Here is a 144,179-nt window from a genome sequence, read left to right on the forward strand (position 1 = left end):
ACCCACATAGCATGTGTTAAAAAGTTGAGAGGGCTACGACAAAAACTGGATGCACTACGTGTACAAAACGGACAATCTCTCTCGAAGTATCAAGGTTTCGAACGAGAACTCATCTCTTACAAAGGGATTTCATTTTTTTGAACTTATTTGAACCACGTTGTTTTTCTGTGTTCAAAATGCACCATTCAAAGGCACATCACAAAATTTCAACAATTTCTGACTTCATTTGGTATATTTCGTGCATTTACTTATTTTTTTTAGCTAGTTGACCCTGAAATTGAAAAGCACTACAAATAAACTCTGAAAATGTTGAAAGTTGGCATGCTATCATCATTTCACCCACATAGCATGTGTTAAAAAGTTAAGATGGCTACGACAAAAACTGGATGCACTTCGTGTACAAAACGGACAATCTCTCTCGAAGTATTAAGGCTTCGAACGAGAACTCATCTCTTACAAAGGGATTTCATTTTTTTGAACTTATTTGAACTCCATACTTTTTGTGTGTTTAAAATGAACCATTCAAAGGCACATCACAAAATATCAACAATTTCTGACTTCATTTGGTATATTTCGTGGATTTACTTTTTTTTTGAGCTAGTTGACCCTGAAATTGAAAAGCACTACAAATGAACTCTGAAAATGTTGAAAGTTGGCATTCTATCATCATTTCACCCACATAGCATGTGTTAAAAAGTTGAGAGGGCTACGACAAAAACTGGATGCACTTCGTGTACAAAATGGACAATCTCTCTCGAAGTATCAGGGTTTCGAACGACAACTCATCTCTTACAAAGGGATTTCATTTTTTTGAACTTATTTGAACTCCATAATTTTTGTGTGTTCAAAATGCACCATTCAAAGGCACATCACAAAATTTTAACAATTTCTGACTTCATTTGGTATATTTCGTGCATTTAGTTATTTTTTTTGAGCTAGTTCACCCTGAAAATGAAAAGCACTACAAATGAACTCTGAAAATGTTGAAAGTTGGCATGCTATCATCATTTCACCCACATAGCATGTGTTAAAAAGTTGAGAGGGCTACGACAAAAACTGGATGCACTTCGTGTACAAAACGGACAATCTCTCTCGAAATATCAGGGTTTCGAACGAGAACTCATCTCTTACAAAGGGATTTCATTTTTTGAACTTATTTGAACCCCCTTGTTTGTCCATGTTCAAAATGCACCATTCAAAGGCACATCACAAAATTTCAACAATTTCTGACTTCATTTGGTATATAACGTGCATTTACTTTTTTTTTGAGCTAGTTGACCCTCAAATTGAAAAGCACTACAAATGAACTCTGAAAATGTTGAAAGTTGGCATGCTATCATCATTTCACCCACATAGCATGTGTTAAAAAGTTGCGAGGGCTACGACAAAAACTGGATGGACTTCGTGTAGAAAACGGACAATCTCTCTCGAAGTATCAGGGTTTCGAACGAGAACTCATCTCTTACAAAGGGATTTCATTTTTTAACTTATTTGAACTCCATACTTTTTGTGTGTTCAAAATGCACCATTCAAAGGCACATCACAAAATTTCAACAATTTCTGACTTCATTTGGTATATTTCGTGCATTTACTTATTTTTTTTGAGCTAGTTGACCCTGAAATTGAAAAGCACTACAAATGAACTCTGAAAATATTGAAAGTTGGCATGCTATCATCATTTCACCCACATAGCATGTGTTAAAAAGTTGAGATGGCTACGACAAAAACTGGATGCACTTCGTGTACAAAACGGACAATCTCTCTCGAAGTATCAGGGTTTCGAACGAGAACTCATCTCTTACAAAGGGATTTCATTTTTTTGAACTTATTTGAACTCCATACTTTTTGTGTGTTCAAAATGCACCATTCAAAGGCACATCACAAAATTTCAACAATTTCTGACTTCATTTGGTATATTTCGTGGATTTACTTTTTTTTGAGCTAGTTGAACCTGAAATTGAAAAGCACTACAAATGAACTCTTAAAATGTTGAAAGTTGGCATGCTATCATCATTTAACCCACATAGCACGTGTTAAAAAGTTGAGAGGGCTACGACAAAAACTGGATGCACTTCGTGTACAAAACGGACAATCTCTCTCGAAGTATGAGGGTTTCGAACGAGAACTCATCTCTTACAAAGGGATTTCATTTTTTTAACTTATTTGAACTCCATACTTTTTGTGTGTTCAAAATGCACCATTCAAAGGCACATCACAAAATTTCAACAATTTCTGACTTCATTTGTTATATTTTGTGGATTTACTTATTTTTTTTGAGCTAGTTGACCCTGAAATCGAAAAGCACTACAAATGACCTCTGAAAATGTTGAAAGTTGGCATGCTATCATCATTTCACCCACGTAGCATGTGTTAAAAAGTTGAGATGGCTACGACAAAAACTGGATGCACTACGTGTACAAAACGGACAATCTCTCTCGAAGTATCAGGGTTTCGAACGAGAACTCATCTCTTACAAAGGGATTTCATTTTTTTAACTTATTTGAACTCCATACTTTTTGTGTTTTCAAAATGCACCATTCAAAGGCACATCACAAAATTTCAACAATTTCTGACTTCATTTGGTATATTTCGTGCATTTACTTTGTTTTTGAGCTAGTTGACCCTGAAATTGAAAAGCACTACAAATGAACTCTGAAAATATTGAAAGTTGGCATGCTATCATCATTTCACCCACATAGCATGTGTTAAAAAGTTGAGATGGCTACGACAAAAACTGGATGCACTTCGTGTACAAAACGGACAATCTCTCTCGAAGTATCAGGGTTTCGAACGAGAACTCATCTCTTACAAAGGGATTTCATTTTTTTGAACTTATTTGAACTCCATACTTCTTGTGTGTTCAAAATGCACCATTCAAAGGCACATCACAAAATTTCAACAATTTCTGACTTCATTTGGTATATTTCGTGGATTTACTTTTTTTTTTGAGCTAGTTGACCCTGAAATTGAAAAGCACTACAAATGAACTCTTAAAATGTTGAAAGTTGGCATGCTATCATCATTTCACCCACATAGCACGTGTTAAAAAGTTGAGAGGGCTACGACAAAAACTGGATGCACTTCGTGTACAAAACGGACAATCTCTCTCGAAGTATGAGGGTTTCAAACGAGAACTCATCTCTTACAAAGGGATTTCATTTTTTTAACTTATATGAACTCCATACTTTTTGTGTGTTCAAAATGCACCATTCAAAGGCACATCACAAAATTTCAACAATTTCTGACTTCATTTGTTATATTTCGTGGATTTACTTATTTTTTTTGAGCTAGTTGACCCTGAAATCGAAAAGCACTACAAATGAACTCTGAAAATGTTGAAAGTTGGCATGCTATCATCATTTCACCCACGTAGCATGTGTTAAAAAGTTGAGATGGCTACGACAAAAACTGGATGCACTTCGTGTACAAAACGAACAATCTCTCTCGAAGTATGAGGGTTTCGAACGAGAACTCATCTCTTACAAAGGGATCTCATTTTTTTGAACTTATTTGATCTCCATACTTTTTGTGTGTTCAAAATGCACCATTCAAAGGCACATCACAAAATTTCAACAATTTCTGACTTCATTTGGTATATTTCGTGCATTTACTTTGTTTTTGAGCTAGTTGACCCTGAAATTGAAAAGCACTACAAATGAACTCTGAAAATATTGAAAGTTGGCATGCTATCATCATTTCACCCACATAGCATGTGTTAAAAAGTTGAGATGGCTACGACAAAAACTGGATGCACTTCGTGTACAAAACGGACAATCTCTCTCGAAGTATCAGGGTTTCGAACGAGAACTCATCTCTTACAAAGGGATTTCATTTTTTTGAACTTATTTGAACTCCATACTTCTTGTGTGTTCAAAATGCACCATTCAAAGGCACATCACAAAATTTCAACAATTTCTGACTTCATTTGGTATATTTCGTGGATTTACTTTTTTTTTTGAGCTAGTTGACCCTGAAATTGAAAAGCACTACAAATGAACTCTTAAAATGTTGAAAGTTGGCATGCTATCATCATTTCACCCACATAGCACGTGTTAAAAAGTTGAGAGGGCTACGACAAAAACTGGATGCACTTCGTGTACAAAACGGACAATCTCTCTCGAAGTATGAGGGTTTCAAACGAGAACTCATCTCTTACAAAGGGATTTCATTTTTTTAACTTATATGAACTCCATACTTTTTGTGTGTTCAATATGCACCATTCAAAGGCACATCACAAAATTTCAACAATTTCTGACTTCATTTGTTATATTTCGTGGATTTACTTATTTTTTTTGAGCTAGTTGACCCTGAAATCGAAAAGCACTACAAATGAACTCTGAAAATGTTGAAAGTTGGCATGCTATCATCTTTTCACCCACGTAGCATGTGTTAAAAAGTTGAGATGGCTACGACAAAAACTGGATGCACTTCGTGTACAAAACGAACAATCTCTCTCGAAGTATGAGGGTTTCGAACGAGAACTCATCTCTTACAAAGGGATCTCATTTTTTTGAACTTATTTGATCTCCATACTTTTTGTGTGTTCAAAATGCACCATTCAAAGGCACATCGCAAAATTTCAACAATTTCTGACTTCATTTGGTATATTTCGTGCATTTACTTTGTTTTTGAGCTAGTTGACCCTGAAATTGAAAAGCACTACAAATGAACTCTGAAAATATTGAAAGTTGGCATGCTATCATCATTTCACCCACATAGCATGTGTTAAAAAGTTGAGATGGCTACGACAAAAACTGGATGCACTTCGTGTACAAAACGGACAATCTCTCTCGAAGTATCAGGGTTTCGAACGAGAAGTCATCTCTTACAAAGGGATTTCATTTTTTTGAACTTATTTGAACTCCATACTTCTTGTGTGTTCAAAATGCACCATTCAAAGGCACATCACAAAATTTCAACAATTTCTGACTTCATTTGGTATATTTCGTGGATTTACTTTTTTTTTGAGCTAGTTGACCCTGAAATTGAAAAGCACTACAAATGAACTCTTAAAATGTTGAAAGTTGGCATGCTATCATCATTTCACCCACATAGCACGTGTTAAAAAGTTGAGAGGGCTACGACAAAAACTGGATGCACTTCGTGTACAAAACGGACAATCTCTCTCGAAGTATGAGGGTTTCGAACGAGAACTCATCTCTTACAAAGGGATTTCATTTTTTTAACTTATTTGAACTCCATACTTTTTGTGTGTTCAAAATGCACCATTCAAAGGCACATCACAAAATTTCAACAATTTCTGACTTCATTTGGTATATTTCGTGGATTTACTTTTTTTTTTGAGCTAGTTGACCCTGAAATTGAAAAGCACTACAAATGAACTCTTAAAATGTTGAAAGTTGGCATGCTATCATCATTTCACCCACATAGCACGTGTTAAAAAGTTGAGAGGGCTACGACAAAAACTGGATGCACTTCGTGTACAAAACGGACAATCTCTCTCGAAGTATGAGGGTTTCAAACGAGAACTCATCTCTTACAAAGGGATTTCATTTTTTTAACTTATATGAACTCCATACTTTTTGTGTGTTCAAAATGCACCATTCAAAGGCACATCACAAAATTTCAACAATTTCTGACTTCATTTGTTATATTTCGTGGATTTACTTATTTTTTTTGAGCTAGTTGACCCTGAAATCGAAAAGCACTACAAATGAACTCTGAAAATGTTGAAAGTTGGCATGCTATCATCATTTCACCCACGTAGCATGTGTTAAAAAGTTGAGATGGCTACGACAAAAACTGGATGCACTTCGTGTACAAAACGAACAATCTCTCTCGAAGTATGAGGGTTTCGAACGAGAACTCATCTCTTACAAAGGGATCTCATTTTTTTGAACTTATTTGATCTCCATACTTTTTGTGTGTTCAAAATGCACCATTCAAAGGCACATCACAAAATTTCAACAATTTCTGACTTCATTTGGTATATTTCGTGCATTTACTTTGTTTTTGAGCTAGTTGACCCTGAAATTGAAAAGCACTACAAATGAACTCTGAAAATATTGAAAGTTGGCATGCTATCATCATTTCACCCACATAGCATGTGTTAAAAAGTTGAGATGGCTACGACAAAAACTGGATGCACTTCGTGTACAAAACGGACAATCTCTCTCGAAGTATCAGGGTTTCGAACGAGAACTCATCTCTTACAAAGGGATTTCATTTTTTTGAACTTATTTGAACTCCATACTTCTTGTGTGTTCAAAATGCACCATTCAAAGGCACATCACAAAATTTCAACAATTTCTGACTTCATTTGGTATATTTCGTGGATTTACTTTTTTTTTTGAGCTAGTTGACCCTGAAATTGAAAAGCACTACAAATGAACTCTTAAAATGTTGAAAGTTGGCATGCTATCATCATTTCACCCACATAGCACGTGTTAAAAAGTTGAGAGGGCTACGACAAAAACTGGATGCACTTCGTGTACAAAACGGACAATCTCTCTCGAAGTATGAGGGTTTCAAACGAGAACTCATCTCTTACAAAGGGATTTCATTTTTTTAACTTATATGAACTCCATACTTTTTGTGTGTTCAAAATGCACCATTCAAAGGCACATCACAAAATTTCAACAATTTCTGACTTCATTTGTTATATTTCGTGGATTTACTTATTTTTTTTGAGCTAGTTGACCCTGAAATCGAAAAGCACTACAAATGAACTCTGAAAATGTTGAAAGTTGGCATGCTATCATCTTTTCACCCACGTAGCATGTGTTAAAAAGTTGAGATGGCTACGACAAAAACTGGATGCACTTCGTGTACAAAACGAACAATCTCTCTCGAAGTATGAGGGTTTCGAACGAGAACTCATCTCTTACAAAGGGATCTCATTTTTTTGAACTTATTTGATCTCCATACTTTTTGTGTGTTCAAAATGCACCATTCAAAGGCACATCGCAAAATTTCAACAATTTCTGACTTCATTTGGTATATTTCGTGCATTTACTTTGTTTTTGAGCTAGTTGACCCTGAAATTGAAAAGCACTACAAATGAACTCTGAAAATATTGAAAGTTGGCATGCTATCATCATTTCACCCACATAGCATGTGTTAAAAAGTTGAGATGGCTACGACAAAAACTGGATGCACTTCGTGTACAAAACGGACAATCTCTCTCGAAGTATCAGGGTTTCGAACGAGAAGTCATCTCTTACAAAGGGATTTCATTTTTTTGAACTTATTTGAACTCCATACTTCTTGTGTGTTCAAAATGCACCATTCAAAGGCACATCACAAAATTTCAACAATTTCTGACTTCATTTGGTATATTTCGTGGATTTACTTTTTTTTTGAGCTAGTTGACCCTGAAATTGAAAAGCACTACAAATGAACTCTTAAAATGTTGAAAGTTGGCATGCTATCATCATTTCACCCACATAGCACGTGTTAAAAAGTTGAGAGGGCTACGACAAAAACTGGATGCACTTCGTGTACAAAACGGACAATCTCTCTCGAAGTATGAGGGTTTCGAACGAGAACTCATCTCTTACAAAGGGATTTCATTTTTTTAACTTATTTGAACTCCATACTTTTTGTGTGTTCAAAATGCACCATTCAAAGGCACATCACAAAATTTCAACAATTTCTGACTTCATTTGTTATATTTCGTGGATTTACTTATTTTTTTTGAGCTAGTTGACCCTGAAATCGAAAAGCACTACAAATGAACTCTGAAAATGTTGAAAGTTGGCATGCTATCATCATTTCACCCACATAGCATGTGTTCAAAAGTTGAGATGGCTACGACAAAAACTGGATGAACTTCGTGTACAAAACGGACAATGTCTCCCGAAGTATCAGGGTTTCGAACGAGAACTCATCTCTTACAAAGGGATTTCATTTTTTTAACTTATTTGAACTCCATACTTTTTGTGTTTTCAAAATGCACCATTCAAAGGCACATCACAAAATTTCAACAATTTCTGACTTCATTTGGTATATTTCTTGCATTTACTTTGTTTTTGAGCTAGCTGACCCTGAAAATGAAAAGCACTACAAATGAACTCAGAAAATGTTGAAAGTTGGCATGCTATCATCATTTCACCCACATAGCATGTTTTAAAAAGTTGAGAGGGCTACGACAAAAACTGGATGCACTTCGTGTACAAAACGGACAATCTCTCTCGAACTATCAGGGTTTCGAACGAGAACTCATCTCTTACAAAGGGATCTCATATTTTTGAACTTATTGGATCTCCATACTTTTTGTGTGTTCAAAATTCACCATTCAAAGGCACGTCACAAAATTTCAACAATTTCTGACTTCATTTGGTATATTTCTTGCATTTACTTTTTTTTTTGAGCTAGTTGACCCTGAAATTGACAAGCACTACAAATGAACTCTGAAAATGTTGAAAGTTGGCATGCTATCATCATTTCACCCACATAGCATGTGTGAAAAAGTTCAGAGGGCTACGACAAATATTGGATGCACTTCGTGTACAAAACGGAATATCTCTCTCGATGTATCACGGTTTCGAACGAGAACTCATCTCTTACAAAGGGATTTCATTTGTTTGAACTTATTTGACCTCCATACTTTTTGTGTGTTCAAAATGCACCATTCAAAGGCACATCACAAAATTTCAACAATTTCTGACTTCATTTGGTATATTTCGTGCATTTACTTTTTTTTGACCTAGTTGACCCTGAAATTGAAAAGCACTACAAATGAACTCTGAAAATGATCAAAGTTGGCATGCTATCATCATTTCACCCACATAGCATGTGTTAAAAAGTTGATATGGCTACGACAAAAACTGGATGCACTTCGTGTACAAAACGAACAATCTCTCTCGAAGTATGAGGGTTTCGAACGAGAACTCATCTCTTACAAAGGGATCTCATTTTTTTGAACTTGTTTGATCTCCATACTTTTTGTGTGTTCAAAATGCACCATTCAAAGGCACATCACAAAATTTCAACAATTTCTGACTTCATTTGGTATATTTCGTGCATTTACTTTTTTTTTTGAGCTAGTTGACCCTGAAATTGAAAAGCACTACAAATGAACTCTTAAAATGTTGAAAGTTGGCATGCTATCATCATTTCACCCACATAGCACGTGTTAAAAAGTTGAGAGGGCTACGACAAAAACTGGATGCACTTCGTGTACAAAACGGACAATCTCTCTCGAAGTATGAGGGTTTCAAACGAGAACTCATCTCTTACAAAGGGATTTCATTTTTTTAACTTATATGAACTCCATACTTTTTGTGTGTTCAAAATGCACCATTCAAAGGCACCTCACAAAATTTCAACAATTTCTGACTTCATTTGGTATATTTCGTGCATTTACTTTTTTTGACCTAGTTGACCCTGAAATTGAAAAGCACTACAAATGAACTCTGAAAATGTTCAAAGTTGGCATGCTATCATCATTTCACCCACATAGCATGTGTTAAAAAGTTGATATGGCTACGACAAAAACTGGATGCACTTCGTGTACAAAACGAACAATCTCTCTCGAAGTATGAGGGTTTCGAACGAGAACTCATCTCTTACAAAGGGATCTCATTTTTTTGAACTTGTTTGATCTCCATACTTTTTGTGTGTTCAAAATGCACCATTCAAAGGCACATCACAAAATTTCAACAATTTCTGACTTCATTTGGTATATTTCGTGCATTTACTTTTTTTTTTGAGCTAGTTGACCCTGAAATTGAAAAGCACTACAAATGAACTCTTAAAATGTTGAAAGTTGGCATGCTATCATCATTTCACCCACATAGCACGTGTTAAAAAGTTGAGAGGGCTACGACAAAAACTGGATGCACTTCGTGTACAAAACGGACAATCTCTCTCGAAGTATGAGGGTTTCAAACGAGAACTCATCTCTTACAAAGGGATTTCATTTTTTTAACTTATATGAACTCCATACTTTTTGTGTGTTCAAAATGCACCATTCAAAGGCACCTCACAAAATTTCAACAATTTCTGACTTCATTTGTTATATTTCGTGGATTTACTTATTTTTTTTGAGCTAGTTGACCCTGAAATCGAAAAGCACTACAAATGAACTCTGAAAATGTTGAAAGTTGGCATGCTATCATCATTTCACCCAGGTAGCATGTGTTAAAAAGTTGAGATGGCTACGACAAAAACTGGATGCACTTCGTGTACAAAACGAACAATCTCTCTCGAAGTATGAGGGTTTCGAACGAGAAGTCATCTCTTACAAAGGGATCTCATTTTTTTGAACTTGTTTGATCTCCATACTTTTTGTGTGTTCAAAATGCACCATTCAAAGGCACATCACAAAATTTCAACAATTTCTGACTTGATTTGGTATATTTCGTGCATTTACTTTTTTTTGACCTAGTTGACCCTGAAATTGAAAAGCACTACAAATGAACTCTGAAAATGTTCAAAGTTGGCATGCTATCATCATTTCACCCACATAGCATGTGTTAAAAAGTTGAGATGGCTACGACAAAAACTGGATGCACTTCGTGAACAAAACGAACAATCTCTCTCGAAGTATGAGGGTTTCGAACGAGAACTCATCTCTTACAAAGGGATCTCATTTTTTTGAACTTGTTTGATCTCCATACTTTTTGTGTGTTCAAAATGCACCATTCAAAGGCACATCACAAAATTTCAACAATTTCTGACTTCATTTGGTATATTTCGTGCATTTACTTTTTTTTTGAGCTAGTTGACCCTGAAATTGAAAAGCACTACAAATGAACTCTTAAAATGTTGAAAGTTGGCATGCTATCATCATTTCACCCACATAGCACGTGTTAAAAAGTTGAGAGGGCTACGACAAAAACTGGATGCACTTCGTGTACAAAACGGACAATCTCTCTCGAAGTATGAGGGTTTCAAACGAGAACTCATCTCTTACAAAGGGATTTCATTTTTTTAACTTATATGAACTCCATACTTTTTGTGTGTTCAAAATGCACCATTCAAAGGCACATCACAAAATTTCAACAATTTCTGACTTCATTTGTTATATTTCGTGGATTTACTTATTTTTTTTGAGCTAGTTGACCCTGAAATCGAAAAGCACTACAAATGAACTCTGAAAATGTTGAAAGTTGGCATGCTATCATCATTTCACCCAGGTAGCATGTGTTAAAAAGTTGAGATGGCTACGACAAAAACTGGATGCACTTCGTGTACAAAACGAACAATCTCTCTCGAAGTATGAGGGTTTCGAACGAGAACTCATCTCTTACAAAGGGATCTCATTTTTTTGAACTTATTTGATCTCCATACTTTTTGTGTGTTCAAAATGCACCATTCAAAGGCACATCACAAAATTTCAACAATTTCTGACTTCATTTGGTATATTTCGTGCATTTACTTTGTTTTTGAGCTAGTTGACCCTGAAATTGAAAAGCACTACAAATGAACTCTGAAAATATTGAAAGTTGGCATGCTATCATCATTTCACCCACATAGCATGTGTTAAAAAGTTGAGATGGCTACGACAAAAACTGGATGCACTTCGTGTACAAAACGGACAATCTCTCTCGAAGTATCAGGGTTTCGAACGAGAACTCATCTCTTACAAAGGGATTTCATTTTTTTGAACTTATTTGAACTCCATACTTCTTGTGTGTTCAAAATGCACCATTCAAAGGCACATCACAAAATTTCAACAATTTCTGACTTCATTTGGTATATTTCGTGGATTTACTTTTTTTTTTGAGCTAGTTGACCCTGAAATTGAAAAGCACTACAAATGAACTCTTAAAATGTTGAAAGTTGGCATGCTATCATCATTTCACCCACATAGCACGTGTTAAAAAGTTGAGAGGGCTACGACAAAAACTGGATGCACTTCGTGTACAAAACGGACAATCTCTCTCGAAGTATGAGGGTTTCGAACGAGAACTCATCTCTTACAAAGGGATTTCATTTTTTTAACTTATTTGAACTCCATACTTTTTGTGTGTTCAAAATGCACCATTCAAAGGCACATCACAAAATTTCAACAATTTCTGACTTCATTTGTTATATTTCGTGGATTTACTTATTTTTTTTGAGCTAGTTGACCCTGAAATCGAAAAGCACTACAAATGAACTCTGAAAATGTTGAAAGTTGGCATGCTATCATCATTTCACCCACATAGCATGTGTTCAAAAGTTGAGATGGCTACGACAAAAACTGGATGAACTTCGTGTACAAAACGGACAATGTCTCCCGAAGTATCAGGGTTTCGAACGAGAACTCATCTCTTACAAAGGGATTTCATTTTTTTAACTTATTTGAACTCCATACTTTTTGTGTTTTCAAAATGCACCATTCAAAGGCACATCACAAAATTTCAACAATTTCTGACTTCATTTGGTATATTTCTTGCATTTACTTTTTTTTTGAGCTAGCTGACCCTGAAAATGAAAAGCACTACAAATGAACTCAGAAAATGTTGAAAGTTGGCATGCTATCATCATTTCACCCACATAGCATGTTTTAAAAAGTTGAGAGGGCTACGACAAAAACTGGATGCACTTCGTGTACAAAACGGACAATCTCTCTCGAACTATCAGGGTTTCGAACGAGAACTCATCTCTTACAAAGGGATCTCATTTTTTTGAACTTATTGGATCTCCATACTTTTTGTGTGTTCAAAATGCACCATTCAAAGGCACATCACAAAATTTCAACAATTTCTGACTTCATTTGGTATATTTCTTGCATTTACTTTTTTTTTTTGAGCTAGTTGACCCTGAAATTGACAAGCACTACAAATGAACTCTGAAAATGTTGAAAGTTGGCATGCTATCATCATTTCACCCACATAGCATGTGTGAAAAAGTTCAGAGGGCTACGAAAAAAATTGGATGCACTTCGTGTACAAAACGGAATATCTCTCTCGATGTATCACGGTTTCGAACGAGAACTCATCTCTTACAAAGGGATTTCATTTTTTTGAACTTATTTGACCTCCATACTTTTTGTGTGTTCAAAATGCACCATTCAAAGGCACATCACAAAATTTCAACAATTTCTGACTTCATTTGGTATATTTCGTGCATTTACTTTTTTTTGACCTAGTTGACCCTGAAATTGAAAAGCACTACAAATGAACTCTGAAAATGTTCAAAGTTGGCATACTATCATCATTTCACCCACATAGCATGTGTTAAAAAGTTGAGATGGCTACGACAAAAACTGGATGCACTTCGTGTACAAAACGAATAAATCTCTCTCGAAGTATGAGGGTTTCGAACGAGAACTCATCTCTTACAAAGGGATCTCATTTTTTTGAACTTGTTTGATCTCCATACTTTTTGTGTGTTCAAAATGCACCATTCAAAGGCACATCACAAAATTTCAACAATTTCTGACTTCATTTGGTATATTTCGTGCATTTACTTTTTTTTTTGAGCTAGTTGACCCTGAAATTGAAAAGCACTACAAATGAACTCTTAAAATGTTGAAAGTTGGCATGCTATCATCATTTCACCCACATAGCACGTGTTAAAAAGTTGAGAGGGCTACGACAAAAACTGGATGCACTTCGTGTACAAAACGGACAATCTCTCTCGAAGTATGAGGGTTTCGAACGAGAACTCATCTCTTACAAAGGGATTTCATTTTTTTAACTTATTTGAACTCCATACTTTTTGTGTGTTCAAAATGCACCATTCAAAGGCACATCACAAAATTTCAACAATTTCTGACTTCATTTGTTATATTTCGTGGATTTACTTATTTTTTTTGAGCTAGTTGACCCTGAAATCGAAAAGCACTACAAATGAACTCTGAAAATGTTGAAAGTTGGCATGCTATCATCATTTCACCCACATAGCATGTGTTAAAAAGTTGAGATGGCTACGACAAAAACTGGATGAACTTCGTGTACAAAACGGACAATCTCTCTCGAAGTATCAGGGTTTCGAACGAGAACTCATCTCTTACAAAGGGATTTCATTTTTTTAACTTATTTGAACTCCATACTTTTTGTGTTTTCAAAATGCACCATTCAAAGGCACATCACAAAATTTCAACAATTTCTGACTTCATTTGGTATATTTCTTGCATTTACTTTTTTTTTTGAGCTAGCTGACCCTGAAAATGAAAAGCACTACAAATGAACTCTGAAAATGTTGAAAGTTGGCATGCTATCATCATTTCACCCACATAGCATGTTTTAAAAAGTTGAGAGGGCTACGACAAAAACTGGATGCACTTCGTGTACAAAACGGACAATCTCTCTCGAACTATCAGGGTTTCGAACGAGAACTCATCTCTTACAAAGTGATCTCATTTTTTTGAACTTATTGGATCTCCATACTTTTTGTGTGTTCAAAATGCACCATTCAAAGGCACATCACAAAATTTCAACAATTTCTGACTTCATTTGGTATATTTCTTGCATTTACTTTTTTTTTGAGCTAGTTGACCCTGAAATTGACAAGCACTACAAATGAACTCTGAAAATGTTGAAAGTTGGCATGCTATCATCATTTCACCCACATAGCATGTGTGAAAAAGTTCAGAGGGCTACGACAAAAATTGGATGCACTTCGTGTACAAAACGGAATATCTCTCTCGATGCATCACGGTTTCGAACGAGAACTCATCTCTTACAAAGGGATTTCATTTTTTTGAACTTATTTGACCTCCATACTTTTTGTGTGTTCAAAATGCACCATTCAAAGGCACATCACAAAATTTCAACAATTTCTGACTTCATTTGGTATATTTCGTGCATTTACTTTTTTTTGACCTAGTTGACCCTGAAATTGAAAAGCACTACAAATGAACTCTGAAAATGTTCAAAGTTGGCATGCTATCATCATTTCACCCACATAGCATGTGTTAAAAAGTTGAGATGGCTACGACAAAAACTGGATGCACTTCGTGTACAAAACGAACAATCTCTCTCGAAGTATGAGGGTTTCGAACGAGAACTCATCTCTTACAAAGGGATCTCATTTTTTTGAACTTGTTTGATCTCCATACTTTTTGTGTGTTCAAAATGCACCATTCAAAGGCACATCACAAAATTTCAACAATTTCTCACTTCGTTTGGTATATTTCGTGCATTTACTTTTTTTTTGAGCTAGTTGACCCTGAAATTGAAAAGCACTACAAATGAACTCTTAAAATGTTGAAAGTTGGCATGCTATCATCATTTCACCCACATAGCACGTGTTAAAAAGTTGAGAGGGCTACGACAAAAACTGGATGCACTTCGTGTACAAAACGGACAATCTCTCTCGAAGTATGAGGGTTTCGAACGAGAACTCATCTCTTACAAAGGGATTTCATTTTTTTAACTTATTTGAACTCCATACTTTTTGTGTGTTCAAAATGCACCATTCAAAGGCACATCACAAAATTTCAACATTTTCTGACTTCATTTGTTATATTTCGTGGATTTACTTATTTTTTTTGAGCTAGTTGACCCTGAAATCGAAAAGCACTACAAATGAACTCTGAAAATGTTGAAAGTTGGCATGCTATCATCATTTCACCCACATAGCATGTGTTAAAAAGTTGAGATGGCTACGACAAAAACTGGATGAACTTCGTGTACAAAACGGACAATCTCTCTCGAAGTATCAGGGTTTCGAACGAGAACTCATCTCTTACAAAGGGATTTCATTTTTTTAACTTATTTGAACTCCATACTTTTTGTGTTTTCAAAATGCACCATTCAAAGGCACATCACAAAATTTCAACAATTTCTGACTTCATTTGGTATATTTCGTGCATTTACTTTTTTTTTTGAGCTAGTTGACCCTGAAATTGAAAAGCACTACAAATGAACTCTTAAAATGTTGAAAGTTGGCATGCTATCATCATTTCACCCACATAGCACGTGTTAAAAAGTTGAGAGGGCTACGACAAAAACTGGATGCACTTCGTGTACAAAACGGACAATCTCTCTCGAAGTATGAGGGTTTCGAACGAGAACTCATCTCTTACAAAGGGATTTCATTTTTTTAACTTATTTGAACTCCATACTTTTTGTGTGTTCAAAATGCACCATTCAAAGGCACATCAAAATATTTCAACATTTTCTGACTTCATTTGTTATATTTCGTGGATTTACTTATTTTTTTTGAGCTAGTTGACCCTGAAATCGAAAAGCACTACAAATGAACTCTGAAAATGTTTAAAGTTGGCATGCTATCATCATTTCACCCACATAGCATGTGGTTAAAAAGTTGAGATGGCTACGACAAAAACTGGATGAACTTCGTGTACAAAACGGACAATCTCTCTCGAAGTATCAGGGTTTCGAACGAGAACTCATCTCTTACAAAGGGATTTCATTTTTTTAACTTATTTGAACTCCATACTTTTTGTGTTTTCAAAATGCACCATTCAAAGGCACATCACAAAATTTCAACAATTTCTGACTTCATTTGGTATATTTCTTGCATTTACTTTTTTTTTTGAGCTAGCTGACCCTGAAAATGAAAAGCACTACAAATGAACTCTGAAAATGTTGAAAGTTGGCATGCTATCATCATTTCACCCACATAGCATGTTTTAAAAAGTTGAGAGGGCTACGACAAAAACTGGATGCACTTCGTGTACAAAACGGACAATCTCTCTCGAACTATCAGGGTTTCGAACGAGAACTCATCTCTTACAAAGGGATCTCATTTTTTTGAACTTATTGGATCTCCATACTTTTTGTGTGTTCAAAATGCACCATTCAAAGGCACATCACAAAATTTCAACAATTTCTGACTTCATTTGGTATATTTCTTGCATTTACTTTTTTTTTTGAGCTAGTCGACCCTGAAATTGACAAGCACTACAAATGAACTCTGAAAATGTTGAAAGTTGGCATGCTATCATCATTTCACCCACATAGCATGTGTGAAAAAGTTCAGAGGGCTACGACAAAAATTGGATGCACTTCGTGTACAAAACGGAATATCTCTCTCGATGTATCACGGTTTCGAACGAGAACTCATCTCTTACAAAGGGATTTCATTTTTTTGAACTTATTTGACCTCCATACTTTTTGTGTGTTCAAAATGCACCATTCAAAGGCACATCACAAAATTTCAACAATTTCTGACTTCATTTGGTATATTTCGTGCATTTACTTTTTTTTGACCTAGTTGACCCTGAAATTGAAAAGCACTACAAATGAACTCTGAAAATGTTCAAAGTTGGCATGCTATCATCATTTCACCCACATAGCATGTGTTAAAAAGTTGAGATGGCTACGACAAAAACTGGATGCACTTCGTGTACAAAACGAACAATCTCTCTCGAAGTATGAGGGTTTCGAACGAGAACTCATCTCTTACAAAGGGATCTCATTTTTTTGAACTTGTTTGATCTCCATACTTTTTGTGTGTTCAAAATGCACCATTCAAAGGCACATCACAAAATTTCAACATTTTCTGACTTCATTTGTTATATTTCGTGGATTTACTTATTTTTTTTGAGCTAGTTGACCCTGAAATTGAAAAGCACTACAAATGAACTCTGAAAATGTTTAAAGTTGGCATGCTATCATCATTTCACCCACATAGCACGTGTTAAAAAGTTGAGACGGCTACGACAAAAACTGGATGCACTTCGTGTACAAAACGGACAATCTCTCTCGAAGTATGAGGGTTTCGAACGAGAACTCATCTCTTACAAAGGGATTTCATTTTTTTAACTTATTTGAACTCCATACTTTTTGTGTGTTCAAAATGCACCATTCAAAGGCACATCACAAAATTTCAACAATTTCTGACTTCATTTGGTATATTTCGTGCATTTACTTTTTTTTTTGAGCTAGTTGACCCTGAAATTGAAAAGCACTACAAATGAACTCTTAAAATGTTGAAACTTGGCATGCTATCATCATTTCACCCACATAGCACGTGTTAAAAAGTTGAGAGGGCTACGACAAAAACTGGATGCACTTCGTGTACAAAACGGACAATCTCTCTCGAAGTATGAGGGTTTCGAACGAGAACTTATCTCTTACAAAGGGATTTCATTTTTTTAACTTATTTGAACTCCATACTTTTTGTGTGTTCAAAATGCACCATTCAAAGGCACATCACAAAATTTCAACATTTTCTGACTTCATTTGTTATATTTCGTGGATTTACTTATTTTTTTTGAGCTAGTTGACCCTGAAATCGAAAAGCACTACAAATGAACTCTGAAAATGTTGAAAGTTGGCATGCTATCATCATTTCACCCACATAGCATGTGTTAAAAAGTTGAGATGGCTACGACAAAAACTGGATGAACTTCGTGTACAAAACGGACAATCTCTCTCGAAGTATCAGGGTTTCGAACGAGAACTCATCTCTTACAAAGGGATTTCATTTTTTTAACTTATTTGAACTCCATACTTTTTGTGTTTTCAAAATGCACCATTCAAAGGCACATCACAAAATTTCAACAATTTCTGACTTCATTTGGTATATTTCTTGCATTTACTTTTTTTTTGAGCTAGCTGACCCTGAAAATGAAAAGCACTACAAATGAACTCTGAAAATGTTGAAAGTTGGCATGCTATCATCATTTCACCCACATAGCATGTTTTAAAAAGTTGAGAGGGCTACGACAAAAACTGGATGCACTTCGTGTACAAAACGGACAATCTCTCTCGAACTATCAGGGTTTCGAACGAGAACTCATCTCTTACAAAGGGATCTCATTTTTTTGAACTTATTGGATCTCCATACTTTTTGTGTGTTCAAAATGCACCATTCAAAGGCACATCACAAAATTTCAACAATTTCTGACTTCATTTGGTATATTTCTTGCATTTACTTTTTTTTTGAGCTAGTTGACCCTGAAATTGACAAGCACTACAAATGAACTCTGAAAATGTTGAAAGTTGGCATGCTATCATCATTTCACCCACATAGCATGTGTGAAAAAGTTCAAAGGGCTACGACAAAAATTGGATGCACTTCGTGTACAAAACGGAATATCTCTCTCGATGTATCACGGTTTCGGACGAGAACTCATCTCTTACAAAGGGATTTCATTTTTTTGAACTTATTTGACCTCCATACTTTTTGTGTGTTCAAAATGCACCATTCAAAGGCACATCACAAAATTTCAACAATTTCTGACTTCATTTGGTATATTTCGTGCATTTACTTTTTTTTGACCTAGTTGACCCTGAAATTGAAAAGCACTACAAATGAACTCTGAAAATGTTCAAAGTTGGCATGCTATCATCATTTCACCCACATAGCATGTGTTAAAAAGTTGAGATGGCTACGACAAAAACTGGATGCACTTCGTGTACAAAACGAACAATCTCTCTCGAAGTATGAGGGTTTCGAACGAGAACTCACCTCTTACAAAGGGATCTCATTTTTTTGAACTTGTTTGATCTCCATACTTTTTGTGTGTTCAAAATGCACCATTCAAAGGCACATCACAAAATTTCAACAATTTCTGACTTCATTTGGTATATTTCGTGCATTTACTTTTTTTTTGAGCTAGTTGACCCTGAAATTGAAAAGCACTACAAATGAACTCTTAAAATGTTGAAAGTTGGCATGCTATCATCATTTCACCCACATAGCACGTGTTAAAAAGTTGAGAGGGCTACGACAAAAACTGGATGCACTTCGTGTACAAAACGGACAATCTCTCTCGAAGTATGAGGGTTTCGAACGAGAACTCATCTCTTACAAAGGGATTTCATTTTTTTAACTTATTTGAACTCCATACTTTTTGTGTGTTCAAAATGCACCATTCAAAGGCACATCACAAAATTTCAACATTTTCTGACTTCATTTGTTATATTTCGTGGATTTACTTATTTTTTTTGAGCTAGTTGACCCTGAAATCGAAAAGCACTACAAATGAACTCTGAAAATGTTGAAAGTTGGCATGCTATCATCATTTCACCCACATAGCATGTGTTAAAAAGTTGAGATGGCTACGACAAAAACTGGATGAACTTCGTGTACAAAACGGACAATCTCTCTCGAAGTATCAGGGTTTCGAACGAGAACTCATCTCTTACAAAGGGATTTCATTTTTTTAACTTATTTGAACTCCATACTTTTTGTGTTTTCAAAATGCACCATTCAAAGGCACATCACAAAATTTCAACAATTTCTGACTTCATTTGGTATATTTCTTGCATTTACTTTTTTTTTTGAGCTAGCTGACCCTGAAAATGAAAAGCACTACAAATGAACTCTGAAAATGTTGAAAGTTGGCATGCTATCATCATTTCACCCACATAGCATGTTTTAAAAAGTTGAGAGGGCTACGACAAAAACTGGATGCACTTCGTGTACAAAACGGACAATCTCTCTCGAACTATCAGGGTTTCGAACGAGAACTCATCTCTTACAAAGGGATCTCATTTTTTTGAACTTATTGGATCTCCATACTTTTTGTGAGTTCAAAATGCACCATTCAAAGGCACATCACAAAATTTCAACAATTTCTGACTTCATTTGGTATATTTCTTGCATTTACTTTTTTTTTGAGCTAGTTGACCCTGAAATTGACAAGCACTACAAATGAACTCTGAAAATGTTGAAAGTTGGCATGCTATCATCATTTCACCCACATAGCATGTGTGAAAAAGTTCAGAGGGCTATGACAAAAATTGGATGCACTTCGTGTACAAAACGGAATATCTCTCTCGATGTATCACGGTTTCGGACGAGAACTCATCTCTTACAAAGGGATTTCATTTTTTTGAACTTATTTGACCTCCATACTTTTTGTGTGTTCAAAATGCACCATTCAAAGGCACATCAGAAAATTTCAACAATTTCTGACTTCATTTGGTATATTTCGTGCATTTACTTTTTTTTGACCTAGTTGACCCTGAAATTGAAAAGCACTACAAATGAACTCTGAAAATGTTCAAAGTTGGCATGCTATCTTCATTTCACCCACATAGCATGTGTTAAAAAATTGAGATGGCTACGACAAAAACTGGATGCACTTCGTGTACAAAACGAACAATCTCTCTCGAAGTATGAGGGTTTCGAACGAGAACTCACCTCTTACAAAGGGATCTCATTTTTTTGAACTTGTTTGATCTCCATACTTTTTGTGTGTTCAAAATGCACCATTCAAAGGCACATCACAAAATTTCAACAATTTCTGACTTCATTTGGTATATTTCGTGCATTTACTTTTTTTTTGAGCTAGTTGACCCTGAAATTGAAAAGCACTACAAATGAACTCTTAAAATGTTGAAAGTTGGCATGCTATCATCATTTCACCCACATAGCACGTGTTAAAAAGTTGAGAGGGCTACGACAAAAACTGGATGCACTTCGTGTACAAAACGGACAATCTCTCTCGAAGTATGAGGGTTTCGAACGAGAACTCATCTCTTACAAAGGGATTTCATTTTTTTTAACTTATTTGAACTCCATACTTTTTGTGTGTTCAAAATGCACCATTCAAAGGCACATCACAAAATTTCAACATTTTCTGACTTCATTTGTTATATTTCGTGGATTTACTTATTTTTTTTGAGCTAGTTGACCCTGAAATCGAAAAGCACTACAAATGAACTCTGAAAATGTTGAAAGTTGGCATGCTATCATCATTTCACCCACATAGCATGTGTTAAAAAGTTGAGATGGCTACGACAAAAACTGGATGAACTTCGTGTACAAAACGGACAATCTCTCTCGAAGTATCAGGGTTTCGAACGAGAACTCATCTCTTACAAAGGGATTTCATTTTTTTAACTTATTTGAACTCCATACTTTTTGTGTTTTCAAAATGCACCATTCAAAGGCACATCACAAAATTTCAACAATTTCTGACTTCATTTGGTATATTTCTTGCATTTACTTTTTTTTTTGAGCTAGCTGACCCTGAAAATGAAAAGCACTACAAATGAACTCTGAAAATGTTGAAAGTTGGCATGCTATCATCATTTCACCCACATAGCATGTTTTAAAAAGTTGAGAGGGCTACGACAAAAACTGGATGCACTTCGTGTACAAAACGGACAATCTCTCTCGAACTATCAGGGTTTCGAACGAGAACTCATCTCTTACAAAGGGATCTCATTTTTTGAACTTATTGGATCTCCATACTTTTTGTGAGTTCAAAATGCACCATTCAAAGGCACATCACAAAATTTCAACAATTTCTGACTTCATTTGGTATATTTCTTGCATTTACTTTTTTTTTGAGCTAGTTGACCCTGAAATTGACAAGCACTACAAATGAACTCTGAAAATGTTGAAAGTTGGCATGCTATCATCATTTCACCCACATAGCATGTGTGAAAAAGTTCAGAGGGCTATGACAAAAATTGGATGCACTTCGTGTACAAAACGGAATATCTCTCTCGATGTATCACGGTTTCGAACGAGAACTCATCTCTTACAAAGGGATTTCATTTTTTTGAACTTATTTGACCTCCATACTTTTTGTGTGTTCAAAATGCACCATTCAAAGGCACATCAGAAAATTTCAACAATTTCTGACTTCATTTGGTATATTTCGTGCATTTACTTTTTTTTGACCTAGTTGACCCTGAAATTGAAAAGCACTACAAATGAACTCTGAAAATGTTCAAAGTTGGCATGCTATCTTCATTTCACCCACATAGCATGTGTTAAAAAATTGAGATGGCTACGACAAAAACTGGATGCACTTCGTGTACAAAACGAACAATCTCTCTCGAAGTATGAGGGTTTCGAACGAGAACTCACCTCTTACAAAGGGATCTCATTTTTTTGAACTTGTTTGATCTCCATACTTTTTGTGTGTTCAAAATGCACCATTCAAAGGCACATCACAAAATTTCAACAATTTCTGACTTCATTTGGTATATTTCGTGCATTTACTTTTTTTTTGAGCTAGTTGACCCTGAAATTGAAAAGCACTACAAATGAACTCTTAAAATGTTGAAAGTTGGCATGCTATCATCATTTCACCCACATAGCACGTGTTAAAAAGTTGAGAGGGCTACGACAAAAACTGGATGCACTTCGTGTACAAAACGGACAATCTCTCTCGAAGTATGAGGGTTTCGAACGAGAACTCATCTCTTACAAAGGGATTTCATTTTTTTTAACTTATTTGAACTCCATACTTTTTGTGTGTTCAAAATGCACCATTCAAAGGCACATCACAAAATTTCAACAATTTCTGACTTCATTTGTTATATTTCGTGGATTTACTTTTTTTTTTGAGCTAGTTGACCCTGAAATCGAAAAGCACTACAAATGAACTCTGAAAATGTTGAAAGTTGGCATGCTATCATCAGTTCACCCACATAGCATGTGTTAAAAAGTTGAGATGGCTACGACAAAAACTGGATGAACTTCGTGTACAAAACGGACAATCTCTCTCGAAGTATCAGGGTTTCGAACGAGAACTCATCTCTTACAAAGGGATTTCATTTTTTTAACTTATTTGAACTCCATACTTTTTGTGTTTTCAAAATGCACCATTCAAAGGCACATCACAAAATTTCAACAATTTCTGACTTCATTTGGTATATTTCTTGCATTTACTTTTTTTTTTGAGCTAGCTGACCCTGAAAATGAAAAGCACTACAAATGAACTCTGAAAATGTTGAAAGTTGGCATGCTATCATCATTTCACCCACATAGCATGTTTTAAAAAGTTGAGAGGGCTACGACAAAAACTGGATGCACTTCGTGTACAAAACGGACAATCTCTCTCGAACTATCAGGGTTTCGAACGAGAACTCATCTCTTACAAAGGGATCTCATTTTTTTGAACTTATTGGATCTCCATACTTTTTGTGTGTTCAAAATGCACCATTCAAAGGCACATCACAAAATTTCAACAATTTCTGACTTCATTTGGTATATTTCTTGCATTTACTTTTTTTTTTGAGCTAGTTGACCCTGAAATTGACAAGCACTACAAATGAACTCTGAAAATGTTGAAAGTTGGCATGCTATCATCATTTCACCCACATAGCATGTGTGAAAAAGTTCAGAGGGCTACGACAAAAATTGGATGCACTTCGTGTACAAAACGGAATATCTCTCTCGATGTATCACGGTTTCGAACGAGAACTCATCTCTTACAAAGGGATTTCATTTTTTTGAACTTATTTGACCTCCATACTTTTTGTGTGTTCAAAATGCACCATTCAAAGGCACATCACAAAATTTCAACAATTTCTGACTTCATTTGGTATATTTCGTGCATTTACTTTTTTTTGACCTAGTTGACCCTGAAATTGAAAAGCACTACAAATGAACTCTGAAAATGTTCAAAGTTGGCATGCTATCATCATTTCACCCACATAGCATGTGTTAAAAAGTTGAGATGGCTACGACAAAAACTGGATGCACTTCGTGTACAAAACGAACAATCTCTCTCGAAGTATCAGGGTTTCGAACGAGAACTCATCTCTTACAAAGGGATCTCATTTTTTTGAACTTGTTTGATCTCCATACTTTTTGTGTGTTCAAAATGCACCATTCAAAGGCACATCACAAAATTTCAACAATTTCTGACTTCATTTGGTATATTTCGTGCATTTACTTTTTTTTTGAGCTAGTTGACCCTGAAATTGAAAAGCACTACAAATGAACTCTTAAAATGTTGAAAGTTGGCATGCTATCATCATTTCACCCACATAGCACGTGTTAAAAAGTTGAGAGGGCTACGACAAAAACTGGATGCACTTCGTGTACAAAACGGACAATCTCTCTCGAAGTATGAGGGTTTCGAACGAGAACTCATCTCTTACAAAGGGATTTCATTTTTTTAACTTATTTGAACTCCATACTTTTTGTGTGTTCAAAATTCACCATTCAAAGGCACATCACAAAATTTCAACAATTTCTGACTTCATTTGTTATATTTCTTGCATTTACTTTTTTTTTGAGCTAGTTGACCCTGAAATCGAAAAGCACTACAAATGAACTCTGAAAATGTTGAAAGTTGGCATGCTATCATCATTTCACCCACATAGCATGTGTTAAAAAGTTGAGATGGCTACGACAAAAATTGGATGAACTTCGTGTACAAAACGGACAATCTCTCTCGAAGTATGAGGGTTTCGAACGAGAACTCATCTCTTACAAAGGGATTTCATTTTTTTAACTTATTTGAACTCCATACTTTTTGTGTTTTCAAAATGCACCATTCAAAGGCACATCACAAAATTTCAACAATTTCTGACTTCATTTGGTATATTTCGTGCATTTACTTTTTTTTTTGAGCTAGCTGACCCTGAAAATGAAAAGCACTACAAATGAACTCTGAAAATGTTGAAAGTTGGCATGCTATCATCATTTCACCCACATAGCATGTTTTAAAAAGTTGAGAGGGCTACGACAAAAACTGGATGCACTTCGTGTACAAAACGGACAATCTCTCTCGAACTATCAGGGTTTCGAACGAGAACTCATCTCTTACAAAGGGATCTCATTTTTTTGAACTTATTGGATCTCCATACTTTTTGTGTGTTCAAAATGCACCATTCAAAGGCACATCACAAAATTTCAACAATTTCTGACTTCATTTGGTATATTTCTTGCATTTACTTTTTTTTTTGAGCTAGTTGACCCTGAAATTGACAAGCACTACAAATGAACTCTGAAAATGTTGAAAGTTGGCATGCTATCATCATTTCACCCACATAGCATGTGTGAAAAAGTTCAGAGGGCTACGACAAAAATTGGATGCACTTCGTGTACAAAATGGAATATCTCTCTCGATGTATCACGGTTTCTAACGAGAACTCATCTCTTACAAAGGGATTTCATTTTTTTGAACTTATTTGACCTCCATACTTTTTGTGTGTTCAAAATGCACCATTCAAAGGCACATCACAAAATTTCAACAATTTCTGACTTCATTTGGTATATTTCGTGCATTTACTTTTTTTTGACCTAGTTGACCCTGAAATTGAAAAGCACTACAAATGAACTCTGAAAATGTTCAAAGTTGGCATGCTATCATCATTTCACCCACATAGCATGTGTTAAAAAGTTGAGATGGCTACGACAAAAACTGGATGCACTTCGTGTACAAAACGAACAATCTCTCTCGAAGTATCAGGGTTTCGAACGAGAACTCATCTCTTACAAAGGGATTTCATTTTTTTAACTTATTTGAACTCCATACTTTTTGTGTTTTCAAAATGCACCATTCAAAGGCACATCACAAAATTTCAACAATTTCTGACTTCATTTGGTATATTTCTTGCATTTACTTTTTTTTTTGAGCTAGCTGACCCTGAAAATGAAAAGCACTACAAATGAACTCTGAAAATGTTGAAAGTTGGCATGCTATCATCATTTCACCCACATAGCATGTTTTAAAAAGTTGAGAGGGCTACGACAAAAACTGGATGCACTTCGTGTACAAAACGGACAATCTCTCTCGAACTATCAGGGTTTCGAACGAGAACTCATCTCTTACAAAGGGATCTCATTTTTTTGAACTTATTGGATCTCCATACTTTTTGTGTGTTCAAAATGCACCATTCAAAGGCACATCACAAAATTTCAACAATTTCTGACTTCCTTTGGTATATTTCTTGCATTTACTTTTTTTTTTGAGCTAGTTGACCCTGAAATTGACAAGCACTACAAATGAACTCTGAAAATGTTGAAAGTTGGCATGCTATCATCATTTCACCCACATAGCATGTGTGAAAAAGTTCAGAGGGCTACGGCAAAAATTGGATGCACTTCGTGTACAAAACGGAATATCTCTCTCGATGTATCACGGTTTCGAACGAGAACTCATCTCTTACAAAGGGATTTCATTTTTTTGAACTTATTTGACCTCCATACTTTTTGTGTGTTCAAAATGCACCATTCAAAGGCACATCACAAAATTTCAACAATTTCTGACTTCATTTGGTATATTTCGTGCATTTACTTTTTTTTGACCTAGTTGACCCTGAAATTGAAAAGCACTACAAATGAACTCTGAAAATGTTCAAAGTTGGCATGCTATCATCATTTCACCCACATAGCATGTGTTAAAAAGTTGAGATGGCTACGACAAAAACTGGATGCACTTCGTGTACAAAACGAACAATCTCTCTCGAAGTATCAGGGTTTCGAACGAGAACTCATCTCTTACAAAGGGATTTCATTTTTTTAACTTATTTGAACTCCATACTTTTTGTGTTTTCAAAATGCACCATTCAAAGGCACATCACAAAATTTCAACAATTTCTGACTTCATTTGGTATATTTCTTGCATTTACTTTTTTTTTTGAGCTAGCTGACCCTGAAAATGAAAAGCACTACAAATGAACTCTGAAAATGTTGAAAGTTGGCATGCTATCATCATTTCACCCACATAGCATGTTTTAAAAAGTTGAGAGGGGTACGACAAAAACTGGATGCACTTCGTGTACAAAACGGACAATCTCTCTCGAACTATCAGGGTTTCGAACGAGAACTCATCTCTTACAAAGGGATCTCATTTTTTTGAACTTATTGGATCTCCATACTTTTTGTGTGTTCAAAATGCACCATTCAAAGGCACATCACAAAATTTCAACAATTTCTGACTTCATTTGGTATATTTCTTGCATTTACTTTTTTTTTTGAGCTAGTTGACCCTGAAATTGACAAGCACTACAAATGAACTCTGAAAATGTTGAAAGTTGGCATGCTATCATCATTTCACCCACATAGCATGTGTGAAAAAGTTCAGAGGGCTACGACAAAAATTGGATGCACTTCGTGTACAAAACGGAATATCTCTCTCGATGTATCACGGTTTCGAACGAGAACTCATCTCTTACAAAGGGATTTCATTTTTTTGAACTTATTTGACCTCCATACTTTTTGTGTGTTCAAAATGCACCATTCAAAGGCACATCACAAAATTTCAACAATTTCTGACTTCATTTGGTATATTTCGTGCATTTACTTTTTTTTGACCTAGTTGACCCTGAAATTGAAAAGCACTACAAATGAACTCTGAAAATGTTCAAAGTTGGCATGCTATCATCATTTCACCCACATAGCATGTGTTAAAAAGTTGAGATGGCTACGACAAAAACTGGATGCACTTCGTGTACAAAACGAACAATCTCTCTCGAAGTATCAGGGTTTCGAACGAGAACTCATCTCTTACAAAGGGATTTCATTTTTTTAACTTATTTGAACTCCATACTTTTTGTGTTTTCAAAATGCACCATTCAAAGGCACATCACAAAATTTCAACAATTTCTGACTTCATTTGGTATATTTCTTGCATTTACTTTTTTTTTTGAGCTAGCTGACCCTGAAAATGAAAAGCACTACAAATGAACTCTGAAAATGTTGAAAGTTGGCATGCTATCATCATTTCACCCACATAGCATGTTTTAAAAAGTTGAGAGGGCTACGACAAAAACTGGATGCACTTCGTGTACAAAACGGACAATCTCTCTCGAACTATCAGGGTTTCGAACGAGAACTCATCTCTTACAAAGGGATCTCATTTTTTTGAACTTATTGGATCTCCATACTTTTTGTGTGTTCAAAATGCACCATTCAAAGGCACATCACAAAATTTCAACAATTTCTGACTTCATTTGGTATATTTCTTGCATTTACTTTTTTTTTGAGCTAGTTGACCCTGAAATTGACAAGCACTACAAATGAACTCTGAAAATGTTGAAAGTTGGCATGCTATCATCATTTCACCCACATAGCATGTGTGAAAAAGTTCAGAGGGCTACGACAAAAATTGGATGCACTTCGTGTACAAAACGGAATATCTCTCTCGATGTATCACGGTTTCGAACGAGAACTCATCTCTTACAAAGGGATTTCATTTTTTTGAACTTATTTGACCTCCATACTTTTTGTGTGTTCAAAATGCACCATTCAAAGGCACATCACCAAATTTCAACAATTTCTGACTTCATTTGGTATATTTCGTGCATTTACTTTTTTTTGACCTAGTTGACCCTGAAATTGAAAAGCACTACAAATGAACTCTGAAAATGTTCAAAGTTGGCATGCTATCATCATTTCACCCACATAGCATGTGTTAAAAAGTTGAGATGGCTACGACAAAAACTGGATGCACTTCGTGTACAAAACGAACAATCTCTCTCGAAGTATGAGGGTTTCGAATCAGAACTCATCTCTTACAAAGGGATCTCATTTTTTTGAACTTTTTTGATCTCCATACTTTTTGTTTGTTCAAAATGCACCATTCAAAGGCACATCACAAAATTTCAACAATTTCTGACTTCATTTGGTATATTTCGTGCATTTACTTTTTTTTTTGAGCTAGTTGACCCTGAAATTGAAAAGCACTACAAATGAACTCTTAAAATGTTGAAAGTTGGCATGCTATCATCATTTCACCCACATAGCACGTGTTAAAAAGTTGAGAGGGCTACGACAAAAACTGGATGCACTTCGTGTACAAAACGGACAATCTCTCTCGAAGTATGAGGGTTTCGAACGAGAACTCATCTCTTACAAAGGGATTTCATTTTTTAACTTATTTGAACTCCATACTTTTTGTGTGTTCAAAATGCACCATTCAAAGGCACATCACAAAATTTCAACAATTTCTGACTTCATTTGTTATATTTCGTGGATTTACTTATTTTTTTTGAGATAGTTGACCCTGAAATCGAAAAGCACTACAAATGAACTCTGAAAATGTTGAAAGTTGGCATGCTATCATCATTTCACCCACATAGCATGTGTTAAAAAGTTGAGATGGCTACGACAAAAACTGGATGAACTTCGTGTACAAAACGGACAATCTCTCTCGAAGTATCAGGGTTTCGAACGAGAACTCATCTCTTACAAAGGGATTTCATTTTTTTAACTTATTTGAACTCCATACTTTTTGTGTTTTCAAAATGCACCATTCAAAGGCACATCACAAAATTTCAACAATTTCTGACTTCATTTGGTATATTTCTTGCATTTACTTTTTTTTTGAGCTAGCTGACCCTCAAAATGAAAAGCACTACAAATGAACTCTGAAAATGTTGAAAGTTGGCACGCTATCATCATTTCACCCACATAGCATGTTTTAAAAAGTTGAGAGGGCTACGACAAAAACTGGATGCACTTCGTGTACAAAACGGACAATCTCTCTCGAACTATCAGGGTTTCGAACGAGAACTCATCTCTTACAAACGGATCTCATTTTTTTCAACTTATTGGATCTCCATACTTTTTGTGTGTTCAAAATGCACCATTCAAAGGCACATCACAAAATTTCAACAATTTCTGACTTCATTTGGTATATTTCTTGCATTTACTTTTTTTTTTGAGCTAGTTGACCCTGAAATTGACAAGCACTACAAATGAACTCTGAAAATGTTGAAAGTTGGCATGCTATCATCATTTCACCCACATAGCATGTGTGAAAAAGTTCAGAGGGCTACGACAAAAATTGGATGCACTTCGTGTACAAAACGGAATATCTCTCTCGATGTATCACGGTTTCGAACGAGAACTCATCTCTTACAAAGGGATTTCATTTTTTTGAACTTATTTGACCTCCATACTTTTTGTGTGTTCAAAATGCACCATTCAAAGGCACATCACAAAATTTCAACAATTTCTGACTTCATTTGGTATATTTCGTGCATTTACTTTTTTTTGACCTAGTTGACCCTGAAATTGAAAAGCACTACAAATGAACTCTGAAAATGTTCAAAGTTGGCATGCTATCATCATTTCACCCACATAGCATGTGTTAAAAAGTTGAGATGGCTACGACAAAAACTGGATGCACTTCGTGTACAAAACGAACAATCTCTCTCGAAGTATGAGGGTTTCGAACGAGAACTCATCTCTTACAAAGGGATCTCATTTTTTGAACTTGTTTGATCTCCATACTTTTTGTGTGTTCAAAATGCACCATTCAAAGGCACATCACAAAATTTCAACAATTTCTGACTTCATTTGGTATATTTCGTGCATTTACTTTTTTTTTGAGCTAGTTGACCCTGAAATTGAAAAGCACTACAAATGAACTCTTAAAATGTTGAAAGTTGGCATGCTATCATCATTTCACCCACATAGCACGTGTTAAAAAGTTGAGAGGGCTACGACAAAAACTGGATGCACTTCGTGTACAAAACGGACAATCTCTCTCGAAGTATGAGGGTTTCGAACGAGAACTCATCTCTTACAAAGGGATTTCATTTTTTTAACTTATTTGAACTCCATACTTTTTGTGTGTTCAAAATGCACCATTCAAAGGCACATCACAAAATTTCAACAATTTCTGACTTCATTTGTTATATTTCGTGGATTTACTTATTTTTTTTGAGCTAGTTGACCCTGAAATCGAAAAGCACTACAAATGAACTCTGAAAATGTTGAAAGTTGGCATGCTATCATCATTTCACCCACATAGCATGTGTTAAAAAGTTGAGATGGCTACGACAAAAACTGGATGAACTTCGTGTACAAAACGGACAATCTCTCTCGAAGTATGAGGGTTTCGAACGAGAACTCATCTCTTACAAAGGGATTTCATTTTTTTAACTTATTTGAACTCCATACTTTTTGTGTTTTCAAAATGCACCATTCAAAGGCACATCACAAAATTTCAACAATTTCTGACTTCATTTGGTATATTTCTTGCATTTACTTTTTTTTTGAGCTAGCTGACCGTGAAAATGAAAAGCACTACAAATGAACTCTGAAAATGTTGAAAGTTGGCACGCTATCATCATTTCACCCACATAGCATGTTTTAAAAAGTTGAGAGGGCTACGACAAAAACTGGATGCACTTCGTGTACAAAACGGACAATCTCTCTCGAACTATCAGGGTTTCGAACGAGAACTCATCTCTTACAAACGGATCTCATTTTTTTGAACTTATTGGATCTCCATACTTTTTGTGTGTTCAAAATGCACCATTCAAAGGCACATCACAAAATTTCAACAATTTCTGACTTCATTTGGTATATTTCTTGCATTTACTTTTTTTTTTGAGCTAGTTGACCCTGAAATTGACAAGCACTACAAATGAACTCTGAAAATGTTGAAAGTTGGCATGCTATCATCATTTCACCCACATAGCATGTGTGAAAAAGTTCAGAGGGCTACGACAAAAATTGGATGCACTTCGTGTACAAAACGGAATATCTCTCTCGATGTATCACGGTTTCGAACGAGAACTCATCTCTTACAAAGGGATTTCATTTTTTTGAACTTATTTGACCTCCATACTTTTTGTGTGTTCAAAATGCACCATTCAAAGGCACATCACAAAATTTCAACAATTTCTGACTTCATTTGGTATATTTCGTGCATTTACTTTTTTTTGACCTAGTTGACCCTGAAATTGAAAAGCACTACAAATGAACTCTGAAAATGTTCAAAGTTGGCATGCTATCATCATTTCACCCACATAGCATGTGTTAAAAAGTTGAGATGGCTACGACAAAAACTGGATGCACTTCGTGTACAAAACGAACAATCTCTCTCGAAGTATGAGGGTTTCGAACGAGAACTCATCTCTTACAAAGGGATCTCATTTTTTGAACTTGTTTGATCTCCATACTTTTTGTGTGTTCAAAATGCACCATTCAAAGGCACATCACAAAATTTCAACAATTTCTGACTTCATTTGGTATATTTCGTGCATTTACTTTTTTTTTTGAGCTAGTTGACCCTGAAATTGAAAAGCACTACAAATGAACTCTTAAAATGTTGAAAGTTGGCATGCTATCATCATTTCACCCACATAGCACGTGTTAAAAAGTTGAGACGGCTACGACAAAAACTGGATGCACTTCGTGTACAAAACGGACAATCTCTCTCGAAGTATGAGGGTTTCGAACGAGAACTCATCTCTTACAAAGGGATTTCATTTTTTTAACTTATTTGAACTCCATACTTTTTGTGTGTTCAAAATGCACCATTCAAAGGCACATCACAAAATTTCAACAATTTCTGACTTCATTTGTTATATTTCGTGGATTTACTTATTTTTTTTGAGCTAGTTGACCCTGAAATCGAAAAGCACTACAAATGAACTCTGAAAATGTTGAAAGTTGGCATGCTATCATCATTTCACCCACATAGCATGTGTTAAGAAGTTGAGATGGCTACGACAAAAACTGGATGAACTTCGTGTACAAAACGGACAATCTCTCTCGAAGTATCAGGGTTTCGAACGAGAACTCATCTCTTACAAAGGGATTTCATTTTTTAACTTATTTGAACTCCATACTTTTTGTGTTTTCAAAATGCACCATTCAAAGGCACATCACAAAATTTCAACAATTTCTGACTTCATTTGGTATATTTCTTGCATTTACTTTTTTTTTGAGCTAGCTGACCCTGAAAATGAAAAGCACTACAAATGAACTCTGAAAATGTTGAAAGTTGGCATGCTATCATCATTTCACCCACATAGCATGTTTTAAAAAGTTGAGAGGGCTACGACAAAAACTGGATGCACTTCGTGTACAAAACGGACATTCTCTCTCGAACTATCAGGGTTTCGAACGAGAACTCATCTCTTACAAAGGGATCTTATTTTTTTGAACTTATTGGATCTCCATACTTTTTGTGTGTTCAAAATGCACCATTCAAAGGCACATCACAAAATTTCAACAATTTCTGACTTCATTTGGTATATTTCTTGCATTTACTTTTTTTTTTGAGCTAGTTGACCCTGAAATTGACAAGCACTACAAATGAACTCTAAAAATGTTGAAAGTTGGCATGCTATCATCATTTCACCCACATAGCATGTGTGAAAAAGTTCAGAGGGCTACGACAAAAATTGGATGCACTTCGTGTACAAAACGGAATATCTCTCTCGATGTATCACGGTTTCGAACGAGAACTCATCTCTTACAAAGGGATTTCATTTTTTTGAACTTATTTGACCTCCATACTTTTTGTGTGTTCAAAATGCACCATTCAAAGGCACATCACAAAATTTCAACAATTTCTGACTTCATTTGGTATATTTCGTGCATTTACTTTTTTTTGACCTAGTTGACCCTGAAATTGAAAAGCACTACAAATGAACTCTGAAAATGTTCAAAGTTGGCATGCTATCATCATTTCACCCACATAGCATGTGTTAAAAAGTTGAGATGGCTACGACAAAAACTGGATGCACTTCGTGTACAAAACGAACAATCTCTCTCGAAGTATGAGGGTTTCGAACGAGAACTCATCTCTTACAAAGGGATCTCATTTTTTTGAACTTGTTTGATCTCCATACTTTTTGTGTGTTCAAACTGCACCATTCAAAGGCACATCACAAAATTTCAACAATTTCTGACTTCATTTGGTATATTTCGTGCATTTACTTTTTTTTTTGAGCTAGTTGACCCTGAAATTGAAAAGCACTACAAATGAACTCTTAAAATGTTGAAAGTTGGCATGCTATCATCATTTCACCCACATAGCACGTGTTAAAAAGTTGAGAGGGCTACGACAAAAACTGGATGCACTTCGTGTACAAAACGGACAATCTCTCTCGAAGTATGAGGGTTTCGAACGAGAACTCATCTCTTACAAAGGGATTTCATTTTTTTAACTTATTTGAACTCCATACTTTTTGTGTGTTCAAAATGCACCATTCAAAGGCACATCACAAAATTTCAACAATTTCTGACTTCATTTGTTATATTTCGTGGATTTACTTATTTTTTTTGAGCTAGTTGACCCTGAAATCGAAAAGCACTACAAATGAACTCTGAAAATGTTGAAAGTTGGCATGCTATCATCATTTCACCCACATAGCATGTGTTAAAAAGTTGAGATGGCTACGACAAAAACTGGATGAACTTCGTGTACAAAACGGACAATCTCTCTCGAAGTATCAGGGTTTCGAACGAGAACTCATCTCTTACAAAGGGATTTCATTTTTTTAACTTATTTGAACTCCATACTTTTTGTGTTTTCAAAATGCACCATTCAAAGGCACATCACAAAATTTCAACAATTTCTGACTTCATTTGGTATATTTCTTGCATTTACTTTTTTTTTGAGCTAGCTGACCCTGAAAATGAAAAGCACTACAAATGAACTCTGAAAATGTTGAAAGTTGGCATGCTATCATCATTTCACCCACATAGCATGTTTTAAAAAGTTGAGAGGGCTACGACAAAAACTGGATGCACTTCGTGTACAAAACGGACAATCTCTCTCGAACTATCAGGGTTTCGAACGAGAACTCATCTCTTACAAAGGGATCTCATTTTTTTGAACTTATTGGATCTCCATACTTTTTGCGTGTTCAAAATGCACCATTCAAAGGCACATCACAAAATTTCAACAATTTCTGACTTCATTTGGTATATTTCTTGCATTTACTTTTTTTTTTGAGCTAGTTGACCCTGAAATTGACAAGCACTACAAATGAACTCTGAAAATGTTGAAAGTTGGCATGCTATCATCATTTCACCCACATAGCATGTGTGAAAAAGTTCAGAGGGCTACGACAAAAATTGGATGCACTTCGTGTACAAAACGGAATATCTCTCTCGATGTATCACGGTTTCGAACGAGAACTCATCTCTTACAAAGGGATTTCATTTTTTTGAACTTATTTGACCTCCATACTTTTTGTGTGTTCAAAATGCACCATTCAAAGGCACATCACAAAATTTCAACAATTTCTGACTTCATTTGGTATATTTCGTGCATTTACTTTTTTTTGACCTAGTTGACCCTGAAATTGAAAAGCACTACAAATGAACTCTGAAAATGTTCAAAGTTGGCATGCTATCATCATTTCACCCACATAGCATGTGTTAAAAAGTTGAGATGGCTACGACAAAAACTGGATGCACTTCGTGTACAAAACGAACAATCTCTCTCGAAGTATGAGGGTTTCGAACGAGAACTCATCTCTTACAAAGGGATCTCATTTTTTTGAACTTGTTTGATCTCCATACTTTTTGTGTGTTCAAAATGCACCATTCAAAGGCACATCACAAAATTTCAACAATTTCTGACTTCATTTGGTATATTTCGTGCATTTACTTTTTTTTTGAGCTAGTTGACCCTGAAATTGAAAAGCACTACAAATGAACTCTTAAAATGTTGAAAGTTGGCATGCTATCATCATTTCACCCACATAGCACGTGTTAAAAAGTTGAGAGGGCTACGACAAAAACTGGATGCACTTCGTGTACAAAACGGACAATCTCTCTCGAAGTATGATGGTTTCGAACGAGAACTCATCTCTTACAAAGGGATTTCATTTTTTTAACTTATTTGAACTCCATACTTTTTGTGTGTTCAAAATGCACCATTCAAAGGCACATCACAAAATTTCAACAATTTCTGACTTCATTTGTTATATTTCGTGGATTTACTTATTTTTTTGAGCTAGTTGACCCTGAAATCGAAAAGCACTACAATTGAACTCTGAAAATGTTGAAAGTTGGCATGCTATCATCATTTCACCCACATAGCATGTGTTAAAAAGTTGAGATGGCTACGACAAAAACTGGATGAACTTCGTGTACAAAACGGACAATCTCTCTCGAAGTATCAGGGTTTCGAACGAGAACTCATCTCTTACAAAGGGATTTCATTTTTTTAACTTATTTGAACTCCATACTTTTTGTGTTATCAAAATGCACCATTCAAAGGCACATCACAAAATTTCAACAATTTCTGACTTCATTTGGTATATTTCTTGCATTTACTTTTTTTTTGAGCTAGCTGACCCTGAAAATGAAAAGCACTACAAATGAACTCTGAAAATGTTGAAAGTTGGCATGCTATCATCATTTCACCCACATAGCATGTTATAAAAAGTTGAGAGGGCTACGACAAAAAATGGATGCACTTCGTGTACAAAACGGACAATCTCTCTCGAACTATCAGGGTTTCGAACGAGAACTCATCTCTTACAAAGGGATCTCATTTTTTTGAACTTATTGGATCTCCATACTTTTTGTGTGTTCAAAATGCACCATTCAAAGGCACATCACAAAATTTCAACAATTTCTGACTTCATTTGGTATATTTCTTGCATTTACTTTTTTTTGAGCTAGTTGACCCTGAAATTGACAAGCACTACAAATGAACTCTAAAAATGTTGAAAGTTGGCATGCTATCATCATTTCACCCACATAGCATGTGTGAAAAAGTTCAGAGGGCTACGACAAAAATTGGATGCACTTCGTGTACAAAACGGAATATCTCTCTCGATGTATCACGGTTTCGAACGAGAACTCATCTCTTACAAAGGGATTTCATTTTTTTGAACTTATTTGACCTCCATACTTTTTGTGTGTTCAAAATGCACCATTCAAAGGCACATCACAAAATTTCAACAATTTCTGACTTCATTTGGTATATTTCGTGCATTTACTTTTTTTTGACCTAGTTGACCCTGAAATTGAAAAGCACTACAAATGAACTCTGAAAATGTTCAAAGTTGGCATGCTATCATCATTTCACCCACATAGCATGTGTTAAAAAGTTGAGATGGCTACGACAAAAACTGGATGCACTTCGTGTACAAAACGAACAATCTCTCTCGAAGTATGAGGGTTTCGAACGAGAACTCATCTCTTACAAAGGGATCTCATTTTTTTGAACTTGTTTGATCTCCATACTTTTTGTGTGTTCAAAATGCACCATTCAAAGGCACATCACAAAATTTCAACAATTTCTGACTTCATTTGGTATATTTCGTGCATTTACTTTTGTTTTTGAGCTAGTTGACCCTGAAATTGAAAAGCACTACAAATGAACTCTTAAAATGTTGAAAGTTGGCATGCTATCATCATTTCACCCACATAGCACGTGTTAAAAAGTTGAGAGGGCTACGACAAAAACTGGATGCACTTCGTGTACAAAACGGACAATCTCTCTCGAAGTATGAGGGTTTCGAACGAGAACTCATCTCTTACAAAGGGATTTCATTTTTTTAACTTATTTGAACTCCATACTTTTTGTGTGTTCAAAATGCACCATTCAAAGGCACATCACAAAATTTCAACAATTTCTGACTTCATTTGTTATATTTCGTGGATTTACTTTTTTTTTTTGAGCTAGTTGACCCTGAAATCGAAAAGCACTACAAATGAACTCTGAAAATGTTGAAAGTTGGCATGCTATCATCATTTCACCCACATAGCATGTGTTAAAAAGTTGAGATGGCTACGACAAAAACTGGATGAACTTCGTGTACAAAACGGACAATCTCTCTCGAAGTATCAGGGTTTCGAACGAGAACTCATCTCTTACAAAGGGATTTCATTTTTTTAACTTATTTGAACTCCATACTTTTTGTGTTTTCAAAATGCACCATTCAAAGGCACATCACAAAATTTCAACAATTTCTGACTTCATTTGGTATATTTCTTGCATTTACTTTTTTTTTGCGCTAGCTGACCCTGAAAATGAAAAGCACTACAAATGAACTCTGAAAATGTTGGTAGTTGGCATGCTATCATCATTTCACCCACATAGCATGTTTTAAAAAGTTGAGAGGGCTATGACAAAAACTGGATGCACTTCGTGTACAAAACGGACAATCTCTCTCGAACTATCAGGGTTTCGAACGAGAACTCATCTCTTACAAAGTGATCTCATTCTTTTGAACTTATTGGATCTCCATACTTTTTGTGTGTTCAAAATGCACCATTCAAAGGCACATCACAAAATTTCAACAATTTCTGACTTCATTTGGTATATTTCTTGCATTTACTTTTTTTTTTGAGCTAGTTGACCCTGAAATTGACAAGCACTACAAATGAACTCTGAAAATGTTGAAAGTTGGCATGCTATCATCATTTCACCCACATAGCATGTGTGAAAAAGTTCAGAGGGCTACGACAAAAATTGGATGCACTTCGTGTACAAAACGGAATATCTCTCTCGATGTATCACGGTTTCGAACGAGAACTCATCTCTTACAAAGGGATTTCATTTTTTTGAACTTATTTGACCTCCATACTTTTTGTGTGTTCAAAATGCACCATTCAAAGGCACATCACAAAATTTCAACAATTTCTGACTTCATTTGGTATATTTCGTGCATTTACTTTTTTTTGACCTAGTTGACCCTGAAATTGAAAAGCACTACAAATGAACTCTGAAAATGTTCAAAGTTGGCATGCTATCATCATTTCACCCACATAGCATGTGTTAAAAAGTTGAGATGGCTACGACAAAAACTGGATGCACTTCGTGTACAAAACGAACAATCTCTCTCGAAGTATGAGGGTTTCGAACGAGAACTCATCTCTTACAAAGGGATCTCATTTTTTTGAACTTGTTTGATCTCCATACTTTTTGTGTGTTCAAAATGCACCATTCAAAGGCACATCACAAAATTTCAACAATTTCTGACTTCATTTGGTATATTTCGTGCATTTACTTTTTTTTTGGAGCTAGTTGACCCTGAAATTGAAAACCACTACAAACGAACTCTTAAAATGTTGAAAGTTGGCATGCTATCATCATTTCACCCACATAGCACGTGTTAAAAAGTTGAGAGGGCTACGACAAAAACTGGATGCACTTCATGTACAAAACGGACAATCTCTCTCGAAGTATGAGGGTTTCGAACGAGAACTCATCTCTTACAAAGGGATTTCATTTTTTTTAACTTATTTGAACTCCATACTTTTTGTGTGTTCAAAATGCACCATTCAAAGGCACATCACAAAATTTCAACAATTTCTGACTTCATTTGTTATATTTCGTGGATTTACTTATTTTTTTTGAGCTAGTTGACCCTGAAATCGAAAAGCACTACAAATGAACTCTGAAAATGTTGAAAGTTGGCATGCTATCATCATTTCACCCACATAGCATGTGTTAAAAAGTTGAGATGGCTACGACAAAAACTGGATGAACTTCGTGTACAAAACGGACAATCTCTCTCGAAGTATGAGGGTTTCGAACGAGAACTCATCTCTTACAAAGGGATTTCATTTTTTTAACTTATTTGAACTCCATACTTTTTGTGTTTTCAAAATGCACCATTCAAAGGCACATCACAAAATTTCAACAATTTCTGACTTCATTTGGTATATTTCTTGCATTTCCTTTTTTTTTTGAGCTAGCTGACCCTGAAAATGAAAAGCACTACAAATGAACTCTGAAAATGTTGAAAGTTGGCATGCTATCATCATTTCACCCACATAGCATGTTTTAAAAAGTTGAGAGGGCTACGACAAAAACTGGATGCACTTCGTGTACAAAACGGACAATCTCTCTCGAACTATTAGGGTTTCGAACGAGAACTCATCTCTTACAAAGGGATCTCATTTTTTTGAACTTATTGGATCTCCATACTTTTTGTGTGTTCAAAATGCACCATTCAAAGGCACATCACAAAATTTCAACAATTTCTGACTTCATTTGGTATATTTCTTGCATTTACTTTTTTTTTGAGCTAGTTGACCCTGAAATTGACAAGCACTACAAATGAACTCTGAAAATGTTGAAAGTTGGCATGCTATCATCATTTCACCCACATAGCATGTGTGAAAAAGTTCAGAGGGCTACGACAAAAATTGGATGCACTTCGTGTACAAAACGGAATATCTCTCTCGATGTATCACGGTTTCGAACGAGAACTCATCTCTTACAAAGGGATTTCATTTTTTTGAACTTATTTGACCTCCATACTTTTTGTGTGTTCAAAATGCACCATTCAAAGGCACATCACAAAATTTCAACAATTTCTGACTTCATTTGATATATTTCGTGCATTTACTTTTTTTTGACCTAGTTGACCCTGAAATTGAAAAGCACTACAAATGAACTCTGAAAATGTTGAAAGTTGGCATGCTATCATCATTTCACCCACATAGCATGTGTTAAAAAGTTGAGATGGCTACGACAAAAACTGGATGCACTTCGTGTACAAAACGAACAATCTCTCTCGAAGTATGAGGGTTTCGAACGAGAACTCATCTCTTACAAAGGGATCTCATTTTTTTGAACTTGTTTGATCTCCATACTTTTTGTGTGTTCAAAATGCACCATTCAAAGGCACATCACAAAATTTCAACAATTTCTGACTTCATTTGGTATATTTCGTGCATTTACTTTTGTTTTTGAGCTAGTTGACCCTGAAATTGAAAAGCACTACAAATGAACTCTGAAAATGTTGAAAGTTGGCATGCTATCATCATTTGACCCACATAACATGTTTGAAAAAGTTCAGAGGGCTACGACAAAAACTGGATGCACTTCGTGTACAAAACGGACAATCTCTCTCGAAGTATTAGGGTTTCGAACGAGAACTCATCTCTTACAAAGGGATTTCATTTTTTTAACTTACTTGAACTCCATACTTTTTGTGTGTTCAAAATGCACCATTCAAAGGCACATCACAAAATTTTAACAATTTCTGACTTCATTTGGTATATTTCGTGCATTTACTTATTTTTTTTGAGCTAGTTGACCCAGAAATTGAAAAGCACTACAAATGAACTCTCAAAATGTTCAAAGTTGGCATGCTATCATCATTTCACCCACATAGCATGTGTTAAAAAGTTGAGAGGGCTACGACAAAAACTAGATGCACTTCGTGTACAAAACGGACAATCTCTCTCGAAGTATCAGGGTTTCGAACGAGAACTCATCTCTTACAAAGGGATTTCATTTTTTTAACTTATTTGAACTCCATACTTTTTGTGTGTTCAAAGTGCACCATTCAAAGGCACATCACAAAATTTCAACAATTTCTGACTTCATTTGGTATGTTTCATGGATTTACTTTTTTTTTGAGCTAGTTGACCCTGAAATTGAAAAGCACTACAAATGAACTCTGAAAATGTTGAAAGTTGGCATGCTATCATCATTTCACCCACATAGCATGTGTTACAAAGTTGAGAGGGCTACGACAAAAACTGGATGCACTCCGTGTACAAAACGGACAATCTCTCTCGAAGTATCAGGGTTTCGAACGAGAACTCATCTCTTACAAAGGGATTTAATTTTTTGAACTTATTTGAACTCCATACTTTTTGTCTGTTCAAAATGCACCATTCAAAGGCACATCACAAAATTTCAACAATTTCTGACTTCATTTGGTATATTTCGTGGATTTACTTTTTTTTGAGCTTGTTGACCCTGAAATTGAAAAGCACTACAAATGAACTCTGAAAATGTTCAAAGTTGGCATGCTATCATCATTTCACCCACATAGCATGTGTTAAAAAGTTGAGAGGGCTACGACAAAAACTGGATGCACTCCGTGTACAAAACGGACAATCTCTCTCGAAGTATGAGGGTTTCGAACGAGAACTCATCTCGTACAAAGGGATTTCATTATTTTAACTTATTTGAACTCCATAATTTTTGTGTGTTCAAAATGCACCATTCAAAGGCACATCACAAAATTTCAACAATTTCTGACTTCATTTGATATGTTTCGTGGATTTACTATTTTTTTGAGCGAGTTGACCCTGAAATTGAAAAGCACTACAAATGAACTCTGAAAATGTTGAAAGTTGGCATGCTATGATAATTTCACCCACATAGCATGTGTTACAAAGTTGAGACGGCTACGACAAAAACTGGATGCACTCCGTGTACAAAACGGACAATCTCTCTCGAAGTATCAGGATTTCGAACGAGAACTCATCTCTTACAAAGGGATTTCATTTTTTTGAACTTATTTGAACTCCATACTTTTTGTGTGTTCAAAATGCACCATTCAAAGGTACATCACAAAATTTCAACAATTTCTAACTTCATTTGGTATATTTCGTGGATTTACTTTTTTTTTGAGCTAGTTAACCCTGAAATTGACAAGCACTACAAATGAACTCTGAAAATGTTGAAAGTTGGCATGCTATCATCATTTCACCCACATAGCATGTGTTAAAAAGTTCAGAGGGCTACGACAAAAATTGGATCCACTTCGTGTACAAAACGGAATATCTCTCTCGATGTATCACGGTTTCGAACGAGAACTCATCTCTTACAAAGGGATTTCATTTTTTTGAACTTATTTGACCTCCATACTTTTTGTGTGTTCAAAATGCACCATTCAAAGGCACATCACAAAATTTCAACAATTTCTGACTTCATTTGGTATATTTCGTGCATTTACTTTTTTTTGACCTAGTTGACCCTGAAATTGAAAAGCACTACAAATGAACTCTGAAAATGTTGAAAGTTGGCATGCTATCATCATTTCACCCACATAGCATGTGTTAAAAAGTTGAGATGGCTACGACAAAAACTGGATGCACTTCGTGTACAAAACGAACAATCTGTCTCGAAGTATGAGAGTTTCGAACGAGAACTCATCTCTTACAAAGGGATCTCATTTTTTTGAACTTATGTGATCTCCATACTTTTTGTGTGTTCAAAATGCACCATTCAAAGGCATATCACAAAATTTCAACAATTTCTGACTTCATTTGGTATATTTCGTGCATTTACTTTGTTTTTGAGCTAGTTGACCCTGAAATTGAAAAGCACTACAAATGAACTCTGAAAATGTTGAAAGTTGGCATGCTATCATCATTTCACCCACATAACATGTTTGAAAAAGTTCACAGGGCTACGACAAAAACTGGATGCACTTCGTGTACAAAACGGACAATCTCTCTCGAAGTATTAGGGTTTCGAACGAGAACTCATCTCTTACAAAGGGATTTCATTTTTTTAACTTACTTGAACTCCATACTTTTTGTGTGTTCAAAATGCACCATTCAAAGGCACATCACAAAATTTTAACAATTTCTGACTTCATTTGGTATATTTCGTGCATTTACTTATTTTTTTTGAGCTAGTTGACCCAGAAATTGAAAAGCACTACAAATGAACTCTCAAAATGTTCAAAGTTGGCATGCTATCATCATTTCACCCACATAGCATGTGTTAAAAAGTTGAGAGGGCTACGACAAAAACTGGATGCACTTCGTGTACAAAACGGACAATCTCTCTCGAAGTATCAGGGTTTCGAACGAGAACTCATCTCTTAGAAAGGGATTTCATTTTTTTAACTTATTTGAACTCCATACTTTTTGTGTGTTCAAAGTGCACCATTCAAAGGCACATCACAAAATTTCAACAATTTCTGACTTCATTTGGTATGTTTCATGGATTTACTTTTTTTTTGAGCTAGTTGACCCTGAAATTGAAAAGCACTACAAATGAACTCTAAAAATGTTGAAAGTTGGCATGCTATCATCATTTCACCCACATAGCATGTGTTACAAAGTTGAGAGGGCTACGACAAAAACTGGATGCACTCCGTGTACAAAATGGACAATCTCTCTCGAAGTATCAGGGTTTCGAACGAGAACTCATCTCTTACAAAGGGATTTCATTTTTTTGAACTTATTTGAACTCCATACTTTTTGTCTGTTCAAAATGCACCATTCAAAGGCACATCACAAAATTTCAACAATTTCTGACTTCATTTGGTATATTTCGTGGATTTCCTTTTTTTTAGCTAGTTGACCCTGAAATTGAAAAGCACTACAAATGAACTCTGAAAATGTTCAAAGTTGGCATGCTATCATCATTTCACCCACATAGCATGTGTTAAAAAGTTGAGAGGGCTACGACAAAAACTGGATGCACTCCGTGTACAAAACGGACAATCTCTCTCGAAGTATCAGGGTTTCGAACGAGAACTCATCTCTTACAAAGGGATTTCATTATTTTAACTTATTTGAACTCCATACTTTTTGTGTGTTCAAAATGCACCATTCAAAGGCACATCACAAAATTTCTACAATTTCTGACTTCATTTTATATGTTTCGTGGATTTACTATTTTTTTGAGCGAGTTGACCCTGAAATTGAAAAGCACTACAAATGAACTCTGAAAATGTTGAAAGTTGGCATGCTATGATAATTTCACCCACATAGCATGTGTTACAAAGTTGAGACGGCTACGACAAAAACTGGATGCACTCCGTGTACAAAACGGACAATCTCTCTCGAAGTATCAGGATTTCGAACGAGAACTCATCTCTTACAAAGGGATTTCATTTTTTTGAACTTATTTGAACTCCATACTTTTTGTGTGTTCAAAATGCACCATTCAAAGGTACATCACAAAATTTCAACAATTTCTGACTTCATTTGGTATATTTCGTGGATTTACTTTTTTTTTGAGCTAGTTAACCCTGAAATTGAAAAGCACTACAAATGAACTCTAAAAATGTTCAAAGTTGGCATGCTATCATCATTTCACCCACATAGCATGTGTTCAAAAGTTGAGAGGCCTGCGACAAAAATTGGATGCACTCCGTGTACAAAACGGACAATCTCTCTCGAAGTATCAGGGTTTCGAACGAGAACTCATCTCTTACAAAGTGATTTCATTTTTTGAACTTATTTGACCTCCATACTTTTTGTGTGTTCAAAATGCACCATTCAAAGGCACATCACAAAATTTCAACAATTTCTGACTTCATTTGGTATATTTCGTGCATTTACTTATTTTTTGGAGCTAGTTGACCCTGAAGTTGAAAAGCACTACAAATGAACTCTGAAAATGTTGAAAGTTGGCATGCTATCATCATTTCACCCACATAGAATGTGTTAAAAAGTTGATATGGCTACGACAAAAACTGGATGCACTTCGTGTACAAAACGGACAATCTCTCTCGAAGTATCAAGGTTTCGAACGAGAACTCATCTCTTACAAAGGGATTTCATTTTCTTGAACTTATATGAACTCCATACTTTTTGTGTGTTCAAAATGCACCATTCAAAGGCACATCACAAAATTTCAACAATTTCTGACTTCATTTGGTATATTTCGTGGACTTACTTTTTTTTGAGCTAGCTGACCCTGAAATTGAAAAGCACTACAAATGAACTCTGAAAATGTTGAAAGTTGGCATGCTATCATCATTTCACCCACATAGCATGTGTTAAAAAGTTGAGAGGGCTACGACAAAAACTGGATGCACTTCGTGTACCAAAACGGACAATCTCTCTCGAATTATCAGGGTTTCGAACGAGAACTCATCTCTTACAAAGGGATTTCATTTTTTTAACTTATTTGAACTCCATACTTTTTGTGTGTTCAAAATGCACCATTCAAAGGCACATCACAAAATTTCAACAATTTCTGACTTCATTTGGTATATTTCGTGCATTTACTTATTTTTTGCGAGCTAGTTGACCCTGAAATTGAAAAACACTACAAATGAACTCTGAAACTGGATGCACTTCGACAAAAACTGGATGCACTTCGTGTACAAAACGGACAATCTCTCTCGAAGTATCAGGGTTTCGAACGAGAACTCATCTCTTACAAAGGGATCTCATTTTTTTGAACTTATTTGATCTCCATACTTTTTGTCTGTTCAAAATTCACCATTCAAAGGCACATCACAAAATTTCAACAATTTCTCACTTCATTTGGTATATTTCGTGCATTTACTTTGTTTTTTGAGCTAGTTGACCCTGAAATTGAAAAGCACTAGAAATGAACTCTGAAAATATTGAAAGTTGGCATGCTATCATCATTTCACCCACATAGCATGTGTTAAAAAGTTGAGAGGGCGACGACAAAAACTGGATGCACTTCGTGTTCAAAACGAACAATCTCTCTCGAAGTATGAGGGTTTCGAACGAGAACTCATCTCTTACAAAGGGATTTCATTTTTTTAACGTATTTGAACTCCATACTTTTTGTGTGTTCAAAATGCACCATTCAAAGGCACATCACAAAATTTCAACAATTTCTGACTTCATTTGGTATGTTTCGTGGATTTACTTCTTTTTTTTGAGCTAGTTGACCCTGAAATTCAAAAGCACTACAAATGAACTCTGAAAATGTTGAAAGTTGGCATGCTATCATCATTTCACCCACATAGCATGTGTTAAAAAGTTGAGAGGGCTACGACAAAAACTGGATGCACTCCGTGTACAAAACGGACAATCTCTCTCGAAGTATCAGGGTTTCGAACGAGAACTCATCTCTTACAAAGGGATTTCATTATTTTAACTTATTTGAACTCCATACTTTTTGTGTGTTCAAAATGCACCATTCAAAGGCACATCACAAAATTTCAACAATTTCTGACTTCATTTTATATGTTTCGTGGATTTACTATTTTTTTGAGCGAGTTGACCCTGAAATTGGAAAGCACTACAAATGAACTCTGAAAATGTTGAAAGTTGGCATGCTATGATAATTTCACCCACATAGCATGTGTTACAAAGTTGAGACGGCTACGACAAAAACTGGATGCACTCCGTGTACAAAACGGACAATCTCTCTCGAAGTATCAGGATTTCGAACGAGAACTCATCTCTTACAAAGGGATTTCATTTTTTTGAACTTATTTGAACTCCATACTTTTTGTGTGTTCAAAATGCACCATTCAAAGGTACATCACAAAATTTCAACAATTTCTGACTTCATTTGGTATATTTCGTGGATTTACTTTTTTTTTGAGCTAGTTAACCCTGAAATTGAAAAGCACTACAAATGAACTCTAAAAATGTTCAAAGTTGGCATGCTATCATCATTTCACCCACATAGCATGTGTTCAAAAGTTGAGAGGCCTGCGACAAAAATTGGATGCACTCCGTGTACAAAACGGACAATCTCTCTCGAAGTATCAGGGTTTCGAACGAGAACTCATCTCTTACAAAGTGATTTCATTTTTTGAACTTATTTGACCTCCATACTTTTTGTGTGTTCAAAATGCACCATTCAAAGGCACATCACAAAATTTCAACAATTTCTGACTTCATTTGGTATATTTCGTGCATTTACTTATTTTTTGGAGCTAGTTGACCCTGAAGTTGAAAAGCACTACAAATGAACTCTGAAAATGTTGAAAGTTGACATGCTATCATCATTTCACCCACATAGAATGTGTTAAAAAGTTGATATGGCTACGACAAAAACTGGATGCACTTCGTGTACAAAACGGACAATCTCTCTCGAAGTATCAAGGTTTCGAACGAGAACTCATCTCTTACAAAGGGATTTCATTTTCTAGAACTTATATGAACTCCATACTTTTTGTGTGTTCAAAATGCACCATTCAAAGGCACATCACAAAATTTCAACAATTTCTGACTTCATTTGGTATATTTCGTGGACTTACTTTTTTTTGAGCTAGCTGACCCTGAAATTGAAAAGCACTACAAATGAACTTTGAAAATGTTGAAAGTTGGCATGCTATCATCATTTCACCCACATAGCATGTGTTAAAAAGTTGAGAGGGCTACGACAAAAACTGGATGCACTTCGTGTACAAAACGGACAATCTCTCTCGAATTATCAGGGTTTCGAACGAGAACTCATCTCTTACAAAGGGATTTCATTTTTTTAACTTATTTGAACTCCATACTTTTTGTGTGTTCAAAATGCACCATTCAAAGGCACATCACAAAATTTCAACAATTTCTGACTTCATTTGGTATATTTCGTGCATTTACTTATTTTTTGGAGCTAGTTGACCCTGAAGTTGAAAAGCACTACAAATGAACTCTGAAAATGTTGAAAGTTGGCATGCTATCATCATTTCACCCACATAGAATGTGTTAAAAAGTTGATATGGCTACGACAAAAACTGGATGCACTTCGTGTACAAAACGGACAATCTCTCTCGAAGTATCAAGGTTTCGAACGAGAACTCATCTCTTACAAAGGGATTTCATTTTCTTGAACTTATATGAACTCCATACTTTTTGTGTGTTCAAAATGCACCATTCAAAGGCACATCACAAAATTTCAACAATTTCTGACTTCATTTGGTATATTTCGTGGACTTACTTTTTTTTGAGCTAGCTGACCCTGAAATTGAAAAGCACTACAAATGAACTCTGAAAATGTTGAAAGTTGGCATGCTATCATCATTTCACCCACATAGCATGTGTTAAAAAGTTGAGAGGGCTACGACAAAAACTGGATGCACTTCGTGTACCAAAACGGACAATCTCTCTCGAATTATCAGGGTTTCGAACGAGAACTCATCTCTTACAAAGGGATTTCATTTTTTTAACTTATTTGAACTCCATACTTTTTGTGTGTTCAAAATGCACCATTCAAAGGCACATCACAAAATTTCAACAATTTCTGACTTCATTTGGTATATTTCGTGCATTTACTTATTTTTTGCGAGCTAGTTGACCCTGAAATTGAAAAACACTACAAATGAACTCTGAAACTGGATGCACTTCGACAAAAACTGGATGCACTTCGTGTACAAAACGGACAATCTCTCTCGAAGTATCAGGGTTTCGAACGAGAACTCATCTCTTACAAAGGGATCTCATTTTTTTGAACTTATTTGATCTCCATACTTTTTGTCTGTTCAAAATTCACCATTCAAAGGCACATCACAAAATTTCAACAATTTCTCACTTCATTTGGTATATTTCGTGCATTTACTTTGTTTTTTGAGCTAGTTGACCCTGAAATTGAAAAGCACTAGAAATGAACTCTGAAAATATTGAAAGTTGGCATGCTATCATCATTTCACCCACATAGCATGTGTTAAAAAGTTGAGAGGGCGACGACAAAAACTGGATGCACTTCGTGTTCAAAACGAACAATCTCTCTCGAAGTATGAGGGTTTCGAACGAGAACTCATCTCTTACAAAGGGATTTCATTTTTTTAACGTATTTGAACTCCATACTTTTTGTGTGTTCAAAATGCACCATTCAAAGGCACATCACAAAATTTCAACAATTTCTGACTTCATTTGGTATGTTTCGTGGATTTACTTCTTTTTTTTGAGCTAGTTGACCCTGAAATTCAAAAGCACTACAAATGAACTCTGAAAATGTTGAAAGTTGGCATGCTATCATCATTTCACCCACATAGCATGTGTTAAAAAGTTGAGAGGGCTACGACAAAAACTGGATGCACTCCGTGTACAAAACGGACAATCTCTCTCGAAGTATCAGGGTTTCGAACGAGAACTCATCTCTTACAAAGGGATTTCATTATTTTAACTTATTTGAACTCCATACTTTTTGTGTGTTCAAAATGCACCATTCAAAGGCACATCACAAAATTTCAACAATTTCTGACTTCATTTTATATGTTTCGTGGATTTACTATTTTTTTGAGCGAGTTGACCCTGAAATTGGAAAGCACTACAAATGAACTCTGAAAATGTTGAAAGTTGGCATGCTATGATAATTTCACCCACATAGCATGTGTTACAAAGTTGAGACGGCTACGACAAAAACTGGATGCACTCCGTGTACAAAACGGACAATCTCTCTCGAAGTATCAGGATTTCGAACGAGAACTCATCTCTTACAAAGGGATTTCATTTTTTTGAACTTATTTGAACTCCATACTTTTTGTGTGTTCAAAATGCACCATTCAAAGGTACATCACAAAATTTCAACAATTTCTGACTTCATTTGGTATATTTCGTGGATTTACTTTTTTTTTGAGCTAGTTAACCCTGAAATTGAAAAGCACTACAAATGAACTCTAAAAATGTTCAAAGTTGGCATGCTATCATCATTTCACCCACATAGCATGTGTTCAAAAGTTGAGAGGCCTGCGACAAAAATTGGATGCACTCCGTGTACAAAACGGACAATCTCTCTCGAAGTATCAGGGTTTCGAACGAGAACTCATCTCTTACAAAGTGATTTCATTTTTTGAACTTATTTGACCTCCATACTTTTTGTGTGTTCAAAATGCACCATTCAAAGGCACATCACAAAATTTCAACAATTTCTGACTTCATTTGGTATATTTCGTGCATTTACTTATTTTTTGGAGCTAGTTGACCCTGAAGTTGAAAAGCACTACAAATGAACTCTGAAAATGTTGAAAGTTGACATGCTATCATCATTTCACCCACATAGAATGTGTTAAAAAGTTGATATGGCTACGACAAAAACTGGATGCACTTCGTGTACAAAACGGACAATCTCTCTCGAAGTATCAAGGTTTCGAACGAGAACTCATCTCTTACAAAGGGATTTCATTTTCTAGAACTTATATGAACTCCATACTTTTTGTGTGTTCAAAATGCACCATTCAAAGGCACATCACAAAATTTCAACAATTTCTGACTTCATTTGGTATATTTCGTGGACTTACTTTTTTTTGAGCTAGCTGACCCTGAAATTGAAAAGCACTACAAATGAACTTTGAAAATGTTGAAAGTTGGCATGCTATCATCATTTCACCCACATAGCATGTGTTAAAAAGTTGAGAGGGCTACGACAAAAACTGGATGCACTTCGTGTACAAAACGGACAATCTCTCTCGAATTATCAGGGTTTCGAACGAGAACTCATCTCTTACAAAGGGATTTCATTTTTTTAACTTATTTGAACTCCATACTTTTTGTGTGTTCAAAATGCACCATTCAAAGGCACATCACAAAATTTCAACAATTTCTGACTTCATTTGGTATATTTCGTGCATTTACTTATTTTTTGCGAGCTAGTTGACCCTGAAATTGAAAAGCACTACAAATGAACTCTGAAACTGGATGCACTTCGACAAAAACTGGATGCACTTCGTGTACAAAACGGACAATCTCTCTCGAAGTATCAGGGTTTCGAACGAGAACTCATCTCTTACAAAGGGATCTCATTTTTTTGAACTTATTTGATCTCCATACTTTTTGTCCGTTCAAAATTCACCATTCAAAGGCACATCACAAAATTTCAACAATTTGTCACTTCATTTGGTATATTTCGTGCATTTACTTTGTTTTTTGAGCTAGTTGACCCTGAAATTGAAAAGCACTAGAAATGAACTCTGAAAATATTGAAAGTTGGCATGCTATCATCATTTCACCCACATAGCATGTGTTAAAAAGTTGAGAGGGCGACGACAAAAACTGGATGCACTTCGTGTTCAAAACGAACAATCTCTCTCGAAGTATGAGGGTTTCGAACGAGAACTCATCTCTTACAAAGGGATTTCATTTTTTTAACGTATTTGAACTCCATACTTTTTGTGTGTTCAAAATGCACCATTCAAAGGCACATCACAAAATTTCAACAATTTCTGACTTCATTTGGTATGTTTCGTGGATTTACTTCTTTTTTTTGAGCTAGTTGACCCTGAAATTCAAAAGCACTACAAATGAACTCTGAAAATGTTGAAAGTTGGCATGCTATCATCATTTCACCCACATAGCATGTGTTAAAAAGTTGAGAGGGCTACAACAAAAACTGGATGCACTTCGTGTACAAAACGGACAATCTCTCTCGAAGTCTGAGGGTTTCGAACGAGAACTCATCTCTTACAAAGGGATTTCATTTTTTTAACTTATTTGAACTCCATACTTTTTGTGTGTTCAAAATGCACCATTCAAAGGCACATCACAAAATTTCAACAATTTCTGACTTCATTTGGTATATTTCGTGCATTTACTTATTTTTTGTGAGCTAGTTGACCCTGAAATTGAAAAGCACTACAAATGAACTCTAAAACTGGATGCACTTCGACAAAAACTGGATGCACTTCGTGTACAAAACGGACAATCTCTCTCGAAGTATCAGGGTTTCGAATGAGAACTCATCTCTTACAAAGGGATCTCATTTTTTTGAACTTATTTGATCTCCATACTTTTTGTGTGTTCAAAATGCACCATTCAAAGGCACATCACAAAATTTCAACAATTTCTCACTTCATTTGGTATATTTCGTGCATTTACTTTGTTTTTTGAGCTAGTTGACCCTGAAATTGAAAAGCACTAGAAATGAACTCTGAAAATGTTGAAAGTTGGCATGCTATCATCATTTCACCCACATAGCATGTGTTAAAAAGTTGAGAGGGCTACGACAAAAACTGGATGCACTTCGTGTACAAAACGGACAATCTCTCTCGAAGTATGAGGGTTTCGAAAGAGAACTCATCTCTTACAAAGGGATTTCATTTTTTAACGTATTTGAACTCCATACTTTTTGTGTGTTCAAAATGCACCATTCAAAGGCACATCACAAAATTTCAACAATTTCTGACTTCATTTGGTATGTTTCGTGGATTTACTTTTTTTTTGAGCTAGTTGACCCTGAAATTGAAAAGCACTACAAATGAACTCTGAAAATGTTGAAAGTTGGCATGCTATCATCATTTCACCCACATAGAATGTGTTACAAAGTTGAGAGGGATACGACAAAAACTGGATGCACTCCGTGTACAAAACGAACAATCTCTCTCGAACTATCAGGGTTTCGAACGAGAACTCATCTCTTACAAAGGGATTTCATTTTTTTGAACTTATTTGAACTCCATACTTTTTGTCTGTTCAAAATTCACCATTCAAAGGCACATCACAAAATTTCAACCATTTCTGACTTCATTTGGTATATTTCGTGGATTTACTTTTTTTTGAGCTAGTTGACCCTGAGATTGAAAAGCACTACAAATGAACTCTGAAAATGTTCAAAGTTGGCATGCTATCATCATTTCACCCACATAGCATGTGTTAAAAAGTTGAGAGGGCTACGACAAAAACTGGATGCACTCCGTGTACAAAACGGACAATCTCTCTCGAAGTATCAGGGTTTCGAACGAGAACTCATCTCTTACCAAGGGATTTCATTTTTTTGAACTTATTTGAACTCCAGACTTTTTGTGTGTTCAAAATGCACCATTCAAAGGCACATCACAAAATTTCAACAATTTCTGACTTCATTTGGTATATTTCGTGGATTTACTTTTTTTTGAGCTAGTTAACCCCGAAATTGAAAAGCACCACAAATGAACTCTGAAAATGTTCAAAGTTGGCATGCTATCATCATTTCACCCACATAGCGTGTGTTAAAAAGTTGAGAGGGCTACGACAAAAACTGGATGCACTCCGTGTACAAAACGGACAATCTCTCTCGAAGTATCAGGGTTTCGAACGAGAACTCATCTCTTACAAAGGGATTTCATTTTTTTGAACTTATTTGAACTCCATACTTTTTGTGTGTTCAAAATGCACCATTCAAAGGCACATGACAAAATTGCAACAATTTCTGACTTGATTTGGTATATTTCGTGGATTTACTTTTTTTTTTGAGCTAGTTGACCCTGAAATTGAAAAGCACTACAAATGAACTCTGAAAATGTTCAAAGTTGGCATGCTATCATCATTTCACCCACATAGCATGAGTTACAAAGTTGAGAGGGCTACGACAAAAACTGGATGCACTTCGTGTAAAAAACGGACAATCTCTCTCGAAGTATCAGGGTTTCGAACGAGAACTCATCTCTTACAAAGGGATCTTATTTTTTTGAACTTATTTGATCTCCATACTTTTTGTGTGTTCAAAATGCACCATTCAAAGGCACATCACAAAATTTCAACAATTTCTCACTTCATTTGGTATATTTCGTGCATTTACTTTGTTTTTTGACCTAGTTGACCCTGAAATTGAAAAGCACTACAAATGAACTCTGAAAATGTTGAAAGTTGGCATGCTATCATCATTTCAGCCACATAGCATGTGTTAAAAAGTTGAGAGGGCTACGACGAAAACTGGATGCACTTCGTGTACAAAACGGACAATCTCTCTCGAAGTATGAGGGTTTCGAACGAGAACTCATCTCTTACAAAGGGATTTCATTTTTTTAACGTATTTGAACTCCATACTTTTTGTGTGTTCAAAATGCACCATTCAAAGGCACATCACAAAATTTCAACAATTTCTGACTTCATTTGGTATGTTTCGTGGATTTACTTTTTTTTTTTGAGCTAGTTGACCCTGAAATTGAAAAGCACTACAAATGAACTCTGAAAATGTTGAAAGTTGGCATGCTATCATCATTTCACCCACATAGCATGTGTTACAAAGTTGAGAGCGCTACGACAAACACTGGATGCACTCCGTGTACAAAACGGACAATCTCTCTCGAAGTGTCAGGGTTTCGAACGAGAACTCATCTCTTACAAAGGGATTTCATTTTTTTGAACTTATTTGAACTCCATACTTTTGGTGTGTTCAAAATGCACCATTCAAAGGCACATCACAAAATTTCAACAATTTCTGACTTCATTTGGTATATTTCGTGGATTTACTTTTTTTTGAGCTAGTTGACCCTGAGATTGAAAAGCACTACAAATGAACTCTGAAAATGTTCAAAGTTGGCATGCTATCATCATTTCACCCACATAGCATGTGTGAAAAAGTCGAGAGGGCTACGACAAAAACTGGATGCACTCCGTGTACAAAACGGACAATCTCTCTCGAAGTATCACGGTTTCGAACGAGAACTCATCTCTTACAAAGGGATTTCACTTTTTTGAACTTATTTGAACTCCATACTTTTTGTGTGTTCAAAATGCACAATTCAAAGGCACATCACAAAATTTCAACAATTTCTCACTTCATTTGGTATATTTCGTGGATTTACTTTTTTTTTGAGCTAGTTAACCCTGAAATTGAAAAGCACTACAAATGAACTCTGAAAATGTTCAAAGTTGGCATGCTATCATCATTTCACCCACATAGCATGTGTTAAAAAGTTGAGAGGGCTACGACAAAAACTGGATGCACTCCGTGTACAAAACGGACAATCTCTCTCGAAGTATCAGGGTTTCGAACGAGAACTCATCTCTTACAAAGTGATTTCATTTTTTTGAACTTATTTGACCTCGATACTTTTTGTGTGTTCAAAATGCACCATTCAAAGGCACATCACAAAATTTCAACAATTTCTGACTTCATTTGGTATATTTCGTGCATTTACTTATTTTTTGGAGCTAGTTGACGCTGAAATTGAAAATCACTACAAATGAACTCTGAAAATGTTGAAAGTTGGCATGCTATCATCATTTCACCCACATAGCATGTGTTAAAAAGTTGAGAGGGCTACAACAAAAACTGGATGCACTTCGTGTACAAAACGGACAATCTCTCTCGAAGTATCAGGGTTTCGAACGAGAACTCATCTCTTACAAAGGGATTTCATTTTTTTAACGTATTTGAACTCCATACTTTTTGTGTGTTCAAAATGCACCATTCAAAGGCACATCACAAAATTTCAACAATTTCTGACTTCATTTGGTATATTTCGTGGATTTACTTTTTTTTTGAGCTAGTTAACCCTGAAATTGAAAAGCACGACAAATGAACTCTGAAAATGTTCAAAGTTGGCATGCTATCATCATTTCACCCACATAGCATGTGTTAAAAAGTCTAGAGGGCTACGACAAAAACTGGATGCACTCCGTGTACAAAACGGACAATCTCTCTCGAAGTATCAGGGTTTCGAACGAGAACTCATCTCTTACAAAGTGATTTCATTTTTTTGAACTTATTTGACCTCGATACTTTTTGTGTGTTCAAAATGCACCATTCAAAGGCACATCACAAAATTTCAACAATTTCTGACTTCATTTGGTATATTTCGTGCATTTACTTATTTTTTGGAGCTAGTTGACCCTGAAATTGAAAATCACTACAAATGAACTCTGAAAATGTTGAAAGTTGGCATGCTATCATCATTTCACCCACATAGCATGTGTTAAAAAGTTGAGAGGGCTACGACAAAAACTGGATGCACTCCGTGTACAAAACGGACAATCTCTCTCGAAGTATCACGGTTTCGAACGAGAACTCATCTCTTACAAAGGGATTTCAATTTTTTGAACTTATTTGAACTCCATACTTTTTGTGTGTTCAAAATGCACCATTCAAAGGCACATCACAAAATTTCAACAATTTCTGACTTCATTTGGTATATTTCGTGGATTTACTTTTTTTTGAGCTAGTTAACCCTGAAATTGAAAAGCACTACAAATGAACTCTGAAAATGTTCAAAGTTGGCATGCTATCATCATTTCACCCACATAGCATGTGTTAAAAAGTTGAGAGGGCTACGACAAAAACTGGATGCACTCCGTGTACAAAACGGACAATCTCTCTCGAAGTATCAGGGTTTCGAACGAGAACTCATCTCTTACAAAGTGATTTCATTTTTTTGAACTTATTTGACCTCGATACTTTTTGTGTGTTCAAAATGCACCATTCAAAGGCACATCACCAAATTTCAACAATTTCTGACTTCATTTGGTATATTTCGTGCATTTACTTATTTTTTGGAGCTAGTTGACCCTGAAATTGAAAATCACTACAAATGAACTCTGAAAATGTTGAAAGTTGGCATGCTATCATCATTTCACCCACATAGCATGTGTTAAAAAGTTGAGAGGGCTACAACAAAAACTGGATGCACTTCGTGTACAAAACGGACAATCTCTCTCGAAGTATCAGGGTTTCGAACGAGAACTCATCTCTTACAAACTGATTTCATTTTTTTGAACTTATTTGACCTCGATACTTTTTGTGTGTTCAAAATGCACCATTCAAAGGCACATCACAAAATTTCAACAATTTCTGACTTCATTTGGTATATTTCGTGCATTTACTTATTTTTTGGAGCTAGTTGACCCTGAAATTGAAAATCACTACAAATGAACTCTGAAAATGTTGAAAGTTGGCATGCTATCATCATTTCACCCACATAGCATGTGTTAAAAAGTTGAGAGGGCTACAACAAAAACTGGATGCACTTCGTGTACAAAACGGACAATCTCTCTCGAAGTATCAGGGTTTCGAACGAGAACTGATCTCTTACAAAGTGATTTCATTTTTTTGAACTTATTTGACCTCGATACTTTTTGTGTGTTCAAAATGCACCATTCAAAGGCACATCACAAAATTTCAACAATTTCTGACTTCATTTGGTATATTTCGTGCATTTACTTATTTTTTGGAGCTAGTTGACCCTGAAATTGAAAATCACTACAAATGAACTCTGAAAATGTTGAAAGTTGGCATGCTATCATCATTTCACCCACATAGCATGTGTTAAAAAGTTGAGAGGGCTACAACAAAAACTGGATGCACTTCGTGTACAAAACGGACAATCTCTCTCGAAGTATCAGGGTTTCGAACGAGAACTCATCTCTTACAAAGTGATTTCATTTTTTTGAACTTATTTGACCTCGATACTTTTTGTGTGTTCAAAATGCACCATTCAAAGGCACATCACAAAATTTCAACAATTTCTGACTTCATTTGGTATATTTCGTGGATTTACTTTTTTTTGAGCTAGTTGACCCTGAGATTGAAAAGCACTACAGATGAACTCTGAAAATGTTGAAAGTTGGCATGCTATCATCATTTCACCCACATAGCATGTGTTAAAAAGTTGAGAGGGCTACGACAAAAACTGGATGCACTCCGTGTACAAAACGGACAATCTCTCTCGAAGTTTTAGGGTTTCGAACGAGAACTCATCTCTTACAAAGGGATTTCATTTTTTTGAACTTATTTGAACTCCATACTTTTTTTGTGTTCAAAATGCACCATTCAAAGGCTCATCACAAAATTTCAACAATTTCTGACTTCATTTGGTATATTTCGTGGATTTACTTTTTTTTTGAGCTAGTTAACCCTAAAATTGAAAAGCACTACAAATGAACTCTGAAAATGTTCAAAGTTGGCATGCTATCATCATTTCACCCACATAGCATGTGTTAAAAAGTTGAGAGGGCTACGACAAAAACTGGATGCACTCCGTGTACAAAACGGACAATCTCTCTCGAAGTATCAGGGTTTCGAACGAGAACTCATCTCTTACAAAGTGATTTCATTTTTTTGAACTTATTTGACCTCCATACTTTTTGTGTGTTCAAAATGCACCATTCAAAGGCACATCACAAAATTTCAACAATTTCTGACTTCATTTGGTATATTTCGTGCATTTACTTATTTTTTGGAGCTAGTTGACCCTGAAATTGAAAATCACTACAAATGAACTCTGAAAATATTGAAAGTTGGCATGCTATCATCATTTCACCCACATAGCATGTGCTAAAAAGTTGAGAGGGCTACAACAAAAACTGGATGCAGTTCGTGTACAAAACGGACAATCTCTCTCGAAGTATCAGGGTTTCGAACGAGAACTCATCTCTTACAAAGGGATTTCATTTTTTTGAACTTATTTGAACTCCATACTTTTTGTGTGTTCAAAATGCACCATTCAAAGGCACATCACAAAATTTCTACAATTTCTGACTTCATTTAGTATATTTCGTGGATTTACTTTTTTTGAGCTAGTTGACCCTGAAATTGAAAAGCACTACAAATGAACTCTGAAAATGTTCAAAGTTGGCATGCTATCATCATTTCACCCACATAGCATGTGTTAAAAAGTTGAGAGGGCTACGACAAAAACTGGATGCACTTCGTGTAAAAAACGGACAATCTCTCTCGAAGTATCAGGGTTTCGAACGAGAACCCATCTCTTACAAAGGGATCTCATTTTTTTGAACTTATTTGATCTCCATACTTTTTGTGTGTTCAAAATGCACCATTCAAAGGCACATCACAAAATTTGAACAATTTCTCACTTCATTTGGTATATTTCGTGCATTTACTTTGTTTTTGGACCTAGTTGACCCTGAAGTTGAAAAGCACTACAAATGAACTCTGAAAATGTTGAAAGTTGGCATGCTATCATCATTTCACCCACATAGCATGTGTTAAAAAGTTGAGAGGGCTACGACAAAAACTGGATGCATTTCGTGTACAAAACGGACAATCTCTCTCGAAGTATGAGGGTTTCGAACGAGAACTCATCTCTTACAAAGGGATTTCATTTTTTTAACGTATTTGAACTCCATACTTTTTGTGTGTTCAAAATGCACCATTCAAAGGCACATCACAAAATTTCAACAATTTCTGACTTCATTTGGTATATTTCGTGGATTTACTTTTTTTTGAGCTAGTTGACCCTGAAATTGAAAAGCACTACAAATGAACTCTGAAAATGTTGAAAGTTGGCATGCTATCATCATTTCACCCACATAGCATGTGTTACAAAGTTGAGAGCGCTACGACAAAAACTGGATGCACTCCGTGTACAAAACAGACAATCTCTCTCGAAGTATCAGGGTTTCGAACGAGAACTCATCTCTTACAAAGGGATTTCATTTTTTTGAACTTATTTGAACTCCATACTTTTTGTGTATTCAAAATGCACCATTCAAAGGCACATCACAAAATTTCAACAATTTCTGACTTCATTTGGTATATTTCGTGGATTTACTTTTTTTTGAGCTAGTTGACCCTGAAACTGAAAAGCACTACAAATGAACTCTGAAAATGTTCAAAGTTGGCGTGCTATCATCATTTCACCAACATAGCATGTGAGTTGAGAGGGCTACGACAAAAACTGGATGCACTCCGTGTACAAAACGGACAATCTCTCTCGAAGTATCAGGGTTTCGAACGAGAACTCATCTCTTACAAAGGGATTTCATTCTTTTAACTTATTTGAACTCCATACTTTTTGTGTGTTCAAAATGCACCATTCAAAGGCACATCACAAAATTTCAACAATTTCTGACTTCATTTGGTATATTTCGTGGATTTTTTTTTGAGCCAGTTAACCCTGAAATTGAAAAGCACTACAAATGAACTCTGAAAATGTTCAAAGTTGGCATGCTATCATCATTTCACCCACATAGCATGTGTTAAAAAGTTGAGAGGGCTACGACAAAAACTGGATGCACTCCGTGTACAAAACGGACAATCTCTCTCGAAGTATCAGGGTTTCGAACGAGAACTCATCTCTTACAAAGGGATTTCATTTTTTTAACTTATTTGAACTCCATACTTTTCGTGTGTTCAAAATGCACCATTCAAAGGCACATCACAAAATTTCGACAATTTCTGACTTCATTTGGTATATTTCGTGGATTTACTTTTTTTTGAGCTAGTTAACCCTGAAATTGAAAAGCACTATAAATGAACTCTGAAGATGTTCAAAGTTGGCATGCTATCATCATTTCACCCACATAGCATGTGTTAAAAAGTTGAGAGGGCTACGACAAAAACTGGATGCACTTCGTGTACAAAACGGACAATCTCTCTCGAAGTATCAGGGTTTCGAACGAGAACTCATCTCTTACAAAGGGATTTTATTTTTTTTGAACTTATTTGAACTCCATACTTTTTGTGTGTTCAAAATGCACCATTCAAAGGCACATCACAAAATTTCAACAATTTCTGACTTCATTTGGTATATTTCGTGGATTTACTTTTTTCTTGAGCTAGTTGACCCTGAAATTGAAAAGCACTACAAATGAACTCTGAAAATGTTCAAAGTTGGCATCCTATCATCATTTCACCCACATAGCATGTGTTAAAAAGTTGAGAGGGCTACGACAAAAACTGGATGCACTTCGTGTACAAAACGGACAATCTCTCTCGAAGTATCAGGGTTTCGAACGAGAACTCATCTCTTACAAAGGGATTTCATTTTTTTAACTTATTTGAACTCCATACTTGTTGTGTGTTCAAAATGCACCATTCAAAGGCACATCACAAAATTTCAACAATTTCTGACTTCTTTTGGTATATTTCGTGCATTTACTTATTTTTTTTTGAGCTAGTTGACCCTGAAATTGAAAAGCACTACAAATGAACTCTGAAACTGGATGCACTTCGACAAAAACTGGATGCACTTCGTGTACAAAACGGACAATCTCTCTCGAAGTATCAGGGTTTCGAACGAGAACTCATCTCTTACAAAGGGATTTTATTTTTTTGAACTTATTTGAACTCCATACTTTTTGTGTGTTCAAAATGCACCATTCAAAGGCACATCACAAAATTTCAACAATTTCTGACTTCATTTGGTATATTTCGTGGATTTACTTTTTTTTGAGCTAGTTAACCCTGAAATTGAAAAGCACTACAAATGAACTCTGAAAATGTTGAAAGTTGGCATTCTATCATCATTTCACCCACATAGCATGTGTTAAAAAGTTGAAAGGGCTACGACAAAAACTGGATGCACTTCGTGTACAAAACGGACAATCTCTCTCGAAGTATCAGGGTTTCGAACGAGAACTCATCTCTTACAAAGTGATTTCATTTTTTTGAACTTATTTGACCTCCATACTTTTTGTGTGTTCAAAATGCACCAATCAAAGGCACATCACAAAATTTCAACAATTTCTGACTTCATTTGGTATATTTCGTGCATTTACTTATTTTTTGGAGCTAGTTGACCCTGAAATTGAAAAGCACTACAAATGAACTCTGAAAATGTTGAAAGTTGGCATGCTATCATCATTTCACCCACATAGCATGTGTTAAAAAGTTGAGATGGCTACGACAAAAACTGGATGCACTTCGTGTACAAAACGGACAATCTCTCTCGAAGTATCAAGGTTTCGAACGAGAACTCATCTCTTACAAAGGGATTTCATTTTTTTGAACTTATATGAACTCCATACTTTTTGTGTGTTCAAAATGCACCATTCAAAGGCACATCACAAAATTTCAACAATTTCTGACTTCATTTGGTATATTTCGTGGATTTACTTTTTTTTGAGCTAGTTGACCCTGAAATTGAAAAGCATTACAAATGAACTCTGAAAATGTTGAAAGTTGGCACGCTATCATCATTTCACCCACATAGCATGTGTTAAAAAGTTGAGAGGGCTACGACAAAAACTGGATGCACTTCGTGTACAAAACGGACAATCTCTCTCGAAGTATCAGGGTTTCGAACGAGAACTCATCTCTTACAAAGGGATTTTATTTTTTTGAACTTATTTGAACTCCATACTTTTTGTGTGTGCAAAATACACCATTCAAAGGCACATCACAAAATTTCAACAATTTCTGACTTCATTTGGTATATTTCGTGGATTTACTTTTTTTTTGAGCTAGTTGACCCTGAAATTGAAAAGCACTACAAATGAACTCTGAAAATGTTGAAAGTTGGCATCCTATCAACATTTCACCCACATAGCGTGTGTTAAAAAGTTGAGAGGGCTACGACAAAAACTGGATGCACTTCGTGTACAAAATGAACAATCTCTCTCGAAGTATCAGGGTTTCGAACGAGAACTCATCTCTTACAAAGGGATTTCATTTTTTTAATTTATTTGAACTCCATAATTTTTGTGTGTTCAATATGCACCATTCAAAGGCACATCACAAAATTTCAACAATTTCTGACTTCTTTTGGTATATTTCGTGCATTTACGTTTTTTTTTTTGAGCTAGTTGACCCTGAAATTGAAAAGCACTACAAATGAACTCTGAAACTGGATGCACTTCGACAAAAACTGGATGCACTTCGTGTACAAAACAGACAATCTCTCTCGAAGTATCAGGGTTTCGAACGAGAACTCATCTCTTACAAAGGGATCTCATTTTTTTGAACTTATTTGATCTCCATACTTTCGTGTGTTCAAAATGCACCATTCAAAGGCACATCACAAAATTTCAACAATTTCTCACTTCATTTGGTATATTTCGTGCATTTACTTTGTTTTTTGAGCTAGTTGACCCTGAAATTGAAAAGCACTAGAAATGAACTCTGAAAATGTTGAAAGTTGGCATGCTATCATCATTTCACCCACATAGCATGTGTTAAAAAGTTGAGAGGGCTACGACAAAAACTGGATGCACTTCGTGTACAAAACGGACAATCTCTCTCGAAGTATTTGGGTTTCGAACGAGAACTCATCTCTTACAAAGGGATTTCATTTTTTTAACGTATTTGAACTCCATACTTTTTGTGTGTTCAAAATGCACCATTCAAAGGCACATCACAAAATTTCAACAATTTCTGACTTCATTTGGTATGTTTCGTGGATTTACTTTTTTTTTTGAGCTAGTTGACCCTGAAATTGAAAAGCACTACAAATGAACTCTGAAAATGTTGAAAGTTGGCATGCTATCATCATTTCACCCACATAGCATGTGTTACAAAGTTGAGAGGGCTACGACAAAAACTGGATGCACTCCGTGTACAAAACGGACAATCTCTCTAGAAGTATCAGGGTTTCGAACGAGAACTCATCTCTTACAAAGGGATTTCATTTTTTTGAACTTATTTGAACTCCATACTTTTTGTGTGTTCAAAATGCACAATTCAAAGGCACATCACAAAATTTCAACAATTTCTGACTTCATTTGGTATATTTCATGGATTTACTTATTTTTTGAGCTAGTTGACCCTGAAATTGAAAAGCACTACAAATGAACTCTGAAAATGTTCAAAGTTGGCATGCTATCATCATTTCACCCACATAGCATGTGTTAAAAAGTTGAGAGGGCTACGACAAAAACAGGATGCACTCCATCTACAAAACGGACAATCTCTCTCGAAGTATCAGGGTTTCGAACGAGAACTCATCTCTTACAAAGGGATTTCATTTTTTTAACTTATTTGAACTCCATAATTTTCGTGTATTCAAAATGCACCATTCAAAGGCACATCACAAAATTTCAACAATTTCTGACTTCATTTGGTATATTTCGTGGATTTACTTTTTTTTTGAGCTAGTTAACCCTGAAATTGAAAAGCACTACAAATGAACTATGAAAATGTTCAAAGTTGGCATGCTATCATCATTTCACCCACATAGCATGTGTTAAAAAGTTGAGAGGGCTACGACAAAAACTGGATGCACTCCGTGTACAAAACGGACAATCTCTCTCGAAGTATCAGGGTTTCGAACGAGAACTCATCTCTTACAAAGTGATTTCATTTTTTTGAACTTATTTGACCTCCATACTTTTTGTGTGTTCAAAATGCACCATTCAAAGGCACATCACAAAATTTCAACAATTTCTGACTTCATTTGGTATATTTCGTGCATTTACTTATTTTTTGGAGCTAGTTGACCCTGAAATTGAAAAGCACTACAAATGAACTCTGAAAATGTTGAAAGTTGGCATGCTATCATCATTTCACCCACATAGCATGTGTTAAAAAGTTGACATGGCTACGACAAAAACTGGATGCACTTCGTGTACAAAACGGACAATCTCTCTCGAAGTATCAGGGTTTCGAACGAGAACTCATCTCTTACAAAGGGATTTCATTTTTTTGAACTTATATGAACTCCATACTTTTTGTGTGTTCAAAATGCACCATTCAAAGGCACATCACAAAATTTCAACAATTTTTCACTTCATTTGGTATATTTCGTGCATTTACTTATTTTTTTTGAGCTAGTTGACCCTGAAATTGAAAAGCACTACAAATGAACTCTGAAACTGGATGCACTTCGACAAAAACTGGATGCACTTCGTGTCCAAAACGGACAATCTCTCTCGAAGTATCAGGGTTTCGAACGAGAACTCATCTCTTACAAAGGGATCTCATTTTTTTTGAACTTATTTGATCTCCATACTTTTTGTGTGTTCAAAATGCACCATTCAAAGGCACATCACAAAATTTCAACAATTTCTCACTTCATTTGGTATATTTCGTGCATTTACTTTGTTTTTTGAGCTAGTTGACCCTGAAATTGAAAAGCACTAGAAATGAATTCTGAAAATGTTGAAAGTTGGCATGCTATCATCATTTCACCCACATAGCATGTGTTAAAAAGTTGAGAGGGCTACGACAAAAACTGGATGCACTTCGTGTACAAAACGGACAATCTCTCTCGAAGTACTTGCGTTTCAAACGAGAACTCATCTCTTACAAAGGGATTTCATTTTTTTAACGTATTTGAACTCCATACTTTTTGTGTGTTCAAAATGCACCATTCAAAGGCACATCACAAAATTTCAACAATTTCTGACTTCATTTGGTATGTTTCGTGGATTTACTTTTTTTTTGAGCTAGTTGACCCTGAAATTGAAAAGCACTACAAATGAACTCTGAAAATGTTGAAAGTTGGCATGCTATCATCATTTCACCCACATAGCATGTGTTACAAAGTAGAGAGGGCTACGACAAAAACTGGATGCACTCCGTGTACAAAACGGACAATCTCTCTCGAAGTATCAGGGTTTCGAACGAGAACTCATCTCTTACAAAGGGATTTCATTTTTTTGAACTTATTTGAACTCCATACTTTTTGTGTGTTCAAAATGCACAATTCAAAGGCACATCACAAAATTTCAACAATTTCTGACTTCATTTGGTATATTTCATGGATTTACTTTTTTTTGAGCTAGTTGACCCTGAAATTGAAAAGCACTACAAATGAACTCTGAAAATGTTCAAAGTTGGCATGCTATCATCATTTCACCCACATAGCATGTGTTAAAAAGTTGAGAGGGCTACGACAAAAACTGGATGCACTCCATCTACAAAACGGACAATCTCTCTCGAAGTATCAGGGTTTCGAACGAGAACTCATCTCTTACAAAGGGATTTCATTTTTTTAACTTATTTGAACTCCATACTTTTTGTGTGTTCAAAATGCACCATTCAAAGGCACATCACAAAATTTCAACAATTTCTGACTTCATTTGGTATGTTTCGTGGATTTACTTTTTTTTTGAGCTAGTTGACCCTGAAATTGAAAAGCACTACAAATGAACTCTGAAAATGTTGAAAGTTGGCATGCTATCATCATTTCACCCACATAGGATGTGTTACAAAGTTGAGAGGGCTACGACAAAAACTGGATGCACTCCGTGTACAAAACGGACAATCTCTCTCGAAGTATGAGGGTTTCGAACAAGAACTCATCTCTTACAAAGGGATTTCATTTTTTTGAACTTATTTGAACTCCATAATTTTTGTGTGTTCAAAATGCACCATTCAAAGGCACATCACAAAATTTCAACAATTTCTGACTTCATTTGGTATATTTCGTGGATTTACTTTTTTTTTGAGCTAGTTAACCCTGAAATTGAAAATCACTACAAATGAACTCTGAAAATGTTCAAAGTTGGCATGCTATCATCATTTCACCCACATAGCATGTGTTAAAAAGTTGAGATGGCTACGACAAAAACTGGATGCACTCCGTGTACAAAACGGACAATCTCTCTCGAAGTATCAGGGTTTCGAACGAGAACTCATCTCTTACAAAGTGATTTCATTTTTTTGAACTTATTTGACCTCCATACTTTTTGTGTGTTCAAAATGCACCATTCAAAGGCACATCACAAAATTTCAACAATTTCTGACTTCATTTGGTATATTTCGTGCATTTACTTATTTTTTGGAGCTAGTTGACCCTGAAATTGAAAAGCACTACAAATGAACTCTGAAAATGTTGAAAGTTGGCATGCTATCATCATTTCACCCACATAGCATGTGTTAAAAAGTTGAGATGGCTACGACAAAAACTGGATGCACTTCGTGTACAAAACGGACAATCTCTCTCGAAGTATCAGGGTTTCGAACGAGAATTCATCTCTTACAAAGGGATTTCATTTTTTTGAACTTATATGAACTCCATACTTTTTGTGTGTTCAAAATGCACCATTCAAAGGCACATCACAAAATTTCAACAATTTCTGACTTCATTTGGTATATTTCGTGCATTTACTTATTTGTTTTGAGCTAGTTGACCCTGAAATTGAAAAGCACTACAAATGAACTCTGAAACTGGATGCACTTCGACAAAACCAGGATGCACTTCGTGTACAAAACGGACAATCTCTCTCGAAGTATCAGGGTTTCGAACGAGAACTCATCTCTTACAAAGGGATCTCATTTTTTTTGAACTTATTTGATCTCCATACTTTTTGTGTGTTCAAAATGCACCATTCAAAGGCACATCACAAAATTTCAACAATTTCTCACTTCATTTGGTATATTTCGTGCATTTACTTTGTTTTTTGAGCTAGTTGACCCTGAAATTGAAAAGCACTACAAATGAACTCTGAAACTGGATGCACTTCGTGTACAAAACGGACAATCTCTCTCGAAGTATCAGGGTTTCGAACGAGAACTCATCTCTTACAAAGGGATCTCATTTTTTTTGAACTTATATGAACTCCATACTTTTTGTATGTTCAAAATGCACCATTCAAAGGCACATCACAAAATTTCAACAATTTCTGACTTCATTTGGTATATTTCGTGCATTTACTTATTTTTTTTGAGCTAGTTGACCCTGAAATTGAAAAGCACTACAAATGAACTCTGAAACTGGATGCACTTCGACAAAAACTGGATGCACTTCGTGTTCAAAACGGACAATCTCTCTCGAAGTATCAGGGTTTCGAACGAGAACTCATCTCTTACAAAGGGATCTCATTTTTTTTGAACTTATTTGATCTCCATACTTTTTGTGTGTTCAAAATGCACCATTCAAAGGCACATCACAAAATTTCAACAATTTCTCACTTCATTTGGTATATTTCGTGCATTTACTTTGTTTTTTGAGCTAGTTGATCCTGAAATTGAAAAGCACTAGAAATGAACTCTGAAAATCTTGAAAGTTGGCATGCTATCATCATTTCACCCACATAGCATGTGTTAAAAAGTTGAGAGGGCTACGACAAAAACTGGATGCACTTCGTGTACAAAACGGACAATCTCTCTCGAAGTATTTGGGTTTCAAACGAGAACTCATCTCTTACAAAGGGATTTCATTTTTTTAACGTATTTGAACTCCATACTTTTTGTGTGTTCAAAATGCACCATTCAAAGGCACATCACAAAATTTCAACAATTTCTGACTTCATTTGGTATGTTTCGTGGATTTACTTTTTTTTTGAGCTAGTTGACCCTGAAATTGAAAAGCACTACAAATGAACTCTGAAAATGTTCAAAGTTGGCATGCTATCATCATTTCACCCACATAGCATGTGTTAAAAAGTTGAGAGGGCTACGACAAAAACTGGATGCACTCCATCTACAAAACGGACAATCTCTCTCGAAGTATCAGGGTTTCGAACGAGAACTCATCTCTTACAAAGGGATTTCATTTTTTAACTTATTTGAACTCCATACTTTTTGTGTGTTCAAAATGCACCATTCAAAGGGACATCACAAAATTTCAACAATTTCTGACTTCATTTGGTATGTTTCGTGGATTTACTATTTTTTGAGCTAGTTGACCCTGAAATTGAAAAGCACTACAAATGAACTCTGAAAATGTTGAAAGTTGGCATGCTATCATCATTTCACCCACATAGGATGTGTTACAAAGTTGAGAGGGCTACGACAAAAACTGGATGCACTCCGTGTACAAAACGGACAATCTCTCTCGAAGTATCAGTGTTTCGAAGAACTCATCTCTTACAAAGGGATTTCATTTTTTTGAACTTATTTGAACTCCATAATTTTTGTGTGTTCAAAATGCACCATTCAAAGGCACATCACAAAATTTCAACAATTTCTGACTTCATTTGGTATATTTCGTGGATTTACTTTTTTTTTGAGCTAGTTAACCCTGAAATTGCAAAGCACTACAAATGAACTCTGAAAAAGTTCAAAGTTGGCATGCTATCATCATTTCACCCACATAGCATGTGTTAAAAAGTTGAGAGGGCTACGACAAAAACTGGATGCACTCCGTGTACAAAACGGACAATCTCTCTCGAAGTATCAGGGTTTCGAACGAGAACTCATCTCTTACAAAGTGATTTCATTTTTTTGAACTTATTTGAGCTCCATACTTTTTGTGTGTTCAAAATGCACCATTCAAAGGCACATCACAAAATTTCAACAATTTCTGACTTCATTTGGTATATTTCGTGCATTTACTTATTTTTTGGAGCTAGTTGACCCTGAAATTGAAAAGCACTACAAATGAACTCTGAAAATGTTGAAAGTTGGCATGCTATCATCATTTCACCCACATAGCATGTGTGAAAAAGTTGAGATGGCTACGACAAAAACTGGATGCACTTCGTGTACAAAACGGACAACCTCTCTCGAAGTATCAGGGTTTCGAACGAGAACTCATCTCCTACAAAGGGATTTCATTTTTTTGAACTTATATGAACTCCATACTTTTTGTGTGTTCAAAATGCACCATTCAAAGGCACATCACAAAATTTCAACAATTTCTGACTTCATTTGGTATATTTCGTGCATTTACTTATTTGTTTTGAGCTAGTTCACCCTGGAATTGAAAAGCACTACAAATGAACTCTGAAACTGGATGCACTTCGTGTACAAAACGGACAATCTCTCTCGAAGTATCAGGGTTTCGAACAAGAACTCATCTCTTACAAAGGGATCTCATTTTTTTGAACTTATTTGATCTCCATACTTTTTGTGCGTTCAAAATGCACCATTCAAAGGCACATCACAAAATTTCAACAATTTCTCACTTCATTTGGTATATTTCGTGCATTTACTTTGTTTTTTGAGCTAGTTGACCCTGAAATTGAAAAGCACTAGAAATGAACTCTGAAAATGTTGAAAGTTGGCATGCTATCATCATTTCACCCACATAGCATGTGTTAAAAAGTTGAGAGGGCTACGACAAAAACTGGATGCACTTCGTGTACAAAACGGACAATCTCTCTCGAAGTATGAGGGTTTCGAACGAGAACTCATCTCTTACAAAGGGATTTCATTTTTTTAACGTATTTGAACTCCATACTTTTTGTGTGTTCAAAATGCACCATTCAAAGGCACATCACAAATTTTCAACAATTTCTGACTTCATTTGGTATGTTTCGTGGATTTACTTTTTTTTTTGAGCTAGTTGACCCTGAAATTGAAAAGCACTACAAATGAACTCTAAAAAAGTTGAAAGTTGGCATGCTATCATCATTTCACCCACATAGCATGTGCTACAAAGTTGAGAGGGCTACGACAAAAACTGGATGCACTCCGTGTACAAAACGGACAATCTCTCTCGAAGTATCAGGGTTTCGAACGAGAACTCATCTCTTACAAAGTGATTTCATTTTTTTGAACTTATTTGAGCTCCATACTTTTTGTGTGTTCAAAATGCACCATTCAAAGGCACATCACAAAATGTCAACAATTTCTGACTTCATTTGGTATATTTCGTGCATTTACTTATTTTTTGGAGCTAGTTGACCCTGAAATTGAAAAGCACTACAAATGAACTCTGAAAATGTTGAAAGTTGGCATGCTATCATCATTTCACCCACATAGCATGTGCGAAAAAGTTGAGATGGCTACGACAAAAACTGGATGCACTTCGTGTACAAAACGGACAACCTCTCTCGAAGTATCAGGGTTTCGAACGAGAACTCATCTCCTACAAAGGGATTTCATTTTTTTGAACTTATATGAACTCCATACTTTTTGTGTGTTCAAAATGCACCATTCAAAGGCACATCACAAAATTTCAACAATTTCTGACTTCATTTGGTATATTTCGTGCATTTACTTATTTGTTTTGAGCTAGTTGACCCTGGAATTGAAAAGCACTACAAATGAACTCTGAAACTGGATGCACTTCGTGTACAAAACGGACAATCTCTCTCGAAGTATCAGGGTTTCGAACAAGAACTCATCTCTTACAAAGGGATCTCATTTTTTTGAACTTATTTGATCTCCATACTTTTTGTGCGTTCAAAATGCACCATTCAAAGGCACATCACAAAATTTCAACAATTTCTCACTTCATTTGGTATATTTCGTGCATTTACTTTGTTTTTTGAGCTAGTTGACCCTGAAATTGAAAAGCACTAGAAATGAACTCTGAAAATGTTGAAAGTTGGCATGCTATCATCATTTCACCCACATAGCATGTGTTAAAAAGTTGAGAGGGCTACGACAAAAACTGGATGCACTTCGTGTACAAAACGGACAATCTCTCTCGAAGTATGAGGGTTTCGAACGAGAACTCATCTCTTACAAAGGGATTTCATTTTTTTAACGTATTTGAACTCCATACTTTTTGTGTGTTCAAAATGCACCATTCAAAGGCACATCACAAATTTTCAACAATTTCTGACTTCATTTGGTATGTTTCGTGGATTTACTTTTTTTTTTGAGCTAGTTGACCCTGAAATTGAAAAGCACTACAAATGAACTCTAAAAAAGTTGAAAGTTGGCATGCTATCATCATTTCACCCACATAGCATGTGCTACAAAGTTGAGAGGGCTATGACAAAAACTGGATGCACTCCGTGTACAAAACGGACAATCTCTCTCGAAGTATCAGGGTTTCGAACGAGAACTCATCTCTTACAAAGGGATTTCATTTTTTGAACTTATTTGAACTCCATACTTTTTGTGTGTTCAAAATGCACCATTCAAAGGCACATCACAAAATTTCAACAATTTCTGACTTCATTTGGTATATTTCGTGCATTTACTTTTTTTTTTTGAGCTAGTTGACCCTGAAATTGAAAAGCACTACAAATGAACTCTGAAAATGTTCAAAGATGGCATCCTATCATCATTTCACCCACATAGCATGTGTTAAAAAGTTGAGAGGGCTACGACAAAAACTGGATGCACTTCGTGTACAAAACGGACAATCTCTCTCGAAGTATCAGGGTTTCGAACGAGAACTCATCTCTTACAAAGGGATTTCATTTTTTTAACTTATTTGAACTCCATACTTTTTGTGTGTTCAAAATGCACCATTCAAAGGCACATCACAAAATTTCAACAATTTGTGACTTCTTTTGGTATATTTTGTGCATTTACTTATTTTTTTTGAGCTAGTTGACCCTGAAATTGAAAAGCACTACAAATGAACTCTGAAACTGGATGCACTTCGACAAAAACTAGATGCACTTCGTGTACAAAACGGACAATCTCTCTCGAAGTTCCAGGGTTTCGAACGAGAACTCATCTCTTACAAAGGGATCTCATTTTTTTTGAACTTATTTGATCTCCATACTTTTTGTGTGCTCAAAATGCACCATTCAAAGGCACATCACAAAATTTCAACAATTTCTCACTTCATTTGGTATATTTCGTGCATTTACTTTGTTTTTTGAGCTAGTTGACCCTGAAATTGAAAAGCACTAGAAATGAACTCTGAAAATGTTGAAAGTTGGCATGCTATCATCATTTCACCCACATAGCATGTGTTAAAAAGTTGAGAGGGCTACGACCAAAACTGGATGCACTTCGTGTACAAAACGGACAATCTCTCTCGAAGTATTTGGGTTTCGAACGAGAACTCATCTCTTACAAAGGGATTTCATTTTTTTAACGTATTTGAACTCCATACTTTTTGTGTGTTCAAAATGCACCATTCAAGGGCACATCACAAAATTTCAACAATTTCTGACTTCATTTGGTATGTTTCGTGGATTTACATTTTTTTTGGGCTAGTTGACCCTGAAATTGAAAAGCACTACAAATGAACTCTGAAAATGTTGAAAGTTGGCATGCTATCATCATTTCACCCACATAGCATGTGTTACAAAGTTGAGAGGGCTACGACAAAAACTGGATGCACTCCGTGTACAAAACGGACAATCTCTCTAGAAGTATCAGGGTTTCGAACGAGAACTCATCTCTTACAAAGGGATTTCATTTTTTTGAACTTATTTGAACTCCATACTTTTTGTGTGTTCAAAATGCACAATTCAAAGGCACATCACAAAATTTCAACAATTTCTGACTTCATTTGGTATATTTCGTGGATTTACTTTTTTTTTGAGCTAGTTGACCCTGAAATTGAAAAGCACTACAAATGAACTCTGAAAATGTTCAAAGTTGGCATGCTATCATCATTTCACCCACATAGCATGTGTTAAAAAGTTGAGAGGGCTATGACAAAAACTGGATGCACTCCATCTACAAAACGGACAATCTCTCTCGAAGTATCAGGGTTTCGAACGAGAACTCATCTCTTACAAAGGGATTTCATTTTTTTAACTTATTTGAACTCCATACTTTTTGTGTGTTCAAAATGCACCATTCAAAGGCACATCACAAAATTTCAACAATTTCTGACTTCATTTGGTATGTTTCGTGGATTTACATTTTTTTTGAGCTAGTTGACCCTGAAATTGAAAAGCACTACAAATGAACTCTGAAAATGTTGAAAGTTGGCATGCTATCATCATTTCACCCACATAGGATGTGTTACAAAGTTGAGAGGGCTACGACAAAAACTGGATGCACGCCGTGCACAAAACGGACAATCTCTCTCGAAGTATCAGGGTTTCGAACAAGAACTCATCTCTTACAAAGGGATTTCATTTTTTTGAACTTATTTGAACTCCATAATTTTTGTGTGTTCAAAATGCACCATTCAAAGGCACATCTCAAAATTTCAACAATTTCTGACTTCATTTGGTATATTTCGTGGATTTACTTTTTTTTTGAGCTAGTTAACCCTGAAATTGAAAAGCACTACAAATGAACTCTGAAAATGTTCAAAGTTGGCATGCTATCATCATTTCACCCACATAGCATGTGTTAAAAAGTTGAGAGGGCTACGACAAAAACTGGATGCACTCCGTGTACAAAACGGACAATCTCTCTCGAAGTATCAAGGTTTCGAACGAGAACTCATCTCTTACAAAGTGATTTCATTTTTTTGAACTTATTTGACCTCCATACTTTTTGTGTGTTCACAATGCACCATTCAAAGGCACATCACAAAATTTCAACAATTTCAGACTTCATTTGGTATATTTCGTGCATTTACTTATTTTTTGGAGCTAGTTGACCCTGAAATTGAAAAGCACTACAAATGAACTCTGAAAATGTTGAAAGTTGGCATGCTATCATCATTTCACCCACATAGAATGTGTTAAAAAGTTGAGATGGCTACGACAAAAACTGGATGCACTTCGTGTACAAAACGGACAATCTCTCTCGAAGTATCAGGGTTTCGAACGAGAACTCATCTCTTACAAAGGGATTTCATTTTTTTAACTTATTTGAACTCCATACTTTTTGTGTGTTCAAAATGCACCATTCAAAGGCACATCACAAAATTTCAACAATTTCTGACTTCATTTGGTATATTTCGTGCATTTACTTATTTGTTTTGAGCTAGTTGACCCTGAAATTGAAAAGCACTACAAATGAACTCTGAAACTGGATGCACTTCGTGTACAAAACGGACAATCTCTCTCGAAGTATCAGGGTTTCGAACGAGAACTCATCTCTTACCAAGGGATCTCATTTTTTTTGAACTTATATGAACTCCATACTTTTTGTATGTTCAAAATGCACCATTCAAAGGCACATCACAAAATTTCAACAATTTCTGACTTCATTTGGTATATTTCGTGCATTTACTTATTTTTTTTGAGCTAGTTGACCCTGAAATTGAAAAGCACTACAAATGAACTCTGAAACTGGATGCACTTCGACAAAAACTGGATGCACTTCGTGTTCAAAACGGACAATCTCTCTCGAAGTATCAGGGTTTCGAACGAGAACTCATCTCTTACAAAGGGATCTCATTTTTTTTGAACTTATTTGATCTCCATACTTTTTGTGTGTTCAAAATGCACCATTCAAAGGCACATCACAAAATTTCAACAATTTCTCACTTCATTTGGTATATTTCGTGCATTTACTTTGTTTTTTGAGCTAGTTGACCCTGAAATTGAAAAGCACTAGAAATGAACTCTGAAAATGTTAAAAGTTGGCATGCTATCATCATTTCACCCACATAGCATGTGTTAAAAAGTTGAGAGGGCTACGACAAAAACTGGATGCACTTCGTGTACAAAACGGACAATCTCTCTCGAAGTATGAGGGTTTCGAACGAGAACTCATCTCTTACAAAGGGATTTCATTTTTTTAACGTATTTGAACTCCATACTTTTTGTGTGTTCAAAATGCACCATTCGAAGGCACATCACAAAATTTCAACAATTTCTGACTTCATTTGGTATGTTTCGTGGATTTACTTTTTTTTTGAGCTAGTTGACCCTGAAATTGAAAAGCACTACAAATGAACTCTAAAAAAGTTGAAAGTTGGCATGCTATCATCATTTCACCCACATAGCATGTGCTACAAAGTTGAGAGGGCTATGACAAAAACTGGATGCACTCCGTGTACAAAACGGACAATCTCTCTCGAAGTATCAGGGCTTCGAACGAGAACTCATCTCTTACAAAGGGATTTCATTTTTTGAACTTATTTGAACTCCATAATTTTTGTGTGTTCAAAATGCACCATTCAAAAGCACATCACAAAATTTCAACAATTTCTGACTTCATTTGGTATATTTCGTGGATTTACTTTTTTTTGAGCTAGTTGACCCTGAAATTGAAAAGCACTACAAATGAACTCTGAAAATGTTCAAAGTTGGCATGCTATCATCATTTCACCCACATAGCATGTGTTAAAAAGTTGAGAGGGCTACGACAAAAACTGGATGCACTCCGTGTACAAAACGGACAATCTCTCTCGAAGTATCACGGTTTCGAACGAGAACTCATCTCTTACAAAGGGATTTCATTTTTCTGAACTTATTTGAACTCCATACTTTTTGTGTGTTCAAAATGCAACATTCAAAGGCACATCACAAAATTTCAACAATTTCTGACTTCATTTGGTATATTTCGTGGATTTACTTTTTTTTTTGAGCTAGTTAACCCTGAAATTGAAAAGCACTACAAATGAACTCTGAAAATGTTCAAAGTTGGCATGCTATCATCATTTCACCCACATAGCATGTGTTAAAAAGTTGAGAGGGCTACGACAAAAACTGGATGCACTCCGTGTACAAAACGGGCAATCTCTCTCGAAGTATCAGGGTTACGAACGAGAACTCATCTCTTACAAAGTGATTTCATTTTTTTGAACTTATTTGACCTCCATACTTTTTGTGTGTTCAAAATGCACCATTCAAAGGCACATCACAAAATTTCAACAATTTCTGACTTCATTTGGTATATTTCGTGCATTTACTTATTTTTTGGAACTAGTTGACCCTAAAATTGAAAAGCACTACAAATGAACTCTCAAAATGTTGAAAAGTTGGCATTCTATCATCATTTCACCCACATAGCATGTGTTAAAAAGTTGAGATGGCTACGACAAAAACTGGATGCACTTCGTGTACAAAACGGACAATCTCTCTCGAAGTATCAAGGTTTCGAACGAGAACTCATCTCTTACAAAGGGATTTCATTTTTTTGAACTTATATGAACTCCATACTTTTTGTGTGTTCAAAATGCACCATTCAAAGGCACATCACAAAATTTCAACAATTTCTGACTTCATTTGGTATATTTCGTGGATTTACTTTTTTTTTGAGCTAGTTGACCCTGAAATTGAAAAGCACTACAAATGAACTCTGAAAATGTTGAAAGTTGGCATGCTATCATCATTTCACCCACATAGCATGTGTTAAAAAGTTGAGAGGGCTACGACAAAAACTGGATGCACTTCGTGTACAAAACGGACAATCTGTCTCGAAGTATCAGGGTTTCGAACGAGAACTCATCTCTTACAAAGGGATTTCATTTTTTTTGAACTTATTTGAACTCCATACTTTTTGTGTGTTCAAAATGCACCATTCAAAGGCACATCACAAAATTTCAACAATTTCTCACTTCATTTGGTATATTTCGTGCATTTACTTTGTTTTTTGAGCTAGTTGACCCTGAAATTGAAAAGCACTAGAAATGAACTCTGAAAATGTTCAAAGTTGGCATGCTATCATCATTTCACCCACATAGCATGTGTTAAAAAGTTGAGAGGGCTACGACAAAAACTGGATGCACTTCGTGTACAAAACGGACAATCTCTCTCGAAGTATGAGGGTTTCGAACGAGAACTCATCTCTTACAAAGGGATTTCATTTTTTTAACGTATTTGAACTCCATACTTTTTGTGTGCTCAAAATGCACCATTCGAAGGCACATCACAAAATTTCAACAATTTCTGACTTCATTTGGTATGTTTCGTGGATTTACTTTTTTTTTGAGCTAGTTGACCCTGAAATTGAAAAGCACTACAAATGAACTCTAAAAAAGTTGAAAGTTGGCATGCTATCATCATTTCACCCACATAGCATGTGCTACAAAGTTGAGAGGGCTATGACAAAAACTGGATGCACTCCGTGTACAAAACGGACAATCTCTCTCGAAGTATCAGGGCTTCGAACGAGAACTCATCTCTTACAAAGGGATTTCATTTTTTGAACTTATTTGAACTCCATAATTTTTGTGTGTTCAAAATGCACCATTCAAAAGCACATCACAAAATTTCAACAATTTCTGACTTCATTTGGTATATTTCGTGGATTTACTTTTTTTTGAGCTAGTTGACCCTGAAATTGAAAAGCACTACAAATGAACTCTGAAAATGTTCAAAGTTGGCATGCTATCATCATTTCACCCACATAGCATGTGTTAAAAAGTTGAGAGGGCTACGACAAAAACTGGATGCACTCCGTGTACAAAACGGACAATCTCTCTCGAAGTATCACGGTTTCGAACGAGAACTCATCTCTTACAAAGGGATTTCATTTTTCTGAACTTATTTGAACTCCATACTTTTTGTGTGTTCAAAATGCAACATTCAAAGGCACATCACAAAATTTCAACAATTTCTGACTTCATTTGGTATATTTCGTGGATTTACTTTTTTTTTTGAGCTAGTTAACCCTGAAATTGAAAAGCACTACAAATGAACTCTGAAAATGTTCAAAGTTGGCATGCTATCATCATTTCACCCACATAGCATGTGTTAAAAAGTTGAGACGGCGACGACAAAAACTGGATGCACTCCGTGTACAAAACGGGCAATCTCTCTCGAAGTATCAGGGTTACGAACGAGAACTCATCTCTTACAAAGTGATTTCATTTTTTTGAACTTATTTGACCTCCATACTTTTTGTGTGTTCAAAATGCACCATTCAAAGGCACATCACAAAATTTCAACAATTTCTGACTTCATTTGGTATATTTCGTGCATTTACTTATTTTTTGGAACTAGTTGACCCTAAAATTGAAAAGCACTACAAATGAACTCTCAAAATGTTCAAAGTTGGCATGCTATCATCATTTCACCCACATAGCATGTGTTAAAAAGTTGAGATGGCTACGACAAAAACTGGATGCACTTCGTGTACAAAACGGACAATCTCTCTCGAAGTATCAGGGTTTCGAACGAGAACTCATCTCTTACAAAGGGATTTCATTTTTTTGAACTTATATGAACTCCATACTTTTTGTGTGTTCAAAATGCACCATTCAAAGGCACATCACAAAATTTCAACAATTTCTGACTTCATTTGGTATATTTCGTGGATTTACTTTTTTTTTGACCTAGTTGACCCTGAAATTGAAAAGCACTACAAATGAACTCTGAAAATGTTGAAAGTTGGCATGCTATCATCATTTCACCCACATAGCATGTGTTAAAAAGTTGAGAGGGCTACGACAAAAACTGGATGCACTTCGTGTACAAAACGGACAATCTGTCTCGAAGTATCAGGGTTTCGAACGAGAACTCATCTCTTACAAAGGGATTTCATTTTTTTTGAACTTATTTGAACTCCATACTTTTTGTGTGTTCAAAATGCACCATTCAAAGGCACATCACAAAATTTCAACAATTTCTGACTTCATTTGGTATATTTCGTGGATTTACTTTTTTTTTAGCTAGTTGACCCTGAAATTGAAAAGCACTACAAATGAACTCTGAAAATGTTCAAAGTTGGCATGCTATCATCATTTCACCCACATAGCATGTGTTACACAGTTGAGAGCACTACGACAAAAACTGGATGCACTCCGTGTACAAAACGGACAATCTCTCTCGAAGTATCAGGGTTTCGAACGAGAACTCATCTCTTACAAAGGGATTTCATTTTTTTGAACTTATTTGAACTCCATACTTTTGGTGTGCTCAAAATGCACCATTCAAAGGCACATCACAAAATTTCAACAATTTCTGACTTCATTTGGTATATTTCGTGGATTTACTTTTTTTTGAGCTAGTTGACCCTGAGATTGAAAAGCACTACAAATGAACTCTGAAAATGTTCAAAGTTGGCATGCTATCATCATTTCACCCACATAGCATGTGTTAAAAAGTCGAGAGGGCTACGACAAAAACTGGATGCACTCCGTGTACAAAACGGACAATCTCTCTCGAAGTATCACGGTTTCGAACGAGAACTCATCTCTTACAAAGTGATTTCAATTTTTTGAACTTATTTGAACTCCATACTTTTTGTGTGTTCAAAATGCACCATTCAAAGGCACATCACAAAATTTCAACAATTTCTGACTTCATTTGGTATATTTCGTGGATTTACTTATTTTTTGAGCTAGTTAACCCTGAAATTGAAAAGCACTACAAATGAACTCTGAAAATGTTGAAAGTTGGCATGCTATCATCATTTCACCCACATAGCATGTGTTAAAAAGTTGAGAGGGCTACGACAAAAACTGGATGCACTCCGTGTACAAAACGGACAATCTCTCTCGAAGTATCAGGGTTTCGAACGAGAACTCATCTCTTACAAAGTGATTTCATTTTTTTGAACTTATTTGACCTCGATACTTTTTGTGTGTTCAAAATGCACCATTCAAAGGCACATCACAAAATTTCAACAATTTCTGACTTCATTTGGTATATTTCGTGCATTTACTTATTTTTTGGAGCTAGTTGACCCTGAAATTGAAAATCACTACAAATGAACTCTGAAAATGTTGAATGTTGGCATGCTATCATCATTTCACCCACATAGCATGTGTTAAAAAGTTGAGAGGGCTACAACAAAAACTGGATGCACTTCGTGTACAAAACGGACAATCTCTCTCGAAGTATCAGGGTTTCGAACGAGAACTCATCTCTTACAAAGGGATTTCATTTTTTTGAACTTATTTGAACTCCATACTTTTTGTGTGTTCAAAATGCACCATTCAAAGGCACATCACAAAATTTCAACAATTTCTGACTTCATTTGGTATATTTCGTGGATTTACTTTTTTTTTGAGCTAGTTGACCCTGAAATTGAAAAGCACTACAAATGAACTCTGAAAATGTTCAAAGTTGGCATGCTATCATCATTTCACCCACATAGCATGTGTTAAAAAGTTGAGAGGGCTACGACAAAAACTGGATGCACTTCGTGTAAAAAACGGACAATCTCTCTCGAAGTATCAGGGTTTCGAACGAGAACTCATCTCTTACAAAGGGATCTCATTTTTTTGAACTTATTTGATCTCCATACTTTTTGTGTGTTCAAAATGCACCATTCAAAGGCACATCACAAAATTTCAACAATTTCTCACTTCAGTTGGTATATTTCGTGCATTTACTTTGTTTTTTGACCTAGTTGACCCTGAAATTGAAAAGCACTACAAATGAACTCTGAAAATGTTGAAAGTTGGCATGCTATCATCATTTCACCCACATAGCATGTGTTAAAAAGTTGAGAGGGCTACGACAAAAACTGGATGCACTTCGTGTACAAAACGGACAATCTCTCTCGAAGTATGAGGGTTTCGAACGAGAACTCATCTCTTACAAAGGGATTTCATTTTTTTAACGTATTTGAACTCCATACTTTTTGTGTGATCAAAATGCACCATTCAAAGGCACATCACAAAATTTCAACAATTTCTGACTTCATTTGGTATGTTTCGTGGATTTACTTTTTTTTTTGAGCTAGTTGACCCTGAAATTGAAAAGCACTACAAATGAACTCTGAAAATGTTGAAAGTTGGCATGCTATCATCATTTCACCCACATAGGATGTGTTACAAAGTTGAGAGTGCTACGACAAAAACTGGATGCACTCCGTGTACAAAACGGACAATCTCTCTCGAAGTATCAGGGTTTCGAACGAGAACTCATCTCTTACAAAGGGATTTCATTTTTTTGAACTTATTTGAACTCCATACTTTTTGTGTGTTCAAAATGCACCATTCAAAGGCACATCACAAAATTTCAACAATTTCTGACTTCATTTGGTATATTTCGTGGATTTACTTTTTTTTGAGCTAGTTGACCCTGAGATTGAAAAGCACTACAAATGAACTCTGAAAATGTTCAAAGTTGGCATGCTATCATCATTTCACCCACATAGCATGTGTTAAAAAGTCGAGAGGGCTACGACAAAAACTGGATGCACTCCGTGTACAAAACGGACAATCTCTCTCGAAGTATCACGGTTTCGAACGAGAACTCATCTCTTACAAAGTGATTTCAATTTTTTGAACTTATTTGAACTCCATACTTTTTGTGTGTTCAAAATGCACCATTCAAAGGCACATCACAAAATTTCAACAATTTCTGACTTCATTTGGTATATTTCGTGGATTTACTTATTTTTTGAGCTAGTTAACCCTGAAATTGAAAAGCACTACAAATGAACTCTGAAAATGTTGAAAGTTGGCATGCTATCATCATTTCACCCACATAGCATGTGTTAAAAAGTTGAGAGGGCTACGACAAAAACTGGATGCACTCCGTGTACAAAACGGACAATCTCTCTCGAAGTATCAGGGTTTCGAACGAGAACTCATCTCTTACAAAGTGATTTCATTTTTTTGAACTTATTTGACCTCGATACTTTTTGTGTGTTCAAAATGCACCATTCAAAGGCACATCACAAAATTTCAACAATTTCTGACTTCATTTGGTATATTTCGTGCATTTACTTATTTTTTGGAGCTAGTTGACCCTGAAATTGAAAATCACTACAAATGAACTCTGAAAATGTTGAATGTTGGCATGCTATCATCATTTCACCCACATAGCATGTGTTAAAAAGTTGAGAGGGCTACAACAAAAACTGGATGCACTTCGTGTACAAAACGGACAATCTCTCTCGAAGTATCAGGGTTTCGAACGAGAACTCATCTCTTACAAAGGGATTACATTTTTTTGAACTTATTTGAACTCCATACTTTTTGTGTGTTCAAAATGCACCATTCAAAGGCACATCACAAAATTTCAACAATTTCTGACTTCATTTGGTATATTTCGTGGATTTACTTTTTTTTTGAGCTAGTTGACCCTGAAATTGAAAAGCACTACAAATGAACTCTGAAAATGTTCAAAGTTGGCATCCTATCATCATTTCACCCACATAGCATGTGTTAAAAAGTTGAGAGGGCTACGACAAAAACTGGATGCACTTCGTGTAAAAAACGGACAATCTCTCTCGAAGTATCAGGGTTTCGAACGAGAACTCATCTCTTACAAAGGGATCTCATTTTTTTGAACTTATTTGATCTCCATACTTTTTGTGTGTTCAAAATGCACCATTCAAAGGCACATCACAAAATTTCAACAATTTCTCACTTCAGTTGGTATATTTCGTGCATTTACTTTGTTTTTTGACCTAGTTGACCCTGAAATTGAAAAGCACTACAAATGAACTCTGAAAATGTTGAAAGTTGGCATGCTATCATCATTTCACCCACATAGCATGTGTTAAAAAGTTGAGAGGGCTACGACAAAAACTGGATGCACTTCGTGTACAAAACGGACAATCTCTCTCGAAGTATGAGGGTTTCGAACGAGAACTCATCTCTTACAAAGGGATTTCATTTTTTTAACGTATTTGAACTCCATACTTTTTGTGTGATCAAAATGCACCATTCAAAGGCACATCACAAAATTTCAACAATTTCTGACTTCATTTGGTATGTTTCGTGGATTTACTTTTTTTTTGAGCTAGTTGACCCTGAAATTGAAAAGCACTACAAATGAACTCTGAAAATGTTGAAAGTTGGCATGCTATCATCATTTCACCCACATAGGATGTGTTACAAAGTTGAGAGTGCTACGACAAAAACTGGATGCACTCCGTGTACAAAACGGACAATCTCTCTCGAAGTATCAGGGTTTCGAACGAGAACTCATCTCTTACAAAGGGATTTCATTTTTTTGAACTTATTTGAACTCCATACTTTTTGTGTGTTCAAAATGCACCATTCAAAGGCACATCACAAAATTTCAACAATTTCTGACTTCATTTGGTATATTTCGTGGATTTACTTTTTTTTGAGCTAGTTGACCCTGAGATTGAAAAGCACTACAAATGAACTCTGAAAATGTTCAAAGTTGGCATGCTATCATCATTTCACCCACATAGCATGTGTTAAAAAGTCGAGAGGGCTACGACAAAAACTGGATGCACTCCGTGTACAAAACGGACAATCTCTCTCGAAGTATCACGGTTTCGAACGAGAACTCATCTCTTACAAAGTGATTTCAATTTTTTGAACTTATTTGAACTCCATACTTTTTGTGTGTTCAAAATGCACCATTCAAAGGCACATCACAAAATTTCAACAATTTCTGACTTCATTTGGTATATTTCGTGGATTTACTTATTTTTTGAGCTAGTTAACCCTGAAATTGAAAAGCACTACAAATGAACTCTGAAAATGTTGAAAGTTGGCATGCTATCATCATTTCACCCACATAGCATGTGTTAAAAAGTTGAGAGGGCTACGACAAAAACTGGATGCACTCCGTGTACAAAACGGACAATCTCTCTCGAAGTATCAGGGTTTCGAACGAGAACTCATCTCTTACAAAGTGATTTCATTTTTTTGAACTTATTTGACCTCGATACTTTTTGTGTGTTCAAAATGCACCATTCAAAGGCACATCACAAAATTTCAACAATTTCTGACTTCATTTGGTATATTTCGTGCATTTACTTATTTTTTGGAGCTAGTTGACCCTGAAATTGAAAATCACTACAAATGAACTCTGAAAATGTTGAATGTTGGCATGCTATCATCATTTCACCCACATAGCATGTGTTAAAAAGTTGAGAGGGCTACAACAAAAACTGGATGCACTTCGTGTACAAAACGGACAATCTCTCTCGAAGTATCAGGGTTTCGAACGAGAACTCATCTCTTACAAAGGGATTTCATTTTTTTGAACTTATTTGAACTCCATACTTTTTGTGTGTTCAAAATGCACCATTCAAAGGCACATCACAAAATTTCAACAATTTCTGACTTCATTTGGTATATTTCGTGGATTTACTTTTTTTTTGAGCTAGTTGACCCTGAAATTGAAAAGCACTACAAATGAACTTTGAAAATGTTCAAAGTTGGCATGCTATCATCATTTCACCCACATAGCATGTGTTAAAAAGTTGAGAGGGCTACGACCAAAACTGGATGCACTTCGTGTAAAAAACGGACAATCTCTCTCGAAGTATCAGGGTTTCGAACGAGAACTCATCTCTTACAAAGGGATCTCATTTTTTTGAACTTATTTGATCTCCATACTTTTTGTGTGTTCAAAATGCACCATTCAAAGGCACATCACAAAATTTCAACAATTTCTCACTTCAGTTGGTATATTTCGTGCATTTACTTTGTTTTTTGACCTAGTTGACCCTGAAATTGAAAAGCACTACAAATGAACTCTGAAAATGTTGAAAGTTGGCATGCTATCATCATTTCACCCACATAGCATGTGTTAAAAAGTTGAGAGGGCTACGACAAAAACTGGATGCACTTCGTGTACAAAACGGACAATCTCTCTCGAAGTATGAGGGTTTCGAACGAGAACTCATCTCTTACAAAGGGATTTCATTTTTTTAACGTATTTGAACTCCATACTTTTTGTGTGATCAAAATGCACCATTCAAAGGCACATCACAAAATTTCAACAATTTCTGACTTCATTTGGTATGTTTCGTGGATTTACTTTTTTTTTTGAGCTAGTTGACCCTGAAATTGAAAAGCACTACAAATGAACTCTGAAAATGTTGAAAGTTGGCATGCTATCATCATTTCACCCACATAGGATGTGTTACAAAGTTGAGAGTGCTACGACAAAAACTGGATGCACTCCGTGTACAAAACGGACAATCTCTCTCGAAGTATCAGGGTTTCGAACGAGAACTCATCTCTTACAAAGGGATTTCATTTTTTTGAACTTATTTGAACTCCATACTTTTTGTGTGTTCAAAATGCACCATTCAAAGGCACATCACAAAATTTCAACAATTTCTGACTTCATTTGGTATATTTCGTGGATTTACTTTTTTCTGAGCTAGTTGACCCTGAGATTGAAAAGCACTACAAATGAACTCTCAAAATGTTCAAAGTTGGCATGCTATCATCATTTCACCCACATAGCGTGTGTTAAAAAGTTGAGAGGGCTACGACAAAAACTGGATGCACTCCGTGTACAAAACGGACAATCTCTCTCGAAGTATCAGGGTTTCGAACGAGAACTCATCTCTTACAAAGGGATTTCATTTTTTTGAACTTATTTGAACTCCATACTTTTGGTGTGTTCAAAATGCACCATTCAAAGGCACATCACAAAATTTGAACAATTTCTGACTTCATTTGGTATATTTCGTGGATTTACTTTTTTTTGAGCTAGTTGACCCTGAGATTGAAAAGCACTACAAATGAACTCTGAAAATGTTCAAAGTTGGCATGCTATCATCATTTCACCCACATAGCATGTGTTAAAAAGTCGAGAGGGTTACGACAAAAACTGGGTGCACTCCGTGTACAAAACGGACAATCTCTCTCGAAGTATCAGGGTTTCGAACGAGAACTCATCTCTTACAAAGGGATTTCAATTTTTTGAACTTATTTGAACTCCATACTTTTTGTGTGTTCAAAATGCACCATTCAAAGGCACATCACAAAATTTCAAAAATTTCTGACTTCATTTGGTATATATCGTGGATTTACTTTTTTTTTGAGCTAGTTAACCCTGAAATTGAAAAGCACTACAAATGAACTCTGAAAATGTTCAAAGTTGGCATGCTATCATCATTTCACCCACATAGCATGTGTTAAAAAGTTGAGAGGGCTACGACAAAAACTGGATGCACTCCGTGTACAAAACGGACAATCTCTCTCGAAGTATCAGGGTTTCGAACGAGAACTCATCTCTTACAAAGTGATTTCATTTTTTTGAACTTATTTGACCTCGATACTTTTTGTGTGTTCAAAATGCACCATTCGAAGGCACATCACAAAATTTCAACAATTTCTGACTTCATTTGGTATATTTCATGCATTTACTTATTTTTTGGAGCTAGTTGACCCTGAAATTGAAAATCACTACAAATGAACTCTGAAAATGTTGAAAGTTGGCATGCTATCATCATTTCACCCACATAGCATGTGTTAAAAAGTTGAGAGGGCTACAACAAAAACTGGATGCACTTCGTGTACAAAACGGACAATCTCTCTCGAAGTATCAGGGTTTCGAACGAGAACTCATCTCTTACAAAGGGATCTCATTTTTTTGAACTTATTTGATCTCCATACTTTTTGTGTGTTCAAAATGCACCATTCAAAGGCACATCACAAAATTTCAACAATTTCTCACTTCAGTTGGTATATTTCGTGCAGTTACTTTGTTTTTTGACCTAGTTGACCCCGAAATTGAAAAGCACTACAAATGAACTCTGAAAATGTTGAAAGTTGGCATGCTATCATCATTTCACCCACATAGCATGTGTTAAAAAGTTGAGAGGGCTATGACAAAAACTGGATGCACTTCGTGTACAAAACGGACAATCTCTCTCGAAGTATGAGGGTTTCGAACGAGAACTCATCTCTTACAAAGGGATTTCATTTTTTTAATGTATTTCAACTCCATACTTTTTGTGTGTTCAAAATGCACCATTCAAAGGCACATCACAAAATTTCAACAATTTCTGACTTCATTTGGTATGTTTCGTGGATTTACTTTTTTTTTTGAGCTAGTTGACCCTGAAATTGAAAAGCACTACAAATGAACTCTGAAAATGTTCAAAGTTGGCATGCTATCATCATTTCACCCACATAGCATGTGTTACAAAGTTGAGAGTGCTACGACAAAAACTGGATGCACTCCGTGTACAAAACGGACAATCTCTCTCGAAGTATCAGGGTTTCGAACGAGAACTCATCTCTTACAAAGGGATTTCATTTTTTTGAACTTATTTGAACTCCATACTTTTTGTGTGTTCAAAATGCACCATTCAAAGGCACATCACAAAATTTCAACAATTTCTGACTTCATTTGGTATATTTCGTGGATTTACTTTTTTTTGAGCTAGTTGACCCTGAGATTGAAAAGCACTACAAATGAACTCTCAAAATGTTCAAAGTTGGCATGCTATCATCATTTCACCCACATAGCGTGTGTTAAAAAGTTGAGAGGGCTACGACAAAAACTGGATGCACTCCGTGTACAAAACGGACAATCTCTCTCGAAGTATCAGGGTTTCGAACGAGAACTCATCTCTTACAAAGGGATTTCATTTTTTTGAACTTATTTGAACTCCATACTTTTTGTGTGTTCAAAATGCACCATTCAAAGGCACATCACAAAATTTCAACAATTTCTGACTTCATTTGGTATATTTCGTGGATTTACTTTTTTTTGAGCTAGTTAACCCTGAAATTGAAAAGCACTACAAATGAACTCTGAAAATGTTCAAAGTTGGCATGCTATCATCATTTCACCCACATAGCATGTGTTAAAAAGTTGAGAGGGCTACGACAAAAACTGGATGCACTCCGTGTACAAAACGGACAATCTCTCTCGAAGTATCAGGGTTTCGAACGAGAACTCATCTCTTACAAAGTGATTTCATTTTTTTGAACTTATTTGACCTCCATAATTTTTGTGTGTTCAAAATGCACCATTCAAAGGCACATCACAAAATTTCAACAATTTCTGACTTCATTTGGTATATTTCGTGCATTTACTTATTTTTTGGAGCTAGTTGACCCTGAAATTGAAAATCACTACAAATGAACTCTGAAAATATTGAAAGTTGGCATGCTATCATCATTTCACCCACATAGCATGTGTTAAAAAGTTGAGAGGGCTACAACAAAAACTGGATGCAGTTCGTGTACAAAACGGACAATCTCTCTCGAAGTATCACGGTTTCGAACGAGAACTCATCTCTTACAAAGGGATTTCATTTTTTTGAACTTATTTGAACTCCATACTTTTTGTGTGTTCAAAATGCACCATTCAAAGGCACATCACAAAATTTCAACAATTTCTGACTTCATTTGGTATATTTCGTGGATTTACTTTTTTTTTTGAGCTAGTTGACCCTGAAATTGAAAAGCACTACAAATGAACTCTGAAAATGTTCAAAGTTGGCATGCTATCATCATTTCACCCACATAGCATGTGTTAAAAAGTTGAGAGGGCTACGACAAAAACTGGATGCACTTCGTGTAAAAAACGGACAATCTCTCTCGAAGTATTAGGGTTGCGAACGAGAACTCATCTCTTACAAAGGGATCTCATTTTTTTGAACTTATTCGATCTCCATACTTTTTGTGTGTTCAAAATGCACCATTCAAAGGCACATCACAAAATTTCAACAATTTCTCACTTCATTTGGTATATTTCGTGCATTTACTTTGTTTTTTGACCTAGTTGACCCTGAAATTGAAAAGCACTACAAATGAACTCTAAAAATGTTGAAAGTTGGCATGCTATCATCATTTCACCCACATAGCATGTGTTAAAAAGTTGAGAGGGCTACGACAAAAACGGGATGCACTTCGTGTACAAAATGGACAATCTCTCTCGAAGTATGAGGGTTTCGAACGAGAACTCATCTCTTACAAAGGGATTTCATTTTTTTAACGTATTTGAACTCCATACTTTTTGTGTGTTCAAAATGCACCATTCAAAGGCACATCACAAAATTTCAACAATTTCTGACTTCATTTGGTATGTTTCGTGGATTTACTTTTTTTTTTTTGAGCTAGTTGACCCTGAAATTGAAAAGCACTACAAATGAACTCTGAAAATGTTGAAAGTTGGCATGCTATCATCATTTCACCCACATAGCATGTGTTACAAAGTTGAGAGCGCTACGACAAAAACTGGATGCACTCCGTGTACAAAACGGACAATCTCTCTCGAAGTATCAGGGTTTCGAACGAGAACTCATCTCTTACAAAGGGATTTCATTTTTTTGAACTTATTTGAACTCCATACTTTTTGTGTGTTCAAAATGCACCATTCAAAGGCACATCACAAAATTTCAACAATTTCTGACTTCATTTGGTATATTTCGTGGATTTACTTTTTTTTGAGCTAGTTAACCCTGAAATTGAAAAGCACTACAAATGAACTCTGAAAATGTTCAAAGTTGGCATGCTATCATCATTTCACCCACATAGCATGTGTTAAAAAGTTGAGGGGGCTACGACAAAAACTGGATGCACTTCGTGTAAAAAACGGACAATCTCTCTCGAAGTATTAGGGTTTCAAACGAGAACTCATCTCTTACAAAGGGATCTCATTTTTTTGAACTTATTTGATCTCCATACTTTTTGTGTGTTCAAAATGCACCATTCAAAGGCACATCACAAAATTTCAACAATTTCTCACTTCATTTGGTATATTTCGTGCATTTACTTTGTTTTTTGACCTAGTTGACCCTGAAGTTGAAAAGCTCTACAAATGAACTCTGAAAATGTTGAAAGTTGGCATGCTATCATCATTTCACCCACATAGCATGTGTTAAAAAGTTGAGAGGGCTACGACAAAAACTGGATGCACTTCGTGTACAAAACGGACAATCTCTCTCGAAGTATGAGGGTTTCGAACGAGAACTCATCTCTTACAAAGGGATTTCATTTTTTTAACGTATTTGAACTCCATACTTTTTGTGTGTTCAAAATGCACCATTCAAAGGCACATCACAAAATTTCAACAATTTCTGACTTCATTTGGTATGTTTCGTGGATTTACTTTTTTTTTGAGCTAGTTGACCCTGAAATTGAAAAGCACTACAAATGAACTCTGAAAATGTTCAAAGTTGGCATGCTATCATCATTTCACCAACATAGCATGTGTTACAAAGTTGAGAGCGCTACGACAAAAACTGGATGCACTCCGTGCACAAAACGGACAATCTCTCTCGAAGTATCAGGGTTTCGAACGAGAACTCATCTCTTACAAAGGGATTTCATTTTTTTGAACTTATTTGAACTCCATACTTTTTGTGTGTTCAAAATGCACCATTCAAAGGCACATCACAAAATTTCAACAATTTCTGACTTCATTTGGTATATTTCGTGGATTTACTTTTTTTTGAGCTAGTTAACCCTGAAATTGAAAAGCACTACAAATGAACTCTGAAAATGTTCAAAGTTGGCATGCTATCATCATTTCACCCACATAGCATGTGTTAAAAAGTTGAGGGGGCTACGACAAAAACTGGATGCACTTCGTGTAAAAAACGGACAATCTCTCTCGAAGTATTAGGGTTTCAAACGAGAACTCATCTCTTACAAAGGGATCTCATTTTTTTGAACTTATTTGATCTCCATACTTTTTGTGTGTTCAAAATGCACCATTCAAAGGCACATCACAAAATTTCAACTATTTCTCACTTCATTTGGTATATTTCGTGCATTTACTTTGTTTTTTGACCTAGTTGACCCTGAAGTTGAAAAGCACTACAAATGAACTCTGAAAATGTTGAAAGTTGGCATGCTATCATCATTTCACCCACATAGCATGTGTTAAAAAGTTGAGAGGGCTACGACAAAAACTGGATGCACTTCGTGTACAAAACGGACAATCTCTCTCGAAGTATGAGGGTTTCGAACGAGAACTCATCTCTTACAAAGGGATTTCATTTTTTTAACGTATTTGAACTCCATACTTTTTGTGTGTTCAAAATGCACCATTCAAAGGCACATCACAAAATTTCAACAATTTCTGACTTCATTTGGTATGTTTCGTGGATTTACTTTTTTTTTGAGCTAGTTGACCCTGAAATTGAAAAGCACTACAAATGAACTCTGAAAATGTTGAAAGTTGGCATGCTATCATCATTTCACCAACATAGCATGTGTTACAAAGTTGAGAGCGCTACGACAAAAACTGGATGCACTCCGTGCACAAAACGGACAATCTCTCTCGAAGTATCAGGGTTTCGAACGAGAACTCATCTCTTACAAAGGGATTTCATTTTTTTGAACTTATTTGAACTCCATACTTTTTGTGTATTCAAAATGCACCATTCAAAGGCACATCACAAAATTTCAACAATTTCTGACTTCATTTGGCATATTTCGTGGATTTACTTTTTTTTGAGCTAGTTGACCCTGAAATTGAAAAGCACTACAAATGAACTCTGAAAATGTTCAAAGTTGGCATGCTATCATCATTTCACCAACATAGCATGTGAGTTGAGAGGGCTACGACAAAAACTGGATGCACTCCGTGTACAAAACGGACAATCTCTCTCGAAGTATCAGGGTTTCGAACGAGAACTCATCTCTTACAAAGGGATTTCATTCTTTTAACTTATTTGAACTCCATACTTTTTTTGTGTTCAAAATGCACCATTCAAAGGCACATCACAAAATTTCAAAAATTTCTGACTTCATTTGGTATATTTCGTGGATTTACTTTTTTTGAGCTAGTTGACCCTGAGATTGAAAAGCACTACAAATGAACTCTGAAAATGTTCAAAGTTGGCATGCTATCATCATTTCACCCACATAGCATGTGTTAAAAAGTTGAGAGGGCTACGACAAAAACTGGATGCACTCCGTGTACAAAACGGACAATCTCTCTCGAAGTATCAGGGTTTCGAACGAGAACTCATCTCTTACAAAGGGATTTCATTTTTTTGAACTTATTTGAACTCCATACTTTTTGTGTGTTCAAAATGCACCATTCAAAGGCACATCACAAAATTTCAACAATTTCTGACTTCATTTGGTATATTTCGTGGATTTACTTTTTTTTGAGCTAGTTAACCCTGAAATTGAAAAGCACTACAAATGAACTCTGAAAATGTTCAAAGTTGGCATGCTATCATCATTTCACCCACATAGCATGTGTTAAAAAGTTGAGAGGGCTACGACAAAAACTGGATGCACTCCGTGTACAAAACGGACAATCTCTCTCGAAGTATCAGGGTTTCGAACGAGAACTCATCTCTTACAAAGTGATTTCTTTTTTTTGAACTTATTTGAACTCCATACTTTTTGTGTATTCAAAATGCACCATTCAAAGGCACATCACAAAATTTCAACAATTTCTGACTTCATTTGGCATATTTCGTGGATTTACTTTTTTTTGAGCTATTTGACCCTGAAATTGAAAAGCACTACAAATGAACTCTGAAAATGTTCAAAGTTGGCATGCTATCATCATTTCACCCACATAGCATGTGTTAAAAAGTTGAGAGGGCTACGACAAAAACTGGATGCACTCCGTGTACAAAACGGACAATCTCTCTCGAAGTATCAGGGTTTCGAACGAGAACTCATCTCTTACAAAGGGATTTCATTCTTTTAACTTATTTGAACTCCATACTTTTTTTGTGTTCAAAATGCACCATTCAAAGGCACATCACAAAATTTCAACAATTTCTGACTTCATTTGGTATATTTCGTGGATTTACTTTTTTTTGAGCTAGTAGACCCTGAGATTGAAAAGCACTACAAATGAACTCTGAAAATGTTCAAAGTTGGCATGCTATCATCATTTCACCCACATAGCATGTGTTAAAAAGTTGAGAGGGCTACGACAAAAACTGGATGCACTCCGTGTACAAAACGGACAATCTCTCTCGAAGTATGAGGGTTTCGAACGAGAACTCATCTCTTACAAAGGGATTTCATTTTTTTGAACTTATTTGAACTCCATACTTTTTGTGTGTTCAAAATGCACCATTCAAAGGCACATCACAAAATTTCAACAATTTATGACTTCATTTGGTATATTTCGTGGATTTACTTTTTTTTTAGCTAGTTAACCCTGAAATTGAAAAGCACTACAAATGAACTCTGAAAATGTTCAAAGTTGGCATGCTATCATCATTTCACCCACATAGCATGTGTTAAAAAGTTGAGAGGGCTACGACAAAAACTGGATGCACTCCGTGTACAAAACGGACAATCTCTCTCGAAGTATCAGGGTTTCGAACGAGAACTCATCTCTTACAAAGTGATTTCATTTTTTTGAACTTATTTGACCTCCATAATTTTTGTGTGTTCAAAATGCACCATTCAAAGGCACATCACAAAATTTCAACAATTTCTGACTTCATTTGGTATATTTCGTGCATTTACTTATTTTTTGGAGCTAGTTGACCCTGAAATTAAAAATCACTACAAATGAACTCTGAAAATAGTGACAGTTGGCATGCTATCATCATTTCACCCACATAGCATGTGTTAAAAAGTTGAGAGGGCTACAACAAAAACTGGATGCAGTTCGTGTACAAAACGGACAATCTCTCTCGAAGTATCAGGGTTTCGAACGAGAACTCATCTCTTACAAAGGGATTTCATTTTTTTGAACTTATTTGAACTCCATACTTTTTGTGTGTTCAAAATGCACCATTCAAAGGCACATCACAAAATTTCAACAATTTCTGACTTCATTTGGTATATTTCGTGGATTTACTTTTTTTTTGAGCTAGTTGACCCTGAAATTGAAAAGCACTACAAATGAACTCTGAAAATGTTCAAAGTTGGCATGCTATCATCATTTCACCCACATAGCATGTGTTAAAAAGTTGAGAGGGCTACGACAAAAACTGGATGCACTTCGTGTACAAAACGGACAATCTGTCTCGAAGTATGAGGGTTTCGAACGAGAACTCATCTCTTACAAAGGGATTTCATTTTTTTAACGTATTTGAACTCCATACTTTTTGTGTGTTCAAAATGCACCATTCAAAGGCACATCACAAAATTTCAACAATTTCTGACTTCATTTGGTATGTTTCGTGGATTTACTTTTTTTTTTGAGCTAGTTGACCCTGAAATTGAAAAGCACTACAAATGAACTCTGAAAATGTTCAAAGTTGGCATGCTATCATCATTTCACCCACATAGCATGTGTTAAAAAGTTGAGAGGGCTACGACAAAAACTGGATGCACTCCGTGTACAAAACGGACAATCTCTCTCGAAGTATCAGGGTTTCGAACGAGAACTCATCTCTTACAAAGGGATTTCATTTTTTTGAACTTGTTTGAACTCCATACTTTTTGTGTGTTCAAAATGCACCATTCAAAGGCACATCACAAAATTTCAACAATTTCTGACTTCATTTCGTATATTTCGTGGATTTACTTTTTTTTGAGCTAGTTGACCCTGAGATTGAAAAGCACTACAAATAAACTCTGAAAATGTTCAAAGTTGGCATGCTATCATCATTTCACCCACATAGCATGTGTTAAAAAGTTGAGAGGGCTACGATTAAAACTGGATGCACTCCGTGTACAAAACGGACAATCTCTCTCGAAGTATCAGGGTTTCGAACGAGAACACATCTCTTACAAAGGGATTTCATTTTTTTTAACGTATTTGAACTCCATACTTTTTGTGTGTTCAAAATGCACCATTCAAAGGCACATCACAAAATTTCAACAATTTCTGACTTCATTTGGTATGTTTCGTGGATTTACTTTTTTTTTGAGCTAGTTGACCCTGAAATTGAAAAGCACTACAAATGAACTCTCAAAAAGTTGAAAGTTGGCATGCTATCATCATTTCACCCACATAGCATGTGCTACAAAGTTGAGAGGGCTATGACAAAAACTGGATGCACTCCGTGTACAAAACGGACAATCTCTCTCGAAGTATCAGGGTTTCGAACGAGAACTCATCTCTTACAAAGGGATTTCATTTTTTGAACTTATTTGAACTCCATACTTTTTGTGTGTTCAAAATGCACCATTCAAAGGCACATCACAGAATTTCAACAATTTCTGACTTCATTTGGTATATTTCGTGGATTTACTTTTTTTTTCCAGCTAGTTGACCCTGAAATTGAAAAGCACTACAAATGAACTCTGAAAATGTTCAAAGTTGGCATTCTATCATCATTTCTCCCACATAGCATGTGTTAAAAAGTTGAGATGGCTACGACAAAAACTGGATGCACTTCGTGTACAAAACGGACAATCTCTCTCGAAGTATCAGGGTTTCGAACGAGAACTCATCTCTTACAAAGGGATCTCATTTTTTTGAACTTATTTGATCTCCATACTTTTTGTGCGTTCAAAATGCACCATTCAAAGGCACATCACAAAATTTCAACAATTTCTCACTTCATTTGGTATATTTCCTGCATTTACTTTGTTTTTTGAGCTAGTTGACCCTGAAATTGAAAAGCACTAGAAATGAACTCTGAAAATGTTGAAAGTTGGCATGCTATCATCATTTCACCCACATAGCATGTGTTAAAAAGTTGAGAGGGCTATGACAAAAACTGGATGCACTTCGTGTACAAAACGGACAATCTCTCTCGAAGTATGAGGGTTTCGAACGAGAACTCATCTCTTACAAAGGGATTTCATTTTTTTAACGTATTTGAACTCCATACTTTTTGTGTGTTCAAAATGCACCATTCAAAGGCACATCACAAAATTTCAACAATTTCTGACTTCATTTGGTATGTTTCGTGGATTTACTTTTTTTTTTGAGCTAGTTGACCCTGAAATTGAAAAGCACTACAAATGAACTCTCAAAAAGTTGAAAGTTGGCATGCTATCATCATTTCACCCACATAGCATGTGCTACAAAGTTGAGAGGGCTATGACAAAAACTGGATGCACTCCGTGTACAAAACGGACAATCTCTCTCGAAGTATCAGGGTTTCGAACGAGAACTCATCTCTTACAAAGGGATTTCATTTTTTGAACTTATTTGAACTCCAAACTTTTTGTGTGTTCAAAATGCACCATTCAAAGGCACATCACAAAATTTCAACAATTTCTGACTTCATTTGGTATATTTCGTGGATTTACTTTTTTTTCCAGCTAGTTGACCCTGAAATTGAAAAGCACTACAAATGAACTCTGAAAATGTTCAAAGTTGGCATCCTATCATCATTTCACCCACATAGCATTTGTTAAAAAGTTGAGAGGGCTACGACAAAAACTGGATGCACTTCGTGTACAAAACGGACAATCTCTCTCGAAGTATCAGGGTTTCGAACGAGAACTCATCTCTTACAAAAGGGATTTCATTTTTTTAACTTATTTGAACTCCATACTTTTTGTGTATTCAAAATGCACCATTCAAAGGCACATCACAAAATTTCAACAATTTCTGACTTCTTTTGGTATATTTCGTGCATTTACTTATTTTTTTTGAGGTAGTTGACCCTGAAATTGAAAAGCACTACAAATGAACTCTGAAACTGGATGCACTTCGACAAAAACTAGATGCACTTCGTGTACAAAACGGACAATCTCTCTCGAAGTATGAGGGTTTCGAACGAGAACTCATCTCTTACAAAGGGATCTCATTTTTTTTGAACTTATTTGATCTCCATACTTTTTGTGTGTTCAAAATGCACCATTCAAAGGCACATCACAAAATTTCAACAATTTCTCACTTCATTTGGTATATTTCGTGCATTTACTTTGTTTTTTGAGCTAGTTGACCCTGAAATTGAAAAGCACTAGAAATGAACTCTGAAAATGTTGAAAGTTGGCATGCTATCATCATTTCACCCACATAGCATGTGTTAAAAAGTTGAGAGGGCTACAACAAAAACTGGATGCATTCGTGTACAAAACGGACAATCTCACTCGAAGTATTTGGGTTTCGAACGAGAACTCATCTCTTACAAAGGGATTTCATTTTTTTAACGTATTTGAACTCCATACTTTTTGTGTGTTCAAAATGCACCATTCAAAGGCACATCACAAAATTTCAACAATTTCTGACTTCATTTGGTATGTTTCGTGCATTTACTTATTTTTTGGAGCTAGTTGACCCTGAAATTGAAAATCACTACAAATGAACTCTGAAAATGTTGAAAGTTGGCATGCTATCATCATTTCACCCACATAGCATGTGTTACAAAGTTGAGAGGGCTACGACAACAACTGGATGCACTCCGTGTACAAAACGGACAATCTCTCCCGAAGTATCAGTGTTTCGAACGAGAACTCATCTCTTACAAAGGGATTTCATTTTTTTGAACTTATATGAACTCCATACTTTTTGTGTGTTCAAAATGCACCATTCAAAGGCACATCACAAAATTTCAACAATTTCTGACTTCATTTGGTATATTTCGTGCATTTACTTATTTGTTTTGAGCTAGTTGACCCTGAAATTGAAAAGCACTACGAATGAACTCTGAAACTGGATGCACTTCGTGTACAAAACGGACAATCTCTCTCGAAGTATCAGGGTTTCGAACGAGAACTCATCTCTTACAGAGGGATCTCATTTTTTTGAACTTATTTGATCTCCATAATTTTTGTGCGTTCAAAATGCACCATTCAAAGGCACATCACAAAATTTCAACAATTTCTCACTTCATTTGGTATATTTCGTGCATTTACTTTGTTTTTTGAGCTAGTTGACCCTGAAATTGAAAAGCACTAGAAATGAACTCTGAAAATGTTGAAAGTTGGCATGCTATCATCATTTCACCCACATAGCATGTGTTAAAAAGTTGAGAGGGCTACGACAAAAACTGGATGCACTTCGTGTACAAAACGGACAATCTCTCTCGAAGTATGAGGGTTTCGAACGAGAACTCATCTCTTACAAAGGGATTTCATTTTTTTAACGTATTTGAACTCCATACTTTTTGTGTCTTCAAAATGCACCATTCGAAGGCACATCACAAAATTTCAACAATTTCTGACTTCATTTGCTATGTTTCGTGGATTTACTTTTTTTTGAGCTAGTTGACCCTGAAATTGAAAAGCACTACAAATGAACTCTAAAAAAGTTGAAAGTTGGCATGCTATCATCATTTCACCCACATAGCATGTGCTACAAAGTTGAGAGGGCTATGACAAAAACTGGATGCACTCCGTGTACAAAACGGATAATCTCTCTCGAAGTATCAGGCCTTCGAACGAGAACTCATCTCTTACAAAGGGATTTCATTTTTTGAACTTATTTGAACTCCATACTTTTTGTGTGTTCAAAAAGCACCATTCAAAAGCACATCACAAAATTTCAACAATTTCTGACTTCATTTGGTATATTTCGTGGATTTACTTTTTTTTGAGCTAGTTGACCCTGAAATTGAAAAGCACTACAAATGAACTCTGAAAATGTTCAAAGTTGGCATGCTATCATCATTTCACCCACATAGCATGTGTTAAAAAGTTGAGAGGGCTACGACAAAAACTGGATGCACTCCGTGTACAAAACGGACAATCTCTCTCGAAGTATCAGGGTTTCGAACGAGAACTCATCTCTTACAAAGGGATTTCATTTTTTTAACTTATTTGAACTCCATACTTTTGTCTGTGTTCAAAATGCACCATTCAAAGGCACATCACAAAATTTCAACATCTTCTGACTTCATTTGGTATGTTTCGTGGATTTACTTTTTTTTTGAGCTAGTTGACCCTGAAATTGAAAAGCACTACAAATGAACTCTGAAAATGTTGAAAGTTGGCATGCTATCATCATTTCACCCACAAAGCATGTGTTACAAAGTTGAGAGGGCTACGACAAAAACTGGATGCACTCCGTGTACAAAACGGACAATCTCTCTCGAAGTATCAGGGTTTCGAACGAGAACTCATCTCTTACAAAGGGATTTCATTTTTCTGAACTTATTTGAACTCCATACTTTTTGTGTGTTCAAAATGCACCATTCAAAGGCACATCACAAAATTTCAACAATTTCTGACTTCATTTGGTATATTTCGTGGATTTACTTTTTTTTTTGAGCTAGTTAACCCTGAAATTGAAATGCACTACAAATGAACTCTGAAAATGTTGAAAGTTGGCATGCTATCATCATTTCACCCACATAGCATGTGTTAAAAAGTTGAGAGGGCTACGACAAAAACTGGATGCACTCCGTGTACAAAACGGACAATCTCTCTCGAAGTATCACGGTTTCGAACGAGAACTCATCTCTTACAAAGGGATTTCATTTTTTTGAACTTATTTGACCTCCATACTTTTTGTGTGTTCAAAATGCACCACTCAAAGGCACATCACAAAATTTCAACAATTTCTGACTTCATTTGGTATATTTCGTGCATTTACTTATTTGTTTTGAGCTAGTTGACCCTGAAATTGAAAAGCACTACAAATGAACTCTCAAACTGGATGCACTTCGTGTAAAAAACGGACAATCTCTCTCGAAGTATCAGGGTTTCGAACGAGAACTCATCTCTTACAAAGGGATCTCATTTTTTTGAACTTATTTGATCTCCATACTTTTTGTGTGTTCAAAATGCACCATTCAAAGGCACATCACAAAATTTCAACAATTTCTGACTTCATTTGGTATATTTCGTGCATTTACTTATTTGTTTTGAGCTAGTTGACCCTGAAATTGAAAAGCACTACAAATGAACTCTCAAACTGGATGCACTTCGTGTACAAAACGGACAATCTCTCTCGAAGTATCAGGGTTTCGAACGAGAACTCATCTCTTACAAAGGGATCTCATTTTTTTGAACTTATTTGATCTCCATACTTTTTGTGTGTTCAAAATGCACCATTCAAAGGCACATCACAAAATTTCAACAATTTCTCACTTCATTTGGTATATTTCGTGCATTTACTTTGTTTTTTGAGCTAGTTGACCCTGAAATTGAAAAGCACTAGAAATGAACTCTGAAAATGTTGAAAGTTGGCATGCTATCATCATTTCTCCCACATAGCATGTGTTAAAAAGTTGAGAGGGCTACGACAAAAACTGGATGCACTCTGTGTACAAAACGGACAATCTCTCTCGAAGTATCAGGGTTTCGAACGAGAACTCATCTCTTACAAAGTGATTTCATTTTTTTGAACTTATTTGACCTCCATACTTTTTGTGTGTTCAAAATGCACCATTCAAAGGCACATCACAAAATTTCAACAATTTCTGACTTCATTTGGTATATTTCGTGCATTTACTTATTTTTTGGAGCTAGTTGACCCTGAAATTGAAGAGCACTACAAATGAACTCTGAAAATGTTGAAAGTTGGTATGCTATCATCATTTCACCCACATAGCATGTGTTACAAAGTTGAGAGGGCTACGACAAAAACTGGATGCACTCCGTGTACAAAACGGACAATCTCTCTCGAAGTATCAGGGTTTCGAACGAGAACTCATCTCTTACAAAGGGATTTCATTTTTCTGAACTTATTTGAACTCCATACTTTTTGTGTGTTCAAAATGCACCATTCAAAGGCACATCACAAAATTTCAACAATTTCTGACTTCATTTGGTATATTTCGTGGATTTACTTTTTTTTTGAGCTAGTTAACCCTGAAATTGAAAAGCACTACAAATGAACTCTGAAAATGTTGAAAGTTGGCATGCTATCATCATTTCACCCACATAGCATGTGTTAAAAAGTTGAGAGGGCTACGACAAAAACTGGATGCACTCCGTGTACAAAACGGACAATCTCTCTCGAAGTATCACGGTTTCGAACGAGAACTCATCTCTTACAAAGGGATTTCATTTTTTTGAACTTATTTGACCTCCATACTTTTTGTGTGTTCAAAATGCACCATTCAAAGGCACATCACAAAATTTCAACAATTTCTGACTTCATTTGGTATATTTCGTGCATTTACTTATTTGTTTTGAGCTAGTTGACCCTGAAATTGAAAAGCACTACAAATGAACTCTGAAACTGGATGCACTTCGTGTACAAAACGGACAATCTCTCTCGAAGTATCAGGGTTTCGAACGAGAACTCATCTCTTACAAAGGGATCTCATTTTTTTGAACTTATTTGATCTCCATACTTTTTGTGTGTTCAAAATGCACCATTCAAAGGCACATCACAAAATTTCAACAATTTCTCACTTCATTTGGTATATTTCGTGCATTTACTTTGTTTTTTGAGCTAGTTGACCCTGAAATTGAAAAGCACTAGAAATGAACTCTGAAAATGTTGAAAGTTGGCATGCTATCATCATTTCACCCACATAGCATGTGTTAAAAAGTTGAGAGGGCTACGACAAAAACTGGATGCACTCCGTGTACAAAACGGACAATCTCTCTCGAAGTATCAGGGTTTCGAACGAGAACTCATCTCTTACAAAGTGATTTCATTTTTTTGAACTTATTTGACCTCCATACTTTTTGTGTGTTCAAAATGCACCATTCAAAGGCACATCACAAAATTTCAACAATTTCTGACTTCATTTGGTATATTTCGTGCATTTACTTATTTTTTGGAGCTAGTTGACCCTGAAATTGAAAAGCACTACAAATGAACTCTGAAAATGTTGAAAGTTGGCATGCTATCATCATTTCACCCAAATAGCATGTGTTAAAAAGTTGAAATGGCTACGACAAAAACTGGATGCACTTCGTGTACAAAACGGACAATCTCTCTCGAAGTATCAAGGTTTCGAACGAGAACTCATCTCTTACAAAGGGATTTCATTTTTTTGAACTTATATGAACTCCATACTTTTTGTGTGTTCAAAATGCACCATTCAAAGGCACATCACAAAATTTCAACAATTTCTGACTTCATTTGGTATATTTCGTGGATTTACTTTTTTTGAGCTAGTTGACCCTGAAATCGAAAAGCACTACAAATGAACTCTGAAAATGTTGAAAGTTGGCATGCTATCATCATTTCACCCACATAGCATGTTATAAAAAGTTGAGAGGGCTACGACAAAAACTGGATGCACTTCGTGCACAAAACGGACAATCTCTCTCGAAGTATCAGGGTTTCGAACGAGAACTCATCTCTTACAAAGGGATTTCATTTTTTTAACTTATTTGAACTCCATACTTTTTGTGTGTCCAAAATGCACCATTCAAAGGCACATCACAAAATTTCAACAATTTCTGACTTCATTTGGTATATTTCGTGCATTTACTTATTTGTTTTGAGCTAGTTGACCCTGAAATTGAAAAGCACTACAAATGAACTCTGAAACTGGATGCACTTCGTGTACAAAACGGACAATCTCTCTCGAAGTATCAGGGTTTCGAACGAGAACTCATCTCTTACAAAGGGATCTCATTTTTTTGAACTTATTTGATCTCCATACTTTTTGTGTGTTCAAAATGCACCATTCAAAGGACATCACAAAATTTCAACAATTTCTCACTTCATTTGGTATATTTCGTGCATTTACTTTGTTTTTTGAGCTAGTTGACCCTGAAATTGAAAAGCACTAGAAATGAACTCTGAAAATGTTGAAAGTTGGCATGCTATCATCATTTCACCCACATAGCATGTGTTAAAAAGTTGAGAGGGCTACGACAAAAACTGGATGCACTCCGTGTACAAAACGGACAATCTCTCTCGAAGTATCAGGGTTTCGAACGAGAACTCATCTCTTACAAAGTGATTTCATTTTTTTGAACTTATTTGACCTCCATACTTTTTGTGTGTTCAAAATGCACCATTCAAAGGCACATCACAAAATTTCAACAATTTCTGACTTCATTTGGTATATTTCGTGCATTTACTTATTTTTTGGAGCTAGTTGACCCTGAAATTGAAAAGCACTACAAATGAACTCTGAAAATGTTGAAAGTTGGCATGCTATCATCATTTCACCCAAATAGCATGTGTTAAAAAGTTGAAATGGCTACGACAAAAACTGGATGCACTTCGTGTACAAAACGGACAATCTCTCTCGAAGTATCAAGGTTTCGAACGAGAACTCATCTCTTACAAAGGGATTTCATTTTTTTGAACTTATATGAACTCCATACTTTTTGTGTGTTCAAAATGCACCATTCAAAGGCACATCACAAAATTTCAACAATTTCTGACTTCATTTGGTATATTTCGTGGATTTACTTTTTTTGAGCTAGTTGACCCTGAAATCGAAAAGCACTACAAATGAACTCTGAAAATGTTGAAAGTTGGCATGCTATCATCATTTCACCCACATAGCATGTTATAAAAAGTTGAGAGGGCTACGACAAAAACTGGATGCACTTCGTGTACAAAACGGACAATCTCTCTCGAAGTATCAGGGTTTCGAACGAGAACTCATCTCTTACAAAGGGATTTCATTTTTTTAACTTATTTGAACTCCATACTTTTTGTGTGTCCAAAATGCACCATTCAAAGGCACATCACAAAATTTCAACAATTTCTGACTTCATTTGGTATATTTCGTGCATTTACTTATTTGTTTTGAGCTAGTTGACCCTGAAATTGAAAAGCACTACAAATGAACTCTGAAACTGGATGCACTTCGTGTACAAAACGGACAATCTCTCTCGAAGTATCAGGGTTTCGAACGAGAACTCATCTCTTACAAAGGGATCTCATTTTTTTGAACTTATTTGATCTCCATACTTTTTGTGTGTTCAAAATGCACCATTCAAAGGACATCACAAAATTTCAACAATTTCTCACTTCATTTGGTATATTTCGTGCATTTACTTTGTTTTTTGAGCTAGTTGACCCTGAAATTGAAAAGCACTAGAAATGAACTCTGAAAATGTTGAAAGTTGGCATGCTATCATCATTTCACCCACATAGCATGTGTTAAAAAGTTGAGAGGGCTACGACAAAAACTGGATGCACTCCGTGTACAAAACGGACAATCTCTCTCGAAGTATCAGGGTTTCGAACGAGAACTCATCTCTTACAAAGTGATTTCATTTTTTTGAACTTATTTGACCTCCATACTTTTTGTGTGTTCAAAATGCACCATTCAAAGGCACATCACAAAATTTCAACAATTTCTGACTTCATTTGGTATATTTCGTGCATTTACTTATTTTTTGGAGCTAGTTGACCCTGAAATTGAAAAGCACTACAAATGAACTCTGAAAATGTTGAAAGTTGGCATGCTATCATCATTTCACCCAAATAGCATGTGTTAAAAAGTTGAAATGGCTACGACAAAAACTGGATGCACTTCATGTACAAAACGGACAATCTCTCTCGAAGTATCAAGGTTTCGAACGAGAACTCATCTCTTACAAAGGGATTTCATTTTTTTGAACTTATATGAACTCCATACTTTTTGTGTGTTCAAAATGCACCATTCAAAGGCACATCACAAAATTTCAACAATTTCTGACTTCATTTGGTGTATTTCGTGGATTTACTTTTTTTGAGCTAGTTGACCCTGAAATCGAAAAGCACTACAAATGAACTCTGAAAATGTTGAAAGTTGGCATGCTATCATCATTTCACCCACATAGCATGTTATAAAAAGTTGAGAGGGCTACGACAAAAACTGGATGCACTTCGTGCACAAAACGGACAATCTCTCTCGAAGTATCAGGGTTTCGAACGAGAACTCATCTCTTACAAAGGGATTTCATTTTTTTAACTTATTTGAACTCCATACTTTTTGTGTGTCCAAAATGCACCATTCAAAGGCACATCACAAAATTTCAACAATTTCTGACTTCATTTGGTATATTTCGTGCATTTACTTATTTGTTTTGAGCTAGTTGACCCTGAAATTGAAAAGCACTACAAATGAACTCTGAAACTGGATGCACTTCGTGTACAAAACGGACAATCTCTCTCGAAGTATCAGGGTTTCGAACGAGAACTCATCTCTTACAAAGGGATCTCATTTTTTTGAACTTATTTGATCTCCATACTTTTTGTGTGTTCAAAATGCACCATTCAAAGGACATCACAAAATTTCAACAATTTCTCACTTCATTTGGTATATTTCGTGCATTTACTTTGTTTTTTGAGCTAGTTGACCCTGAAATTGAAAAGCACTAGAAATGAACTCTGAAAATGTTGAAAGTTGGCATGCTATCATCATTTCACCCACATAGCATGTGTTAAAAAGTTGAGAGGGCTACGACAAAAACTGGATGCACTCCGTGTACAAAACGGACAATCTCTCTCGAAGTATCAGGGTTTCGAACGAGAACTCATCTCTTACAAAGTGATTTCATTTTTTTGAACTTATTTGACCTCCATACTTTTTGTGTGTTCAAAATGCACCATTCAAAGGCACATCACAAAATTTCAACAATTTCTGACTTCATTTGGTATATTTCGTGCATTTACTTATTTTTTGGAGCTAGTTGACCCTGAAATTGAAAAGCACTACAAATGAACTCTGAAAATGTTGAAAGTTGGCATGCTATCATCATTTCACCCAAATAGCATGTGTTAAAAAGTTGAAATGGCTACGACAAAAACTGGATGCACTTCGTGTACAAAACGGGCAATCTCTCTCGAAGTATCAAGGTTTCGAACGAGAACTCATCTCTTACAAAGGGATTTCATTTTTTTGAACTTATATGAACTCCATACTTTTTGTGTGTTCAAAATGCACCATTCAAAGGCACATCACAAAATTTCAAAAATTTCTGACTTCATTTGGTATATTTCGTGGATTTACTTTTTTTGAGCTAGTTGACCCTGAAATCGAAAAGCACTACAAATGAACTCTGAAAATGTTGAAAGTTGGCATGCTATCATCATTTCACCCGAAGAATGTGTTAAAAAGTTGAGAGGGCTACGACAAAAACTGGATGCACTTCGTGTACAAAACGGACAATCTCTCTCGAAGTATGAGGGTTTCGAACGAGAACTCATCTCTTACAAAGGGATTTCATTTTTTTAACGTATTTGAACTCCATACTTTTTGTGTGTTCAAAATGCACCATTCAAAGGCACATCACAAAATTTCAACAATTTCTGACTTCATTTGGTATGTTTCGTGGATTTACTTTTTTTTTGAGCTAGTTGACCCTGAAATTGAAAAGCACTACAAATGAACTCTAAAAATGTTGAAAGTTGGCATGCTATCATCATTTCGCCCTCATAGCATGTGTTACAATGTTGAGAGGGCTATGACAAAAACTGGATGCACTCCGTGTACAAAACGGACAATCTCTCTCGAAGTATCAGGTTTTCGAACGAGAACTAATCTCTTACAAAGGGATTTCATTTTTTGAACTTATTTGAACTCCATACTTTTTGTGTGTTCAAAATGCACCATTCAAAAGCACATCACAAAATTTCAACAATTTCTGACTTCATTTGGTATATTTCGTGGATTTACTTTTTTTGAGCTAGTTGACCCTGAAATTGAAAAGCACTACAAATGAACTCTGAAAATGTTCAAAGTTGGCATGCTATCATCATTTCACCCACATAGAATGTGTTAAAAAGTTGAGAGGCCTACGACAAAAACTGGATGCACTCCGTGTACAAAACGGACAATCTCTCTCGAAGTATAAGAGTTTCGAACGAGAACTCATCTCTTACAAAGGGATTTCATTTTTTTAAGTTATTTGAACTCCATACTTTTGTGTGTGTTCAAAATGCACCATTCAAAGGCACATCACAAAATTTCAACAACTTCTGACTTCATTTGGTATGTTTCGTGGATTTACTTTTTTTTGAGCTAGTTGACCCTGAAATTGAAAAGCACTACAAATGAACTCTGAAAATGTTGAAAGTTGGCATGCTATCATCATTTCACCCACATAGCATGTGTTAAAAAGTTGAGAGGGCTACGACAAAAACTGGATGCACTCCGTGTACAAAACGAACAATCTCTCTCGAAGTATCAGGGTTTCGAACGAGAACTCATCTCTTACAAAGTGATTTCATTTTTTGAACTTATTTGACCTCCATACTTTTTGTGTGTTCAAAATGCACCATTCAAAGGCACATCACAAAATTTCAACAATTTCTGACTTCATTTCGTATATTTCGTGCATTTACTTATTTTTTGGAGCTAGTTGACCCTGAAATTGAAAAGCACTACAAATGAACTCTGAAAATGTTCAAAGTTGGCATGCTATCATCATTTCACCCACATAGCATGTGTTAAAAAATTGAGATGGCTACGACAAAAACTGGATGCACTCCGTGTACAAAATGGACAATCTCTCTCGAAGTATGAGGGTTTCGAACGAGAACTCATCTCTTACAAAGGGATTTCATTTTTTTAACGTATTTGAACTCCATACTTTTTGTGTGTTCAAAATGCACCATTCAAAGGCACATCACAAAATTTCAACAATTTCTGACTTCATTTGGTATATTTCGTCCATTTACTTATTTGTTTTGAGCTAGTTGACCCTGAAATTGAAAAGCACTACAAATGAACTCTGAAACTGGATGCACTTCGTGTACAAAACGGACAATCTCTCTCGAAGTATCAGGGTTTCGAACGAGAACTCATCTCTTACAAAGGGATCTCATTTTTTTGAACTTATTTGATCTCCATACTTTTTGTGTGTCCAAAATGCACCATTCAAAGGCACATCACAAAATTTCAACAATTTCTCACTTCATTTGGTATATTTCGTGCATTTACTTTGTTTTTTGAGCTAGTTGACCCTGAAATTGAAAAGCACTAGAAATGAACTCTGAAAATGTTGAAAGTTGGCATGCTATCATCATTTCACCCACATAGCATGTGTTAAAAAGTTGAGAGGGCTACGACAAAAACTGGATGCACTTCGTGTACAAAACGGACAATCTCTCTCGAAGTATGAGGGTTTCGAACGAGAACTCATCTCTTACAAAGGGATTTCATTTTTTAACGTATTTGAACTCCATACTTTTTGTGTGTTCAAAATGCACCATTCAAAGGCACATCACAAAATTTCAACAATTTCTGACTTCATTTGGTATGTTTCGTGGATTTTCTTTTTTTTTTTGAGCTAGTTGAGCCTGAAATTGAAAAGCACTACAAATGAACTCTGAAAATGTTCAAAGTTGGCATGCTATCATCATTTCACCCACATAGCATGTGTTAAAAACTTGAGAGGGCTACGACAAAAACTGGATGCACTCCGTGTACAAAACGGACAATCTCTCTCGAAGTATCAGGGTTTCGAACGAGAACTCATCTCTTACAAAGTGATTTCATTTTTTTGAACTTATTTGAACTCCATACTTTTTGTGTGTTCAAAATGCACCATTCAAAGGCACATCACAAAATTTCAACAACTTCTGACTTCATTTGGTATATTTCGTGCATTTACTTATTTTTTGGAGCTATTTGACCCTGAAATTGAAAAGCACTACAAATGAACTCTGAAAAGGTTGAAAGTTGGCATGCTATCATCATTTCACCCAAATAGCATGTGTTAAAAAGTTGAAATGGCTACGACAAAAACTGGATGCACTTCGTGTACAAAACGGACAATCTCTCTCGAAGTATCAAGGTTTCGAACGAGAACTCATCTCTTACAAAGGGATTTCATTTTTTTGAACTTATATGAACTCCATACTTTTTGTGTGTTCAAAATGCACCATTCAAAGGCACATCACAAAATTTCAACAATTTCTGACTTCATTTGGTATATTTCGTGGATTTACTTTTTTTTGAGCTAGTTGACCCTGAAATTGAAAAGCACTACAAATGAACTGTGAAAATGTTGAAAGTTGGCATGCTATCATCATTTCACCCACATAGCATGTGTTAAAAAGTTGAGAGGGCTACGACAAAAACTGGATGCACTTCGTGTACAAAACGGACAATCTCTCTCGAAGTATCAGGGTTTCGAACGAGAACTCATCTCTTACAAAGGGATTTCATTTTTTTAAATTATTTGAACTCCATACTTTTTGTGTGTTCAAAATGCACCATTCAAAGGCACATCACAAAATTTCAACAATTTCTGACTTCATTTGGTATATTTCGTGCATTTACTTATTTGTTTTGAGCTAGCTGACCCTGAAATTGAAAAGCACTACAAATGAACTCTGACACTGGATGCACTTCGTGTACAAAACGGACAATCTCTCTCGAAGTATCAGGGTTTCGAACGAGAACTCATCTCTTACAAAGGGATCTCATTTTTTGAACTTATTTGATCTCCATACTTTTTGTGTGTTCAAAATGCACCATTCAAAGGCACATCACAAAATTTCAACAATTTCTCACTTCATTTGGTATATTTCGTGCATTTACTTTGTTTTTTGAGCTAGGTGACCCTGAAATTGAAAAGCACTAGAAATGAACTCTGAAAATGTTGAAAGTTGGCATGCTATCATCATTTCACCCACATAGCATGTGTTAAAAAGTTGAGAGGGCTATGACAAAAACTGGATGCACTTCGTGTACAAAACGGACAATCTCTCTCGAAGTATGAGGGTTTCGAACGAGAACTCATCTCTTACAAAGGGATTTCATTTTTTTAACGTATTTGAACTCCATACTTTTTGTGTGTTCAAAATGCACCATTCAAAGGCACATCACAAAATTTCAACAATTTCTGACTTCATTTGGTATGTTTCGTGGATTTACTTTTTTTTTTGAGCTAGTTGACCCTGAAATTGAAAAGCACTACAAATGAACTCTGAAAATGTTGAAAGTTGGCATGCTATCATCATTTAACCCACATAGCATGTGTTACAAAGTTGAGAGGGCTACGACAAAAACTGGATGCACTCCGTGTACAAAACGGACAATCTCTCTCGAAGTATCAGGGTTTCGAACGAGAACTCATCTCTTACAAAGGGATTTCATTTTTCTGAACTTATTTGAACTCCATACTTTTTGTGTGTTCAAAATGCACCATTCAAAGGCACATCACAAAATTTCAACAATTTCTGACTTCATTTGGTATATTTCGTGGATTTACTTTTTTTTTGAGCTAGTTAACCTTGAAATTGAAAAGCACTACAAATGAACTCTGAAAATGTTCAAAGTTGGCATGCTATCATCATTTCACCCACATAGCATGTGTTACAAAGTTGAGAGGGCTACGACAAAAACTGGATGCACTCCGTGTACAAAACGGACAATCTCTCTCGAAGTATCAGGGTTTCGAACGAGAACTCATCTCTTACAAAGTGATTTCATTTTTTGAACTTATTTGACCTCCATACTTTTTGTGTGTTCAAAATGCACCATTCAAAGGCACATCACAAAATTTCAACAATTTCTGACTTCATTTGGTATATTTCGTGCATTTACTTATTTTTTGGAGCTAGTTGACCCTGAAATTGAAAAGCACTACAAATGAACTCTGAAAAAGTTGAAAGTTGGCATGCTATCATCATTTCACCCACATAGCATGTGTTAAAAAGTTGAGATGGCTACGACAAAAACTGGGTGCACTCCGTGTACAAAACGGACAATCTCTCTCGAAGTATGAGGGTTTCGAACGAGAACTCATCTCTTACAAAGGGATTTCATTTTTTAACGTATTTGAACTCCATACTTTTTGTGTGTTCAAAATGCACCATTCAAAGGCACATCACAAAATTTCAACAATTTCTGACTTCATTTGGTATATTTCGTGCATTTACTTATTTGCTTTGAGCTAGTTGACCCTGAAATTGAAAAGCACTACAAATGAACTCTGAAAATGTTGAAAGTTGCCATGCTATCATCATTTAACCCACATAGCATGTGTTACAAAGTTGAGAGGGCTACGACAAAAACTGGTGCACTCCGTGTACAAAACGGACAATCTCTCTCGAAGTATGAGGGTTGCGAACGAGAACTCATCTCTTACAAAGGGATTTCATTTTTCTGAACTTATTTGAACTCCATACTTTTTGTGTGTTCAAAATGCACCATTTAAAGGCACATCACAAAATTTCAACAATTTCTGACTTCATTTGGTATATTTCGTGGATTTACTTTTTTTTGAGCTAGTTAACCCTGAAATTGAAAAGCACTACAAATGAACTCTGAAAATGTTCAAAGTTGGCATGCAATCATCATTTCACCCACATAGCATGTGTTAAAAAGTTGAGAGGGCTACGACAAAAACTGGATGCACTCCGTGTACAAAACGGACAATCTCTCTCGAAGTATCAGGGTTTCGAACGAGAACTCATCTCTTACAAAGTGATTTCATTTTTTGAACTTATTTGACCTCCATACTTTTTGTGTGTTCAAAATGCACCATTCAAAGGCACATCACAAAATTTCAACAATTTCTGACTTCATTTGGTATATTTCGTGCATTTACTTATTTTTTGGAGCTAGTTGACCCTGAAATTGAAAAGCACTACAAATGAACTCTGAAAATGTTGAAAGTTGGCATGCTATCATCATTTCACCCACATAGCATGTGTTAAAAAGTTGAGATGGCTACGACAAAAACTGGATGCACTCCGTGTACAAAACGGACAATCTCTCTCGAAGTATGAGGGCTTCGAACGAGAACTCATCTCTTACAAAGGGATTTCATTTTTTTAACGTATTTGAACTCCATACTTTTTGTGTGTTCAAAATGCACCATTCAAAGGCACATCACAAAATTTCAACAATTTCTGACTTCATTTGGTATATTTCGTGCATTTACTTATTTGTTTTGAGCTAGTTGACCCTGAAATTGAAAAGCACTACAAATGAACTCTGAAACTGGATGCACTTCGTGTACAAAACGGACAATCTCTCTCGAAGTATCACGGTTTCGAACGAGAACTCATCTCTTACAAAGGGATCTCATTTTTTTGAACTTATTTGATCTCCATACTTTTTGTGTGTTCAAAATGCACCATTCAAAGGCACATCACAAAATTTCAACAATTTCTCACTTCATTTGGTATATTTCGTGCATTTACTTTGTTTTTTGAGCTAGTTGACCCTGAAATTGAAAAGCACTAGAAATGAACTCTGAAAATGTTGAAAGTTGGCATGCTATCATCATTTCACCCACATAGCATGTGTTAAAAAGTTGAGAGGGCTACGACAAAAACTGGATGCACTTCGTGTACAAAACGGACAATCTCTCTCGAAGTATGAGGGTTTCGAACGAGAACTCATCTCTTACAAAGGGATTTCATTTTTAACGTATTTGAACTCCATACTTTTTGTGTGGTCAAAATGCACCATTCAAAGGCACATCACAAAATTTCAACAATTTCTGACTTCATTTGGTATGTTTCGTGGATTTACTTTTTTTTTGAGCTAGTTGACCCTGAAATTGAAAAGCACTACAAATGAACTCTAAAAATGTTGAGAGTTGGCATGCTATCATCATTTCACCCACATAGCATGTGTTACAATGTTGAGAGGGCTATGACAAAAACTGGATGCACTCCGTGTACAAAACGGACAATCTCTCTCGAAGTATGAGGGTTTCGAACGAGAACTCATCTCTTACAAAGGGATTTCATTTTTTGAACTTATTTGAACTCCATACTTTTTGTGTGTTCAAAATGCACCATTCAAAAGCACATCACAAAATTTCAACAATTTTTGACTTCATTTGGTATATTTCGTGGATTTACTTTTTTTGAGCTAGTTGACCCTGAAATTGAAAAGCACTACAAATGAACTCTGAAAATGTTCAAAGTTGGCATGCTATCATCATTTCACCCACATAGCATGTGTTAAAAAGTTGAGAGGGCTACGACAAAAACTGGATGCACTCCGTGTACAAAACGGACAATCTCTCTCGAAGTATGAGGGTTTCGAACGAGAATTCATCTCTTACAAAGGGATCTCATTTTTTTAACTTATTTGAACTCCATACTTTTGTGTGTGTTCAAAATGCACCATTCAAAGGCACATCACAAAATTTCAACAACTTCTGACTTCATTTGCTATGTTTCGTGGATTTACTTTTTTTGAGCTAGGTGACCCTGAAATTGAAAAGCACTACAAATGAACTCTGAAAATGTTGAAAGTTGGCATGCTATCATCATTTCACCCACATAGCATGTGTTACAAAGTTGACAGGGCTACGACAAAAACTGGATGGACTCCGTGTACAAAACGGACAATCTCTCTCGAAGTATGAGGGTTTCGAACGAGAACTCATCTCTTACAAAGGGATTTCATTTTTCTGAACTTATTTGAACTCCATACTTTTTGTGTGTTCAAAATGCACCATTCAAAGGCACATCACAAAATTTCCACAATTTCTGACTTCATTTGGTATATTTCGTGGATTTACTTTTTTTTGAGCTAGTTAACCCTGAAATTGAAAAGCACTACAAATGAACTCTGAAAATGTTCAAAGTTGGCATGCTATCATCATTTCACCCACATAGCATGTGTTAAAAAGTTGAGAGGGCTACGACAAAAACTGGATGCACTCCGTGTACAAAACGGACAATCTCTCTCGAAGTATCACGGTTTCGAACGAGAACTCATCTCTTACAAAGTGATTTCATTTTTTGAACTTATTTGACCTCCATACTTTTTGTGTGTTCAAAATGCACCATTCAAAGGCACATCACAAAATTTCAACAATTTCTGACTTCATTTGGTATATTTCGTGCATTTACTTATTTTTTGGAGCTAGTTGACCCTGAAATTGAAAAGCACTACAAATGAACTCTGAAAATGTTGAAAGTTGGCATGCTATCATCATTTCACCCACATAGCATGTGTTAAAAAGTTGAGATGGCTACGACAAAAACTCGATGCACTCCGTGTACAAAACGGACAATCTCTCTCGAAGTATGAGGGTTTCGAACGAGAACTCATCTCTTACAAAGGGATTTCATTTTTTTAACGTATTTGAACTCCATACTTTTTATGTGTTCAAAATGCACCATTCAAAGGCAAATCACAAAATTTCAACAATTTCTAACTTCATTTGGTATGTTTCGTGGATTTACTTTTTTTTTTGAGCTAGTTGACCCTGAAATTGAAAAGCACTACAAATGAACTCTGAAAATGTGGAAAGTTGGCATGCTATCATCATTTCACCCACATAGCGTGTGTTACAAAGTTGAGAGGGCTACGACAAAAACTGGATGCACTCCGTGTACAAAACGAACAATCTCTCTCGAAGTATCTGGGTTTCGAACGAGAACTTATCTCTTACAAAGGGATTTCATTTTTTTGAACTTATTTGAACTCCATACTTTTTGTGTGTTCAAAATGCACCATTCAAAGGCACATCACAAAATTTCAACAATTTCTGACTTCATTTGGTATATTTCGTGGATTTACTTTTTTTTAGCTAGTTGACCCTGAAATTGAAAAGCACTACAAATTAACTCTGGAAATGTTCAAAGTTGGCATGCTATCATCATTTCACCCACATAGCATGTGTTAAAAAGTTGAGATGGCTACGACAAAAACTGGGTGCACTCCGTGTACAAAACGGACAATCTCTCTCGAAGTATGAGGGTTTCGAACGAGAACTCATCTCTTACAAAGGGATTTCATTTTTTAACGTATTTGAACTCCATACTTTTTGTGTGTTCAAAATGCACCATTCAAAGGCACATCACAAAATTTCAACAATTTCTGACTTCATTTGGTATATTTCGTGCATTTACTTATTTGCTTTGAGCTAGTTGACCCTGAAATTCAAAAGCACTACAAATGAACTCTGAAAATGTTGAAAGTTGGCATGCTATCATCATTTAACCCACATAGCATGTGTTACAAAGTTGAGAGGGCTACGACAAAAACTGGTGCACTCCGTGTACAAAACGGACAATCTCTCTCGAAGTATCAGGGTTGCGAACGAGAACTCATCTCTTACAAAGGGATTTCATTTTTCTGAACTTATTTGAACTCCATACTTTTTGTGTGTTCAAAATGCACCATTTAAAGGCACATCACAAAATTTCAACAATTTCTGACTTCATTTGGTATATTTCATGGATTTACTTTTTTTTTGAGCTAGTTAACCCTGAAATTGAAAAGCACTTCAAATGAACTCTGAAAATGTTCAAAGTTGGCATGCAATCATCATTTCACCCACATAGCATGTGTTAAAAAGTTGAGAGGGCTACGACAAAAACTGGATGCACTCCGTGTACAAAACGGACAATCTCTCTCGAAGTATCAGGGTTTCGAACGAGAACTCATCTCTTACAAAGTGATTTCATTTTTTGAACTTATTTGACCTCCATACTTTTTGTGTGTTCAAAATGCACCATTCAAAGGCACATCACAAAATTTCAACAATTTCTGACTTCATTTGGTATATTTCGTGCATTTACTTATTTTTTGGAGCTAGTTGACCCTGAAATTGAAAAGCACTACAAATGAACTCTGAAAATGTTGAAAGTTGGCATGCTATCATCATTTCACCCACATAGCATGTGTTAAAAAGTTGAGATGGCTACGACAAAAACTGGATGCACTCCGTGTACAAAACGGACAATCTCTCTCGAAGTATGAGGGCTTCGAACGAGAACTCATCTCTTACAAAGGGATTTCATTTTTTTAACGTATTTGAACTCCATACTTTTTGTGTGTTCAAAATGCACCATTCAAAGGCACATCACAAAATTTCAACAATTTCTGACTTCATTTGGTATATTTCGTGCATTTACTTATTTGTTTTGAGCTAGTTGACCCTGAAATTGAAAAGCACTACAAATGAACTCTGAAACTGGATGCACTTCGTGTACAAAACGGACAATCTCTCTCGAAGTATCACGGTTTCGAACGAGAACTCATCTCTTACAAAGGGATCTCATTTTTTTGAACTTATTTGATCTCCATACTTTTTGTGTGTTCAAAATGCACCATTCAAAGGCACATCACAAAATTTCAACAATTTCTCACTTCATTTGGTATATTTCGTGCATTTACTTTGTTTTTTGAGCTAGTTGACCCTGAAATTGAAAAGCACTAGAAATGAACTCTGAAAATGTTGAAAGTTGGCATGCTATCATCATTTCACCCACATAGCATGTGTTAAAAAGTTGAGAGGGCTACGACAAAAACTGGATGCACTTCGTGTACAAAACGGACAATCTCTCTCGAAGTATGAGGGTTTCGAACGAGAACTCATCTCTTACAAAGGGATTTCATTTTTAACGTATTTGAACTCCATACTTTTTGTGTGGTCAAAATGCACCATTCAAAGGCACATCACAAAATTTCAACAATTTCTGACTTCATTTGGTATGTTTCGTGGATTTACTTTTTTTTTGAGCTAGTTGACCCTAAAATTGAAAAGCACTACAAATGAACTCTAAAAATGTTGAGAGTTGGCATGCTATCATCATTTCACCCACATAGCATGTGTTACAATGTTGAGAGGGCTATGACAAAAACTGGATGCACTCCGTGTACAAAACGGGCAATCTCTCTCGAAGTATGAGGGTTTCGAACGAGAACTCATCTCTTACAAAGGGATTTCATTTTTTGAACTTATTTGAACTCCATACTTTTTGTGTGTTCAAAATGCACCATTCAAAAGCACATCACAAAATTTCAACAATTTTTGACTTCATTTGGTATATTTCGTGGATTTACTTTTTTTGAGCTAGTTGACCCTGAAATTGAAAAGCACTACAAATGAACTCTGAAAATGTTCAAAGTTGGCATGCTATCATCATTTCACCCACATAGCATGTGTTAAAAAGTTGAGAGGGCTACGACAAAAACTGGATGCACTCCGTGTACAAAACGGACAATCTCTCTCGAAGTATCAGGGTTTCGAACGAGAATTCATCTCTTACAAAGGGATCTCATTTTTTTAACTTATTTGAACTCCATACTTTTGTGTGTGTTCAAAATGCACCATTCAAAGGCACATCACAAAATTTCAACAACTTCTGACTTCATTTGCTATGTTTCGTGGATTTACTTTTTTTGAGCTAGGTGACCCTGAAATTGAAAAGCACTACAAATGAACTCTGAAAATGTTGAAAGTTGGCATGCTATCATCATTTCACCCACATAGCATGTGTTACAAAGTTGACAGGGCTACGACAAAAACTGGATGGACTCCGTGTACAAAACGGACAATCTCTCTCGAAGTATGACGGTTTCGAACGAGAACTCATCTCTTACAAAGGGATTTCATTTTTCTGAACTTATTTGAACTCCATACTTTTTGTGTGTTCAAAATGCACCATTCAAAGGCACATCACAAAATTTCCACAATTTCTGACTTCATTTGGTATATTTCGTGGATTTACTTTTTTTTGAGCTAGTTAACCCTGAAATTGAAAAGCACTACAAATGAACTCTGAAAATGTTCAAAGTTGGCATGCTATCATCATTTCACCCACATAGCATGTGTTAAAAAGTTGAGAGGGCTACGACAAAAACTGGATGCACTCCGTGTACAAAACGGACAATCTCTCTCGAAGTATCACGGTTTCGAACGAGAACTCATCTCTTACAAAGTGAATTCATTTTTTGAACTTATTTGACCTCCATACTTTTTGTGTGTTCAAAATGCACCATTCAAAGGCACATCACAAAATTTCAACAATTTCTGACTTCATTTGGTATATTTCGTGCATTTACTTATTTTTTGGAGCTAGTTGACCCTGAAATTGAAAAGCACTACAAATGAACTCTGAAAATGTTGAAAGTTGGCATGCTATCATCATTTCACCCACATAGCATGTGTTAAAAAGTTGAGATGGCTACGACAAAAACTCGATGCACTCCGTGTACAAAACGGACAATCTCTCTCGAAGTATGAGGGTTTCGAACGAGAACTCATCTCTTACAAAGGGATTTCATTTTTTTAACGTATTTGAACTCCATACTTTTTATGTGTTCAAAATGCACCATTCAAAGGCAAATCACAAAATTTCAACAATTTCTAACTTCATTTGGTATGTTTCGTGGATTTACTTTTTTTTTTGAGCTAGTTGACCCTGAAATTGAAAAGCACTACAAATGAACTCTGAAAATGTGGAAAGTTGGCATGCTATCATCATTTCACCCACATAGCGTGTGTTACAAAGTTGAGAGGGCTACGACAAAAACTGGATGCACTCCGTGTACAAAACGAACAATCTCTCTCGAAGTATCTGGGTTTCGAACGAGAACTTATCTCTTACAAAGGGATTTCATTTTTTTGAACTTATTTGAACTCCATACTTTTTGTGTGTTCAAAATGCACCATTCAAAGGCACATCACAAAATTTCAACAATTTCTGACTTCATTTGGTATATTTCGTGGATTTACTTTTTTTTTAGCTAGTTGACCCTGAAATTGAAAAGCACTACAAATTAACTCTGGAAATGTTCAAAGTTGGCATGCTATCATCATTTCACCCACATAGCATGTGTTAAAAAGTTGAGAGGGCTACGACAAAAACTGGATGCACTCCGTGTACAAAATGGACAATCTCTCTCGAAGTATCAGGGTTTCGAACGAGAACTCATCTCTTACAAAGGGATTTCATTTTTTTAACTTATTTGAACTCCATACTTTTGTGTGTGTTCAAAATGCACCATTCAAAGGCACATCACAAAATTTCAACAATTTCTGTCTTCATTTGGTATGTTTCGTGGATTTACTTTTTTTCTTGAGCTAGTTGACCCTGAAATTGAAAATCACTACAAATGAACTCTGAAAACGTTGAAAGTTGGCATGCTATCATCATTTCACCCACATAGCATGTGTTACAAAGTTGAGAGGTCTACGACATAAACTGGATGCACTCCGTGTACAAAACGGACAATCTCTCTCGAAGTATCAGGGTTTCGAACGAGAACTCATCTCTTACAAAGTGATTTCATTTCTTGAACTTATTTGACCTCCAAACTTTTTGTGTGTTCAAAATGCACCATTCAAAGGCACATCACATAATTTTAACAATTTCTGACTTCATTTGGTATATTTCATGCATTTACTTATTGTTTGGAGCTAGTTGACCCTGAAATTGAAAAGCACTACAAATGAACTCTGAAAATGTTCAAAGTTGGCATGCTATCATCATTTCACCCACATAGCATGTGTTAAAAAGTAGAGATGGCTATGACAAAAACTGGATGCACTTCGTGTAGAAAACGGACAATCTCTCTCGAAGTATCAAGGTTTCGAACGAGAACTCATCTCTTACAAAGGGATTTCATTTTTTTGAACTTATATGAACTCCATACTTTTTGCGTGTTCAAAATGCACCATTCAAAGGCACATCACAAAATTTCAACAATTTCTGACTTCATTTGGTATATTTCGTGGATTTACTTATTTTTTTTTGAGCTAGTTGACCCTGAAATTGAAAAGCACTAAAATGAACTCTGAAAATGTTGAAAGTTGGCATGCTATAATCATTTCACCCACATAGCATGTGTTACAAAGTTGAGAGGGCTACGACAAAAACTGGATGCACTTCGTGTACAAAACGGACAATCTCTCTCGAAGTATCAGGGTTTCGAACGAGAATTCATCTCTTACAAAGGGATCTCATTTTTTTAACTTATTTGAACTCCATACTTTTTGTGTGTTCAGAATGCACCATTAAAACGCACATCACAAAATTTCAACAATTTATGACTTCATTTGGTATATTTCGTGCATTTACTTTTTTTTTGAGCTAGTTGACCCTGAAATTGAAAAGCACTACAAATGAACTATGAAAATGTTGGAAGTTGACATGCTATCATCATTTCACCCACATAGCATGTGTTAAAAAGTTGAGATGGCTACGACAAAAACTGGATGAACTTCGTGTACAAAACGGACAATCTCTCTCGAAGTATTAGGGTTTCGAACGAGAACTCATCTCTTACAAAGGGATCTCATTTTTTTGAACTTATTTGATCTCCATACTTTTTGTGTGTTCAAAATGCACCATTGAAAGGCACATCACTAAATTTCAACAATTTCTGACTTCATTTGGTATATTTCGTGCATTTACTTTGTTTTTGAGCTAGTTGACCCTGAAAATGAAAAGCACTACAAATGAACTCTGAAAATGCTGAAAGTTGGCATGCTATCATCATTTCACACACATAGCATGTTTTAAAAAGTTCAGAGGGCTACGACAAAAACTGGATGCACTTCGTGTACAAAACGGACAATCTCTCTCGAAGTATCAGGGTTTCGAACGAGAACTCATCTCTTACAAAGGGATTTCATTTTTTTGAAGGTATTTGAACTCCATAGTTTTTGTGTGTTCAAAATGCACCATTCAAAGGCACATAACAAAATTTCAACAATTTCAGACTTCATTTGGTATGTTTCGTGCATTTACTTATTTTTTTTGAGCTAGTTGACCCTGAAATTGAAAAGCACTACAAATGAACTCTGAAAATGTTGAAAGTTATCATTTCACCCACATAGCATGTGTTACAAAGTTGAGAGGGCTACGACAAAAACTAGATGCACTTCGTGTACAAAACGGACAATCTCTCTCGAAGTATCAGGGTTTCGAACGAGAACTCATCTCTTACAAAGAGATTTCATTTTTTTGAACTCCATACTTTTTGTGTGTTCAAAATGCACCATTCAAAGGCACATCACAAAATTTCAACAATTTCTGAATTCATTTGGTATATTTCGTTGATTTTTTTTTTTGAGCTAGTTGACCCTGAAATTGAAAAGCATTACAAATGAACTCTAAAAATGTTGAAAGTTGGCATGCTATCATCATTTCACCCACATAGCATGTGATAAAAATTTGAGAGGGCTACGACAAAAACTGGATGCACTTCGTGTACAAAACGGACAATCTCTCTTGAAGTATCAGGGTTTCGAACGAGAACTCATCTCTTACAAAGGGATTTCATTTTTTTAACTTATTTGAACTCCATACTTTTTGTGTGTTCAAAATGCACCATTCAAAGGCACATCACAAAATTTGAACAATTTCTGACTTCATTTGGTATATTTCGTGCATTTACTTTTTTTTTTGAGCTAGTTGACCCTGAAATTGAAAAGCACTACAAATGAACTCTGAAAATGTTGAAAGTTGGCATCCTATCATCATTTCACCCACATAGCATGTGTTAAAAAGTTGAGATGGCTACGACAAAAACTGGATGCACTCCGTGTACAAAACGGACAATCTCTCTCGAAGTATGAGGGCTTCGAACGAGAACTCATCTCTTACAAAGGGATTTCATTTTTTTAACGTATTTGAACTCCATACTTTTTGTGTGTTCAAAATGCACCATTCAAAGGCACATCACAAAATTTCAACAATTTCTGACTTCATTTGGTATATTTCGTGCATTTACTTATTTGTTTTGAGCTAGTTGACCCTGAAATTGAAAAGCACTACAAATGAACTCTGAAACTGGATGCACTTCGTGTACAAAACGGACAATCTCTCTCGAAGTATCACGGTTTCGAACGAGAACTCATCTCTTACAAAGGGATCTCATTTTTTTGAACTTATTTGATCTCCATACTTTTTGTGTGTTCAAAATGCACCATTCAAAGGCACATCACAAAATTTCAACAATTTCTCACTTCATTTGGTATATTTCGTGCATTTACTTTGTTTTTTGAGCTAGTTGACCCTGAAATTGAAAAGCACTAGAAATGAACTCTGAAAATGTTGAAAGTTGGCATGCTATCATCATTTCACCCACATAGCATGTGTTAAAAAGTTGAGAGGGCTACGACAAAAACTGGATGCACTTCGTGTACAAAACGGACAATCTCTCTCGAAGTATGAGGGTTTCGAACGAGAACTCATCTCTTACAAAGGGATTTCATTTTTAACGTATTTGAACTCCATACTTTTTGTGTGGTCAAAATGCACCATTCAAAGGCACATCACAAAATTTCAACAATTTCTGACTTCATTTGGTATGTTTCGTGGATTTACTTTTTTTTTGAGCTAGTTGACCCTGAAATTGAAAAGCACTACAAATGAACTCTAAAAATGTTGAGAGTTGGCATGCTATCATCATTTCACCCACATAGCATGTGTTACAATGTTGAGAGGGCTATGACAAAAACTGGATGCACTCCGTGTACAAAACGGACAATCTCTCTCGAAGTATGAGGGTTTCGAACGAGAACTCATCTCTTACAAAGGGATTTCATTTTTTGAACTTATTTGAACTCCATACTTTTTGTGTGTTCAAAATGCACCATTCAAAAGCACATCACAAAATTTCAACAATTTTTGACTTCATTTGGTATATTTCGTGGATTTACTTTTTTTGAGCTAGTTGACCCTGAAATTGAAAAGCACTACAAATGAACTCTGAAAATGTTCAAAGTTGGCATGCTATCATCATTTCACCCACATAGCATGTGTTAAAAAGTTGAGAGGGCTACGACAAAAACTGGATGCACTCCGTGTACAAAACGGACAATCTCTCTCGAAGTATCAGGGTTTCGAACGAGAATTCATCTCTGACAAAGGGATCTCATTTTTTTAACTTATTTGAACTCCATACTTTTGTGTGTGTTCAAAATGCACCATTCAAAGGCACATCACAAAATTTCAACAACTTCTGACTTCATTTGCTATGTTTCGTGGATTTACTTTTTTTGAGCTAGGTGACCCTGAAATTGAAAAGCACTACAAATGAACTCTGAAAATGTTGAAAGTTGGCATGCTATCATCATTTCACCCACATAGCATGTGTTACAAAGTTGACAGGGCTACGACAAAAACTGGATGGACTCCGTGTACAAAACGGACAATCTCTCTCGAAGTATGAGGGTTTCGAACGAGAACTCATCTCTTACAAAGGGATTTCATTTTTCTGAACTTATTTGAACTCCATACTTTTTGTGTGTTCAAAATGCACCATTCAAAGGCACATCACAAAATTTCCACAATTTCTGACTTCATTTGGTATATTTCGTGGATTTACTTTTTTTTGAGCTAGTTAACCCTGAAATTGAAAAGCACTACAAATGAACTCTGAAAATGTTCAAAGTTGGCATGCTATCATCATTTCACCCACATAGCATGTGTTAAAAAGTTGAGAGGGCTATGACAAAAACTGGATGCACTCCGTGTACAAAACGGACAATCTCTCTCGAAGTATCACGGTTTCGAACGAGAACTCATCTCTTACAAAGTGATTTCATTTTTTGAACTTATTTGACCTCCATACTTTTTGTGTGTTCAAAATGCACCATTCAAAGGCACATCACAAAATTTCAACAATTTCTGACTTCATTTGGTATATTTCGTGCATTTACTTATTTTTTGGAGCTAGTTGACCCTGAAATTGAAAAGCACTACAAATGAATTCTGAAAATGTTGAAAGTTGGCATGCTATCATCATTTCACCCACATAGCATGTGTTAAAAAGTTGAGATGGCTACGACAAAAACTCGATGCACTCCGTGTACAAAACGGACAATCTCTCTCGAAGTATGAGGGTTTCGAACGAGAACTCATCTCTTACAAAGGGATTTCATTTTTTTAACGTATTTGAACTCCATACTTTTTATGTGTTCAAAATGCACCATTCAAAGGCAAATCACAAAATTTCAACAATTTCTAACTTCATTTGGTATGTTTCGTGGATTTACTTTTTTTTTTGAGCTAGTTGACCCTGAAATTGAAAAGCACTACAAATGAACTCTGAAAATGTGGAAAGTTGGCATGCTATCATCATTTCACCCACATAGCGTGTGTTACAAAGTTGAGAGGGCTACGACAAAAACTGGATGCACTCCGTGTACAAAACGAACAATCTCTCTCGAAGTATCTGGGTTTCGAACGAGAACTTATCTCTTACAAAGGGATTTCATTTTTTTGAACTTATTTGAACTCCATACTTTTTGTGTGTTCAAAATGCACCATTCAAAGGCACATCACAAAATTTCAACAATTTCTGACTTCATTTGGTATATTTCGTGGATTTACTTTTTTTTTAGCTAGTTGACCCTGAAATTGAAAAGCACTACAAATTAACTCTGGAAATGTTCAAAGTTGGCATGCTATCATCATTTCACCCACATAGCATGTGTTAAAAAGTTGAGAGGGCTACGACAAAAACTGGATGCACTCCGTGTACAAAATGGACAATCTCTCTCGAAGTATCAGGGTTTCGAACGAGAACTCATCTCTTACAAAGGGATTTCATTTTTTTAACTTATTTGAACTCCATACTTTTGTGTGTGTTCAAAATGCACCATTCAAAGGCACATCACAAAATTTCAACAATTTCTGTCTTCATTTGGTATGTTTCGTGGATTTACTTTTTTTCTTGAGCTAGTTGACCCTGAAATTGAAAATCACTACAAATGAACTCTGAAAACGTTGAAAGTTGGCATGCTATCATCATTTCACCCACATAGCATGTGTTACAAAGTTGAGAGGTCTACGACATAAACTGGATGCACTCCGTGTACAAAACGGACAATCTCTCTCGAAGTATCAGGGTTTCGAACGAGAACTCATCTCTTACAAAGTGATTTCATTTCTTGAACTTATTTGACCTCCAAACTTTTTGTGTGTTCAAAATGCACCATTCAAAGGCACATCACATAATTTTAACAATTTCTGACTTCATTTGGTATATTTCATGCATTTACTTATTGTTTGGAGCTAGTTGACCCTGAACTTGAAAAGCACTACAAATGAACTCTGAAAATGTTCAAAGTTGGCATGCTATCATCATTTCACCCACATAGCATGTGTTAAAAAGTAGAGATGGCTATGACAAAAACTGGATGCACTTCGTGTAGAAAACGGACAATCTCTCTCGAAGTATCAAGGTTTCGAACGAGAACTCATCTCTTACAAAGGGATTTCATTTTTTTGAACTTATATGAACTCCATACTTTTTGCGTGTTCAAAATGCACCATTCAAAGGCACATCACAAAATTTCAACAATTTCTGACTTCATTTGGTATATTTCGTGGATTTACTTATTTTTTTTTGAGCTAGTTGACCCTGAAATTGAAAAGCACTAAAATGAACTCTGAAAATGTTGAAAGTTGGCATGCTATAATCATTTCACCCACATAGCATGTGTTACAAAGTTGAGAGGGCTACGACAAAAACTGGATGCACTTCGTGTACAAAACGGACAATCTCTCTCGAAGTATCAGGGTTTCGAACGAGAATTCATCTCTTACAAAGGGATCTCATTTTTTTAACTTATTTGAACTCCATACTTTTTGTGTGTTCAGAATGCACCATTAAAACGCACATCACAAAATTTCAACAATTTATGACTTCATTTGGTATATTTCGTGCATTTACTTTTTTTTTGAGCTAGTTGACCCTGAAATTGAAAAGCACTACAAATGAACTATGAAAATGTTGAAAGTTGGCATGCTATCATCATTTCACCCACATAGCATGTGTTAAAAAGTTGAGATGGCTACGACAAAAACTGGATGAACTTCGTGTACAAAACGGACAATCTCTCTCGAAGTATTAGGGTTTCGAACGAGAACTCATCTCTTACAAAGGGATCTCATTTTTTTGAACTTATTTGATCTCCATACTTTTTGTGTGTTCAAAATGCACCATTGAAAGGCACATCACTAAATTTCAACAATTTCTGACTTCATTTGGTATATTTCGTGCATTTACTTTGTTTTTGAGCTAGTTGACCCTGAAAATGAAAAGCACTACAAATGAACTCTGAAAATGCTGAAAGTTGGCATGCTATCATCATTTCACACACATAGCATGTTTTAAAAAGTTCAGAGGGCTACGACAAAAACTGGATGCACTTCGTGTACAAAACGGACAATCTCTCTCGAAGTATCAGGGTTTCGAACGAGAACTCATCTCTTACAAAGGGATTTCATTTTTTTGAAGGTATTTGAACTCCATAGTTTTTGTGTGTTCAAAATGCACCATTCAAAGGCACATAACAAAATTTCAACAATTTCAGACTTCATTTGGTATGTTTCGTGCATTTACTTATTTTTTTTGAGCTAGTTGACCCTGAAATTGAAAAGCACTACAAATGAACTCTGAAAATGTTGAAAGTTATCATTTCACCCACATAGCATGTGTTACAAAGTTGAGAGGGCTACGACAAAAACTGGATGCACTTCGTGTACAAAACGGACAATCTCTCTCGAAGTATCAGGGTTTCGAACGAGAACTCATCTCTTACAAAGAGATTTCATTTTTTTGAACTCCATACTTTTTGTGTGTTCAAAATGCACCATTCAAAGGCACATCACAAAATTTCAACAATTTCTGAATTCATTTGGTATATTTCGTTGATTTTTTTTTTTGAGCTAGTTGACCCTGAAATTGAAAAGCATTACAAATGAACTCTAAAAATGTTGAAAGTTGGCATGCTATCATCATTTCACCCACATAGCATGTGATAAAAATTTGAGAGGGCTACGACAAAAACTGGATGCACTTCGTGTACAAAACGGACAATCTCTCTTGAAGTATCAGGGTTTCGAACGAGAACTCATCTCTTACAAAGGGATTTCATTTTTTTAACTTATTTGAACTCCATACTTTTTGTGTGTTCAAAATGCACCATTCAAAGGCACATCACAAAATTTGAACAATTTCTGACTTCATTTGGTATATTTCGTGCATTTACTTTTTTTTTTGAGCTAGTTGACCCTGAAATTGAAAAGCACTACAAATGAACTCTGAAAATGTTGAAAGTTGGCATCCTATCATCATTTCACCCACATAGCATGTGTTAAAAAGTTGAGATGGCTACGACAAAAACTGGATGCACTTCGTGTACAAAACGGACAATCTCTCTCGATGTATCAGAGTTTCGAACGAGAACTCATCTCTTACAAAGGGATTTCATTTTTTTGAACTTTTTTGAACTCCATACTTTTTGTGTGTTCAAAATGCACCATTCAAAGGCACATCACAAAATTTCAACAATTTCTGACTTCATTTGGTATATTTCGTGGATTTACTTTTTTTTTGAGCTAGTTGACCCTGAAATTGAAAAGCACTACAAATGAACTCTGAAAATGTTGAAAGTTGGCATGCTATCATCATTTCACCCACATAGCATGTGTTAAAAAGTTGAGAGGGCTACGACAAAAACTGGATGCACTCCGTGTACAAAACGGACAATCTCTCTCGAAGTATTAAGGTTTCGAATGAGAACTCATCTCTTACAAAGGGATTTCATTTTTTTGAACTTATTTGACCTCCATACTTTTTGTGTGTTCAAAATGCACCATTCAAAGGCACATCACAAAATTTCAACAATTTCTCACTTCATTTGGTATATTTCGTGCATTTACTTATTTTTTTTGAGCTAGTTGACCCTGAAATTGAAAAGCACTACAAATGACCTCTGAAAATGTTGAAAGTTGGCATGCTATCATCATTTCACCCACATAGCATGTGTTACAATGTTGAGAGGGCTACGACAAAAACTGAATGCACTTCGTGTACAAAACGGACAATCTCTCTCGAAGTATGAGGGTTTCGAACGAGAACTCATCTCTTACAAAGGGATTTCTTTTTTTTGAACTTATTTGAACTCCATACTTTTTGTGGTTTCAAAATGCACCATTCAAAGGCACATCACAAAATTTTAACAATTTCTGACTTCATTTGGTATATTTCGTGCATTTACTTATTTTTTTTGAGCTAGTTGACCCTGAAATTGAAAAGCACTACAAATGAACTCTGAAAATGTTGAAAGTTGGCATGCTATCATCATTTCACCCACATAGCATGTGTTGAAAAGTTGAGATGGCTACGACAAAAACTGGATGCACTTCGTGTACAAAACGGACAATCTCTCTCGAAGTATCACGGTTTCGAACGAGAACTCATCTCTTACAAAGGGATTTCATTTTTTTGAACTTACTTGAACTCCATACTTTTTGTGTGTTCAAAATTCACCATTCAAAGGCACATCACAAAATTTCAAAAATTTCTGACTTCATTTGGTATATTTCGTGGATTTACTTTTTTTTTTGAGGTAGTTGACCCTGAAATTGAAAAGCACTACAAATGAACTCTGAAAATGTTGAAAGTTTGCATGCTATCATCATTTCACCCACATAGCATGTGTTACAAAGTCGAGAGGGCTACGACAAAAACTGGATGCACTTCGTGTACAAAAAGGACAATCTATCTCGAAGTATGAGGGTTTCGAACGAGAACTCATCTCTTACAAAGGGATTTCATTTTTTTTAACTTATTTGAACTCCATACTTTTTGTGTGTTGAAAATGCACCATTCAAAGGCACATCATAAAATTTCAACAATTTCTGACTTCATTTGGTATATTTCGTGCATTTACTTATTTTTTTTGAGCTAGTTGACCCTGAAATTGAAAAGCACTACAAATGAACTCTGAAAATGTTGAAAGTTGGCATGCTATCATCATTTCACCCACATAGCATGTGTTACAAATTTGAGAGGGCTACGACAAAAACTGGATGCACTCCGTGTACAAAACGAACAATCTCTCTCGAAGTATCAGGGTTTCGAACGAGAACTTATCTCTTACAAAGGGATTTCATTTTTTTGAACTTATTTGAACTCCATACTTTTTGTGTGTTCAAAATGCACCATTCAAAGGCACATCACAAAATTTCAACAATTTCTGAATTCATTTGGTATATTTCGTTGATTTTTTTTTTGAGCTTGTTGACCCTGAAATTGAAAAGCATTACAAATGAACTCTAAAAATGTTGAAAGTTGGCATGCTATCATCATTTCACCCACATAGCATGTGTTAAAAATTTGAGAGGGCTACGACAAAAACTGGATGCACTTCGTGTACAAAACGGACAATCTCTCTTGAAGTATCAGGGTTTCGAACGAGAACTCATCTCTTACAAAGGGATTTCATTTTTTTAACTTATTTGAACTCCATAATTTTTGTGTGTTCAAAATGCACCATTCAAAGGCACATCACAAAATTTGAACAATTTCTGACTTCATTTGGTATATTTCGTGCATTTACTTTTTTTTTGAGCTAGTTGACCCTGAAATTGAAAAGCACTACAAATGAACTCTGAAAATGTAGAAAGTTGGCATCCTATCATCATTTCACCCACATAGCATGTGTTAAAAAGTTGAGATGGCTACGACAAAAACTGGATGCACTTCGTGTACAAAACGGACAATCTCTCTCGATGTATCAGAGTTTCGAACGAGAACTCATCTCTTACAAAGGGATTTCATTTTTTTGAACTTTTTTGAACTCCATACTTTTTGTGTGTTCAAAATGCACCATTCAAAGGCACATCACAAAATTTCAACAATTTCTGACTTCATTTGGTATATTTCGTGGATTTACTTTTTTTTTTTGAGCTAGTTGACCCTGAAATTGAAAAGCACTACAAATGAACTCTGAAAATGTTGAAAGTTGGCATGCTATCATCATTTCAGCCACATAGCATGTGTTAAAAAGTTGAGAGGGCTACGACAAAAACTGGATGCACTCCGTGTACAAAACGTACAATCTCTCTCGAAGTATTAAGGTTTCGAACGAGAACTCATCTCTTACAAAGGGATTTCATTTTTTTGAACTTATTTGACCTCCATCCTTTTTGTGTGTTCAAAATGCACCATTCAAAGGCACATCACAAAATCTCAACAATTTCTCACTTCATTTCGTATATTTCGTGCATTTACTTATTTTTTTTGAGCTAGTTGACCCTGAAATTGAAAAGCACTACAAATGAACTCTGAAAATGTTGAAAGTTGGCATGCTATCATCATTTCACCCACATAGCATGTGTTACAATGTTGAGAGGGCTACGACAAAAACTGGATGCATTTCGTGTACAAAACGGACAATCTCTCTCGAAGTATGAGGGTTTCGAACGAGAACTCATCTCTTACAAAGGGATTTCTTTTTTTTGAACTTATTTGAACTCCATACTTTTTGTGTGTTCAAAATGCACCATTCAAAGGAACATCACAAAATTTCAACAATTTCTGACTTCATTTGGTATATTTCGTGGATTTACTTATTTTTTTTGAGCTAGTTGACCCTGAAAATGAAAAGCACTACAAATGAACTCTGAAAATGTTGAAAGTTGGCATGCTATCATCATTTTACCCACATAGCATGTGTTACAAAGTTGAGAGGGCTACGACAAAAACTGGATGCACTTCGTGTACAAAAAGGACAATCTCTCTCGAAGTATCAGGGTTTCGAACGAGAACTCATCTCTTACAAAGGGATTTCATTTTTTTTAACTTATTTGAACTCCATACTTTTTGTGTGTTGAAAATGCACCATTCAAAGGCACATCATAAAATTTCAACAATTTCTGACTTCATTTGGTATATTTCGTGTATTTACTTTTTTTTTTGAGCTAGTTGACCCTGAAATTGAAAAGCACTACAAATGAACTCTGAAAATGTTGAAAGTTGGCATGCTATCATCATTTCACCCACATAGCATGTGTTAAAATTTGAGAGGGCTACGACAAAAACTGGATGCACTCCGTGTACAAAACGAACAATCTCTCTCGAAGTATCAGGGTTTCGAACGAGAACTTATCTCTTACAAAGGGATTTCATTTTTTTGAACTTATTTGAACTCCATACTTTTTGTGTGTTCAAAATGCACCATTCAAAGGCACATCACAAAATTTCAACAATTTCTGACTTCATTTGGTATATTTCGTGCATTTACTTTTTTTTTTGAGCTAGTTGACCCTGAAATTGAAAAGCACTACAAATGAACTCTGAAAATGTTGAAATTTGGCATGCTATCATCATTTCACCCACATAGCATGTGTTACAAAGTTGAGAGGGCTACGACAAAAACTGGATGCACTTCGTGTACAAAAAGGACAATCTCTCTCGAAGTATCAGGGTTTCGAACGAGAACTCATCTCTTACAAAGGGATTTCATTTTTTTGAACTTATTTGAACTCCATACTTTTTGTGTGTTGAAAATGCACCATTCAAAGGCACATCATAAAATTTCAACAATTTCTGACTTCATTTGGTATATTTCGTGCATTTACTTATTTTTTTTTGAGCTAGTTGACCCTGAAATTGAAAAGCACTACAAATGAACTCTGAAAATGTTGAAAGTTGGCATGCTATCACCATTTCACCCACATAGCATGTGTTACAAATTTGAGAGGGCTACGACAAAAACTGGATGCACTCCGTGTACAAAACGAACAATCTCTCTCGAAGTATCAGGGTTTCGAACGAGAACTTATCTCTTACAAAGGGATTTCATTTTTTTGAACTTCTTTGAACTCCATGATTTTTGTGTGTTCAAAATGCACCATTCAAAGGCACATCACAAAATTTCCACAATTTCTGACTTCATTTGGTATATTTCGTGGATTTACTTTTTTTTAGCTAGTTGTCCCTGAAATTGAAAAGCACTACAAATGAACTCTGGAAATGTTCAAAGTTGGCATGCTATCATCATTTCACCCACATAGCATGTGTTAAAAAGTTGAGAGGGCTACGACAAAAACTGGATGCACTCCGTGTACAAAACGGACAATCTCTCTCGAAGTATCAGGGTTTCGAACGAGAACTCATCTCTTACAAAGGGATTTCATTTTTTTAACTTATTTGAACTCCATACTTTTGTGTGTGTTCAAAATGCACCATTCAAAGGCACATCACAAAATTTCAACAATTTCTGTCTTCATTTGGTATGTTTCGTGGATTTACTTTTTTTTTGAGCTAGTTGACCCTGAAATTGAAAATCACTACAAATGAACTCTGAAAATGTTGAAAGTTGGCATGCTATCATCATTTCACCCACATAGCATGTGTTACAAAGTTGAGAGGGCTACGACAAAAACTGGATGCACTCCGTGTACAAAACGGACAATCTCTCTCGAAGTATCAGGGTTTCGAACGAGAACTCATCTCTTACAAAGTGATTTCATTTTTTGAACTTATTTGACCTCCATACTTTTTGTGTGTTCAAAATGCACCATTCAAAGGCACATCACAAAATTTCAACAATTTCTGACTTCATTTGGTATATTTCGTGCATTTACTTATTGTTTGGAGCTAGTTGACCCTGAAATTGAAAAGCACTACAAATGAACTCTGAAAATGTTCAAAGTTGGCATGCTATCATCATTTCACCCACATACCATGTGTTAAAAAGTTGAGATGGCTACGATAAAAACTGGATGCACTTCGTGTACAAAACGGACAATCTCTCTCGAAGTATCAAGGTTTCGAAAAAGAACTCATCTCTTACAAAGGGATTTCATTTTTTTGAACTTATATGAACTCCATACTTTTTGTGTGTTCAAAATTCACCATTCAAAGGCACATCACAAAATTTCAACAATTTCTGACTTCATTTGGTATATTTCGTGGATTTACTTTTTTTTTTTGAGCTAGTTGACCCTAAAATTGAAAAGCACTACAATTGAACTCTGAAAATGTTGAAAGTTGGCATGCTATAATTATTTCACCCACATAGCATGTGTTACAAAGTTGAGAGGGCTACGACAAAAACTGGATGCACTTCGTGTACAAAACGGACAATCTCTCTCGAAGTATCAGGGTTTCCAACGAGAACTCATCTCTTACAAAGGGATCTCATTTTTTTAACTTATTTGAACTCCATACTTTTTGTGTGTTCAAAATACACCAGTAAAAGGCACATCACAAAATTTCAACAATTTCTGACTTCATTTGGTATATTTCGTGGATTTACTTTTTTTGAGCTAGTTGACCCTGAAATTGAAAAGCACTACAAATGAACTCTGAAAATGTTCAAAGTTGGCATGCTATCATCATTTCACCCACATAGCATGTGTTAAAAAGTTGAGAGGGCTACGACAAAAACTGGATGCACTCCGTGTACAAAACGGACAATCTCTCTCGAAGTATCAGGGTTTCGAACGAGAACTCATCTCTTACAAAGGGATTTCATTTTTTTAACTTATTTGAACTCCATACTTTTGTGTGTGTTCAAAATGCACCATTCAAAGGCACATCACAAAATTTCAACAACTTCTGACTTCATTTGGTATGTTTCGTGGATTTACTTTTTTTGAGCTAGTTGACCCTGAAATTAAAAAGCACTACAAATGAACTCTGAAAATGTTGAAAGTTGGCATGCTATCATCATTTCACCCACATAGCATGTGTTACAAAGTTGACAGGGCTACGACAAAAACTGGATGGACTCCGTGTACAAAACGGACAATCTCTCTCGAAGTATGAGGGTTTCGAACGAGAACTCATCTCTTACAAAGGGATTTCTTTTTTCTGAACTTATTTGAACTCCATACTTTTTGTGTGTTCAAAATGCACCATTCAAAGGCACATCACAAAATTTCCACAATTTCTGACTTCATTTGGTATATTTCGTGGATTTACTTTTTTTTGAGCTAGTTAACCCTGAAATTGAAAAACACTACAAATGAACTCTGAAAATGTTCAAAGTTGGCATGCTATCATCATTTCACCCACATTGCATGTGTTAAAAAGTTGAGAGGGCTACGACAAAAACTGGATGCACTCCGTGTACAAAACGGACAATCTCTCTCGAAGTATCATGGTTTCGAACGAGAACTCATCTCTTACAAAGTGATTTCATTTTTTGAACATATTTGACCTCCATACTTTTTGTGTGTTCAAAATGCACCATTCAAAGGCACATCACAAAATTTCAACAATTTCTGACTTCATTTGGTATATTTCGTGCATTTACTTATTTTTTGGAGCTAGTTGACCCTGAAATTGAAAAGCACTACAAATGAACTCTGAAAATGTTGAAAGTTGGCATGCTATCATCATTTCACCCACATAGCATGTGTTAAAAAGTTGAGATGGCTACGACAAAAACTTGATGCACTCCGTGTACAAAACGGACAATCTCTCTCGAAGTATGAGGGTTTCGAACGAGAACTCATCACTTACAAAGGGATTTCATTTTTTTAACGTATTTGAACTCCATACTTTTTATGTGTTCAAAATGCACCATTCAAAGGCAAATCACAAAATTTCAACAATTTCTAACTTCATTTGGTATGTTTCGTGGATTTACTTTTTTTTTTTGAGCTAGTTGACCCTGAAATTGAAAAGCACTACAAATGAACTCTGAAAATGTGGAAAGTTGGCATGCTATCATCATTTCACCCACATAGCGTGTGTTACAAAGTTGAGAGGGCTACGACAAAAACTGGATGCACTCCGTCTACAAAACGAACAATCTCTCTCGAAGTATCAGGGTTTCGAACGAGAACTTATCTCTTACAAAGGGATTTCATTTTTTTGAACTTATTTGAACTCCATACTTTTTGTGTGTTCAAAATGCACCATTCAAAGGCACATCACAAAATTTCAACAATTTCTGACTTCATTTGGTATATTTCGTGGATTTACTTTTTTTTAGCTAGTTGACCCTGAAATTGAAAAGCACTACAAATTAACTCTGGAAATGTTCAAAGCTGGCATGCTATCATCATTTCACCCACATAGCATGTGTTAAAAAGTAGAGAGGGCTACGACAAAAACTGGATGCACTCCGTGTAAAAAACGGACAATCTCTCTCGAAGTATCAGGGTTTCGAACGAGAACTCATCTCTTACAAAGGGATTTCATTTTTTTAACTTATTTGAACTCCATACTTTTGTGTGTGTTCAAAATGCACCATTCAAAGGCACATCACAAAATTTCAACAATTTCTGTCTTCATTTGGTATGTTTCGTGGATTTACTTTTTTTTTTGAGCTAGTTGACCCTGAAATTGAAAATCACTACAAATGAACTCTGAAAACGTTGAAAGTTGGCATGCTATCATCATTTCACCCACATAGCATGTGTTACAAAGTTGAGAGGGCTACGACAAAAACTGGATGCACTCCGTGTACAAAACGGACAATCTCTCTCGAAGTATCAGGGTTTCGAACGAGAACTCATCTCTTACAAAGTGATTTCATTTTTTGAACTTATTTGACCTCCAAACTTTTTGTGTGTTCAAAATGCACCATTCAAAGGCACATCACAAAATTTCAACAATTTCTGACTTCATTTGGTATATTTCATGCATTTAATTATTGTTTGGAGCTAGTTGACCCTGAAATTGAAAAGCACTACAAATGAACTCTGAAAATGTTCAAAGTTGGCATGCTATCATCATTTCACCCACATAGCATGTGTTAAAAAGTAGAGATGGCTATGACAAAAACTGGATGCACTTCGTGTAGAAAACGGACAATCTCTCTCGAAGTATCAAGGTTTCGAACGAGAACTCATCTCTTACAAAGGGATTTCATTTTTTTGAACTTATATGAACTCCATACTTTTTGCGTGTTCAAAATGCACCATTCAAAGGCACATCACAAAATTTCAACAATTTCTGACTTCATTTGGTATATTTCGTGGATTTACTTTTTTTTTTGAGCTAGTTGACCCCGAAATTGAAAAGCACTAAAATGAACTCTGAAAATGTTGAAAGTTGGCATGCTATAATCATTTCACCCACATAGCATGTGTTACAAAGTTGAGAGGGCTACGACAAAAACTGGATGCACTTCGTGTACAAAACGGACAATCTCTCTCGAAGTATCAGGGTTTCGAACGAGAATTCATCTCTTACAAAGGGATCTCATTTTTTTAACTTATTTGAACTCCATACTTTTTGTGTGTTCAAAATGCACCATTAAAACGCACATCACAAAATTTCAACAATTTATGACTTCATTTGGTATATTTCGTGCATTTACTTTTTTTTTTTGAGCTAGTTGACCCTGAAATTGAAAAGCACTACAAATGAACTATGAAAATGTTGAAAGTTGGCATGCTATCATTATTTCACCCACATAGCATGTGTTAAAAAGTTGAGATGGCTACGACAAAAACTGGATGAACTTCGTGTACAAAACGGACAATCTCTCTCGAAGTATTAGGGTTTCGAACGAGAACTCATCTCTTACAAAGGGATCTCATTTTTTTGAACTTATTTGATCTCCATACTTTTTGTGTGTTCAAAATGCACCATTCAAAGGCACATCACTAAATTTCAACAATTTCTGACTTCATTTGGTATATTTCGTGCATTTACTTTGTTTTTGAGCTAGTTGACCCTGAAAATGAAAAGCACTACAAATGAACTCTGAAAATGCTGAAAGTTGGCATGCTATCATCATTTCACACACATAGCATGTTTTAAAAAGTTCAGAGGGCTACGACAAAAACTGGATGCACTTCGTGTACAAAACGGACAATCTCTCTCGAAGTATCAGGGTTTCGAACGAGAACTCATCTCTTACAAAGGGATTTCATTTTTTTGAAGGTATTTGAACTCCATAGTTTTTGTGTGTTCAAAATGCACTATTCAAAGGCACATAACAAAATTTCAACAATTTCAGACTTCATTTGGTATGTTTCGTGCATTTACTTATTTTTTTTGAGCTAGTTGACCCTGAAATTGAAAAGCACTACAAATGAACTCTGAAAATGTTGAAAGTTGGCATGCTATCATCATTTCACCCACATAGCATGTGTTACAAAGTTGAGAGGGCTACGACAAAAACTGGATGCACTTCGTGTACAAAACGGACAATCTCTCTCGAAGTATCAGGGTTTCGAACGAGAACTCATCTCTTACAAAGGGATTTCATTTTTTTGAACTCCATACTTTTTGTGTGTTCAAAATGCACCATTCAAAGGCACATCACAAAATTTCAACAATTTCTGAATTCATTTGGTATATTTCGTTGATTTTTTTTTTTTGAGCTAGTTGACCCTGAAATTGAAAAGCATTACAAATGAACTCTAAAAATGTTGAAAGTTGGCATGCTATCATCATTTCACCCACATAGCATGTGTTAAAAATTTGAGAGGGCTACGACAAAAACTGGATGCACTTCGTGTACAAAACGGACAATCTCTCTTGAAGAATGAGGGTTTCGAACGAGAACTCATCTCTTACAAAGGGATTTCATTTTTTTAACTTATTTGAACTCCATACTTTTTGTGTGTTCAAAATGCACCATTCAAAGGCACATCACAAAATTTGAACAATTTCTGACTTCATTTGGTATATTTCGTGCATTTACTTTTTTTTTTGAGCTAGTTGACCCTGAAATTGAAAAGCACTACAAATGAACTCTGAAAATGTTGAAAGTTGGCATCCTATCATCATTTCACCCACATAGCATGTGTTAAAAAGTTGAGATGGCTACGACAAAAACTGGATGCACTTCGTGTACAAAACGGACAATCTCTCTCGATGTATCAGAGTTTCGAACGAGAACTCATCTCTTACAAAGGGATTTCATTTTTTTGAACTTTTTTGAGCTCCATACTTTTTGTGTGTTCAAAATGCACCATTCAAAGGCACATCACAAAATTTCAACAATTTCTGACTTCATTTGGTATATTTCGTGGATTTACTTTTTTTTTGAGCTAGTTGACCCTGAAATTGAAAAGCACTACAAATGAACTCTGAAAATGTTGAAAGTTGGCATGCTATCATCATTTCACCCACATAGCATGTGTTAAAAAGTTGAGAGGGCTACGACAAAAACTGGATGCACTCCGTGTACAAAACGGACAATCTCTCTCGAAGTATTAAGGTTTCGAACGAGAACTCATCTCTTACAAAGGGATTTCATTTTTTTGAACTTATTTGACCTCCATACTTTTTGTGTGTTCAAAATGCACCATTCAAAGGCACATCACAAAATTTCAACAATTTCTCACTTCATTTGGTATATTTCGTGCATTTACTTATTTTTTTTGAGCTAGTTGACCCTGAAATTGAAAAGCACTACAAATGAACTCTGAAAATATTGAAAGTTGGCATGCTATCATCATTTCACCCACATAGCATGTGTTACAATGTTGAGAGGGCTACGACAAAAACTGGATGCACTTCGTGTACAAAACGGACAATCTCTCTCGAAGTATGAGGGTTTCGAACGAGAACTCATCTCTTACAAAGGGATTTCTTTTTTTTGAACTTATTTGAACTCCATACTTTTTGTGTGTTAAAAATGCACCATTCAAAGGCACATCACAAAATTTCAACAATTTCTGACTTCATTTGGTATATTTCGTGCATTTACTTATTTTTTTTGAGCTAGTTGACCCTGAAATTGAAAAGCACTACAAATGAACTCTGAAAATGTTGAAAGTTGGCATGCTATCATCATTTCACCCACATAGCATGTGTTGAAAAGTTGAGATGGCTACGACAAAAACTGGATGCACTTCGTGTACAAAACGGACAATCTCTCTCGAAGTATCACGGTTTCGAACGAGAACTCATCTCTTACAAAGGGATTTCATTTTTTTGAACTTACTTGAACTCCATACTTTTTGTGTGTTCAAAATTCACCATTCAAAGGCACATCACAAAATTTCAACAATTTCTGACTTCATTTGGTATGTTTCGTGGATTTACTTTTTTTTTGAGCTAGTTGACCCTGAAATTGAAAAGCACTACAAATGAACTCTGAAAATGTTGAAAGTTGGCATGCTATCATCATTTCACCCACATAGCATGTGTTACAAAGTTGAGAGGGCTACGACAAAAACTGGATGCACTTCGTGTACAAAAAGGACAATCTCTCTCGAAGTATCAGGGTTTCGAACGAGAACTCATCTCTTACAAAGGGATTTCATTTTTTTGAACTTATTTGAACTCCATACTTTTTGTGTGTTGAAAATGCACCATTCAAAGGCACATCATAAAATTTCAACAATTTCTGACTTCATTTGGTATATTTCGTGCATTTACTTATTTTTTTGAGCTAGTTGACCCTGAAATTGAAAAGCACTACAAATGAACTCTGAAAATGTTGAAAGTTGGCATGCTATCATCATTTCACCCACATAGCATGTGTTACAAATTTGAGAGGGCTATGACAAAAACTGGATGCACTCCGTGTACAAAACGAACAATCTCTCTCGAAGTATCAGGGTTTCGAACGAGAACTTATCTCTTACAAAGGGATTTCATTTTTTTGAACTTCTTTGAACTCCATACTTTTTGTGTGTTCAAAATGCACCATTCAAAGGCACATCACAAAATTTCAACAATTTCTGACTTCATTTGGTATATTTCGTTGATTTTTTTTTTGAGCTTGTTGACCCTGAAATTGAAAAGCATTACAAATGAACTCTAAAAATGTTGAAAGTTGGCATGCTATCATCATTTCACCCACATAGCATGTGTTAAAAAGTTGAGAGGGCTACGACAAAAACTGGATGCACTCCGTGTACAAAACGGACAATCTCTCTCGAAGTATCAGGGTTTCGAACGAGAACTCATCTCTTACAAAGGGATTTCATTTTTTTAACTTATTTGAACTCCATACTGTTGTGTGTGTTCAAAATGCACCATTCAAAGGCACATCACAAAATTTCAACAATTTCTGTCTTCATTTGGTATGTTTCGTGGATTTACTTTTTTTTTTGAGCTAGTTGACCCTGAAATTGAAAATCACTACAAATGAACTCTGAAAATGTTGAAAGTTGGCATGCTATCATCATTTCACCCACATAGCATGTGTTAAAAAGTTGAGAGGGCTACGACAAAAACTGGATGCACTCCGTGTACAAAACGGACAATCTCTCTCGAAGTATCAGGGTTTCGAACGAGAACTCATCTCTTACAAAGTGATTTCATTTTTTGAACTTATTTGACCTCCATACTTTTTGTGTGTTCAAAATGCACCATTCAAAGGCACATCACAAAATTTCAACAATTTCTGACTTCATTTGGTATATTTCGTGCATTTACTTATTGTTTGGAGCTAGTTGACCCTGAAATTGAAAAGCACTACATATGAACTCTGAAAATGTTCAAAGTTGGCATGCTATCATCATTTCACCCACATACCATGTGTTAAAAAGTTGAGATGGCTACGACAAAAACTGGATGCACTCCGTGTACAAAACGTACAATCTCTCTCGAAGTATCAAGGTTTCGAACGAGAACTCATCTCTTACAAAGGGATTTCATTTTTTTGAACTTATATGAACTCCATACTTTTTGTGTGTTCAAAATTCACCATTCAAAGGCACATCACAAAATTTCAACAATTTCTGACTTCATTTGGTATATTTCTTGCATTTACTTATTTTTTTTGAGCTAGTTGACCCTGAAATTGAAAAGCACTACAAATGAACTCTGAAAATGTTGAAAGTTGGCATGCTATCATCATTTCACCCACATAGCATGTGTTAAAAAGTTGAGAGGGCTACGACAAAAACTGGATGCACTCCGTGTACAAAACGGACAATCTCTCTCGAAGTATTAAGGTTTCGAACGAGAACTCATCTCTTACAAAGGGATTTCATTTTTTTGAACTTATTTGACCTCCATACTTTTTGTGTGTTCAAAATGCACCATTCAAAGGCACATCACAAAATTTCAACAATTTCTCACTTCATTTGGTATATTTCGTGCATTTACTTATTTTTTTTGAGCTAGTTGACCCTGAAATTGAAAAGCACTACAAATGAACTCTGAAAATATTGAAAGTTGGCATGCTATCATCATTTCACCCACATAGCATGTGTTACAATGTTGAGAGGGCTACGACAAAAACTGGATGCACTTCGTGTACAAAACGGACAATCTCTCTCGAAGTATGAGGGTTTCGAACGAGAACTCATCTCTTACAAAGGGATTTCTTTTTTTTGAACTTATTTGAACTCCATACTTTTTGTGTGTTAAAAATGCACCATTCAAAGGCACATCACAAAATTTCAACAATTTCTGACTTCATTTGGTATATTTCGTGCATTTACTTATTTTTTTTGAGCTAGTTGACCCTGAAATTGAAAAGCACTACAAATGAACTCTGAAAATGTTGAAAGTTGGCATGCTATCATCATTTCACCCACATAGCATGTGTTGAAAAGTTGAGATGGCTACGACAAAAACTGGATGCACTTCGTGTACAAAACGGACAATCTCTCTCGAAGTATCACGGTTTCGAACGAGAACTCATCTCTTACAAAGGGATTTCATTTTTTTGAACTTACTTGAACTCCATACTTTTTGTGTGTTCAAAATTCACCATTCAAAGGAACATCACAAAATTTCAACAATTTCTGACTTCATTTGGTATGTTTCGTGGATTTACTTTTTTTTTGAGCTAGTTGACCCTGAAATTGAAAAGCACTACAAATGAACTCTGAAAATGTTGAAAGTTGGCATGCTATCATCATTTCACCCACATAGCATGTGTTACAAAGTTGAGAGGGCTACGACAAAAACTGGATGCACTTCGTGTACAAAAAGGACAATCTCTCTCGAAGTATCAGGGTTTCGAACGAGAACTCATCTCTTACAAAGGGATTTCATTTTTTTGAACTTATTTGAACTCCATACTTTTTGTGTGTTGAAAATGCACCATTCAAAGGCACATCATAAAATTTCAACAATTTCTGACTTCATTTGGTATATTTCGTGCATTTACTTATTTTTTTGAGCTAGTTGACCCTGAAATTGAAAAGCACTACAAATGAACTCTGAAAATGTTGAAAGTTGGCATGCTATCATCATTTCACCCACATAGCATGTGTTACAAATTTGAGAGGGCTACGACAAAAACTGGATGCACTCCGTGTACAAAACGAACAATCTCTCTCGAAGTATCAGGGTTTCGAACGAGAACTTATCTCTTACAAAGGGATTTCATTTTTTTGAACTTCTTTGAACTCCATACTTTTTGTGTGTTCAAAATGCACCATTCAAAGGCACATCACAAAATTTCAACAATTTCTGACTTCATTTGGTATATTTCGTTGATTTTTTTTTTGAGCTTGTTGACCCTGAAATTGAAAAGCATTACAAATGAACTCTAAAAATGTTGAAAGTTGGCATGCTATCATCATTTCACCCACATAGCATGTGTTAAAAAGTTGAGAGGGCTACGACAAAAACTGGATGCACTCCGTGTACAAAACGGACAATCTCTCTCGAAGTATCAGGGTTTCGAACGAGAACTCATCTCTTACAAAGGGATTTCATTTTTTTAACTTATTTGAACTCCATACTGTTGTGTGTGTTCAAAATGCACCATTCAAAGGCACATCACAAAATTTCAACAATTTCTGTCTTCATTTGGTATGTTTCGTGGATTTACTTTTTTTTTTGAGCTAGTTGACCCTGAAATTGAAAATCACTACAAATGAACTCTGAAAATGTTGAAAGTTGGCATGCTATCATCATTTCACCCACATAGCATGTGTTAAAAAGTTGATAGGGCTACGACAAAAACTGGATGCACTCCGTGTACAAAACGGACAATCTCTCTCGAAGTATCAGGGTTTCGAACGAGAACTCATCTCTTACAAAGTGATTTCATTTTTTGAACTTATTTGACCTCCATACTTTTTGTGTGTTCAAAATGCACCATTCAAAGGCACATCACAAAATTTCAACAATTTCTGACTTCATTTGGTATATTTCGTGCATTTACTTATTGTTTGGAGCTAGTTGACCCTGAAATTGAAAAGCACTACATATGAACTCTGAAAATGTTCAAAGTTGGCATGCTATCATCATTTCACCCACATACCATGTGTTAAAAAGTTGAGATGGCTACGACAAAAACTGGATGCACTCCGTGTACAAAACGTACAATCTCTCTCGAAGTATCAAGGTTTCGAACGAGAACTCATCTCTTACAAAGGGATTTCATTTTTTTGAACTTATATGAACTCCATACTTTTTGTGTGTTCAAAATTCACCATTCAAAGGCACATCACAAAATTTCAACAATTTCTGTCTTCATTTGGTATATTTCGTGCATTTACTTTTTTTTTTTGAGCTAGTTGACCCTGAAATTGAAAAGCACTACAAATGAACTCTGAAAATGTTCAAAGTTGGCATTCTATCATCATTTCACCCACATAGCATGTGTTAAAAAGTTGAGAGGGCTACGACAAAAACTGGATGCACTTCGTGTACAAAACGGACAATCTCTCTCGAAGTATCAGGGTTTCGAACGAGAACTCATCTCTTACAAAGGGATTTCATTTTTTTGAACTTATTTGATCTCCATACTTTTTGTGTGTTCAAAATGCACCATTCAAAGGCACATCACAAAATTTCAACAATTCCTGACTTCATTTGGTATATTTCGTGCATTTACTTTGTTTTTGAGCTAGTTGACCCTGAAATTGAAAAGCACTACAAATGAACTCTGAAAATGTTGAAAGTTGGCATGCTATCATCATTTCACACACATAGCATGTTTGAAAAAGTTCAGAGGGCTACGACAAAAACTGGATGCACTTCGTGTACAAAACGGACAATCTCTCTCGAAGTATCAGGGTTTCGAACGAGAACTCATCTCTTACAAAGGGATTTCATTTTTTTTACTTACTTGAACTCTATACTTTTTGTGTGTTCAAAATGCACCATTCAAAGGCACATCACAAAATTTGAACAATTTCTGACTTCATTTGGTATATTTCGTGCATTTACTTATTTTTTTGACCTAGTTGACCCTGAAATTGAAAAGCACTACAAATGAACTCTGGAAATGTTGAAAGTTGGCATGCTATCATCATTTCACCCACATAGCATGTGTTAAAAAGTTGAGAGGGCTACGACAAAAACTGGATGCACTCCGTGTACAAAACAGACAATCTCTCTCGAAGTATCAGGGTTTCGAACGAGAACTCATCTCTTACAAAGGGATTTCATTTTTTTAACTTATTTGAACTCCATACTGTTGTGTGTGTTCAAAATGCACCATTCAAAGGCACATCACAAATTTTCAACAATTTCTGTCTTCATTTGGTATGTTTCGTGGATTTACTTTTTTTTTTTGATTTAGTTGACCCTGAAATTGAAAAGCACTACAAATGAACTCTGGAAATGTTGAAATTTGGCATGCTATCATCATTTCACCCACATAGCATGTGTTACAAAGTTGAGAGGGCTACGACAAAAACTGGATGCACTTCGTGTACAAAAAGGACAATCTCTCTCGAAGTATCAGGGTTTCGAACGAGAACTCATCTCTTACAAAGGGATTTCATTTTTTTGAACTTATTTGAACTCCATACTTTTTGTGTGTTGAAAATGCACCATTCAAAGGCACATCATAAAATTTCAACAATTTCTGACTTCATTTGGTATATTTCGTGCATTTACTTATTTTTTTTTGAGCTAGTTGACCCTGAAATTGAAAAGCACTACAAATGAACTCTGAAAATGTTGAAAGTTGGCATGCTATCACCATTTCACCCACATAGCATGTGTTACAAATTTGAGAGGGCTACGACAAAAACTGGATGCACTCCGTGTACAAAACGAACAATCTCTCTCGAAGTATCAGGGTTTCGAACGAGAACTTATCTCTTACAAAGGGATTTCATTTTTTTGAACTTCTTTGAACTCCATAATTTTTGTGTGTTCAAAATGCACCATTCAAAGGCACATCACAAAATTTCCACAATTGCTGACTTCATTTGGTATATTTCGTGGATTTACTTTTTTTTTAGCTAGTTGTCCC

The sequence above is a fragment of the Hordeum vulgare genome, chromosome 1H (assembly GCF_904849725.1).
Source record: "Hordeum vulgare subsp. vulgare chromosome 1H, MorexV3_pseudomolecules_assembly, whole genome shotgun sequence".
NCBI lineage: Eukaryota > Viridiplantae > Streptophyta > Magnoliopsida > Poales > Poaceae > Hordeum > Hordeum vulgare.